This window comes from Brachyistius frenatus, unplaced genomic scaffold (genome assembly GCF_029030835.1).
Source record: "Brachyistius frenatus isolate BFR_SWC_R1_liver_20210118 unplaced genomic scaffold, ASM2903083v1 Contig_131, whole genome shotgun sequence".
NCBI classification, from domain to species: domain Eukaryota; kingdom Metazoa; phylum Chordata; class Actinopteri; family Embiotocidae; genus Brachyistius; species Brachyistius frenatus.
The window spans coordinates 490695-632833 of NW_027210730.1; the positions used below are offsets into that span (position 1 = coordinate 490695).

At 40.5% G+C, this 142139-nt stretch overlaps 10 protein-coding genes across 17 annotated transcripts in view; 2 read left to right on the top strand and 8 right to left on the bottom strand.

The window, feature by feature from the left end:
- The first annotated feature begins 974 nt into the window (after positions 1-974).
- myod1 (myogenic differentiation 1) lies at positions 975-13086 on the top strand. The gene is made up of 4 exons (XM_069714538.1): positions 975-1087; positions 9803-10166; positions 10429-10510; positions 11034-13086. The coding sequence occupies exons 1-4, from the start codon at positions 975-977 to the stop codon at positions 11303-11305; spliced, it is 831 nt and encodes a 276-aa protein (XP_069570639.1). The 3' UTR covers positions 11306-13086.
- Positions 13087-14860: 1774 nt separating this feature from the next.
- Positions 14861-24818, bottom strand: tnnt3a (troponin T type 3a (skeletal, fast)). Its single transcript, XM_069714522.1, has 10 exons — positions 24674-24818; positions 21548-21566; positions 21366-21411; positions 21154-21270; positions 19951-20028; positions 19664-19777; positions 19241-19353; positions 18457-18547; positions 17575-17615; positions 14861-15172 (listed from the first exon to the last, which is right to left on the bottom strand). Exons 1-10 carry the CDS (start codon positions 24801-24803, stop codon positions 15136-15138), a joined length of 786 nt encoding a protein of 261 aa, XP_069570623.1. The 5' UTR covers positions 24804-24818; the 3' UTR covers positions 14861-15135.
- Positions 24819-30866: 6048 nt separating this feature from the next.
- Positions 30867-41947, top strand: prr33 (proline rich 33). Of its 2 annotated transcripts, XM_069714506.1 has the most exons (4): positions 30867-30988; positions 31388-31435; positions 34347-34769; positions 40803-41947. In XM_069714506.1, exons 3-4 carry the CDS (start codon positions 34362-34364, stop codon positions 40824-40826), a joined length of 432 nt encoding a protein of 143 aa, XP_069570607.1. In that variant the 5' UTR covers positions 30867-30988; positions 31388-31435; positions 34347-34361; the 3' UTR covers positions 40827-41947. The 2 variants fall into 2 exon arrangements, with proteins under 2 accessions (XP_069570607.1, XP_069570606.1); XM_069714505.1 differs by lacking the exon at positions 40803-41947 and having other exon boundaries at positions 30883-30988; positions 34347-39695.
- On the bottom strand, positions 33305-65893 carry lsp1a (lymphocyte specific protein 1 a). 3 transcript variants are annotated; one of them, XM_069714513.1, is made up of 13 exons: positions 65612-65893; positions 56563-56691; positions 52258-52663; positions 50758-50906; positions 50384-50621; positions 49160-49297; positions 46795-46838; positions 44777-44858; positions 42973-43110; positions 41754-41852; positions 40786-40872; positions 40212-40311; positions 33305-34000 (listed from the first exon to the last, which is right to left on the bottom strand). In XM_069714513.1, the coding sequence occupies exons 1-13, from the start codon at positions 65668-65670 to the stop codon at positions 33978-33980; spliced, it is 1692 nt and encodes a 563-aa protein (XP_069570614.1). In that variant the 5' UTR covers positions 65671-65893; the 3' UTR covers positions 33305-33977. The 3 variants fall into 3 exon arrangements, with proteins under 3 accessions (XP_069570614.1, XP_069570613.1, XP_069570611.1); XM_069714512.1 differs by having other exon boundaries at positions 50767-50906; positions 56545-56691; XM_069714510.1 differs by having other exon boundaries at positions 56545-56691.
- A 15241-nt stretch (positions 65894-81134) lies between these two features.
- LOC138630288 (troponin I, fast skeletal muscle-like) lies at positions 81135-87222 on the bottom strand. 4 transcript variants are annotated; one of them, XM_069714531.1, is made up of 7 exons: positions 87176-87222; positions 84883-84914; positions 84622-84658; positions 83763-83891; positions 82729-82818; positions 82474-82647; positions 81135-81521 (listed from the first exon to the last, which is right to left on the bottom strand). In XM_069714531.1, exons 2-7 carry the CDS (start codon positions 84888-84890, stop codon positions 81444-81446), a joined length of 516 nt encoding a protein of 171 aa, XP_069570632.1. In that variant the 5' UTR covers positions 84891-84914; positions 87176-87222; the 3' UTR covers positions 81135-81443. The 4 variants fall into 4 exon arrangements, with proteins under 4 accessions (XP_069570632.1, XP_069570631.1, XP_069570630.1 ...); XM_069714530.1 differs by having other exon boundaries at positions 84883-84917; XM_069714529.1 differs by lacking the exon at positions 87176-87222 and adding an exon at positions 86206-86419.
- Positions 87223-88990: 1768 nt separating this feature from the next.
- LOC138630286 (troponin I, fast skeletal muscle-like) lies at positions 88991-97841 on the bottom strand. Its single transcript, XM_069714525.1, has 9 exons — positions 96610-97841; positions 96440-96492; positions 95197-95291; positions 92981-93013; positions 92790-92829; positions 92413-92541; positions 92223-92312; positions 91486-91659; positions 88991-91398 (listed from the first exon to the last, which is right to left on the bottom strand). Exons 4-9 carry the CDS (start codon positions 92986-92988, stop codon positions 91321-91323), a joined length of 519 nt encoding a protein of 172 aa, XP_069570626.1. The 5' UTR covers positions 92989-93013; positions 95197-95291; positions 96440-96492; positions 96610-97841; the 3' UTR covers positions 88991-91320.
- Positions 97842-99235: 1394 nt separating this feature from the next.
- Positions 99236-106204, bottom strand: LOC138630287 (troponin I, fast skeletal muscle-like). 2 transcript variants are annotated; one of them, XM_069714526.1, is made up of 7 exons: positions 106129-106204; positions 104381-104413; positions 104033-104069; positions 100881-101009; positions 100516-100605; positions 99519-99692; positions 99236-99429 (listed from the first exon to the last, which is right to left on the bottom strand). In XM_069714526.1, the coding sequence occupies exons 2-7, from the start codon at positions 104386-104388 to the stop codon at positions 99352-99354; spliced, it is 516 nt and encodes a 171-aa protein (XP_069570627.1). In that variant the 5' UTR covers positions 104389-104413; positions 106129-106204; the 3' UTR covers positions 99236-99351. The 2 variants fall into 2 exon arrangements, with proteins under 2 accessions (XP_069570627.1, XP_069570628.1); XM_069714527.1 differs by having other exon boundaries at positions 106133-106172.
- A 10474-nt stretch (positions 106205-116678) lies between these two features.
- LOC138630285 (troponin I, fast skeletal muscle-like) lies at positions 116679-124293 on the bottom strand. Its single transcript, XM_069714523.1, has 7 exons — positions 124219-124293; positions 119671-119706; positions 119445-119481; positions 119216-119344; positions 118762-118851; positions 118087-118263; positions 116679-117269 (listed from the first exon to the last, which is right to left on the bottom strand). Exons 2-7 carry the CDS (start codon positions 119679-119681, stop codon positions 117189-117191), a joined length of 525 nt encoding a protein of 174 aa, XP_069570624.1. The 5' UTR covers positions 119682-119706; positions 124219-124293; the 3' UTR covers positions 116679-117188.
- Positions 124294-126970: 2677 nt separating this feature from the next.
- On the bottom strand, positions 126971-131985 carry LOC138630292 (troponin I, fast skeletal muscle-like). The gene is made up of 7 exons (XM_069714537.1): positions 131956-131985; positions 130147-130180; positions 129993-130029; positions 129737-129865; positions 128524-128613; positions 128090-128266; positions 126971-127153 (listed from the first exon to the last, which is right to left on the bottom strand). The coding sequence occupies exons 2-7, from the start codon at positions 130152-130154 to the stop codon at positions 127058-127060; spliced, it is 537 nt and encodes a 178-aa protein (XP_069570638.1). The 5' UTR covers positions 130155-130180; positions 131956-131985; the 3' UTR covers positions 126971-127057.
- A 5039-nt stretch (positions 131986-137024) lies between these two features.
- The window catches only part of LOC138630280 (uncharacterized), a 5190-nt gene continuing 75 nt past the window's right edge, over positions 137025-142139 (bottom strand). Inside the window, exons 1-4 of the mRNA XM_069714517.1 lie at positions 141699-142139; positions 141522-141623; positions 140562-140746; positions 137025-139812 (exon numbers count right to left, since the gene is read on the bottom strand). The exon at positions 141699-142139 is cut by the window's right edge and continues 75 nt beyond it. Of these exons, the coding sequence (XP_069570618.1) occupies positions 138934-139812; positions 140562-140746; positions 141522-141623; positions 141699-141774 (1242 nt within the window). The 5' untranslated portion in view covers positions 141775-142139 and the 3' untranslated portion in view covers positions 137025-138933. The remainder of the gene's footprint in view (positions 139813-140561; positions 140747-141521; positions 141624-141698) is intronic.

The following is a 142139-nucleotide window of genomic DNA, read 5'->3' on the forward strand; positions in this document are numbered from 1 at the left end:
TCATCAACACTTCATATCGTTATCTCTGATTCACCACAGATAAATAATAGGTACAATTATTATTATTATATTAAAGGCTTCAGATCATTTTGAAGAACAATAAGCCTCTTTGTCACCATCAAGAGGCCAAAGGGATATTTTTAAAACTGTAAATTTCTATAAAAGCAGGTTTATATGTTCTTATTTACTGATACAGTTATTGATCCCGTATCGACACATGTTTGTCTTCTGGAAATGACATTTTTAAATATAAATTACAACAGCAAAGATTTTTGGTTTTATATAACGTTCAGTTTATTGTTATTACGGACTGTGCACACTCTGGTACATGTAAAGCATTGTTATGATGTTGAGAGTACAGCAACATACATGTGGTAATAACGGTATAAACAAGTGCAATAATTGCTTCAGATGCAGGTGTATCGCTACTCACAGCAGCGATGTCACGATAATCTTTGTGATATCAGTGCTTTATATACGAACAGTAAGTTTCCTATGATCACAACCTCTGTAACTATCAAACAAACCCAAACACATTAAGTTTCCCTCCATCACGGTGGTCTAGTTTCCCACAAACACCTCCCATGTGTAAAGAATGCGTTCCTGCCATCACTGTGGAGAGTTGGGTTGGTCCCTCTCCTCTGAGCATCATCATTCATCATCGTTTCATTTCTGCCACACAACACTGAGGCGTCCATCCCCCCTGCATCCCTCGGCGGAGGGCCGCCGCCGCCGCGGCGCTATATTTGTCCGTATAATGAGGAAGAGGCTTTCTGGGTAATCACCGTGTCTGGCCCAAATGGCATACGGGGGGTCGGGGGAGGCGGGGTGGGGGAGCCGGGTCTCACCACCGGGCCAGCCTCGGATTTACTTTCCTCCCATTTCAGAGGGCAACAACATCCTTCAGACGGTTTGTTCGTCCAACACGATGAAGTTTTTTCACAACAACGACAACAAAAAGCAGCCGAGCGCTCATGAAAGCAGGAGCAGCGCTGCGACGGGGTTATGATCCCCATAAGGAGGCCGACCCGGTGTCAGGTACCGGCAGTGAAACGCCGCAGGCTCGGGTGTCCCTGCGCTCTGATCAGTAATTGTATTTACCTCGCCTCCATCTTCCCTCCATTAGGGCCGGTAATGAGGCGAGTTGTGAGCTGAGCAGTTCGCCGCTGACGACGGTCCTGAGGATTCTTAATAGACAGCTGTTGGCTCGGTGGCAGGAGAAGTCCGACTGATCTGTTTGACAGCTGCGACCCACCGCTCGCCCGCCCAGCGCCAGCGTGCTCTCTGATCATGACTTCTGAAAAAAGACATAAAACAGATTTAAATCCAGCAGCGTGTTATCCATGTAGCCTGCTGGGTAGTTTGGGGGAAAAATTAGAGACACTCTTACTCGTGGCGACAGCACACCGCAAATCAACTTTTATGTTTATGGGACAAATTCTGGTCAATGAATTTTGTTATTTTGTGTCTCCAGATTGTGATTTTAGGACTATTTCCATATATTTCCAAAATACTGAGTGTCTGTCCATCCTGAAAAAGGAAGTCTCTTCATCTGAAACACAGACTGGATATAAAGTGTTCGTAGCTTCAGGTCTGTAAAAATTTTTGTTATTTTATACACTTTATTAATCCCCGAGGGGAAATGTCTTCACTACAGCAGGGGGGCTCTCAGGGGGGAGATGCTGCAGCAGGCTGCCACTAGCGCGGCGCCAGGTAACCTGACCTGAGGTGCATGTTTTTGGATGATGGGAGGAAGCCGGAGAACCCGGAGAGAACCCACGCAAGCACAGGGAGAACATGCAAACTCCGCACAGAAAGGCCCAGGACCGGATTCAAACCCGGAACCTTTTTTGCTGTGAGGTGACAGTGCTAACCACTGCACCACCGTGCCGCCAAAAATGGTTCTGATCCAGAAGTGTCTTCAGCTGCAATACCAGCGAGTGCCACTAGAGGTCGGCTCCAAAAAGCCTCCGGCTCCATAGACTCCCATTCAACTTCTCTCATCAAATCCAAAGTGAATAAAATGTGTCCATCAGTTATCTCGGTGTTGTTAGCTAAAGTCACTCCTTCTTCTTAGTTTTCTGGAGGTCCATCTGAAAATAATCCCTCATTCATTAGAAAAGAAGATTCAAGAAGACCTGTTTTTGGGGGCGTGTCTGTTTGATTGACAGGCCTGTGGCGCAGTCAGGTTACAGCTGTCGGTGGGCGGGACGTAGTATCGTCAGGTTTCCGATCAGATTGGTCAGACGCACCGCTGGCTCCTCCCCCAGCTCGTCCAAATATGGTCACTTCCTGCTCCAAACCGCTCTGAACTAACAAGATGGTGACGGACAGAATCTGAAGTGGAGGCTTCAAAATTCCAATTCCTCAAATTCCATTTATTAAAAATTAAAATGTGTATAATTATAAATTTGTATAAAGCACTATAATGTAATAAACACTCATCCTTTATAATGAGCTCCAAAATTCTGTCACCAATGTCCGACTCTTAAAAAGATATGTTCACAGTTTTTTAAGTTTATTTTTTTCTGGGTTTTCATCTGAATGTAGAGCAACTTTTGAATGAAAAAATTTGTCAACAAAGAAAATGCTAATTAATACCACTGCCTTCATGTGAATATTAAGAGATGGTGCTGTTGTACCATTTCAGTGGAAGCGGATGGAGACGATGTGATTGAAAGAGCTGAAAAATATGGAAAAAGAACGTAGAAACATGGAGATGTGACGTTTCTGTTGCTGTGAGGAGGATCACCGTTTCCTCATCACTTCATACAGATTTGAAATTCGCCGTGCTGGTGCTTTCGTCCGGACACTGAGGTGTCCAAGATGTCGTCAGCTGTGAAATAATACAATAAACCCATGTTCAGTCCCGACGACCTTCGTCTTTGAGGTCATTTTATCTGCAATGTTGAGGGCAACTTCATCTGAATCTGTCCTTAGCAACACTGCATGGGATGTTTCTAGGAGTGTTAAACGGTTCCATTCATCATAACTAGAAGTCAGAGTGACTCGCTGTACCATCTTGTGGTACAAAGCGGTATTACAGGATGGGCTGGAGCTAGCTGGTTAGAAAGCTAACTTCAGTAGATTTCTCTCTAATACACGGACTTCTCTGACAAAACGTCAACACTACATATTTACAACGACATTTACACAAATACTATGGATACGTTTAGTTGTTGTTTTTAATGTTTTGAACTAAATATCTTGCAGATTGTCCCTTTAATGGCTTTCCTCCATGACTTTAGGATATGTTGAAGCCATTCATAACGGTAAATATCTGACTGAGCAGCGTGCGGAGGACTCGGAGGAGTCTTTGTTTCCCTGCAGGAGTCGGACGGTCTGTTTTTGTTCTGCTCGGCTGCCCAGCTGTTCCGTCTGAAGCATGAAGACCTGCGGCCGACATGAGACCAGAGCACGGATGTATTTAGAAGTCGGGTCGTGTGATGAGAGACAGGAATTCAAAATGAGCGTTCCTGAGCGAGTGCCGCAATCCCGCCGGGATCCTCCGAACGAAGCCGGCGTGGTTCCCTTTTAACTCCGAGAGCCAAACGGGTTTCATACCAGCTCAAATATTTTTACAAGCTTCAGAGCAACATTTATTTGGTCGACCAATTTTTGTTAATCTTCACTTTTAATAACTACCAGTATTTAAAAAAAAAAAAAAAAGAATATTCTGTTCATAAAATGTTGTTTAAAATGTCTCCATGTGTGGATCAGATCAGATTTGTTGTAAGTCAACTGTACAACAAAGCTTGTTCAACTTCTGGCTCAACTAAGTCTAACAAACGTAATCACGCAAAGCTATCAACGCACCGCAGAACGTCAGCGTCCGTGTTAACAGGTGAAACCAGCCGGTGTGAGACTGCGTGTTTTTAGCGTGAGTCATGACTGTGCTGTGTCATTCTCAGAATAGACCCGGTGCTTCACGCTTCCCTGCAATCAAACCAGGAAAAGATCTGCGATCACGTCTGCACGATATAATCATAGAAGAAAAAACAATGTCGGCTTATAATTGTATCGCAGCGATAATTGAACAGGTGGAGGACGCCATTATTTTCCGGTGACTCTCCCTGTAGGTGTGTGTTCATGTGTTTGTGTCTGTCGCTCTGAACGAGGGTAAACACAATCATCACTTGTGACCTCAGACGTTCATTACTGATGAATCACTGATGTTATCAAAGAGAAAGTCAATGAATCAGTGACAGGACGGGCAGTAGTAGTGCTGCAGGAGACACGCTGCCATGTGAGTGTGCAGCAAGGTAGAGGTAGCACACACCGTGCAGGCAGCCTACATTAACCCGGGTTTCCCAATCCAGCGAGCACTCAGAAAAGAGGCGGAGTTTCCAGAGTATGAGCAGCCACCTACACCGGCAGCTAAGCGGCATATTTTACAAATGAAGAGCAAACTATAACATTAGATCAATTCAAACAAGTTAAACACATAATCCAGGCTGAAAGCAACACGGCTGCAGGAAGGAAAAACAAAAAAATCACAGACGGGGATCCTCTGAACAAATGCATGAGTTAAAAGGCTTCTAATATCACTGCCCAAATCATCACTGGAGCACAAGTGCCACGCAAAAGGCAGTTGGTATATAAATACAATTTCACAACAAAGTACAAACATGGCATATAGCATTTGCTGTATATCATATAAAAATGTTTGGGAGAATCAAAGAGTTTTGCCGGTCTCTGAACACGAGCTTCTCGCTCCACGGGATCTTCTGGGATTGGTGACGTCATTTTCCAGGAGAATCATTCGGTCAACAGGCGGTTCTTTTATTCGGTTTGATCTTAAATATAACCCGGAGCAGGTTCAGTCTGCAGTTTAAGTTACCGTGGCGATGTGTCCCACTTAGAAGTGAACCGCACACGAGTTCAACCTGAAGTTCCCTCGTGGTCCAGGCCTCGGCTGGGTCACGTTAATGTGGTCGCTGTGGATCGCAACTTTCATTCTTCACCTGCTGTAAACTGGAGACATTCAGGGAAATGAGTCGTCCAACAAAACAGCAGAAAAAACAAACATTAAACCTCATTTTACTGCATTTAAATCATGTAATCACACTGGTGCCCCGAGCACAGACGGTTCCTCTGAACTCTCAGCCTTCAGTCCACAAACACAACACAACTGTCTGCAGGGCAGTAAATCTGCTGTACCGAGCTAATCCAGCTCAATGTGTGTGTGTGTGTGTGTGTGTGTGTGTGTGTGTGTGTGTGTGTGTGTGTGTGTGTGTGTGTGTGTGTGTGTGTGTGTGTGTGTGTGTGTGTGTGTGTGTGTGTGTGTGTGTGTGTGTGTGTGTGTGCGTGTGTGCGCAGAGATCTACCAGCACTGTGAGACAAAGAAGTAGCTGTAGTGTTGTTGGTTTACAGCAGGCAGCAGGTGTGAAGGTCGACACCTCTCCTGTCAGTCTGCACATTTTGGGTTTATTAAGTGCTTTGTGTGTGTGTGTGTGTGTGTGTGTGTGTGTGTGTGTGTGTGTGTGTGTGTGTGTGTGTGTGTGTGTGTGTGTGTGTGTGTGTGTGTGTGTGTGTGTGTGTGTGTGTGTGTGTGTGTGTGAGAGAGAGAGAGAACATCAACACAAACATCAATAGGTTTATACTCAGACATGATTCTTTCAGGAGGGGTCCCAATCAGACTGAACTTTATTAGTTAAATCTGATATCAGAACAGTTTATTTGACACTTCAGTAATCATTGAGGCAACAAATGTGTGATTGAGTGGTCATAATTTACTCTCCAAATAATAACTGAATGGCCTGAGCTGTTGTGGCTGAATGAGCGAGTGCAACAATCTGGGTGCGTGAAAAGGATTTTCAGTTGTGACCCCTTTATGTGTCATTTTTATTTTTTATATCACATGGCTGAGATTCACTACAGTAAAGTAACTGTTAGCATTAAAAACTATTTTCCACATTGAACAATTTAAAGAAAAAGCATGCCGGTATTTTCAACAGTACTGATGGCCCTTTTTATGCTGATTTATTTTTGAAGCGTATTTTAGTTGGAAGACAGACAGCTAGATTTTACTACTATTTATAACCATGTGTCAGATACCTCAGATCAACTTTTGTCTTGTGTGTTAAAATCTGCCAACTGAGTTGTGTAAAAAGTTGAATTCTTCCACAGACACGCAGAAGTCAGTCAGAGGTCAGAGGTCAGGAGCATTCGTTGCCCTGCTGCTGCGGTTGAATCCCGAGGGCCGTTCAGATGATCCGATAAACGGACCTGAATCCGTTTTGAAACAGAATTTATGATCTGAACTTTATCTGTGAGACAGAGACGCTTCAGTCTGTAACTGGCTTCTCGTTTTACTTCTCGTTCGCCCCGACAGAAGGATTTATTCTTCCTGCTGTGCTATCTGTCATTTTGTCAGAGCAGGTGTCTCTGTCTCTTTTTTCTTTCCAAACAGCAGATATCTCATTCTGGAATGAGGCTCCTGGTTTTGGGCCGGGCGTCGGGGGAGGGGTTTAAGATACCGAGTGGCCGGAGAGAAGGAGCGAGCGAGGGGAGGTTAAACCCCTGAAGACCCGGCCGTGGTTCTGGCCTGATCCGCTCGGGGTGTACATTTCCCCCTCTTGAGTTCCAGAAAATTGGCAAGATTAATGCTGCGGCAGAGGGACCGCGGCGCTGATGGCGTTTCCAGATGGTCGGCGGATTTTAGCGGCGGTGGCGCGTCACGGCGTGGCCTCCGACCGCCGCCCCGGGTTTATGAGTCGTGTAAAAACCTTTCAGGCCTGAGGCCCGGGTCCAGTCAGCAACAGTTTGGGACACCTTGTTATCCGTTTCTTTAAACGGTGCAACGGGACGGCGCTTCAGACTCTCGCTGCACTTTGATTTAGTTTGGTTTCACGTTTCATTTCATTCAGTTCAATTTGAAAGGTTTCTGTTGGGAGACGAATGTCACTGCATTTTATACACTAAGACAAACTAAAATGATATCACGGAGAAGGACTCGGCTACAGAAGTGGGTCGGCTCAGGTTGAGCGTCAGCTGTAAAGAGGGTCTGCCAGTCTTTGCACTGTGATATGAAAGTTTTCGATGTTACATGAGACCGGAAAGTGAAACACAAGAGTTGGAGTCCTCCAGCTCGGCCTAGAGATGGACCCAGCAGGAGAATGTAGAACAAATCGATGATTTAGCTGTTTTATTGTTGGCAGGAGAGTCACAAATGTAAATGTATTCATGAGGGCGGGGCTAAAGGAACATCAGGAAGCTTCACGTAATCTGCTGGTTAGATCGAGTGGAAGAAGAAGTGTTGTGTTGTTGGTGGTTAAAAGGTCGTCAGAATTGTAAGAATTCATCCTGTTGGGACTTCGAACAATCTTGACTACAATTGTTAAGTTATATTGCTGTGATGAAAAGTTGTCGATTTATTGACTGATTCAAGTCATCTTTATTTACAGAGCGCCAAATCACAACATGATATTTAACACATGAAAGTCCTTCCAGCAGAACTTTACAGCATCATACAGAGAAACACAACAATTCAACAAGGCCCACGTAAGCTAGGAGGAAAAAAACCTCCTCTTTATGGGAGAAAAACCTGCAACAGAGCCAGGCTCACAGGTGGGCGGAGCCTCTGAGGGGAGAGCAGAGAGAGAAAAGAACAGCATGGAGATCCAAAACATGAATGGATTGTTGTTTGGATGGTTTTGTTGATCAGTTCTTGTTCTTGTTCAATGTTCTTGCTCTCACCATCCTGATGGTCGAGGCACCAACCGCAGCATCGAAGGTTTGAGTCCCGACTGAGGGACGACTGTCCTCCGACTGTCCTCCGACTGTTGCTCCCTATTTATCTTCACACAGAGGAGATGTTCTAAAACAACTCTGTACAGGAGGTTACTGTTCAGATATGCCAAGAACGCCACATTCATTGTATTCCTTCATTTTCATAATGAACATTTCTGCCAATCCAGTGTCTTGGGAAAGCCATGATGTGTTTGAGACTTTTATGAATTCTACGTTTGTTTGTTTGTTTGTTTACTTGCAGATACCGTTAATGTTTTTTTGTTTTTTTTCCAATAAAAAAAAAAAAAGAATCCATAAAATCACGTGGGCTCATTTTGCATTAAAACAACTGAAGATGAAGCTGGAAAAATTGTTTTTGCTCTCTGATAAATACAAAAATAAAAGATTGTTATGGGTTTTTGACCATATATTATGTACTAATAGACGTACATCAAATTAAAGCTTCTAGATGACTTTTGCATAAATATTACACATACATAAGCAAACCTGTATTATCATCAGGAAAACATTACCCACATACATTAAGTCGTTGTGGCCGTCTGTGAGTCCTTGCATTAAAAGGCCTGTCGGTCACTTTCGGAGTGATAGTGATAATCCTGTGAGTAAAGGCTTTGAATATTTCCTCGAACACTTGAAGCATCCGCAGCATACAGCTTCTAACCATCTGTCACTTCTGACTGGCAGACGAGGATGAGAAGTCAGTTCACAGCCTGCAAGTCTCAGCTCAGGGGTAAAGAGGCGTCCAGTTTTCATAGCTGCACACTGGAGGGGCAGTTTGCTGCAGGATCTGCTCTGCGACGCCCTCCAGCTGCTGCAGCTGTGTACTGCAAGTGCATGATGGGAGACTTTGGTGCATGTTTTGTAAAATCGAATAATGATGCAGTTTGATGTTTCTGGATGGACCGATCGCCGTGGTGACAGCTGAGAGGAGAGTGTCAGGCAGAGAAGAGGAGGTCAGCGGATTTGTTGTGACTGCAGATACACACACACACACACACACACACACACACACACACACACACACACACACACACACACACACACACACACACACACACACACACACACACACAGGAAACACTCCTTATGTCTAAAAATAAACTCAGCAACATTTAACGTGATTACTCAGTTCACACTTTCATGCAGGATTTATGATTGTTAAAAAAGGTGTTGAGCTCAGTAAAGAAGTTTGGATGTGACTCAATTACTTTAACTTCCATTAAAAAAAAAAAAAAAGTAGAGACATTTTTAAAAGTATGTGTTTTTCAGGTTTGGGTTCTTTCTAAATTGGCAAATCTGACTAATTTCCAACCTAATTTCAACACTGACATAACTAATGTTACAAAACTGTGTGTCAGAGATGGTTAAAGGTCAGAGGTCACAGCTGTGTATAGGAAAGCATATTCCTTGTTGAAGTATATGATAAACTCAGAAACAAAATAATTTCCTTCTAAAGATAATCAACAGTATTTAATATATATTTATATTTACTATAGTCTACTTGGTGCACAATAAAACTTCCACTACTAGAACATTTTGCTCTCGAAGAAGATGCGTTTTATAATAAAAATAACGAAAATGTTTTATTTCAAATTTATCTGTGCTTTATTTTAAAATAGATTTTTTTTTTCCTTCTAAAATTCTTCTTCTTAGATTTATCTTTACAATATATTTGTATATTTATTAGGCCTCAAATTAGTTTTAGATGGTTTTTTTTACTGTCCTGTTTACATATTCCAAGTTGTTTTTAGCCATATTGATTCATATTAGATGATTAATTTTTTTACTTTTGTTTATTTCTTCATTCATTCCAGAGGCCTATTTATAAAAATCCAGCTTGCTTTTGTTTTTAATATTCTTCAAACTGTCCCAACATTTGGGGGAAAGGCTGAACACATACTTAAGACACTTAACATAAAGCAAAAATAAAATAAAAAAAAGAATGAAAAATAAAAGGAAATGGACCAACATCAAAGGAGGTCTCCCTCATCTGTCCCCCACTTCTTTATTTACTTCAAAAAGAAAGAAAACAGTTTCTTTCTGGTTGAAGGATCTGCCCCCTGTGGTGTATTTGGGACTGGGGCCTCCACCAGGCGGGCCGCTGCCTGCTGTGGGCCTGCAAGGCCTGCAAGAGGAAGACGACGCACGCAGACCGCAGGAAGGCCGCCACCATGCGGGAGAGGCGGCGGCTCGGCAAAGTCAACGACGCCTTCGAGACCCTGAAGCGCTGCACGGCCTCCAACCCCAACCAGCGGCTGCCCAAGGTGGAGATCTTGCGCAACGCCATCAGCTACATCGAGTCCCTGCAGGCGCTGCTGAGGGCCGGCCGGGACGACGGCTTCTACCCGCCGCCGGAGCGCTACGGCGGGGACTCGGACGCCTCCAGCCCCCACTCCAGCTGCACTGACAGCGCGGTGAGTTCAGGGATATATAGACTAATTATTTTTGAGATTCAAGCAATAAAACATGAACAATAATACAGGCTAATTATAAAACTATAATAATAGGCTACATCAGTAGTCTATTATTCATTTATTTAAAATAAGAATTGTCTTTTTTTGGGGGTGCCGTGTGCTGCATTGAGGCCACATTTTCTCTGACCGAGTTTAGAAATAATGTCACTGCTCCTTGTGTTAAAACCTCTTTTCTAAATCAGTCCCTCTCTTTTCTTTCTAGACTGATTTTAACAGCCCGACCTGCCAGTCAACCAGAAGAGGAAGTTATAACAGCAGCTCTTATTTCTCAGAGACTCAAAACGGTAAGAAAGTACTTTGGTATTTCATGGCTAGAAATGAATAAAGTGGTTTGTGTATCAGGACTAAGAAAAATAAAAACAATAAAACAGCAGTAATAAATAGTGGTAGTCAAATGATATGTAGCATAAAACAGCATTAAAACAAGTAAAGAATCTAATTGTATTAAGAATATCAGGGGACACGTGTCTTTAGTTTAATTCAGACATGAACTCAAAGTTTTAGTGTCTACTTTTGAACAGATGTGAAACAATTTTTTTTTTTACTGACTACAAGGTTGAAGACAATGAAACAACTTCATCTTCAAGAATAATTTACTTCACATTAAATTGATAGCAAACACAAAGTGAGGATATACAACATTTTCAGATGTGTTGTTGTTTTTCTCAGATATTTGTGTGTTTCCATAATACAATTTTTTTTTAACACTTTTCTCCCAAATATAAAAAAAACAAAAGTCCAAAATAAAAGGTAATAAATGTTTGTATAAAAGCATTTTATTTACGGTGTGATTTTCTGTCCTTCCAGGTGGTCTGAAGAGCGACCGGAGCTCGGTGGTGTCCAGTCTGGACTGTCTGTCCAGCATCGTGGAACGGATCTCCACCGACACCAGCAGCCTGCTGCCGGCCGCTGACAGCCCCCGGTCCCCGCCGCCGGCCCCGGGCACTGAGACGGGGCCCGCCCTGGGGCCCGCCCTGGGGCCCGCCCTGGGGCCCGTCCTGGGGCCCGTCCTGGGGCCCGTCCAGGTCCCCTCCCCCACCGCCAGCCAGGACCCCAACCTGATCTACCAAGTGCTATAGACCCTCACACAGATCTTCTCCGGGGACTTTCACATTCTGTCACAACGTCCGCTCACACTGACAGCGATCACCTTCACTTTTTATTTAGTTTGAACTGAGGCTTCACAACCGGTCTGCATCAACTTCAAAATGTATGTACGAAGGAGTTTCCGTTCCACACCTGTATTTATTCCCTTTTTATGAGAATATGGAAGCCCTTTCCTGCTGAAAAAAACAACAACTCTTAATTGAGCTTAAGCTTATTTTGTAGTTTTAAATCGCATCTGACGGAGTTCAACTGTGGATAATATTTCATAGGCTTTATAGTTACTGAGCAAAACTGCATGCAGTGATGAAGACTGAGGAAAAGTTCAAGAATTTTTTTTTAAATATTTGTACATTTTGTCTTAATACATAATTGTAGGAAAAGGGAGGAAAAAATAGAATCCTCAATATCAGTTTGTCAGTTTAAAAAAAAAAAAAATCTTTTTCAAACTGAATATTTAAAATCTGATTTTGAACTTTTTTCAGAGACATTTTATTGATCCCATACAGGGAAATTCATAAAAGGGGGAAACTGAAATACAAAAATAAAAAGGAAGTAGCCAAAGTCATAAAGCACAGCATTTTATTTTTTACAAAATAGAACAATGATTTACTTTCCCAGCAGGATGGTGCTTCCATAGCCGACCCTCCAGATTCCTTCTTCTGTTAAAATAAGATCAAACTACTTCAACGGTGGAAACTGTAGTTTTATTACAGGTTTACTGATGAATTGAAACCGGTTCAGTTATTTTTGCTATATTTGTATTTTATTTTAAGTTATGAAAATATTTTAAGACCGAGTAATTCAGATGGATTTTTTTCTTCCTCTCTGTTTAAAGTCTATTTGATGATTGACGGAGGCCAAAAAAACACCCATTAACATTCCTCCTCTTTACTCGATCTGAAGTCCTGAAGGCCCCAGCTGTTGAACTTCCTCAGGAAAAAAACAACAACCCTACAGTGAAACTGACATTTTGGGAAAAAAAAATATATTACTAATTAATAAAGCAAAATTTCCTCCAGTAAAACTTAAAATACAATTTCAGACGCATCATAAATTATTCATGGAGGAATTGTGGGGATTTTTCCTCCCCATCAGTTTTGAAGTCAAATAAAAAAAAGTGTTTTATTTCACTCACTGCAGTGGAGGACCATTTTTCTGTTTCTGTACATATTATGTAAATAAGAGCTGATTTGTTTCCACTGAAAGTATTAATTATGTATTTAATGTTTATGTCTTCATGCTTTTGTTTGTTGTGAAAAATGTTAAACTTTATATTTATACATTTGAAAACTGATTGACAGTCTAATGACGAATAAATGAATCTGCTTATTTATAAAAAAAAAAAACAAAAAAAACATGACTGCTTTTTGAATGTATTAGTTTTTGATACCATTTTTTTTCCCAGTCTAATGACGGTATATTTTTTTGGGGAAAAGCAACAAGAAAACATTCAGTATTTTTCACATAAGAACCCTAAAAAGGATTTAAATGTAAAGTATTTGGCCCCACCAGCCTACCCAAAGTTATTCATTGCTTCTCTCTGCTGCTCTTTTCTCTCCCCTCTCCCCTCAACATATCGAGGTAGATGGTCGTCAGCCTCCCAGCCTTTTTCTGTTGAAGGTTTATTCCTGTTAAAAGGGAGTTTTCCCATCGAGCCATCGCTCATGAAGGGGTAAAGGTTTAAGGACCTCACCATGTTAAGTGCCCTGAGATGACTTGTGTTGTGATTTGGTGCTATATAAATATAATTAAATGATATATAGGCTTTAGTGCTATTAAGTATTAACTTTGATTGCAGCTACTCCTTTATTACAAACTCAAATTTTCATCTTTTCTTTTATACTTTGCATTTAATGTTTAAATACATAGTTTTGTTTAATTAGATATTGTAATGAATATTCTTGAGTATTAAATATAACTTGATTTAAAAAATAAAAATCAGTAATTATGGTGAACATCACAAGTCTTTATAAAAACACGACTACCATAAAAGCTTGAGCCTCTGAATGAATATATGCCATTCAAACTAAACCTCAGTTTGACACTGATGGACCTGTTGACTCTCCAAGATAAACATCGCCACCGTGTGACTGCTTGGAAGAACTGCAGGTTTTTTTGCACTTCCTCTATCAAGGTCTCATTCTTACAAAAACGAAACCATCCCATCATTTGTCTGGTGACTGACATGTGTACATTTCAACTCAACTATGACCACTCTGCCATAAATTTTACATTCACAAATCATATTTAGTTTTTCAGGGTAAGGTCACTTAACTCTGATGTCCTGGACTATTGAGGCGTTTTTAATTTGGTGCCACTCAGAGGGGAGTGTGATGCTTTCTTCCCCCAGCTCAGTTGAGACCTCTGGGGGAGGATCGGTGCACGAGGCCCATCCCTCCTCGGCAGCTCCTTAAATAACCACACTTGGACGAAGGACTGTCAGCGCAAATACCATCGATTAATATAAAAGTGTTCGTAGCTTTCAGCTCTGAAAAATTAGACAGAAGTGCCTTCAGCTGCAATACCAGCGAGTGCCACTAGAGGTCGGCTCCAAAAAGCCTCCGGCTCCATAGACTCCCATTCAACTTCTCTCATCAAATCCAAAGTGAATAAAATGTGTCCATCAGTTATCTCGGTGTTGTTAGCTAAAGTCACTCCTTCTTCTTAGTTTTCTGGAGGTCCATCTGAAAATAATCCCTCATTCATTAGAAAAGAAGATTCAAGAAGACCTGTTTTTGGGGGCGTGTCTGTTTGATTGACAGGCCTGCGGTGCAGTCAGGTGACAGCTATCGGTGGGCGGGACGTAGTATCGTCAGGTTTCCAATCAGATCGGTCAGATCCACCGCTGGCTCCTCCCCCAGCTCGTCCAAATATGGTCACTTCCTGCTCCAAACCACTCCGAACTAGCAAAGATGGTGCCGGACAGAATCTGAAGTGGAGGATTCATAACGGCGGTTCAGTTTATTTGAGTTTGACGATCCAGTTCACATGTGCTTTGCAGACTTGGTGAAGACCTTAGACCCTTAGACTGCGAGAACATGGGAATACTTGGGTTGCTGCAAAGAGCTGTTCGCTCACGCTACAACCATAACCATGTTAATGTCTATTTAAAGTCTTATTTTTTTTTATGTATTTCCATGCATCTGTGCTACATAGATAAACATACCTTGCCTCCAATAATAATGATGACATCTTTTGCCAAATTATCAGCCATGTAGCAATTAAGTTTTTAGACCAAGAAAATCTGATGGACCTATTTTAATCCTAATAAATTCAATAACAAAAATATACCATAATGATAAGATAATATTTGGCTACAATGAAATTATTTTTTGAGACTTTGTGGTAAATAATTGTAGTTAAACATCAAAGTCTCCGTTCGTTTCCCGCCGTCTGCATCTCGTAACACGAATCTCAATTCAACTCTGCAGTTAGAAAACAGCGTTGAACAAATGACTTTAAAGTTACACATCTAAAAATATTGAACTTTATTGATTTCTGAATGACAACAAATCTACAGACATGGCTTGAGGAGTCACACTTTATTTACAAAATTACTGAGAACCAAACAGTCAACGTGAGGAGGCGTGACGGCGAGCAAGTTTACAAGTTTTTATTCCTATTGAGCAGCTAAAGGCTTCTGGTTGCATGTGTTGGGACGCGGTTGGATAACCGCAGAGTGAACCTCAGCGTTTCTGGCTTCTTCTGAGCTACGACCTTCGCCAAAGTGTGCGTTGCTTCATCAGGCATGTGTCCGAGACATTTGCAGTTTGGTTTCTGAGCGCTGGCCAGCTGAGCCGCTCTACTTCCTGCGGCGGGCGGCGGCTCCCTTCTTGCTGCTGTGATACGAAACACACAAAAATATCGCATGTCAGAACTCAACGATTGTTAAATTTTGGTTGAGCGAGGGACAATCGATGGTTGTACCAAAAGTTGAACACAAATTCACACTTCAGAGGTTTTTAGGGACTGCTGAGTAGTCGAGCAATGAGAACGCGCAACGCCATTTAAAGATATATATAAAAGATATAAAATATAAGTTCGTTAGTGAGCATATCATCCAAAATCCCTCCAAAAGATATAATTGAAAAGTTGTGATAAAATCTGTTAAATACAGCGACTGAAGACACGTCGTTCACTTGTAGCAGTTAAAAATGAAGTTTGAACTTTATTTTTCGCTGATTGAAATGGAAGCTAGTTTACAGGGTCACAAATCTTTAGATTAAAATGCATATTTTTCAATAATAACAAACTATAGCTGCAAAGCATGAAAGAATGGAAGAATTAAATGAATATATTTAATATTTAATTAAAAAAAAAGTTTCTTGTGATAATAACTTCTCATTATATTTTCAGTGAGATTTTGGACGTAACAGAAAACGTAACGCAAAACTCGGCGACGAACTCGAGCATCACTTACCTGCACAGGTTGAATTATTAGAGGCCAACAAACTTACTGTGAAAGTCTTCTACAGCTGCTGTTATGATTCCATCTCCCACACAATCATATAAAGTGGTCAGTACAAAAAGTCATCATTATAATGTATGGCTTTTGGTGAACTTCTCTGTCGGGGTGATACATCAAAAACATATTTGCCTTCAATCTAAAACTCAATAAGCTCTTTCTTGAAATTCTTACAAATTACAAATGTGTGTAACTATCATATATTTGATTAACTAGTGTAACTGTTGGTTTTCTTTTTCAGGATCGGCTGGTTTACAGCTCAATTTAAATGTAATATTTGAGAGAAAAAATACATAAAACGTTAAAATAAGAAGACAGAAGGTAATGCCCAGTATTTTTTGTTAATGCAAAATATATTGCGAGGAAACACAAAAGTATTCCTTAAAAAAAAATCTCGCTTCCTCTGGGAAACACTTCAGTTTATCTGTGCTGAGTTTTTAGTTGTTTTATCTACTCACGTTAGCTAACTGCTATGTTAGCTTGTTTTCTGCGGCATTAACTTTTCTTCAAGATAAACAACTGAAATGTTTGTTTGAACTTTTACCATATTAGCATGTGTTAATGTTTCAATGAGTAAAACTGGTGATCTACGTATTATTTTAGTGAGTTTTTGGGGTGTTTATGGCTTTTTAATACTGATTGGAAACACAAAGGTGACATAAACGCTGACGGTTCAGATGTGTGACCTGGTGAACGTTGTTTAAGGTTTATGACGCCATGTGCTGCTGACGGGAGAGTTTGTGACGTTCACCCAGACAACAGCTGGAGTTAAATTAAGTTCAGAGAATACCGTGTGTCAGTGAACACAACACCGACAGCGTTCTGGAAGGAACCAATGCTCCCTGTACATGAGCACCTGGGAAACGACCCAGCAGCAGCTTTGGCATCGGAGGCCGTTATCCTCGTCTCAACGGGCGCTGAGAGCCGAACGCTGCAAGGCATCATGGGAAACCAAGACAGGGCCATGCATGTGATTTTACAGCGAATCCTGCTCAGGCTCTGAAGCTCCAACACGCTCCTACGTACCTCCTACGTACCTGTTCGACCGCTCGCTGAAGCTCTCGGTCACCGAAAACCACCTTCAGCTCCTACTTTACTTTACATTACTAATCTGAAGGCAGTTCAAGAGTTTGATTCCAAAATGACATCGTTTCACCTTCATTCGGTCTCAGTTTGTTTAGCAGGAGGTGAAATATTATCACGTTGTTGTGGTTGAATACAATTAGAAGACAATTGATATCGCACTTTCTTCCTGTTTGGGTTTTGCCTGATAAACTGTCCTGAAGGTCGAAACGCTAACACATTGCGGTTAAGTGAACAGTGTTGTATTTTTTTTTATATATGTAAATACAACAAAAAAGAAAATATTATTATTATTATAATATAAATATTATTTAGGTAAAGAAAACATCTATATTTATCATTTTGACAAACTTTACATCAAGTTATCAGAAGAAAAGCTTCCTCTCAATGAAATACCGTGAGAAGGATTTATAATTTAAATTTACAATTTGTGGCAGCCCATGTTTGAATTTCTCAATTTTTTAGAAATCTCCAAAATAAAGCAGAATTACTTTTTAAAAATAAAAGCAACAACTTTTTTTTTTGGATTTCTTCGGTGAACAGATGTCACTTTTTGAAAACAAACTTTGACCTTCAGTTTCCCCGGTTGGTGTGTCGTCTCCTGTCTCGGCCAGCAGGTGGCGCTGCGGTTCTCGGACGTCCCTTCATGCTAACATGCTGCAGGCAGGAGCGCTGCTGAGCTCGACTACTTACAATTTACTGAGCTCCTCCACTCTCTTACGCAGGGTTGTAACCTGGAGGAGATCAAACAGATCACGGAGGGTTCAAATCCCAGAGAGGCTCGACTCCGGAGGAGAGCCACAACGACGCTGAATGACGTCTGTCACCTGATCATTTACTGCATTTGGCTTTGAAATTCTCAACAATTTAACTTCCACTGTAACATTTTTTTAAGTAAAAGGCAGTAAAATGCATTTAAGCTAAACAGCAGATCAAAAGTTGAATGTATGGGAATAGAAAGAGAAGTCACAAACTGTAATTTAACAGTTTGTTATTTACATTTTCTCATATATAAATATAATTGTAGATTTAATTTTGATTGCTCTCATGACCTTCAACCATAAATAGTTTTATTTGAGACCGAATCAAACCTGCTGCTTCTGTACCGAAGTAGGTTCTAATTGTTTTTAATGGAAAACAGCAAAAGGCCTCAAAAACCTAATAAAGGAAAAAGTTACAAACTGTTCAACATTAAAACATTTAAAATATGTGATAAAACAATATGATGAACCCATTTGGCTAATTATTAGAATAAAACCAGAATATGCATTGAGGAATACAAAAAATAATTTACGTTGAAGAAAAATCTGAAGTGAAATATGACATTTTTAAATCAAATCTAACAGGATAAGACTGAAGGATAAATGATCTCATCACAAGAAAAAATACTTGACGGTATTTTTAAACAGCGTCTCTCGACTTCTGGACCAATTTTTAAATGTTTTTAAAAGAAGGTTTTTAAATGGAAATATTGGTATGAACATTGGTTCATCACTCGACTCAACCTCGATTGAGAAGTTCGCAAACGGTGATGAAGGTTGTTGTGATGTGACGGCGACAAGAACAAAGTCTCACCTCGTACTTCTGCTTCTTAAGTCTCTCCATGTGGTCGAACTTCTCAGACTCCAGCTGGGACATCCATTCATGCAGCTCGTTGATCTTGTCCCTGCAGGAAACACAAGAGTTCAAAAAAATAAAAATAAGAATTCTCCAAAAAACAAACACCTGATGCTTTAAATGAGTCGAACAGCTCGTACACATCCACTCATTCAAGTCTTTGTTTGTACTATGTTTTTTTACAGTGTAGAACAAAACTGAAGACAGCAAAACTATAAAATAACAAAATATGTTTTAGAGTCCTCAAAATATCACCTGCAATGTTTTTTAGTTAATAAGTGAGCCTTGTCAAAAAGACATTTGGTGGAATTTCTCGGCTACTTAATGTGTTTGAGACCATCAGCTGTGGTGCTCAGCAGAAGTATTTAACCGCTGTAATAAACCATATTATGACAAGAATAAATAAAGAGAAATGACAGTCCATCATTACTTCAAGACATAAAGTGCAGAAAATTACATTTGAAAAACTTAGAAAGTTTCCTGCAAGTTCAGTTACAATAATAATAATAATAATAATAATAATAATAATTTGGAAATTCACTCAAGTTAAAAAATCTCCAAACGAATGATCTAGAAATAAAAACGTGTTATTTCAGTTTTGATGACTTTTGTTTTGTTCTATAATGGAGAAGTTATTAGAAACTGTATGATACTCTGTGTCTTTAAGACTCTTTTCAACCGTGACGAGTCCAAAACATGAGCACCCAGGAACCAACGTGGGGGAAGAAATATGGAGTCGTACTTCAGCTTGTCCTCGTTCAGATGGTCGATGTTGAGCTGCTTGCGACGGGCGGCCAGGATCTTCTTCTTCTTCTCTCTCTCAGTCTCCTTCTTTCCTCCTCTCTTCTGGTCAGCCTGTTCACAGCATAGACAAACACACACACACACACACACACACACACACACACACACACACACACACACACACACACACACACACACACACACACACACACACACACACACACACACACACACACACAGACGCCGGTTAACAGCTGATAGGGCAGCACACTGCTGCTACACACAGAGGTGGTGTGTGTGTGTGTGTGTGTGTGTGTGTGTGTGTGTGTGTGTGTGTGTGTGTGTGTGTGTGTGTGTGTGTGTGTGTGTGTGTGTGTGTGTGTGTGTGTGTGTGTGTGTGTGTGTGTGTGTGTGTACTGACTTTCTGCAGGTGGCTGCTGTAGTTGGATCCCATGCTGGACAGAGCTGACTTCTTCTTGGCCTCATCATCTGCCTTCCTCTTCATGTCAGACTCCTCCCTGATCCGCCTCTCTTCCTGGTTTCACAAAAACCACAGAGACGTGTGAACGACACCATTCAGCCTCCGGCTCTCCAAAGAACAGAAAAAAGGAATATGCAGACATCTTATGAGGCTCCTTGACAATAAGAATAAAATCACATCTTAATGTTTGAAGAGCTGAATAGATCAAATGTGACAGAAGGACGCACCTCCCGTCTGGCCTGGCGCTCCTTCTCCTTCTCGGCCCGGACCCTCTGCTGCTCAGCCCTCTCAGCACGACGCTTCTCCTGCAGCCGCAGACGCAAAGCAAAACCATCACATTCAACTCCACCACACGTTACACAGCGAGGCCGAACATCCGACCTCCAAACTACATGAAATACATTTTACATTTCATTTACAATCAGAGCTGAGCTTTCTGTTTCCTAAAGCAAAGATACAAATGAAGAACCACGTGTCTCACAGGAACAACTTTTATTTGTATTTGAGTTCTTTAAGGAGGATAATTCCCTTCAGATTTCTAACATAAATGTGTTGGTTTCTTAATGTCAAGTTGTACTTCTTTATCATTATTTAATTTTGTTGTAATTTGGTTTTCCAGCTCAGATTTTATAATATGACAAACAAAATAGCAAATATTTAGACTGAAATTTGATTTGTTATAAATCCTCTGCTCTTTTTAAAATCTTTCTGCTTCTCTTTGGGGTTGTTTATTTTCCTGAAGCTGAAGGAGATGGACAAAGAAATTCTGAATAAATGATCATTTCATACAATCTTTTAGCCGTGGTGCAACCAGGCAGCAACCATCAGTGATGTCATCAACCATCAACCATCAGTGATGTCATCAACCATCAGTGATGTCATCGTTGGTTTGTGAACGTTATGAATCCTCCAGTTCAGATTCTGTCCGTCACCATCTTTGCTAGTTCGGAGCGGTTTGGAGCAGGAAGTGACCATATTTGGACGAGCTGGGGGAGGAGCCAGAGGTGGATCTGACCGATCTGATTGGAAACCTGACGATACTACGTCCCGCCCACCGATAGCTGTAACCTGACTGCACCACAGGCCTGTCAATCAAACAGACACGCCCCCAAAAACAGGTCTTCTTGAATCTTCTTTTCTAATGAATGAGGGATTATTTTCAGATGGACCTCCAGAAAACTAAGAAGAAGGAGTGACTTTAGCTAACAACACCGAGATAACTGGTGGACACATTTTATTCACTTTGGATTTGATGAGAGAAGTTGAATGGGAGTCTATGGAGCCGGAGGCTTTTTGGAGCCGACCTCTAGTGGCACTCGCTGGTATTGCAGCTGAAGACACTTCTGGATCAGAACCATTTTACAGACCTGAAGCTACGAACTCTTTTAGAAACAATCTGTTGGTGAAACTGTCTCCGGCTGAACACTCACAATCCTATCCTTGAGAGCGATCAGCTCCTCCTCCTCCTTCTTCCTGTGCTCAAAGTGAGCATCGATCAGGCCCTGCAGCTCGACCAGATCCTTGTTCTGACGTTTCTTCTGGATGTCCTGCAGGACGGAGGAACGGAAACAGAAGTCAGCCGGGCGGAGAAACACCACAGAGCATCAGAAACCCGCCATGTTGTCACTTTACTGTGACTTACATCAAAGTCCACTTTGTCACCATCGGGGATCTTTGGGGCGCTCGGCCTGCAGGACAGGACGGGTCATTAACGGACCGGCACGGCACGGATTACAAAGCTGCTTCGTTTTTGTCTTTTCAGCCAAATAACTGATGAAAATGTCGACAGAAATCATTTGAAGTCTACGTGAAAAGGAAACTTACTTGAACTTTGGCTTCTCCTCTGCAGGTTAAGAAATGAAGAGCGGATAAGTACACGTCATCGGGTTAGAAACACAACTGATCACTTCACATCTCTCAGGCATTAATCTGAGTGGTTTCACTCTATACGACAGATAAGATCAATTAAAAGGACTTTTTAAATTAGGGTTAGGACAACAGGAAAATAAGAGCAAAGATTTATAAAGTTTGCTTTGAGTGCAGTTACAGTAATTTTAATTGTTAATAATGTTTTTGCTTTATATTACAATATATAACACCAGTGTTTCAGCATTTTCATTTTTCCCAAAACGTCACACCTAAAGTATGTGTCACATTTTTTTTTTTTTTACTTTTTTGGCTTGACCCCAAAACTATCTGATACAAGCAAGACAAAGTGGTTTCCGATTTCATGTCTTTTCATTTAACCCAGATTGTGGCGGCTCCATGCCATGCAGATGAGTGTACCGGTGGGGTCGCTGCACAGTGAAACACGTGTTAGCATCTCAGATTATTTCACCCTTCTTCTCCACTAGCAGTTACATTTTTGTTTTCCCTAAAAGCATTTAAACTGCATGTTTCTATTCGTCAGGGCCAATCGGGCAGGTGGACTAAATTTGGAGGGAAGCAGGCGTTCCCTGAGTTGCAGATGTCAGACCTCAATACTGAAGTCCTCCCAAAACCAGAATGACAGATTTCAGATTGGTCAGAATTTGTTTTTAAAATCAACATACCTTCCTCTTCAACGGCCTCTGCATGCAGCAAGCATCGAAAAACAAAAGCAGAATAGACAAGAGTGTTAGCAGGCGCGCTGGAAGCAGCGAACTGTACTTCCAACGGGCTAAACAGTCAGACAGTGGATGTGCTGCAGTTTAGCTTAGCATGTGTAAATTCAAAAATTATTTCCAAACGTCAAAGAATTTTAACATCATGTAGATTTCCACAGCACTAATTCAATAATTCAGTCTGTACAATTAAACATTTAATGTCATGAAGTGCTTTTTCATGTTAAAAAAAAGTCTGCTCACTAAAATATAACAAAACATAAAGAGGGAGCCAATTAGAAAAAAAAAAAAAACTCCTCACGGCCGTTGAGGTAAGTAAACGTGTCGAACAGTATTTGGGAATTTACAGCTGGCTAAATAAAGTCTTTGGTTTGTCAAGGCCACAGTTTCACCTTTAAACAGGTCAACAGCGTGTGATCCCGGCACACTGAACCCCGTGTTCACATGCCAACCGACATTTCACGAATGTCAAAGTAAAATAAGGACGTTAAACGGTCAGAGAAGATTTACATGTTTGGATCGACTTCAAAATAAACTGTCACGGTCTCTTTTTTAAATGTATTTATATCTTATTCTTCTCTTTTTATTATATCAAGATGATTATTTCCATGCGTCACAGTAAAAGTTTTCTCTTTATAGAAGTAGTCCGAGATATAAATGTAATGTGACGTTCACCGTCATCAGGGTTCATGTACTCTGAGTTGATGTGGAACCGGAGGATCAGTCGGGTTAGACCGAGGAAATGAAGGCCAGGATTTATCTTTTATAGGATTTGATCAGATAATCTCTTTATAAAACATTCACTGTGTTTGTGATTGACAGCTTTAAGCATTTTATCTTACAGTTAGCTCGACTTATAGATAGAAAGACAGATCATTGTCATTGTAAATAAATACACGACAAAAATCCTCTTAGCAACATAAAATTAATAAAAGATTAAAAATAGATCAAATATCTCTAAATATAATAAGACGTGTATGTCTCTGTACAGAAATCATTAACTATTTTGGAGAATAAAGTGATCAAATATGATCAGAAACCATAATTATAGGCTAATTATTAACTAATGTAGATTTTCAAGGTTTACTTATTTATTTCTTGTAAAATGGCCTGAATTTATTAAAATAATGATGTTTTCTAGTTGAATTAGCCAGGAAGCTAACGTTTTGACAGATGTGATAGTCAGTTTAATTATAGAAAATCACATCAACTTTATATTTTATGAAAGGTTTGAATTGATACTGTCATAATACAAACCTTTATTAACTGTATTGTACCGTATGCTGTACTTTACATGTTAGCGTGAACAAGTACAGAGATTATTTTCTTCTGTTAGCGTCCACTACGATAGCTGATCCAAATGTTCCTGCTAAATTGACAGATTTCCCCTAAAATAAATATCATTTCAACTTCTCATAAAGAGAATGCTAACAGCGCTAAACTCGGTTTTATATCAACTCAAAACTAAAAGTCATAACTGTTAAATGCTTTTGTTCAAATAATTTCAGCATGTTTACATTTTCCATAAAAGGTATTCACATCCCAGCTTGTTTATGCAGCACATTTTAAGGACGCCCGTCTTTGACTTTGACTAGAGGTGAAAGGAAGGTAGCGTTTAGCGTGAGCCGACACAGCGGACATGTGTGGGTCAGAATTATTGGGTCTGCCCTGCTGAACCTGAAGCCTGGGAAAGGATGGTAGAATACCCTCTTCCCCCCTGCATGCCACATACCTTCAGGCTCAGGCTCTGGCTCTGGTTCTGGTTCTACCACTGGTTCTGGCTCTGGTTCTGGTTCTGGCTCTGGCTCAGGGGCCACCTCAGGGGCCACCTCAGGGGCCACCTCTACTTCCTCTACTACCTCCTCTTCTACGGCTACACAGCATGCAACGAGTCACCAGGGGAGAGGAAGGGCGGTGAGAGGGTTAATGGAAGCAGAAGAACAGGGACAGAGAGGTGGGTGACTGGAGGGGGGGGGGGGGGATGAGGAGGTCACATGACGAGGGGGGGCCGCCGCTGGATGGTGCTAAAGCGGGCGAGACAGCAGGCGGTTACAGGAGGGAAAAGGTCAGTCATGGATGAAATGCGTCGGTTTCCCGGGAGATACCTGCACTGCAACTCGACAGAAAAAGACAGATTCTATCCTGACGTAATCGAAACGTTTGACACCTGGTGTCGTCTCATCGATCTCACATGGTGTTAGTCTTATAACCAGCATGCCCCAAAAAAAAAGCACATGTGGAGGTAAGAACACAAGTTTGATCTTTTTTTGTTTTTTAAAGGATGTCTGACAAATTAGTAATGGGTGATGTGAGACTTATCATCCAGAATCAACAGGCTGTGTCTTACCATCGTACTCTTTACGTCCAATCCGAGAAAGAAAGGAGCAGAAGAACATTATCAAAAGATCCCCTTTGTACCCATGTTTCACACAATCCAGGAGCAAAATGTGGGTACACTGGGGATCCATGCTGAGCATACACAGGGCGGTCCTGGAGGGCCGTTGGGCGTCGGCTCCGGAGGACCGCGCTGTTGCAGATCATGCAGAGCTGCAGGACGCTTCTGCCAACAGGACAGTGCAGCCTTGTGATTTTTCTTTTGAAATATTTCAAAGCTTTTCGACTTTTGGTTTCACACAACAACTGCGACGCTGTCCTGTTGTCCGAGTCGGCGCCTGCAGCCATGCCAGGGAGGACAGTCTGTGTGCAACGTTTTTGCTTGAAACAGAGAGAATTATTGCACAACTTGAATCTGGCGGAGTCAAGCCAAACCTGCAAACATATGCATGTTTTCCAGTGCAAATAACTCTCTACAGGGGATGGAAAGTCAGTTAGGCAAGATTCAACAATAATAATAATAATTATAATAATCATGATAATAATAATTATAATGGGATTTAGCATGGAACTCCCGACTGTACCTGGACCTCATGGATTGAAGAAGGAAGATGGTGCTACTTACCCTGATCACTGCAAGAGAGAAGACAAAAAAACCCATCTTAGAATTAAAGCTACTCATCAAACTTGAGCAACATTATCAGTGTTTGAAGGAACAAAGAAATCTCAACTCCAAGTCTGGTTTTCAGTATTTTCTGAAGGTAGTTTGTCACCAAAGGCTTAAAAGTGTTGAATTTGTGAATAGAAAATGTGAATGGACTTACACTTCCTCTGTGTCAGACATGGTGATAGTGGACTTTGCAACCTGCAATGGAGAGAGAAGACAGGAACTGGAAGTGTGTCTGCGAGCAGCGAGCGTTCAGCCGACTGTATTTATAGCTGAGGATTAAGTTGCAGATGTCTTGAATGCGTGCCGCTGACCCCGCCCTCAACCAAACACACCCTCCACATATCTCTCACCCATCTCGACATTCTATAAAAAAAATCTTTACGTACAGTAACTCTAAAAACGATTAGCTCCTCATCAGCTGAAAGGTTTTCTAGGGATGTTGGATTGGAAGCATTCCCAAACTATTTTCTTTAAGTTTATAATTAGCGTTTGAAATGTGAGCCTCGGTCCTGAATCTGCTTCTCTCATGATAAGTGAGAAGGGAGCTAAACAGAGATTTGATTTATGCCAAATGGTCGTTTTTCCACTGCTGAGAGAAGTTTAATGTTTCGGTGCTTTGGCAAAACCACAAAAAGAGCCTCTGAGGATTTTGGTGAAGGTCTCCTGCTCTCTCCCATCACTCTGCATCCACTTGGCATCAAAGATATGAAGCATATTTTAATATGTCAGCTCTGAACAGCTTTTATGAAATTCTGTCTCCACTGAAATCAATCAGCGTTTCATCCTTCAGTTGTGAAACTGGATGGAGTATCGGATCAAAGCCCCACTGGGATGAACACACACCACCTGAATTTGTTTTTAATTGAATATGTCAGGGATTATATTTCAGATCAATTGCTCATCAAGTTGGTGAGGCCACCGCCAAGGCGAACCAAGATCACAACTATTTCCAACAGACAGCTGCACAGGTCCTGGATCTGGTTTCAGAGGGACCCAATGCTGAAGATCTGATTCCTTCCCCTGGACTTCAACCCATTCCTCCTTCATTTCCTTATGTGGCCGTGCTCTCACATGCTTCCTTCAATCATCTCCCCGAGGCTCCCTGTCGACTGAGACCGCTTCAACCCGAGAATTAAAATAAACCGTGAAGGTTAAAGGTCTCAAGTCCGGCTTCTTTCGACGTGTTTACACCATGACATAATGATGGCGCTCATAAAAAACACTCCACATTTAGATGATTCCTTTGCATCCAGTCTGGACATGCTTGGCCTTTGTTCGAGTTGTTAAAGTGTTTATCCCCCAGCTATGAACAGACATGCCGCGCCCATTTGCAGCTTTGAATACCAACAAAAAATGTAAGCTATATTCCAAGAAAACCTGCAATATCCCCTGATTTATCATAACCAAGAAACCACAACAGGATTTGTCTCCGCTGTTCTCGTGGTGTTTCATAACTCATCTTTTGCGTCTTGAAGTGGAAAGCTGCTTCAAAGGCTTTAAGCCGTCTGTAAATCCCTGTTATTAACCTCCGCTGGAGTCCAACCAACCCACCGCCCAAACAACAACAAAGTCCATCTGCTTGTCTGGCAAGAACCGCAAGAACCTTTAAACCTGAACGTTTATAGTGGATTTGTATTTAAACATCAGTTATGGGTTTTACATGGTTACATCCTCAAAACAATCACATTTCTTTGTTCACTTTGAAAACACAGATCCAGCAAGATGTCATTAAATCAGTGCAATCAAAACCCTGCATTTCCTTCTCGTAGCTCAGACACAAACGTTGACATGCTCGGCTTCGAAAGGAGTCCTACTTTCTCTGTGATTCATCACCTGTTTCCTCTCACCCACCCACCCCCCTCCCCCGACCTCAGCAGCAGCCTCGACTAGTCATGGCAGTGATTTCAACACATATGGACTCCTCAGTTTGGGTGATGTTTTGGGGACATGGCACTTGAGCTTCCTCTCTAGCATTCACACCCCCCATTCTCTCCCCTTCTTCCTTACCTCAGAAACGCTGAAAGAAGCGAGCTCCGGCTGGCCAAGACAGGCTGTAAGGTTCTGCAAACTTACCGCGCTGATTATGTCCTTCTGTTATAGTGACACTCGATCCGCTCGGCCTCCCCATTGGCCGGAGAGCGGGCTTGGAGGCGAGGCTGTCCCCCGCGGCGGGGCAGGGTCCACGTCTCCATCCCTTCCCACCCTCCCTCTGTTGGCACTGAATAAGGAGATGGAAGGGTTGAGTGCTAAGGAGGGAGGCTCAAGTTTGGCCAAGGGGACACTCAAGATGCCCCCAGGATGCTATTCTGGGGCCGCTGCATTAGGCAAGCAAATTTCATCTGAGAAGAGAGTTGGACGTCAGGGAAGCGAGGCAGGTGGTGTTTCTGAACCTCCAGCAGAACTTATAATCACAACGTACAGGACGTGAAAGGAGGACAAGAACCGGAAAAATGGGTCCGCCCGGGCTGGATATTAAAACATATCAAACCATCTCTTGTTTGGGGTCTTTGAGCGGTCGTTTTCCTGGTTTGCAAGAATGAACAGGACAAGCACAGTCTTCCAAAAAACACGAAATATACCGCAGACAGTTATACAGACTGCAGTTTATGGAAATTAAAGAACAAAGTCAGATACCAAATAACATGCTTAAAAAACAAAGCTGTTTTGCCATTTGGTGGTGATTTTACAGAGTCTCAGTTAGATCCAAGGAAATAAAGGTTTAAATCAGTTCCTACATAAGTAATTTGTTACAAATGTGAATATATTTATGTTAAATGCATGTGCCACGTTGTTTTTCCTCATACTCTGATGCACAATCATACAAATATAGACTCCTGTGTCTCTCAGTTGTGCAGAGCAGAATTGTTTGCTTGCAGTGATTTATTTTGTTTTGGGGTCAGAGGTCAGTATTTCTGTAAGTGAAGGTGCATCGGACTGAACTACGTTTAGTTATCTGACAGTATATAAACGACCGTGATAGTAGAGATGTTTCCCCAGTGTAATCCTCCTTCAGAAACTCAGTAATTATTTCATAAGCCTCCTCTGCAGTATCAGTTTGATCGATTACTAATGTCTTCCTGTTCAGTCTGAACAAGCTGCAGCACGAATCATTCAGCAAACTGCCCAACTTAATTTATAGGCTGGATTTGTGATCCGGTCTTCGAGATCCTGAGTGATTTTTTTCTCATTTCCTCCAGGGGGTGCTACAATGACAGAATTACGAGCGAAGGCTCTCGGTCACCGACTTGTGGGAGTGTCAAATCATTGATGTCACAGGAACACAAATAGACAAACGTCTGGCCAAGGACTTCCTGTCTGAGTCTGTTGTTTCTTATTCACAGCTGATCTGACCTGTCTGCTGGCACAAACAATAAATACGTAAAATAAATAGGAATAACACATGAAACAGAAGGGGATTTTCAATTCCACCAAACCTCACGGGGGACTCGAGAAACTGATGATTTTTCTCGAAACCACCTCAAGCACCAACTACTAGAAGCCCATTAAAGAACAGCCTTTCAGCGATTCTGCCATTAAAAGCTATTAGAACCAGCTGGGCCACCATTTGACCCATTAAAGACCCGGACCATCAACTCAGTCAAAGGATTCACTTGAATAACACAAAACCCAACAACGATCTGTGTCTTTCTTCAGACTCCCAAATCAGTTTTTAAAGTTTGGACATGAAAAAACACGTGAAATAAAACATTTTTGTTATCGGATCCAAATCCTATTTAGTTTGAATCGCAATTCCAGTCAGATTTCTACAGATGCGTCTCAGCTGGATGCTCTGGTGGCTCAGATCAGATTTCTTGTATCACGCAATGACAACGTAATTTTTAGAGTGAGAGGAATTTGTGCTAGCGCTAGCAGAGAGTGCAGATTTGGGCGGTCAAGAGGCGACATGGTGGTGCCGTGGTTCGTACTGTCGCCGAACAACAAGAACGTCCAAGAACAGGAACCCCAAAAAACGTAAAGCCTCCGGACATCCCTGATAAGAGGACATAAAAAGAAATAGAAAGCTGAATTTAAACAATAATTTCACACGTTGATATTTCATAGACCAACTGTTGGGCGGTGTAATGTTGCTTCAGGGTTCAGACCTTGGCTGGGGCCTTTCTGTGTGGAGTTTGGATGTTCTCCTCATGTCTTCAGGTTCTCCAGCTTCCTCCCATCATCCAAAAACATGCATGCCAGGTGATTCAATTGGTGATTCTAAATTTCTAAATGTAAGTGTTGGCCCTGTGACGGACTGGCGATGTGTCCAGGGTTTACATTCGCCCAAAGTCAGCTGTGATAGACCCGTGAGCCTGTTCAGGATGAAGCGGGTATCGATGATGGATGGATAGACTAGGGACGATGAGAACAACAGTCCGTGGACAAGCGGAAATAAATGTTCTGAAAGCCACGACATAGCTACACGTACGTCGTTATCATTTCAACCCATGCAGACAGGTTGGTGACGTCTGAACACACCAAATACGATCTGTTATCTTGCAAATAAGAGTGCGGACAGTCTTTCTAAAATCTGTTTCTCAAATTTACCTGCATCGAAAAGATTGTTGGTACCTCCTAATGGAGCCTCGTTTAAGCACAGGCGATATTAACAAGGTCCTCATGAAAAGACAATTGGTCACATGATCCCTAACACCCTTGAAGGACTGGATCCACATAACCCCTTGACAAGGACAAGAACAAAAGGACATCCACTCATTGGAAAAATGTCTATATAAATGACTTGCAAGTGTTTGGGTCGCCAAGACGGTCTATTAAAAAGGTTTAAAGTAAATAATCCGTATTTGTTTGGTTTTCTGGCACCAAATCTTTGTAGTGCTAAATTGGATATATCTGAGCTTTTAGTTTCCTAGTTGTTATTACAACTCTGACACTTACAAAAGTCAGAAACTTGTGATTACAAGGACTTTAATATGACATGGGGACATGAGGAATGATGAAAACACAATGAGATCTGAAATTTAGCCGGTATGACTGAATCAACCTCCCAAAAACCAACAGAACACCTTTTACCCTGTTGAGGACACATCGAGGCCCGTTCACGACTTTTATAACCCATTTGGACTTTTACCTTCAGCATCACATCAGTAGACACAAGGTGCACACTATGAATGGCCTCCAGGACCAAGTGTCTGGAAAGGTGGGGCGTGTTTGAATAATATTGCATCTCATCCCTTCAGAGGAAGCCGTTCTGAGACACTTTCGATTTCTGACTTGAGAATTCCTTCAAGTCTCGTAAAGAGCGTCGTTACGGCAACGCTCAGATTCCTTCGAGATCAATGTGAAGTGAACCCTGTGCACAGTTTGGACCCTCCTGTTGGATCCTTGTTACACCCTCCACAGACCCCTGGGTGGCCCTCAGACCCCACTTTTAGAGCCCTGAGGTGGTGAAACATAAGGTGCCGTGGCCGGTAGGCGCTGTGGCGATCTTGCCTTGTCTCGCTCTTCTGTTATGACGATGCCGCTGTCACTGAGCAGCCCACGGGGCTCAGGATTTATTTTTGGACTGCTATGGCGCCTGTTCCTTCCATTTGTAGGAAGGGGGGTCGAGTTGGGCTCAACATGAACCTGCCGTTCTGACACTCCAGGCAGGGACAAGCAGGCAGCAGCCGGCCGGCCGCCCCCCAAGCAGCAGTCGCACAGGTAAACACACCATGATTACCTTTTATTGTCCAGATAGAGCCGAGGGGAAACTGTTAGCTCTGTTAGACAGATGCTGTCGAGGGCAGAAAGCCCCTCGGCACTCAGAGGTCCAACGTGTCCGGGGAGCTCAGGTTTTTTTTCTCGACCTCAGAGGAACATTAAAGCACCACCAGGGCTGTGCTAAGTGTTAGCCTCGCACTGTGTCTGTTCCCTGTTGCTTCATGACGCCGTCCTGTCATTTATGTGTCCTGGCTGAAATAAGGCATGAGGGAAGGATAATCACATTTTAGTTTTGAGTTGTAATCTTCCTGTTGGGTAGTTCAGGGGAATAAAGTCGTCCTCGTTGAATCTGATGTTGTACGGTGAACTTGACTCGGTGGTCTCTGTTGTTCTGTTCAGGGGAACCTGCCTGGCACGCTTTCAACATCTGCAACAAGTTTTTACCTGGTAAGTTCCTCCATTTTTCATCTAAACTCACTGTTTGTTGTGTTTGTGCAAAGCTTCACGTCCTCACCGGAGATGGATGAGTTTTTTTGGGGTGGATTCATTTACTTAAGGAGGCCATTGTGGAGCAGCTTGGTTTTTATTACACAGCTATTATTACTCTTTCCTCTTTTGAACTTGCATCCTGAAGGCACTCCAAATACCAAAAGTACCAGAGCCTTAAAAGGAGGAGTGAGCATCTCATGTGTCAGGCCGGCAGCAGGTTCAGGGAGGGACGAGTGTGTGTGTGTGTGTGTGTGTGTGTGTGTGTGTGTGTGTGTGTGTGTGTGTGTGTGTGTGTGTGTGTGTGTGTGTGTGTGTGTGTGTGTGTGTGTGTGTGTGTGTGTTTGTGTGTGTGTTTGCACCGGCCTACATTTCACTGAGGTGACACACATTGTAAACTAAGGATATTAAACACTTGTTTTTGTACACAAATCATGATGTGCAACCTGAACCTTCTGGATGCTTTCATCATCAACTTATTTTCGTTTTAAGTCTTTTTTTTTATTTATTTGAGATTGACTTAATGTTATTTTTTTCAAAATCAAAATAAAACAATGTACAAACTAGTTCCACCAAATGTCTCCAAGCCCCAACATCATGATCCATTTCATGTTAAACTGTCCTCTAACGTGATTGGACATTCCTGAGGGCCTGTCCGGTGTCAGTGGGCTGTGATGTCATGAGGTCAGATGCTCTGCATTCACTTTCACCATTCAGCTGATACATATACACATTTATATGCGTGCATTTGTATTTGTGGGTGTTCAGAGTACCTTGAGAAAAGTTTGGAGAACTAAATTATCACTATTAGGACACGTTTTCTGTTTTTACTCACGGAATGCCGGACAAGTTGATATTAAATTTCTCTCTCATATCCTAGCTTTCCACAAATTCATTGTTTTTTACTTGCCACATGTACTTTCTTCTAATACCATTGCCAGGATGAACTGTCAAATGTTTTATTTGATTGTTCATCAGATTTTTTTGTAATGCTATAGGGAAACGACAGATTGATTTAAGGTCTCAAATTGACAATTTCTTGTCACTTCTTTGTGTTTTTCACCTAAAATGACATGTTGAACCTTAAAAATGATGGAAAATATTACCAAAAAAATATTACCAGACCAAATGACCTGCAAAGACAGGCTACGTTCAGAAGAATTGACTTCATGTGTCTACAGTTGATGCTGAAATATAATACTCATTTCTATACATTTATCTTACACAGTGCTCCTGTTACACTGAGTGTTGGTTCTGATGCCCTGCTGAATCTGCAAAGACTCTGTCTGAAGTGCATTACAGCACTCTGATTTATTATTTTCAGGAAAGTGATGCAGCCTGTGAAAAGCCAGGAGTCTTAAAAAAGAGAAGCAGGTGATTGGCTGGCATCCGCTTTGCCTTCAAACTAAAATTAGGCTGCGTTAAGGCGTCCAGGATCAGCTGTGAAGTGGTAACATCATCCGCGAAGAGTTCAGCTTGATTCTTTGGTTTAGTTTTTTTCAGATGGCTGTGCTGATTTCTATTTTTTATTAAGCAGAACACTAGTGATGACTCATGATTTTATGTTTTCACTTCTGTTGAGAGTTTACAGGCTTCTTTTTAAGCCTAAAACATTTTGGTATCTTGGCTTGATGATGGGCTAACAGGAAAATCTAAATCATAATGATTCTCTCGTGAACACAAATCTCTACTGAAATCTGGTAAATCTGGTACTTTTCTCTGAAGTAGCAACATTTGTGAGTATTTAAAAAAAACATCTGTAATATTGTGTTTAGGCTGCAGCTGTTTGATAAAATAAAATCTAAAATGAGAACAGGTGGATGGCAGGACTAAAGTAGAAAATGATTTTAATTTATTCAAAGGGGTATAAACATAAACAGGTAGATGTCTAAATAAATGAGTATTAAAGGTGACAAAATGTTAGCAGTAGTACAGGGACAAAACCCAAGACACCAAAAACATACACAAGAAATAGTGTTTAATTGTATGAAGCAGGTGTGTGCATAGTTAAACTTATTGTTGTAACAGATTCCAAATCAAAGTCCATTTTGGGTATAAAGTAAGCCAAAATACGACATACGCCTAATCATCTTCTTCACTACTATCATTATCATCATCATAATCATCATGAACTCTGAAATATTTACATCTTTTATATGTACGTCTCTCCCAATCCTAGCTTTTTTAGATTGTTCCTTAGCCAAAGTGTACAACAGGTAAAATAATAGTGATCCGTCAGTTTTACATGATCGGAAAATGTTTCCTATAAAAAATAAAAATAAAAAAAAAATCGGACAAGTTTCTCAAAAGACAATTATACAACTAACATTAAAAAGAATTTACCTGAAAACAGACAGAAAATTTAACAAATATAAACATTTGATGAATTTTGGACTTGAGCTCTCGGTTTAAACTCAGAAAGTATTCAGACTGTAACTGCTGGAGAATTGCAACTGTTTGACGTCTTTATCGCCAAGATGGAAACTGAAGAGACGACAGCACCTCAGTAATCATCATGATATAAATCTGTAAAGGAAACAAAAAGGAACATTTTAGAAATGTAGAAATCACAAATTCGTCCAACTTGCTATCAAGTTAATTTTGTAAAGAGAACTTTTAACACTTTTAGGCTCAACTGAAAAAATAATTAATTCATCAACTTTGGCTAAAAGGCTGCCAGAATATTTTGAAGCTGGATTCTAAATTAATTTAAAACTGATAGTAAATGGAAGTTGAGGAACCAAAAGACTTTAATATTACAGGAAGGGTGATCACTGCAAAATAAACTAATCTAATTTTGCATATGATGTGCAGTTTTTACCGAGTTGTTGCCTCAGTTAGTTTTGACGTTCTTTTCCCTTTTTCTCCGCAGGGTGCTGAAGCACTCATGGCTGTCGCTTATGGTACTTTCACCCAGCCAGGCCTGCTTTCCCAGCAGTACCCTCCCCCCCTGCTGCCCAAGCCTGGAAAGGACAACATTCGTCTCCAGAAACTCCTCAAGAAGACCGCAAAGAAGAAGACATCTGCTCAGGCATCGCAGTCTGCCCAACCTTTCCGCTCCAGCCTTTCCCCTGTAAATGAAGCAAGCCCTGACCTCGAGCACAGCGACCACTCCACCCCTCCCCGGACTCCGGAGACACTGCACAGCATCCACATCCAGCAGCCTCCACGGTTCATCGTCAGGCCGCTATATCAACATGTGGCGTCTCCTTACCCGCAGCGTGCAGCTTACGGCAGAGCTGCGAGGGCATCGTCTCAGACGGTGGGGGTCCCTTCATACTCCTACCTGCCGCAGGTCAGCGCAGTATCTGCGTTTTCTGTATCAGCTCACCTTTCTGGAGTCTCAACAGCTATGGGGCAAGTCACCCAGCCAGCGGTACCCAAAATATCTCTGCCGGCTTCCTCTTTGCTCGAGCTGACAGTACCAGCTGCTGAATTTAAAAAGCCAGCTTTAAGCACATTTGCTGAAACTCAAACTGGTCTAAGACCTGTTGCAGCTGTAGCAACGCCACAGTTGAAACCCACAAGTCCACTTCCGTTTCTACCTACAGCAGCAGGTGGTCAAGCTATGATTCGACCTCTGACTGTGTTGATCCCGCTTGTCAAATCCAAAAGTCCACGTCCAACATTTAAAGCAACCGAGCCCTCGAGATCACCCAAACCAATGTTTGATGTCCCTCAAATTAGGATGTACACGGCCAGCACGTCATTTTACGAGACATCCAGAACACCACCAGTGTACGACACAGCCGGATTGACTGCTATTGGCAGCACAGTGCCTCAACATAGGACACCACCAGAAACAAAACAAGATTTGACGTCAGCATCTGAGGATAAAAGAGATGCACCAACAGCTCAGCCTCCTTCACTGGGCACAGATCCCCAGAGGAAAACACCAACAGCTGATATTAAAAGAGGCACTACTCCAATGGCAGAGATTCATGTAATCAGAACTCCTGCATCAGAAATCAAAAGAGCAACCCCAACATCAGAAATCAAAGAAGCAACCCCGACATCAGAAATCAAAAAAGCTACTCCAACGTCAGAAATCAAAAAAGCAACCCCAACGTCAGAAATCAAAAAAGCTACTCCAACGTCAGAAATCAAAAAAGCTACTCCAACGTCAGAAATCAAAAAAGCAACCCCAACGTCAGAAATCAAAAAAGCTACTCCAACGTCAGAAATCAAAAAAGCTACTCCAACGTCGGAAATCAAAAAAGCAACCCCAACGTCAGAAATCAAAAAAGCAACCCCAACGTCAGAAATCAAAAAAGCTACTCCAACATCAGAAATCAAAAGAGCAACCCCAACATCTGAACTCAAACGAGCCACTCCAACATCTGAAAACAGAGTTAAAACACCAACCTTTGATTTCCACACTTTAAGAACAGCAGGACGTCCCCGAACCCCAGCATACCATGTGAGCCGGGCTACAACACCCGTCTTTGAAATCTCAAGAACCAATCCTCTCTTGTTTGCAGTGTCACCAATCACAGTAGAGCCAGAGAGGTCAAGAACCCCCCAAACAGTGTCTGCTGTGAACGGTTCATCTGCCTCCCAAAGTGTGAAGAGTTCAAGGACTCCCGAAACAAAATTGAATGGGGACATTCACTTGGACGTGACACCTGCAACTAAACCAATACAACAAAGTATGTCAAAGTCAGAGCCTGATCTGACAAAAGTAAAGATCCCAACTGCTCCGGTGAGCTACCAAAGACCTATAACTCCAACATCTGTGTCAACGACACCAGCAGTGACTGGCTATCAGAAGCCTAGGACTCCAACGCATGGGGCGCCCCGACATATGACCACATCGCCTGGTTATAAAAGACCAAAGACGCCTACATATGGGACATCACCTGGCGTATCATCTGTAGTCTTTCAGAGACCTAAAACCCCAACCCAAGTGTCTCAAAAGTCGCCTTACCGTGGACTGACCCCGGCTGAATATGCTGCTTACGGCGGAATCAAGACTTACTCTCCAGCATTTGGTATCTTAAGTTCAACGACGTCTACTCAAGAGGAGGCTGAAGGTAAACAAGACATATCACCGAGTCAAGAACAATCTGTGAAGGGACAATCTACTGTTGAGGTGTCGAAAGTCAAAGAAACCCTCAAAGATGTAGATAAACCCCATCAAAGAAATGAGAAGGTTGAGGTCACTCCTTCAATCCCTATCATTGTTGTTTCACAAGCATCCGACTCCCTGGGAACAGTTTCAATTCAAGAGACAAGTACGGTATCTGCAGAAAAACAAGAAACAACGATGATCCAAGAAGCACCAAAGGCTAAACCTCCGACAGCAGACGGGAAAACTTCAGAGAAACAGAAGATGGAAACACCAGTTCAAGCAACCAAACCAAAGACTCCTGAAGCCAAACGTCATCTGCCTAAAGGTGGCAACCACGACCCCCTGAAGGCAGTGAAGAAACTTTTAGGCAAAGTTGAAGTCACGACTGCTGAGCAGAAAGCCAAAACTGAGTCAAAAGCTGATGTCTCAGAACAAAAAGAACCAGTGAAGCCCGTAACTGCCATCGATATTAAGCCCAAAGGCTCAAAGACAAGCTCAGTAGCACCCGCTCTGCCTGTTAAGGCACCTGCTGCCGAATCAGGTACCAATGACAAAGGGAAATATCAGAAGGCAGATTCAGCTTCGGCAGTTACATCTGCACCTGAGAAAAAGGAAGGCGATGAGTCCCCCTTAGCAGCCGAGCCTCTTCTTAAAATCATAAAAAAACCAAAGGGAGTGAAGTCTAAACCGAGCGGTTGGTCCAGACTTAAGAAGCACATGGTGGTGGAGCAGGAGGAGCCCGTATTTCCAGAGACGGGCCCTCAGAAGGAGGTCGCTGGGCCGGACCAGAGTGAGGCGAAGAAGCCGGACGACAAGGCTGAGAACAAGGCTGAGGACAAGGCTGAGGACAAGGCTGAGGACAAAGCTGAGGACAAGCCTGGCGCCGAGGACGAAAACCAAACCGCAGCCCCTCCCAAGGCAACAAAGATGTGGGACGCTATGCTCTTCCAGATGTTTTCCTCCAAAGAGAACATCATGCATCAGATTGAGTTAAATAAAAGCGAAGAGGAGAAGACGGAAGAGAAAACGGATAAGCTGAAAGAGATACCTTCATTTGCGCACCGGCTGCCCGTGCTGCTTTTCAGTCCAAAGTTTGACGCTAAAAGGCTCAAAGAGGCGGCGTCGAGGCCCGTCACGAAAATTTCTACTGTGTTTGAAATGGGTTTGATTGGGCGGAAAGGTAAAGAGGAGGAAGCAAAAGACTTTAATAGAACAGCAAGGGGGTTCGCCGCTACTTAACCTGTGTCTAATGTGAAGAGCCGTTATGAAAATGTTAACAAGAAAAAATAAAAAAAAGTTATCGTTAATGTTTAATGTAAAGGTGCAGAAATCTAAGCTACAGAAATATTGTATAGGTCTAAAATGGTAGTCTGTGTAAATGAATGATGTTTGTGGCAGTGTTTAAGAAAACTCGGCCTGAACTTTATACTTGACAAATGCTTTGCGTGACTGGATGTTACATGTTTATGTTTGTGGAGTAGCTGGAAAAAGAGAGCTTTATTTGTCTTAAAGTCATTCAGACGTCACATCGGATTAAAGCGTTTATGTAATTTCAGAGTTTCTCATTTGTTCCTTTCATCACACATTCACAAAAAATATAGATCGTAATATTGCTCACTCAAGATTTAGAACGTTATTCACGCAGTAATGTTAAAAAATGCTTTTTAGTGAAAGAAGCTTGGAGTGAATAATTTAAATATCTGTATTTTTCTTTTTTTATAGATACAAATAAACTAAATGATTTTAAAACAAAAAATCTGTGAGGAAAATGTTGTTTTTTTCCTCAGTTATATATATAAATATCCAGTTTTATTCAAAATGGTGCTACTTGCCTCAGGGTAAAACCTTTTACTAGATAATGAACGTGTTTGTAGAGTAACATGGTTTTTGAATTATTATTTTTTTTTTAATGCTGTAGATGGTTTTGATTTGTCTATCAAAATTTAAAGAACATTTTAAGTGCAGAAAGCCAGTTAGATTGGATTGGATAGGCCGATACGAGGGAGTTTATTTGAATCTGTGACAATTGTCGTAGTTTAATTTGAATATTTACATATTACAAGCAGTTTGTTCTTTTTACACAATACCATTGATTTTAAAGCTTCACCGTATGTTTCTATTTGTTCCTATCTCCTTCTCTGTCATTGGTTGTGATGTTATTTGAGAAAAAAGTATAAGATTAATAGAAATTTCTTGCTCATTCGCCTCCTTATATACACTGTAGTTTACTTACTAGTAGTTGAACCAGGATAGATTTTACATAAATAAAATGTAGCACATGTCATTATTAGCATAAAGTAGTGTTTGTGACGGACACCATCAGCAGACAGTGTGCAGTGAACCGCCAGTGATCCAGGATAGATGTAAGATAGGCAAGTTTGGCAAGTTAAAAATAGCAGGAACGATTTAAATACATTTATGGTACAATAAAATACCTCAAGATGGCCGCCGAGCTAAAAGTTTATTTAAGTTGTTAGAGAAGAAAGGCAAAGAGGAGCCTCTGCTATGATGGAGGTCAATGGGTCAAGATGCACAGAAGGAATGTGGTTGACTGTGATGCAGGGCTGGCAATCCAAAGTTTAGCTTTCAAGCTTTTATTTTCAAGCTAGTGGGAGAAAAGAAAAGTTATTTCTAGTATTCTTTTGAATGCATGTGCTGGAGTGACTGATTAATCTTTGCTTTATCTTCAGTGGTTAGATTTCCTGTGATTCAAAACCTGATTTCCTGTGATTCACTTTCAGAAATAACCTGAAGCAGAGTTTCCCTCATATTGGGTTTACTTGGATTTTTTGTGGAACAAGCAAATTAAAGTTTCCACTGATAAAAGGACACGAAATATAGACAAGTCTGATTTTCTATTTTCAAATTTCCAATGGTAGAAAATGTAAAAATAAAGAAAAAAAAAACATTTTACAGGACTGGTATGTGGGTAACTCTGCTTCAGACTGATTTTACAGCTTTGCATTCATTAGAAAACCAACTGTGACTTGTGTATTTCAGGTCATCTACTTCACTGTATTTTATTATCGCTGATCTTATTATTATTATTTTTTTAAGTGTAGCACTTTGAACTGTGTTGTTTTCTATTATGAAGCTCTCTGTACTGACACCCTGCAAAAAGGTGTAAAACAATAAACTTGATTTGACTTCAACATTTCTGCCATTTTCTGACCACGGATCAATATCAACAGGTTCTTGCAAGTTCAAAAGAGAGAAAAAGTCTGAAATTGAATTATTAGATGCGGATTTCAATCTCACAATTACGGCAAAAGGTTGATGATGGCACGATTTTTTTTTAATTGTTTTAATAAACATCAGCAGCTTGACGAGGTGCTGAGTGTTTATTGTGCAATTTTTTTTTCCAGTCAGCCAGAGTTGAAAAATATTAACGCTGTGCTCGTCACTGTCACCATCCGTCCAATCACTGTGAAGGAGAGGCGGGACAGACAGGGTTAACTACCGACACTGGTCGCCAATTGGTCCGCCCTTTAGAGTGGCTGCGCAAATGCTAATACTTAATATATTAAAAAATGATATTCCAGCGTTTGTGTATAATTTTACAGATGAAACAAATTAATTAATTAATAGATAATTTAAATCAGAGAACCTGCTCTATTTATTTTTAAACCTTTCTCATATTTTTAGACTTCTTGTCAATGAACCTACCAGATTTTCCGTTGGTGAATTCCTCATCGTCCACAGGAATCTTTTCATATTTTCCGTGGCCAGTGATGACAAATTTGTACTTTTTACCAGCTGCTGAACCCTGAGGAGAGATGAGAACAAAATCTTGTATCTTTTTTTTTTTTAAGACCATTTAAATACCATAGAAGAGAATTTAATAATTTAACACCATTAAAACTGTAAAAAAAAAAAGGAAAAAAAGAAACAGAAGACATAATGCTGTATTTTACAAACAATTTATTGAAATAATTACTATATTTTTGTCAGTACTGTATTTCCAAATGACCAAAATTATTGCTTGATTAATGAATTGAATCCTTGACTTATTAATTAAAAATGTTTCCATGGTAACATAAACCTGTAGCATCGTTACACATGGGGAAAAAAGCTAAGGAAAAGTATAAGCATTTCTTGCTTGTGATTTGCTTTATGTTTAACATTTACCTGTGTGTGTGTGTGTGTGTGTGTGTGTGTGTGTGTGTGTGTGTGTGTGTGTGTGTGTGTGTGTGTGTGTGTGTGTGTGTGTGTGTGTGTGTGTGTGTGTGTGTGTGTGCACCTTCTGTGTTTGCCCAGGCCTCCCTGATGAGTCTCCAATGATCTCCCACATGTTCTTCTTCTGCATCACGTCTCCAGGCTTCAAATCCTGACAAATTGACCAATAAACAAAACAAAAAGGTCATTCTGAGTTCAGCAGACACGTTTCATCAGAGACGCTGCACAGAAGTACCGAGTGGACAAACACACTCCTTCTTCACACATGTAGTGTGTACATTAAACAAACCAATCCGAGTTGAACTTCCTTTAAAATTATTTTTGTGATTTACTGTTATTCATTTTGTCTTTGATCCTTTTATGATCAACCAAGATTACATTTTTGTTTCTTTAATTTTCTTCTTTAAATTTATTTTTCTTCTCTTAACACTCATTTCATGAATTTAAATCAATTTAAGATGTTTGTTTTTTATTCACTTTACTCCATGAATGAATGAAATCTTATTCAAATGAAAACTGTTTGACAGTTGTATCTTGCTTTTCCACTAGAGGGAAACCTCACATAACAAACTGCACCTGAATGCAACACATCACTGCTGATTCAAGTACTGCAGCTCCTCTGTTCATTAAAACTTGCTACACACAGGGTCGACTTTGATTTAGAAACCAGAGACTATTCATTAAAAAAAAAAACCTCCCTCATTCTGTCCTGGTGCTTGTTTGTTATTGTTGTTGTTAAAAAATATTTTGCATGAAAATATAAAAAACAAATTAGATTACAAAAACATATAGGATCCCTTCACATCCTGAATAACATCAAACAAAAGTTTTAACATTTACTTTTTGATGAAAGGTCTTTTCTGATGCTGGTTTTGGAGTTAAAATCCATTTTCATCATTCATCACACAAGTTTTGACATAAATGCCACAAATTTCTGCCTGAAGTTATAAATTAACAAGTCCACAGAAAAGAAGAAACACAGAAGTGCTTTCATAAACTTTGCCAGGAGGAAGTGTTGTGTTTGTGACTTACAGCGGGTCTGCAGAGCGACTGTCTGCTGCTGCTGTCCGACGGGCCTTTCACCCACTGAGTGATCCTGTTGGCCACGCCCACTTTCAGACCCTCAGTGTCCTAAATGATGAAAAGTTTGTTTGTGAAGTTATTTGTTGGAACACAGATGTTTCTTTAGCATCAGCCTGCCTCAAAAATGAAAAGTTTTGATGTTTGCTGTTTTTATTTCTATAGAAAATTAGATATCACAAAACAGGTGATAGACATAAAGTAATTAATCCCACAGGTGGTTGTGATCTCCATGATCAAACTGACCAGTCCCATTATGTGGGGGGACAAAGTATGCCTCCATAGAGGGGGAGGAAACATTACAAAATATTAAACAAAAACATATTCATTCATTCATTCGATTTTTTTTTTTTTTAAACAATGTCATTAGATTTGATCAACAAATATACAAGAACATATTCAATCACTGGTTTAGTGGATTAAAAAGACAAACTACAGTTAAATGAACAAATGGAATATATAAAATTACTGACATGAATTATACAGGAACATAACGAAGAGTTGGAATGACATTATTATTATTTAAAATGTCCATATTGGCAGACCACAGGACAGTTTTCCACTTTGCCTGGACGGTGGCGTTTTAACCAGAATTTATGGATGCAGCGATGAACTGTGTTCACAGACGATGGTTTGCACAAGTGTTCCTGAGCCCATGCAGTGATTTCCACTCCAGAATAGTGTGTTTTTAATGCAGTGCTGCCTGAAGGCCCGAAGATCACCACCATCCAATATTGGTTTCCAGCCTTGTCCCTTGTGTTCAGAGATTTCTCCAGATTCTCTGAATCTTTTAATGATATTATGAACCGTAGACGATGAAATCCACTAATTCTTTGTAGTTTTAAGTTGAGGAACATTATTTTTTTAAATTCCTCCGTTTCAACATTTGATATGCTGTCTTTGGAATATTTGCAATTAAATATTGATTTATGTGATTTGCAAATCATCACATTCTCTTTTAATTGACATTTCACACAGTGACCCAACGTTTTGGGTTGTACATTTTGAAAACATAAAGGCTCTTTATCAGGTAGATCTGTCTGTCGAAATGTCATTTTAATATCACCAGAGGGAGTCACAGAAGTCTTTCACACAGGGATGTAAAGTTTGACTCATTTGGGTGATTTATGGTGACGCAGACATCGGACAGTTTGCCTGAGTGTTTCCTCACCTTGCAGGTGGCTGCCCTGCTGGGACTCTGACTCCAGGCCTCCCCGGCTTCAAACAGGCTCTTCTTGGAGGTGATAGCCTCTGGTGAGGTGGGCAGGTCGGTCAGCGACGCCTTCACTGCCCGGCCGTCCTGAGAGTTCTGCACAAAGACAAGCAGGTTAGTTCGTCCTGTGTATGCTGCACTTTCTACAAACTGTGTATAAACAATTTAATGTCATCTCTGAATATGTACGGTGAGAATATTCTTTCTCCTTCACAACTGTGCTTTCTGTTCTTTATTTAAGTTTGTGTTGAACCTGTTTGTTTTTTTTAGTGCTCCATAAATAAAAGTCTGGGATTTATCCTCAGGTCAAACAACATGCTGTTAATCAGCTCGAGAACAGCTTGAGGTGAAAAGAGGGAACAGGGATACGGAAAGATAAAAATAAAAGAGCTGTGAACGTCGGGTTTTCCCGTCCTATATCTCCCTGACACGCAGAAACAACAACCATGTGTCATCGCTCAGGTGCTGCAGAGGTTTGTGAACGCAGCACAAAAAGGGTCAGAGCTGCTTCGAACCCTGAGCCGCTTTCAAACAATGAGGGTCTGAAAGTTAAAACCTGCAGCAGACTGGGCAGAAAAAAAACACCAGAAAATGTTTAAAGGTAAAAATGGTGACAGAAAATGAAGGATGATTGACAACAAAAGACTGAAATGACACCGAAATCCTCCATTTTCTCTTTGTTCTCACCTGTGATGAAAACTACAGTGAGACAGTTTGTCATCAGACATGAATGATGGTGTAATAATAACCTGCAAGAAGGAGGGAGAGGAGGCCGGCGATGAAAACATTCATCACCTTCATCAATGGTCTTCTGTGTGTGCTCTGGTAACTCTACCTTCGTAGAATCACATCTCTCACATATCCGCTGGAAACCTGCCTCACCTCACAGACCTCCTCCACACATAGTATGCAGTAAGAAGTGCAGCGCATGTTGGTAAGATTTGATATTTTGTCTGGAAAAAGTTTAATTGTACAATGAAATATGTTCAATAAAGTGTTCTCATTATGTCAATATTAAACGTGATCTGGTCACTATTATGTCTCCTCCCAAACAAATAAAACTAAAATATTTCCTCCTTCCTTTTACTGCAGTAAAGAAATGTACATCACGTCCTGATCAGGTCGTTCACATGCAGCGTTTCTGATCTACTACAATCATAACAAACGATCTCCATCCAGCTGTTTCGGAGCAAAAATCAATCAGTCAAAGGAAAATGTTTCTGGGCTAAAAGTTGTCATTTTCAGCAAACTAGTGTCCGTATGAAACAACAAATACATGCAGCTGAAAATAAGAGAAAAATAAATGCTTCCAGGTGGCAAATTATTTATTTTGATTGGATCTCTTTTACTTTAGCTGCTTTTCTTCCATGTGTTTGATGTGTTTCCACTGGAGCGGTTTTCATATGCAGACGACATATTTCCTGCATTTCTACATTCTACAAGATGGAAAAAAATATTGACAGTAAAAATGGTGAATTTATTTTTACTGTCGATACTTTTTTACACATTTTCCACAAACATTATTTTGTCAATAATTTGAGTCATTTCGATACAAGTGAACGTTCTTCTGCTGCTTCCAGCGAAGATGAGAAAGTGTTCGTTTAAATGACAGGAGGAGAGTTGCAGCAGTAAAAGCATGTGTATGCGTGTGCGTGTGCGTGCGTGCGTGCGTGCGTGTGTGTGTGTGTGTGTGTGTGTGTGTGTGTGTGTGTGTGTGTGTGTGTGTGTGTGTGTGTGTGTGTGTGTGTGTGTGAGAACTGACCTCCACAGCGTGGGCGTACTGCTCCAGCTTATCGTCGATCTTGGACGTGAGGACGAGCGGCTGCGTCTTCTTAAAACTGTTACTGGTTCAAAGAAAACACGAGTTTGATTGTTCACGTTTCTCCTTTGACGACATCTCTGATCATTTCTCTCTCAAACCATGTTCAAGTTATAGAAGTGAAACGGTCGGTCAGCTCTACACTGAATCTTAATCATGTTAAAGATAAATATTCAAGGTCGAAAATTGAGTTTTTATGGCAGCATGAGAACCCCCTCAAAATAAAAATCTTAGTTCATTAAAGATTCCTATCTGTAAAATCATTCTGTATTTGTTCTCCGTATTCACTGTTATCAGTTTTACATCCTCACACTTCAATCAAAACCAGAGAAATCGAGAATCAGACCAGCAGACGTCTCCAGGAAGTCATCTGGGTTGGTGGCTGATTAAATAAAAGTTTTTCTTTATGACTCACCGACGTGTTTTAAACTGAAGATTTAACTGAACATGAATTTTAATGCTTAGTTAATGGGAGTATTGATTTTGTGTAGTTCACAGTATAAAGTGGCGGGTTGTGTGTTACGAGGAGCTGATGATTATAGTGAATATGATTAATGAACGACGTGTGTTAATGTGTAAATAGGACTCATGATGGCCGTGTGATGGCATGTGACTTTCTGGGAAACTCAACAACAGAAACTGAGATCTCACTGGATCACTTCAGTTGCTGTCATGAGATCCGTCGGCCTGTTTTACTGCGACGACTCGGACAGGTTTTTTTTGTCGCTCTCTGCAGATTGAGCCTCGTTTCATTCTTTTTTCCAGCTGTCTGAAATCAACGTCCACCATCTTCCCAAACAGTCTCACGGCCACCGGGTGACACCATCACATCACAGCAGGGGAGCAAACCTCACCTGTCATCTACATCTTTCATTTTATAATATCGGAGGAGCGCCGACGAAGTTTACACCTGATGGTGGAGACCAGCCGATCTCATCTATGCTGGGATGAAGATGGTCCAGATGCTGCTCACAGGATTCACAGCTGAAGGTGACTTGAAGCAGTAAAGTAAGAGGAGGGATACTCCTGAGTGTTTCCTGCACCTCATAAAATGCAGCTCACTTCACAAAAAGCAGCGACAGGAGTGAAAAGTTCAGCTGCCAGCAAACAACATTCCTCGTCCGAACGTGTTGCTCATACGGCTACTTCAAAATAAAAGCATCTTCACAGAGGCCTCCTCCCTCCGAGAGCTCCTCAGAGATGATCATTTCCTGCAGCAGACATCCTGGAGCCACCGGACCTCACCGATCACCCCCGAACACACAGCACTGCATCTGGACACACTTAAGACGAGCCATGAATCAGGGCTGAGGGGTGGAGGGGTGGAGAGGTGGAGAGGTGGAGGGGTGGAGGGCTGGAGAGGTGGCGGAGGAGGGGTGGAGGGGTGGACGGGTGGAGAGGTGGAGGGGTGGAGAGGTAGAGGGGAGTGGGGGGTGTAGCCCCTCCCCCTTCTTCATCAGGTCACCACAGCAGAGCGTCAACCAGCATCGAGACAACAGATCCACAGAAGAGAGGTGCTTCTACATGAACGTGATTAGTTTGTCAATTTGAATCTAGTTTGAATCCAGTTTGAATCTAGTTTGAATCCAGTTTGAATCCAGTTTGAATCCAGTTTGAATCCAGTTGAATCCAGTTTGAATCCAGTTTGAAAATAGCTTTTAGTTTTCTACATCTTTCTAAACATCTGGCACCTTTTTTCATTTAACCACCGTGAACCAAAAAAAAAGGTTAAATAAATGAACATTTTTAAATTCAGGTCAAATTTTGACCGATAACAACAAAACTGAACAAATTGAGTTTTCTTCTTTTGTTGAACTTATTAAAGTTGAAGTTAAGTTGAAGTTAAAGACTGCAGCTTTGTATCAGGCTGCGTCCTGATTGGCTGCATGTTGTGCTGCTCTGAAAAGAGTCCTTGAACCTTCCTCCTGCTCGTGAAGCGCTGCTGGATTAAGATGGTTTACCTTTTCTTCAGCGAGCGGCTCAGCGACTCCGTCCTCTCTGTGATCTGAAAGAGAACAGAAGTCTGAGGTCATTTTCTTCTGATGAACACAGGAAGGTTCGTTAAATGGAGCTCGGCTCTGTGTTCAGCTGCAGGTTCTGATGATTCAGTCCAACTCAAGCAGAGCCGAGTCGGCTGGCCGTCGTTAAAACAGCTTCACCGCTCGACCAGAAAGACACCGAGAACTTCAGCCCATGAAATATGATGCACTTAAAACTGCTACTGGTCAATAAAATAGCTGAAATTATTTTGATTTTGATCAACTACAACAGTCAAATGCTGCTACCTCATTAATGAGAATATAATATTATTACTTTTTCTGATATTACTTCTGTACTTTCACTTTCTTCTATTTCTAATGGAATATCTTTCAGTTGATTAAATATCATACTGAAGAAACATTTTGAGGTGTTTGTGTATTTTCATTTCATGTTACTTTAATACTTCTCTGCTTTCACTTTGTTCTTCTCTGATCTCAGGACCCCACAGAGATATCCTGTGACTCTTTGGAGGAGCCCGACCCAGAGGTTGAGAACCGTACTACTAAACATGAAGCTGTACACAAAGTAGTCAAAACTAGATTCACCTCAAAAAGTTACAACAATATAATAATTACAGGACTTGAATAATAATAATAATAATAATATATTTTATGATAATTTTATTGAGGGAAAAGATCTAAACACTTCTGAACCTTCGTTTGGGTGAAAGTCTGTTGTGTATAACTTAATGGAGAATGGCATCACATCACTTATTTACCTGTGAGGTAGAAACTCAGCATCAAAAACATGACATGAAGGAGAACGATGACAACGATGACAACAGATTCCTCATTTTTTTTTCTTCTGTAGATCATGGCTGGATTTATCTGGCAAGGGGCCAAAGTTTGAGCAAAAGTTTTCTTTTTAATATATTTTTCTGTTCTGTCTGTTCATGTCCAGTTTAATGGAAGAAAAAGAAAAGTGGCAGAAGAACACACATGCGGTGTCATGCACATAAACATTTCCTGAAACATCAGTGATGTAAAAACTAAAGAGCCACAAAGTCCTGAAAATGTTTTAGACTTCAAGACAAGGTAAAAAATGTCTTTCAGGACTGAAAGGTCTCCGTATGACATCATCACTCGTGTCCAAAAAACATCAGGAAGCTGCAACACGACACGAATATGTGTTGAAGAATCAAGTTCACACAATGAAACATTTCAACTGTTTCTGTTCTGGGATAAAATAACATGCTTTTCCTGGTGCACACACACAAACACACACAAGCACACACAAACGCACACAAACACACACAAGCACACACAAACACACACAAATACACAAACACACACATGCAACTTACAAGCATGAGACCGAACCCATCGGCTGTGAAGACAACACAGTTCTTGTGTCACCGGGTTTGTCAGCTGCTCATGACAACACAAACACTTCAGATGATGTCGATATAAAGTTTTGTTGTGGCTGTTTTCTGGCTAATAATACAAATACATGTAAATATATATATTGACTTAACTGATGGTAAACGGTCAAAGCAGGACTGAGGTCAGACAGCCTGGACCCTACAATGACTCACTATCGCTTCCTAACGTATAACATGGTATTACAAGGCTAATCATTACTTATTTTTTATATTTTGCATCTATTTTTCTGAGAGGTTTCTATATGAATTTTATATTGAATTTTGTACTGGAGCTTTTCATGTGCTAAAATGACATCCAAAATTAATTTTAATTATTATCATGGCCTATGACATGCTAGAAACAAATATTTATTTAATTTTAAATTGGCTTTAATTCACTCTGATTTAACTTAATTTAAATCCCTGAAAATAAATTTATATATATATGTATATATGAATATATATTCAATTGCTTTGAGGGACATAAACTGTCAATGCTATTGAGGAGCGCTACAGCAGATCAAGTTTCTACTTACATGATTTACCTGATGTGACAGTACTTTCTGTTTTTACTGTGATTTGAACTGTCATTCAAAACTTTGCCATGAATTTCTGGACCCAGATTCTGTTGGAGGAGCCAAACTTGGAGTATCAACACTATCGTGTTAGAATAAGAAACTCGTGTAAATAAGACAGATTTTTGCATAATACACTTTCATAGTCCCGGAAACTTTTTCCTTCGTGGCAAATACATTTCTACTAGGTTTTACAATTTTTGGGGATGAAAGACGACAGCGAACACTGAAACCACATGAAGGATTCGTTTGTTTAACACTTTGTGGTCCAGGATGCTGACATGTATTTGGACCTTTCATCCTTCCTCACAGTCAATCAAGTCACCCGCCGTGTTAAAAACATTTTCTTACCTTGTGTGTGGGAACTTTGGGACTGAAGGGACTGAACATCTCGCCCTCGTTCCCGCTGGATGTACTCCGACTCTTCATCCTCTCCGCTGCCTCCATCCTCCTCCTCTCGATGTCGTCCTTCATCCGCCTCCTCTCCTCCTGGACGTCAGGACACAAACACTGTTCAGCTCCGTGTTTCATGCTTCTGAAAGCTGTTCATAGTCAAACTAAAAAAAACATAACATCAACAAATGTGTTTTCATTTTCCACTTTAAGCACACAGGGAGCAGCATTATTATCCAAGTGGAGTATTGATGAATTCAAAGTTTAATATGAACTTCTTTCCCATCTGGTTTGACCTCCTTCAGCTCCTCAGACAAATGTCTGACTCCAAAGCTGCATCATGTTTCACTTATGAACAAACTCATCTTCTCTGCTTTAAAACCACAACTACGAGCTAAAGAAAGACTAAAAAGATGATAAAATCTTTATTGCTTGGCAACGTTACCGTGACAGGATTTTGCAAGAAAGATCCCGTTTTGTCTGTTAGCTTCTCCTCGCTGCTGGAGGACCTGCAACACTGAGCCTCCTTTCTTCAGTAGTTTGTGCTTTCTAGCTGGTATCTGTGGCTGCAGGGCTGCACGTGTCTGATCTGCAGTTACTGGCCTCAGTGTTTATTGTTTGGTGTCTTTCTATGCTGCTCTTTTCTCTCTCTGCTCTCCTCTGAACCCATCCAGTGAAAGTCTGGTTCTGTCTGAGGTTTCTTCCTGTTAAATGGGAGTTTTTCCTTCCTATTTGCTTATATGGGAATTCTTGAATTGTTGGGTTTCTTTCTATAATATTATAAATTATCGACCTTTCAAAGTGCTTTGAGAGGACTTATGTTGTGATGTAGAAATAAAACTATACATATGAAGTTTAATTGAGTTTAATTACTTTTGGTCAATATCCTCATTTTATTTAAGTCTAGAAAAGTAAAGTCACTGGAGAGGATTTATGGATTTGAAAGAGCTTTAAGAAAATCAGGGATTTTATCTTTAACAGCATAAACTTTTATTTTACTAGTTTGGCTGTAAAAGCTTTTTAAAGACAATATGAAGCTTCTGTTATATTTCACTCAGAATAACGTGCTGTACTGGAGGGGGGGGGGTGATTTCCTCACTTCCCTCTTGTATTTGTGTAAATATCAAACTGATACAACCATAGTTTCCACATTATTCTAAGTTTTCCTTGAAACATGGTCACCTCCTCTTTGGCCAGCCGTTGCAGCTCCTCCTCCTCCCTCCGGCGCTCCTCCTCCCCCCGAACCCTTCGTCTCTCCTCCCTCCTCTTCCTCAGCTCCTCCAGCTCTTCCTCAGCCTCCGCCTGTCGATGCCTCAGCTGCTCCAGCTCGTGGCTCTCCTTCTCCTGGAGGCTCCACCGGATCTTCTCCAGACGCTGCTCTGTTTCCAAGATGGCCTCCGCCTCCTCGGGCTCCACAGCTCTGCATAAAGAAGCTTTGATTGACGCCCAGTCTCTGCACCTTTTAAATGGTTACCTACACTGCTATATTAGCTGATATAGTTAAATACTTGTCACTTTGACAAACGTAAGTATTCACTAACATAATGAATACAAACCTGCCACACCTGGCGGGTCTGTTCGTCTTGTTGCTGTTTGTCGTCGCGTCCTCAGCGGCTGCTTCGCCGTTGAAGTTGCTGTGTTTTGGCTCTTGGTGAAGGAAAACCTTCGATGTGTACGAGACTTTCACTTCTTTTCTTTTCTCCACCTGTTCATGAAAAGTTAGCAGAACTTTTTATACATGTCAGGTCATTTCTTTGTTGACTATGAGAGAACTTAAAAAAAACCTGGATGTCGAGTAATTTGCTCTTAAAGATTCTTCACTTAAATTGGTTTCAAATGACTTCAGACTTTGAGTGAAAGATTTCAGGTTTCCCTTGAACTCATAAACCTCCATGAATTTCTCTTCTTCCAAATTATTTCTCAAATTATTTCTGAAATCTGAAGATTTGACACTTGTCTTGAATGACTTGAGTCTGACTAGTCAACGAGTTGAGAATTTACTTGTACTTGTCTCACGTAGTTTTAAATTTGACTTGGACTCGTCTTAAATGATTCGTGCCCTGATTTTATCCTTTAAATAAATTTGTCACAAATATTTGGAAACTTGTCTGAACTTGAACTTCACGATGACACTATGTCATCTAGAGTAACTATATAGTTGGAAAAAATATTTCTACTGTGTTTAGGTCCAAATACAATAACTACAGTTTTGTCTGAATTTAGAATCAGGTCATCCAGGTCTTCATGTATTTTAGGCAGTTTGACTAACTGATTGGTTTCATCCAGTTTCATAGACATGTATAATTGGGTGTCATCTGCATAACAATTGACATTTCTACAGTTTTTCTTTATAATATCACCAAAGGGAATCATATATAAGGTGAAAAGTATCGGACTGAGCATCGAACCTTGTGGAACTCCATAAATAACAAGTCATTACTGAAAGCTATCCCATAGATATGATTTAAACCAGTGGTTCATTTTTGACTTGTCTCAAATGATTTAAAATTAAAATTGAGTAAGTCACAAATAACTGAAGACTTTGTAAGTCTTAGATTTTTGTTAAACGTGATTTGGACCTGACTTGGTTTTTCCATGAATGTCTTTAGAGTTGATATGAGTCTAAAGTAGATCACTTTGGCTTGTTTTAAGGGACAAGGACTTGTCCTATTAAGATTTAATAACTTAAACTTGACCTGGACTTTTCTTAAATTGCTTTAACATGAGTCAGACTTGTTTTAAATGTTTTGAAACCTGACATGGACATGAAAGATTTGATTGGTGGTTTGACTTTTTTTAAATGGCTTGAGATGTCATGTGAACAACCAACTTTCTAAATAATTTTACACTTGACCTCGACCTGTCTGAAATGATGTGAAACTATAAAAGGCTTTAAATGATTTGGAGTCTGACCTGTGTTTTTCTCAAAATAAATGGTTTGGATCGGTCTTGTTTTATTTGGACTCGTGAACACCTTTAAATGCAACTTTTCTCCAATGATGTAATACTTGAGTTTCAGTATTCAACGAACAACTCAGTTGTTCAGGAAGCCATACCTCTGTGTTCGGCCGTTGAATCTCCTCCCTCTTCCTCGACATCAGCTCATTCCTCTTCCTTTGCTCTTCCTCCCTCTCTTTCTCCCTCCTCATCTTCTCGGCTTGGATCACCTCCCCCTCCTGTTCCTTCCTCCTCTCCATCTCCATCCTGGCCCTCTCAGACTCGTCCTGCTCTTTTCTCTGGAGCCGTTCGGAGGCTGTGAACGAGGCCTGGGCGGTTTTAATGGGTGCAGATTTGTTGATAGTGTCCTCCTCTTCGTCCTCGTCTGCCTCGCCTCCCTCGCCTCCCTGGTTGAGCTCCTGCAGGCGCTGCTGCCTCCGTCTCTCTCTGCGTTGGGTCCAGTCGCTGAAACCTTCGTCCTCCTCCAGAGACGGAGAGCCGCTCGGCTTCAGGCCGCCGTCGTACCTGAGGAGGAGAGTCGGAACATCTCAAGTCATCGGATCACAAAACCAGGTTTAACAAAATCAGCCAACTAGTCAAGATGCTGTTTACATCCGTATCTGTCCATACTCATGTCATATATGTAGTTAAGACTTTAAAAGTTAAGAGTCATGTAATGTTTTTAACTTGCTCACATTAACCCGAACCAGGATCTGTTCCAAACCCAACCACATGTTTTTGGCTCCTAAACTGAAGACACCTGGTTCATATCTCTGAGATGCCAGCAGGATGTGATGACACAGCAGTATTTGATGTACTGTGATCAGAATGGGACTCGAGCCTCAAGCTGTAGTTTCAACAATCCAGGTCACCTTAAGTTGATCAAATCTTTAAACTTTGATTTAAGTGTTGAATATGAATTGAGGGCCAATTGCGTACATGAGTTTATCACTCTGCAATTATTCAACAGTCAGAAGTGCTCTCTGTCATTCCTCCTGTTCATTAAAAGTAATGAAAGTGTGTTTTGTGTCTGGGAGCTGGCAGAAAGGAATTCTCTCGACATTCCTGAGATGATTAAGACACTAAGTCGGCCGGCGGAGCCATCGGAGTCTCTGCCTGATCGCTCAGGAGCTCACGGAGATTGTTTGAAACCACAAAGTCGCTGCTTGGACAGATTACTTCATTTTGTTGTTCTGTTGTCAGTTTGAAAAAAAAAGAAAATCTTAAATTTGCCTGAAACGTTTGCATGAAGTCAATTATTTTGTCTCTTTCAAAAACCACATTATGATTAAATTTCATGCCAGCAGTTAATACAGTGTTAGAAGTATCTGGCTGATGTTATGGCGTGAAATATATTGAAAGAGTACTTTAAACACAGTCAATGAGCAAGAACTTGAAGACAGCGAGGAGTCATCTCCATCGACCGGTTTGGGTGCGAGAAGCTGTCAAGTTGTAGCTTTGATGAGCTACTGAATTTGGTATCGGGACATTAGTGATAAATATACTGCTATCAAGGTGACGTCTTTTATTTCAGCAGAACAATGCCGGACCTCCTTCTGCACATGCTACAGCAGAAAGGCTTCAGAAACACAGTCTGAATTCCTGACCGGCCGCTCTGCAGTCCACATGTCTCCTACTGAACATATATTGTGCATCATAAAGAGGAGAATCAGAAGTGTAAATCTTTTCTTTTGTCAGTTAATTACAAGTTTAAGCCCGAACAGAAAAAACACACATTTCCCACATTGGAAACATGTGATAACACGTTTACAATGTGTTGCAACATAAGATAGCATGGGAACATATGTGGAAAAGTTTCCACATGGGAATCTACGTGGGCTTCAGACCATGAAACCATGAAAATGTTCCAGAACTGCAGGTTTCCTATGTGCAACATATGTGTTTCAATTACAGTATTCATATATTTTTGCACACGTGAAATTCATGTGTTTTTCAAATCACAGATTCTTATTTTTATTGCATTTTATCAAAGTCCGTTTTTCTCGAAATGTCATTTGAATTTGTGTCTCGACTGATGTTGCTTCAACCAACATCTGTGGGTTCACACTTGACCTCTGACCTCACTGGAGGCAGGGTGTCATCCTACAAACGAAGCAGCATTACATCATCGTTTTGGAGAGAGCCTTTCAATTACAGGCTTCGGCGGTGGAGCTGCCTCATGTGGCTGCTGGCAGCCTGTGATGTGACGGAGGAGAAGGTGTTGGAGGGGCACGCTGTGATCAAAAACCTGAAATTAAAAGTCAACTGAAATGCTGCGAGCTGTGACATGGTGGTGGTTTTCCCTGGAGACGCTTTGTAGTAAACATTCTTTCGAGGCTGTGTAATGAGAAGGCAGCTGTGTGTTCGTCTCCGCATCAACACAACGGGAGGGAAGCGGTTGTTTGCAGCTTTTCTTGATGGAAACATTTGTTTTGTGTAACCAGACATCCGTGAAACCCTGAAAACCGGCGAGCGGCGAAGGAGGAGGGAAAAACCCCAGCAGAAGCGTGTCGAGGTTCGAGTTTCACAGCTGCGAAACCTGACGACAAACTCTGCAAACTCGCAGTTATCACCAGAAAGAAAAACATGCAGTCGCACAGTTAGCTGCTTTTAAAGGAAGTCATTACACACGAGGCGAGCGGATGAATTATGTTCCGCTCTTAATAACTTCCCGAGTTCCCATGATTACAGGGGCCAGGAATTCGACCACTTTTAGATGTTGCATGATTTAGGGTGAGAACGACGCCAGTCAGGTCCTACACAGGTTTTATTTCTGATGTTGCCACAATATAGAAGCAGCACATGGAAAATGAGTTTCCCCCTAACATCCCAGTAAGATTTACATAAAGCATCCTGTCCAGACAGACCCACAGTAAACTGAGAGCTGTTCTTGAACCAGTTGTAGTACAAGTTTGAGTTTTGAATCCTCAACAGTCAGAGTCAGTGTCGGAGTTACTGGCGCCGACTTATACAAGTTTGAACACACTGAAGGTTGTTTTTTTTTATTCTCGCCTGAATTCCTTTTCTCAAAAAAGTGCCTGCAGATAACTGAAGCTATGAGGTGTTAGTTGGACAACACAACGGGACGACAGTATGACATCTGACCGAGTCCAGATTCATAGTTGATAACAATAATTCTGAAAAATAACGTTTTACATGTTTTTCTGAGGGTATGTTCAGGCACTTCCAAACAAAATGCCATTTGGAGACATAACAAGTAAGAAGGTGAAAAATTTCATTTATATGAAAAAGAACGGATCAAACTATTTACAATAACACATATGAGCTCTATAAGGTTGTTAAAAGGTCCATCTGGTATTGTTTTCATGATACAACTCTTAAAAATGAGCTATCCAAACACATTTCTGCCCAAACAACGCGCGGGAAGAGACATGATTTCAGAAAACTGACAAAGACTGATATTTAAAAGGCATTATATTTATGATATTCACCATCTTTGTGTGTTAGCATGCTAACAGCTGCCAACAGACAGGAAAAACACGGTTGGAACCGATTTAATCAGCAATTTAAAAAAAAAACACCATGTTCATGAGCCAGCATGCACAAAATGAGGACTCCTGGAACCGGCTCACTTAAATGGAAGGTAATTATATGTAATGTCATTAGTAAGACCGATGTGTTCCCTCTTTTGGCAGACTAAAATATCTGCTATTGAAAAGCCCCATTAGTGTTGGCTTAATGTTGGTGCCAGATTAAAGTTAGAGGACCACCAAAGTTATTCCAGTTCCTCCTGAGAGGGTCCCGAATGTGAGAAGTTCATGGTGAACCGGTCCGACAGCTTTAAAGACATTTCACTTAAAACCGCCTCAAAACCGGAGAGAAATGTGCATCTCCATGTTTATCTCCTTTTGACCTCCACAATACACCCAGAAACCATCAGTGCTGCAGAGCTTCAATGATTAGATGGTTACTCAACTGGCAGAAAATTAATTGGTCACATATTTGATTGGTTAATTGATGATTTTGAGCCATTTTTAATTTGAATATTTGCAGATTCACCATTTTTCTACAACACTAAACCTCAAATTCTGAGATCCTCTATTTGAACATTGAACATTGAAATGTTGAACATTTTAATCACAAAAAAATCAAGAATTTATTCAAGAAAACAATGGAAATAATTGTTGGTTGCAGCCTTTCATTCGAGGACTTTCATATTTAATACTCCAATTCAGGGGAGGAAATGTCCAAGAAATTTGCGATTAATCATATTATGTTGACCCAAATTCATCCATCCGTCCGTCCACCCTCAAGCGTCTGGAGGCCGAGGACATTGTCCACTTGACCAGCAGAACAAACACCAGTCTGGACTTCCTCTTAGCAGGTTTCTTTATGTCCTTAAAGAAGATATTTGGACTGTGTTTCGTCTCTCTCTCTGTACTCACATGTGCTCCTCTGCCGACGTCTCTCCGGGCGTCGACGTCTCTCCGGGCGTCGAGCCGCTGCCCCTCCGGTGGAAAGAGTCTCGAGCCCTTCGACGACGCTCCCTCTCCACCTCCTCCGCGTCCTCCATGCTCCTCTGAGCCGTCAGCCTGGACAAAACAATGTTAAATGGCTGTAAAATCAGATTGATGTAAAAGGAGTAAATGCTTGAAAGGAAGTTATGTTCACAGCAAGTCTGCACTTGAGGAAAATGCAACGTTTAGGAACTTTATTTTAGTTTTATTCCACTCTTATTTAGCAGAATAATGTGCATTTTACGGCACTAATTACTGCGATAATCATGTAAATGAGCAGCATTTAGATGTTTTCAGTGATGAGCATGTTTCCGTTGTGGTATTGCTCCACGCAGACTGCTTCTGTCATGGTGTTTGGGAATAAATAAAACCTTAGAATATAAATCTTTGTCACGTATGACAGATGACAGATTGTTGACTGATAGTCGTCTCTGTTCGGACATGAGGAAGCTGGCATCGAGCCAGAAGAACATCTGTCGGGCCTCGAATCAGAAATGTTCACACGCCAGAAAAACATGTTGCGTCTCCTCAGAATGACATCACTGAGTTTATTACAAACACCGTTAATCTATCCAGACATGACGAAACAAACGTCAACGGGCTTCTCTGATTTTCTGATTTACAAAGACATCGGACACTTTAACGGCGGTACGAAGGTGTTGAAGGTGACACGAAAGAAAACACAATTACACGTTGTCTTCATTCAGTAACAAACAAATCTGATTCGGTGAAATTAGTTTGATTTAAAGAGGATTCGTTTCCTTTGTAAAAAGACATTCATGCACCAAAATCCAGAAAAATGAAGAAGCTTAAAGGAATAAAACAAAGGTTTCAAATTGCAAAAATTCCCAAAAAGTTCACTGCAACTTAAATATCCTGAACTCCACTCAGACAATAATTCATTCACTAGTTATGAGAGTAACTACATCTTTTTCAAGTGTTTTCATTTTTAAGACTTTTTGCAGGTCAAAGAAGAAATGATTCAATTCATCACTTCAGTCATTATTAAAGCAAAAACACTGACTTCAAATCATAAGAGCTGGTATTTTTATTACAACTTATATAATTAACAATACTTCAACAATCTGTGTAAATGAAAGTTAGAGGCAGAGCAGCAGCTTGTGTTGGTGTTCATCTCGTCTCCGCCTCAGAAGATCCATCTGGATGACTGAGGGGTCAATAAGCTCCATGTGGCCACTCAGGTGTTCAGTTACCAAACTCACATTTAGCCACTAAATACATCCCATAATGGCTGTCAGCCTCCATCTGTTCCTCCACCCTCCAATTTCTGTAGGAAAAAGATGGCTGCCCCGTGACCTTTGACCTTCGGCATCCTCACAGAATATGTTTTTTTTTTTTATATTCCAGTTGACGTGTAGTCAACAGAGCTGCAGCACCTCCTCCTCTCTGACTCCTCATCAGAGGTTTCACAGCACCTCCTCCTCTCCGACCTTTGGGAGGTTGAGGAGTGAAAGACGTGATCTTTAATGTCCATTTCCTGTTTCCTCTCTGTGAACGTTGTCTTCTTCCTGTTGGCAGGTGGGGACGAGCAGACAGGAAGTGAGTGGAGGGACAAAGGTGGAGAGGCCACTGCCCAGCTGGATGGAGGTCGGGGGGTGTGGTGGTGGAAAAAGGGAAATCCAGCGTGTTTGTTTTAGATATTTGTTTTAGCAGACAGGCGGCGGTCAGCGTGTCCGGATCAGCAGGTAGAGAAACAGTTGACTTTCACAATAAAAGCTTCCCGGAATTTATTGCTTAATGTTTAAAATCTATTAATGTTGAACTGAAAACATGTTTTTGCTGACGACCCCGGAGAGCTCCGGCAGCGCGACACTCATGGACCTACAACCACTTAAGAATTATAGACGCTCTTTAAAAGTCCCAAAGTCCTAAAACAACTGTCTCCAGTTGTTTTGTTGTCGGTAGTCTGGGTGTTGAAATCTTGCAGGCTTCGACCCGGCAGGCTGTCGGAGCTCAACGCTCCCTCACGTGTCCTCTCATTACGTTTCCTTTCTGGAATCAGTGCTGCTGGATTCTGTCACACTTGGCTGCAAATCAAACATCTGACTCAGGAGGCCAAACGATTAATCTCCATTGGAGTGATTTTAAGGTACCAGGATCACCAGCAGCTTCACTTCCTCCTTCTTATTCTGGGTTTTATCAAAAACAAATCTTTTCCATCTGAACCAGCGCTCACATCGCAGAGCTGATCTGGACTTAAGAGAATTAAACATGTGCAGGACACGTTCTCCTCTCCAACACAAGAAAGCAGGTTTTGTGTTGTTTCTCTGTAAACTGGCATCAGAGGCAAGGCTGAACTTGTCCCCCCCCCCCCGATTCCTCAGATATTGGCAAACACATTGTCCCTGAGCCCCGGAAGTCCGTGTGATTAACAGGAGATTCAACCTGTCAGGGTGAATCATGTGAGAGGACAAATTAACGAGTGAGCAGAGAAGGTGGGAGTTTTTAAAAGACTCTGTAAGGTTGTGAAACCACCGTTCCTACCGTGGCAAGTTTAATAGTCAATACAGTATATTTCCATTGTTATAATTTATTATAAGTGCATCGATATAATCTAACTGTTGCTCTGCAGGACGCATCCAAAGTGTTCAGTCAAAATAGTTGTTATTCATTCACTGTCAATCAACCAATGATTTCCTCTCTAATGCATTAACATGGTTATTAATAATCGAGCTCGGATAACACTTGAGCCCTATTTCTATTTCTCAACCCATTTCTCTTTGACAGAGACAATGGAACTTACTGATAGCACTTTGTAGTTTGGCTTTCTTGAAGAAACTGTATTTCCTTGATTCCTGTTGTTCTGGTTTTGTACCCTCATGGTTGAAATGAACTTATTGTAAGTCGCTTTGGATAAAAGCGTCAGATAAATGTAATGTAAGGTAATGTAATCCCATAATGATGGCCTGTTTCTTTGAGCAATAAACACTTTTCCTGTGTTTTGGAGACGCGGCTAATTACCAGAACATCAGATGGGCCGATAATCGACCAGAAACACGACACGGACACGACGGACCAGATAAAAGCTGCTGCAACTGTCAACAGATGCACTAAACCGCCTGAGTCGGTGTCTCTGTCGGCACTCGTCCAGCCTTTGTTGGGCAACGTGTCACCGAGACAAGACTGAGAGAGGGAAAAGCTTGAAGGTACTGAACCCTCAGCTGCTCTTTTGTAAACGCGCATGCTGTCATCGACTTGAATGACACAATAATAACAAGCTTCGCTCTCGGCCTGAAAGCTCGCCAGCCACCGACGAGGACGGTGGGAAGACATTTGGGAGATGAAGTCACTGTTGTGCCGAGACAAGTCGGGACAGCGAAGGAGCTCTGAATCACTCCGACACATCAACAAAAAGAAAAGCAGCAGAAATACAAAAAAAACAAAGAAGGAACTTCAACCTGCACAGAAGATCGGTTCAAGGACTGAATCTTAGTGACGTGGTGATCTTGACTTTACCTCAAAGTTCTCACTTATTATGAGAAAGATCTCAACATATTTTTTTCTTTTTACATATTTTAACATCTTAACCAAGGAATCTTAAAGATCCCCTGTCCCTGGTTTGACAGGAAATGTGGGTCAAACATGTATGTTCCCCTCAGGATGAATTTGAATCGTTGGCGAAGCTTCATTATGTACATTTCTTAATTTGCAGCCCTGGTCTGGAGGTTGAGGAGCAGAGTTTGGTGCTTGTGTTCCTCTGGGTCTTAGTCTCACTCTGTTCCCATTAGAACAGCTTTATACTGAATTTCTGTTTGGAGCTCAGTCTGAGATTCATTTCCTTTGAGGAGGAGGAAATAAACTTTCCTTATGTTGAGTATTCCAGCACATGTACTGTATATTTGGCATTTTGCCCTTAAAGCATCCGAACCAGGAAGTTCAGTGTCTCAGAATTAGATGATCAACAGACTAAACCACAACTCTCACCAACGTTTATGTTCTGATTCAAGTGTTTTTACAGCAGGTTTGATCTGTTCTGTTCTGGCAGCTTTCCATCCAGAAGTATCCGATCAAAGACACCTGGACGTGCTGCAGATGTCTTAGAGCGTTTTTAAAAAGCTTCTTTACTTCAAAATCCAACCGTCTAATCTAAGGATTTTTTTTTAACACAGAAAGACCCTGTCAGCACTTCTCATCCTAACTGTCTGTTAATCTTCACAGATGTTTTGATGATGATGATGATTTGATGTGACGACACCACGTGGCCTGGACAGAGTGATTGATGGAGCCCAGAACTGGACCTGGAACATATCAGGCTTCACTGAAATCTACGTGTCAAAAGCTTTCAGAAATACTCAGAGCAGCAGGAATCTTTCTTTCTCTGGTTTTCTCTGGACTTGTTCCCTCTTATTTTATTAGTTAGCTGATCAATGACAACATAAGGAAGCGAGTCGAATTTTAAAGCAAAGGAGACAGAAAGGAGAAGAGATTCACGTACAGTGAACACGAGCATACAGTCCGATAACAGACGAAATACAGAAAACAGCTTTCAATGGTTGACCAGACGAACACGAGCACAAATAGATCGATGAATTCTGGGAACCCTGGAGGTTTGTTTGCACAAAGGTTTCAATGAAGGACAGAGAAGAAACCTGCAGTCACAACAACACGACCGAAAACAAGAGAAGCCGGTCTCAATGGACGGCCGTCGTTTCAGGGTTTCTGGATCAAGACAAGTCTAAAAGAAGTTGACGAGAATCTGTGGAAGAGACAAAAATACCTTAATGTGAGCGCAAACAAACCAAAAACCCAAACAAGGCAGCGAAGCCATCTTCACAAGTACAATAATAAAACAAACTTTTCACTTATTTTGTATTTAGTTTGGCCAAAAATGACAAGAGGCAGAAAAGAGGAGACCAAAGTAAATTAAGCGAGTGGCCAGAGATGATGGGAAAGTATTCACCATGTGAAAATGTCTGGGCGGACATCTTTCATGTAGTTCCCTCAAAATACTGCACATTTTTCTACAAATCAACAATTGGTTCCTTTTGGCCTTCTGCCATATCTCTTGTTTATAACTTTGAGCATTGAAATCATCCACATCGACACCTTCATCAAAGATTATGATGAACTTTTTTTTGCATATATATATACGACTAGCCTCCAACAAAAAATAATTATTGAGAAATAAAATATATTCTGAATGCCAAAAGTAAATCAAATAAAAACAGATTCCTTCATTTAAACTAATTCCTAATTTGACAAAACAATGGGATGTCCAGTTTCTTCCCGGCTCCATCGCTGAGACAGAAGCAGTTTGTGCTGCTCGGTTATTTAGGACGACATCACGCGATGTTCACTGAGCTGAGAGAGATAAAAAGCTGTCATCTGCTCTGACATACGAGTCCTGGAAACACGAAACCCGCTCTGTTTACTTTCCCTCCGTCCTTTGACTGCAGACGACCTGTGGAGGGAGGAAGAGTTCAGCGCCCCCATCATCAGTCATCTAACTCCTCCTCCTCCCCCCAGAAAACATTCCTCCTTATCTGGCCGTATCGTAAACACTGAGGAAACCCACCCATGTGTGGGGGATTCAGGGGTTGGAGGTCACAGCACTCAGTGTGTTTTGAAGCATGTATGCCTCCCGGATGACATCACCGCCGCGGGCAGAGCCGGGCCGAGCCGAGCCGGGCCGAGCCGAGCCGGGCTGGTGTTCGTCTCCCACGTAGAGCCGATTAAAACCAGACGTGCTCAGCTGACGCACTTCTGTCTGATAACAACAAGCTTTAAACCTGAGTGTGTTTCTGGATTAACAGCATGACACCGAGGTAAATACCAACTGAAAAAACTTTGAAATCCAGCCAATGTGGTCATTTTTTAGATTACATGATAATATGTAATAATATATTATATTTTATATATATATGTATATATATATATATATATATATATGATAATAAGCCTGTCAATCACCACATGGGCCTGAACTACGATGCGGGTTCAACAGAGCCGAGATATCTTTCCGTTATCTGGCTTAACTCAGCCGAACAAACGTAATGGCACAAAACAGCCGATAGCACTTGGTAATTCAACACGCAACTACGCGGGCGTCCACATAAAAGGGGCGGGGTTTGCATCCGACCAATCGCATACATGGACAGATGTACTGGCAGCAGAGCGCCATATTTTACAAACAAAGAGCAAACTATGATATCAAACAAATATGAATAAATTAAACACATAAACCAGGCAGAAAGGAAAACAGCTGCAGATGTCAAATGCAGGAAGAAAAGCTGGCAAAACTAAAACCACAGACTGTGATATATTGTTCCTTATGTTAAAAGGCTCATAATATCACCGCCCCATCATTCAGACACAGTTACATCTGACTAAAATTACATTTTATTAAATGAATGTGTTGCTGAGATTTATTCTTTTGAATCACAATCTGATTTATTGCCAAGTAAGTTTTCACTTAGGAAACCTCAAAGTTTCATTTCTGTCCACGACAGCAAGACGTGAAACTGTCACGCATACCGAGGCCAAAGCGTGGCTATCTCACGTTTTGACATGATACCAGGTTGCACAAAAGACCGGTGGTACATAAATATAATTTAACATTAAAGTACAAAAATATGTGCTTGTGCAAATGTACACAGTATAAACAGGACGTGTAAAGTGCAATCAAATGTGCACTTGGGGAACATTTAAATGACACGAATGAAATGTGGAGTCAACGTAGATGAAGACAGAAGCTCAAAAAGATTAGAGGCCAGAAAAGTGTGAAATTGAACTCCTTACTAGCCAAACACCTAAAAATACAGATTGAATCATAGTGGATGATGAATATTAAACAGGTTAGCTGTGATGTCTATGATGTGTGAGTCACTTTGTTATGATGTCATCGCTCCTCCAGACTGAGGACATCTGCTGAGTGGACTGAATCACAGCGAGACTCCGCCCCCTCCAGCTGTTATCTGCTTCATAAACACACTCTCGCTGTGACTCACAGCTTTACACCGAGCTCACTGATTACCGGACCTCCAGACTCACTGCCGACTCACCTCCACAAACCACAAACGGGTTCAAGAGAAGCAGTAAATCAGTGCTTTAATACGGTCCAAGACAATTTTATGCAGATTTCTACAGAGAAACTAATGAGTCAGTAGAAAATCTCTGGTTACACTGAACAGGAAGATTTACTGCTCATTTAAGTCCACAAACATTTACACACTTGTGAAACATCTGGATGAACTTCCTGACAGGAGCTTGGAAGTTCAGTGGAGTTTCTGACATGACAAAAAATTCTCATCCAAAAAAGAACTTCTACTCAAACTCAAGTTCTCAAAACTTAACTTCCAATTTAAAAAGGATGACAGTTATATTTTCACGTAACATTTTGTAGTCGTATCCTGACATTAATCTCTAAGAACAGCTGAGACTGAAGGGAATTCATCCATTAGTCTTACAGATATCTCAGAGAGGCACAAGATGAAAACTCAGAGGATTCACAAAATCTGGAGGATTCATCCTACAAAACAGGAAGATCTGAATAAAATGTTATGACAATTCAATAGTTGAGATATTTCAAAGTAAACCAAAGTGGTGAACCAACAGATCAAAACTGCCAACGCACGGAAAAATGATAAGTCCTGTCAAAACTCTGAAGCTGCATTTTCTACCAACCACGACAGACACAAAGGTTTGTGATCATAACTGATGACTAAACAGTGAAGAATCTCTGAACACCTGCTGAGGTGGATTGATTTATTAATCTGCAGCAACTTTGGCAAGAAACAAATCAAACAGATCATAAAGTGTAATATATGACAAACGTAACCATCTTTAAAGTGTCCGTTCATTCTCCATCCGTCCGGCTGCCTGTGTGAATGTGTCTTCGCTCCGCTTTGTCCTAAAAGCTTCAGACCTCCGGTTCATTATAAATCTACTGGAGCGTCCTTTCAGCCGTCCACCGTCTCCACACACGTCTTTCACAGCAGACGTGTTGGACTTTTATAGAGAAATGTTATTTATTATTATATTTATTACATATTATTTAAAAGTGATCAATTAATCACAGTTTCTGCAGATCACTTTTATATGGAACTTTTTCAAAATGATTGTATTGTTTTTTCACTTTTTCACCAAATTACAGCTCAATATTACTCTGAAAAGGGAATTCCAGAGAAAGATCTAATATTTACTCATTAAACAAACAGGACAAATATTGTAATGGATGAAAAGGGATTTTAAATTTGCAGATTCTCTTTATTAAACTGGATACTCAAGTTCAAAGTCATGCAACACATCGATTATAATATTAGTCCGTTATTAGCTGATATAATATTTGTCTGAGAGCGAGCTCTGATGAAAACTTGAGACTTCACGTGGAAACTTTAGCTCCTTATGAAAACCTCCACATTTTATTTTTCCAGATGATGTGAGCCCTGATTGGCCGAAGTCCATCGTATAGTCTGCAAAGTCTCTCAGCCGAGTCAGCCATGAATATACGACTCTATGATCACCGAGTGTGTCTCCAATACAAAACATCTTTTCATCACGAGATCAGCAGCAGCAGAAAAACAAAAGCCCGACTCGCGACCTTTCACCTCTGACACCACTTCCCTTCGCAGTGAAACAGAGAACCGGTTCACCTCGAACCTCCCGGTTAGTCACACACCAGAAGTTTCCTGCCTCGATTTAGCTTCTAACCTTGTATTTAAAATCAACATATCGAAGCAGTAAACAGATTTGAATATTGTTCCCGTGTTATTGTTAATGAACACAACAGAAGGTAAGTCGATTCAAATCCCCCCAAAACCCTGCGTGACCTAAAATACTGCCAGTAATCCCCCATTCAGACAGACGTGTTCACACAGACACACACTCCTCTTTATCTGAAGATGTTTTCCAGCCACACAATGAAACTTTCATGAAGCATTAACTGACCTGTGTCCGAGTGGGAAAACAGGATTTAAATATTAACCTGCTTCTGTCTGCGCCAAACAAACAGAAAGCAGAGAGATGGAGCTCGTACCTCATGAGCTTCTGTAAACCCTGTTTGCTGGAGTTCCTCCTCAGCAGAGCGTTGGACATGTTGGACTCTCGTCTTCTTCTGATCCTTCGTCTTCTTCTTCTGATCTTCCTAAAACCGATCACACCGGCAGCGTTCTCCTGTTTCTTCTTCTCCAAGTCGACACTGAGAGTGTGTGTGTGATATACCGTTAAAGAGTCTTCACACACACACACACACACACACACACACACACACACACTGTGGTATTGTGTATCTCAGCTCTCTCCTGCAATGCTCATTGGGAATGTCTCTCTCTCTCTCTCTCTCTCTCTCTCTCTCTCTCTCTGGGAGGCTGGGTTTTTAGTCATTACCCCCCCACCCCCACCCCACCCCCACCCCACCCCCACCCCTCCCTCTGTCCTACATGTGGTTTTCATTGAAGATCTCAGAGCAGCAGGGCCCAACATCACTCTCTCTTTTCCATTATTCCCGGTCATGTGGTCTTCCTTGAGGGGGATTGAAAGATGACACCCCCACCCCCACCCACCCCCACCCACCCCCATCCACCCTCACCTCCCACCAAAAAAAAAAGAAGAAAAAATAACCCACAACTGAACCACCCTGAGCCGCTCCCCAAAACCTCAACCCCCCCTCTGAGTGCCAAAGTAAAGGATTAGTAGAAAACAGCCCAGTGAGGGAGCTGATGTTGATTTATTGGTGTCATATCGTACAAATAATACTGAATGCACCAATGCGAGACCCATATTTAAATATTACTTTCAGTAAAGAAACATCAGCAATAAAATGTTTGTAAATATTAAACAAAATTACTGCTACTGAATGCACAAAGAGTTTCGCTTGATCAGACTCAGAATCAGCTTTATTGGCCAGATGTGTTCACACTTACAAGGAATTTGACTCTTATATTATTATACACAGGTTTGACATTGTTCATTGTTGCTTAACAATGAACAATGAACAATGACAACAAGACTGTCCTTGCAAGAAAAAGCACCTTCTCCTCTGCCACTGAGCCGTGTTACTATGACGACGCCACATTAAACTGCTGTGATGTCATCTGTAACGTTCGCTGGATGCTTTGGTTGACAACCGAACAGAGGAACAACTGCACCTCCTCGACTGACCACCACGTGGTCTTTAAGGTCGCCATTAATCAAATAGTCCGGTAAAGAAAAACAACTGTGGCTGCTATCGTAGCTTAGCTTAGCATAGCATTGTTAGCTATGGCCACAGTGAAGATGGTCAGTTTGTCCTTTTCCACGATTTGATGTATACAAACCTTCATGTTCAAGTCACAACGCCCTCCAGCAGCTGGGTCAATACATTGTCCAGTAACAGAGATATTGGATGACCATGACCATGATTATCATTCATTATTATTATTTGTTATTGTAACCATGAGAACTAACTTTAAGGGGTTAATTGTAACCAACAGATGTCTCCGTGAACACAGCCAGGTGGTTGTAGTGCTAAAGGTAGCCATGCCTACAAAATAGTGCTTCTAAGTTAAGAAAACTGTTTTAAGTTTGCAATGTTGATGACATCCTGTTGATAGAGGTGTCAGATTAGAAATGTTTCTACACAGAAGACCTTTAAAACATCAAAGAAAATCTGAATTAACGCTTATTTCACACAGCTGACAAACATTTCTACCTCAGACAGCTTCAAAAGCTTCTTTGTGACATTTTGACTTCCTTCTTGAGTTTCTGCTATTTCCATTCAGGTTTATGATGAAAAGAGAAAAGTCCTGCATCGCACCGCACCGCACCGCACCGCACCGCACCGCACCGCACCGCACCGCACCGCACCGCACCGCACCGCATCGTATCGTATCGTATCGTATCGTATCGCATCGTATCGTATCGTATCGTATCGTATCTTGAATTTACAGCCAATCTCTTTGCTGAGCGTTTGCATGTCAGGAAATCTTCTTCTCCCCTTCACCCACCCAGCCTTCCCTAAACCACACACACACACACACACACACACACACACACACACACACACACACACACACACACACACACACACACACACACACACACACACACACACACACGTACCGACCATGCCACCGTTACTACGGTAACCCACTCAAGTAACTCTTGCTTGTTGGCACGTCGGAACAAAAGGGCATTCTGGGAAGTGGATTCATGGCGCGGACGGCCCCCTTCATGGTCAAGCTCATAAAACAGAGCTGCCGTTTCCCGTGAACACCGGCTGCCCTGAACACAACCTCGACACTCAGACGCTCTAAAACAAACACAACGAAGACTAAAGAAGCTGGACAGCTTTTACCGACCGGCATTATCCTAAAAAAAAACACATACGCAGTGACCTGAAGCTGCAAAAGGAAAAAGAAAATAAATATATATCAAATCCTGTCTTTCCAGCATATAATGTACCAAAAATCTCATTTTAACGGTTACTTTACAAGTTTAAAACAAATATAAGCTAACAAATTAACTCAGCATTTAGCGGGCCTGTTTTCCAGTGCGGAGAGCAGCTGTACACCTTGATTCAGGTCGTTGGGTTGTTGGGCTGTTGGGCTGTTGGGTTACGGTGACAGACGTAATCATTAAAACTGCATGTAGTGTGTGCATCGTGTTTCATCAACGATCTGACAGCTTGGCTAACGTCAGAAACCTGTGTTGACAGGTTGTGTGTGCGGTGACAAGAGAAGGTCTCATGCACAATATCTCAAGAAGGCACGACACAGACGGGACAAGATTTCAGCACAAACACTGAAGACAAAATGGAAGAAAAGCAAGCAAGAAAAAGGCCCAAATCCAACTGAACTTACCTGAACAGGAGAAGCTGACTGAAGCCACTGAAACAGGCTTCAAACGAAGCGCTGGTTTCAGACATGATGTCGTTGTGTCAGAAGGTCGCCCAGATTAAAATGGACAATCCAGACGGTGTTTTCAAAACTCAAAAAATAGACGTGACACAAACAAAATAAATTCTATTTTACTCATATAGAATCTCAAGGCTTGAAAATACCTCGATCTCAGAAGTCAGTATTATCAAGGAGTCAGACTTGTTTGATCAAGTTGAGTAAAGAACAACACTAAAAAATACAGCATAATATTACAAGGAAATGCCGTAGTTTTTAGAGGATTAAAGTAATGGGAAATTCTAAACTGTTACTGTTTTTGTGTATTTTTTTCTCATTATGATATAATAACAAAGATTTATTCAAATTAGTTTGTTCCCCTTTTTTTTTTTCTAAAGATTATTTTCCTGCATGCCTTCCTGTTGTACTATTATAAAAAGCCTGAACATTTTCTAGACTAAATAACCAACCAGCTAATCCATTCATATGTATGATAATAAAACAAAACTATAAATAACTGTTGCCTTGGATTTAACAGCCCGGTGCTTCCAGGGACAGACAGTAAAAGGCCATTCACAGATACACAGTCGTGTTTTATCTCCTCCAGCTTCCCTGCAGGAGAACAAACATCCATCCATCAGCAGACCAACAACTCTCAGCTCAAAGCGAACAGAGTCGGTGTCGCGTCGCTGGAGGTTATCTGGTGTTTCCAGCTATCGAGACACCGTCAGCCTTTTAGAGGTGAAATATCTCTTTCAGACAAACCTCCTGGATTCAGTATCAGAAACAGCTTTCACAGCTGTGTTTGTTGAGCATTTATACATTTTAATAAATTATAAAATCAAGACCAGAAAGATGTTTTTGTTGATTTTTCTATTTTTGTTCTTGTTTTGTAATGGGAAACATCTATATAATATACTGAGGGCCTCAGTCTGAAATTGTAATGAAACATCTGTCCACTTCAGAGGCGAGTAGGTCAAACGCCATCATACGTCTACCTGTTAATCAAATACTGTTACTATAAAGTAAAATAAAGGCTCCTGGTGCAATGAAGAAAAGAAAGGACCATCATGAGAAAATGAAGTATTGTTATTTTTAAGTTAAATAATGTAGTGTAATAATGAAGTTTGATAAATTACTGATAATAAGGTCAAATAAAATGCTGTTTAAATTAAATTAGTCAAAGAAGAGGGAGTGCAGAAAATGCTTCGAGTTCCAGCGTTAAGTTTAATATTATAAATAACATTTTAACACTGAGCTACATTACGGAGAAATACAAAACTGTCATAATGAGCCTTTGAAATGTGAATTTTACAAGCGTATACATTAATTAGTAATTAATACTGCCTGTTAATGCTAATGGGGAAGGTGATAATGATTTTAAAGGAGAATGAGCATTTGTTAATTTATTTAAACAGTTAGCCTCAGTAGCGTTTGTATTGTACACACTTTCTGAGTTCATAAATCTTCTTTGGAGTGACACATCAAGCTGCTACGCTGCCTCGTTGTGAAGCTGTGAAAATCTATGGAGGCTTCGGATTTCAGATTCTTCAGATGATTAAAATGTGGAAACAAGCGTGAGGGAAGGTGACAAGAGGGGAGATAATCCGAAGAAGATCTGAGGCTGACGATGCCGGAGGTAAAGTCCTCTCGGATGAAGCCACCTGTGAACCGTGAACTGTTTGCTTGAGGGTAACACAGCAACCACAAGCACATAAACCTGTATTTCATACTCTTACAGGGGTTTTAACTTAACAACATAATCGCTTTAGTTTGTGGTGGTAAATTAAAAAAACAGCACACATGTCTCTATAAACTGTCCTTTTGCTTTCTCCAATTGTAAATCCAGTTTGCCCTGAATATCCAGCAGGCTGTATGTTAGGTTAGGTTAGGTTAGGTTAGGTAGTTACTTTATTAATCCCCGAGGGGAGATTTTTTTTTTTCCCTACAGCAGCATACAGGAAGCAATAAGATAATAATAAAAGAATAGAAAAGCAATAAAATAGCAGTAAAAAAGGAGGAGGAGCTGATCGCTCTCAAGGATAGGATTGTGAGTGTTCAGCCGGAGACAGTTTCACCCACAGACTCTTTATAAAAGAGTTCGTAGCTTCTGGGTCTGTAAAATGGTTCTGATCCAGAAGTGTCTTCAGCTGCAATACCAGCGAGTGCCACTAGAGGTCGGCTCCAAAAAGCCTCCGGCTCCATAGACTCCCATTCAACTTCTCTCATCAAATCCAAAGTGAATAAAATGTGTCCATCAGTTATCTCTGTGTTGTTAGCTAAAGTCACTCCTTCTTATTAGTTTTCTGGAGGTCCATCTGAAAATAATCCCTCATTCATTAGAAAAGAAGATTCAAGAAGACCTGTTTTTGGGGGCGTGTCTGTTTGATTGACAGGCCTGTGGTGCAGTCAGGTTACAGCTATCGGTGGGCGGGACGTAGTATCGTCAGGTTTCCGATCAGATCGGTCAGATCCACCGCTGGCTCCTCCCCCAGCGTGTCCAAATATGGTCACTTCCTGCTCCAAACTAACAAAGATGGTCACGGACAGAATCTGAACTGGAGGATTCATAACGTTCACAAACCAACGATGACATCACTGATGCACATCGTCATTTCTATTGAAATAGGCTCAAATTAACCATATTAACATCCAGATCAGGTTTGATAATGAATCCAATCAGCCTGAATATTTCCTATTTTGGTGCAATTATAAAATCTGACGTATCTCAAGAAATGTGAATAAATGAATATTTTATTTCACACTTTTAAACTCTGTCCTTTAGTTCATTTTACAAATGTCATTTGTTTCCCTGTTCTTGAGAGTTTCATTTCCATATGACGACCTGTAGACTTTTCCTACACCAACACAACAATCATGTCTGTTGGAGTCGATGATCACATTTCAGAAACATTTACACCGACGCAGAAATCTGAAAACGCTCAGTTCAAACTCTGAGGCTCCTCCGGCTTCATCAGCTTCAGTCAGGATGGCTTTTATGGCAGCGTTGTTATTTTACGGGAACCACCAGGAGCTTTACAGCATGTTGGAGACGTGTTGAGTTCACTGTCGGAGTAATGCAGCGGAGAGCCCACGTTCAGGTGGAGGAATGCAGCCTCATTAAAGCAGCAGAGCAGCAGCGATGCATTCCTGTTGAGTGATGTCAACCAGGAAGACAACAGAGGTAACACACACACAACATCTAAAGAAATATATTCAGTATGATTAAATCAGCTAGATGATCATATCTCATATCTGGATTTAAATGTAAATCCAGTCCTTTTAGCTCGGTGTAATATCTCTTCAGCTGGGAGATGTGGCTCTGCCTTCACCCACCAACCAGGACGTGTACAACTAATTTAACAAATATCAGAAAATAAGCAAATATATAACGTGTCTTTAAAAAAGCTGCTGTTGTTTTTAACTATTTAAGGTGGCATATTTTCAGTAATTATCTCTTTATATATATTTATTTGTTAATGTTATTGCAGAGTTCAACAGTGCTGCTTTGCAGGAAAATTATGCTGCATGTAATCCAGTATTTCTGTTTCGGATTTGATTTTATTAATATCAGAGTTACTGTTTATTGTTCACTCAATTAGCACATCTGGATTAATCACTGCTAATGCTAACATCACTTCCTACTGCTGCTGTTGAGCATTAAAAGCATTCAACACAGTGAACTCATTCATTAAAAATGAATCCAAACACCAACGGTGGTGGAACCCTAATGGATTTGATTATTATTATTATTATTATTATTATTATTATTATTATTATTATTATTATTATGCTGTCCAAACAAGCAGTTGTGGAGCCTAAACTGTAGGGAGAATTTAATGGAAGAAAGTGATCCCCGAAAATTATTTTCGGAAAAGATTTGACGTTTCAACCATAAGGGGGCGCTGGAAGTCATTTTCAATTTTATTTGGTGGAAAATAGTAATTTAAGAGTGAGGAGCTGCAGAGAGCTGTTCGATGAAGAGCTTCAGGCAACATGTGCACACCTCCAACTCCTCAGCAAAATAACAGGCTGAATTCACAAGTCCCGCCATTATGTGAAGCACGCTTCTGGTGTATTAATAATGAAATAACAGCTCAACATGTGTCACATTATGTTTGAAATCATCCACCTGCATCACAAAATCCCTTTAAAAAACACACCAACACGTCTTTGTAAGCTTCAAACAGCCGGACCACAAGGTTCAGGCTTCTCTTTGGTCTGCAGCCACTCAGCAGGTGAGGAGTTGGATTAAAGGCGTCATTACAGATTCAGGACCCAATTTATTGTGCAGGAAACTGGATCAGCCTTTAACAACCTACCTCATTCTTGATGGAGCCATGTCATTCATATATGTTTCAGTTTTAGAAATGTCTCAGGTATCTCCAGCTGAAAAGCAGCACGGCGGTTTGAAATCAAACAAACGTTTTCCTGTCTGCTCTTCTGCCTGATTCACATCCCACAAGAACCAGCTGGACAGAAACCTGGGCTGCGTTCAAGAGCCCGCCGGATAACCAAACGTGCTCTGTGTGCACAGGAGTGTAGGCTGCAGAGCGCCTGGTGAAAGTTCAAAAAAAGAAATAAATCTCCATCCATCCAGAGATGACAGAAAAGCTGAATGACTGACTCGGGCCTTATAGAAACACTCCTTCTCCATCTGAGAGCGCCGCTTTGCTGAAAGTGAAACCATATGGCATACAGGGCAAAAACAGGGGAAAGTTAATGAGCTCTTGAGCATCCACTGTATGTAACGGCGCTCCTTGAACTTTACGATGACCTCTGGCACGCTAGACGTAAAAACAGCCTGGGTCACTCATTAGGATCGGGTCGGTTTACAGTCACGAGGCCCGGAGGAAGACGATATGATGACAGAAGTGATATGTCTCATTCATCAGAGTGCAGGAGATGGAAAATGACTGTTGTAGTTTTAACCATGCAGGACTGCAGGAAATAATTTGACCTGGATTTGTGAAGAGGGAATTCAGAAAAGTGGAAAAAATAATGTGAGAAATAAAAAGTAAAATAATCTCCTGTTCTGTGGTTTAATGTTCTTTATTCCATCCAATTTCCACTGAAATATGTTGAAACAATTATCACATTTTTTATTTTAATAATGATGTTTTCATCGGGCCTCTCCCACATGTGGAGGTCCACATATTCAACACAGGTTTGGGTCGGCAGGTTTTGTTTTCTGTGATTTTCATGCATGAATTTATGAAGGAGAACTGGACTCATTGATGGAACACACGAGTCAGTCCGACCCACATCGACCAGCGCAGCGACCAGAGCATATCAGTGATGAAGCTCTAGATGCTGGAAAAGGTGTCAAAATATGAATCAGATATGACAAATATAAAGAGATAAATAAATAAACTGTCTTTGCAGTTGGAGATGTTTTGTTTTCAGACAAACTTAATCTGTATCAAATGTGTCCAGACTCTTCAGTTGTAAATGTTATCGAGTTTGTGGCAAAGTTTTCTATCAAATTCAGACCAAAATGAGACGACAGAAAAAAAACTCGCAGGCTGGTGGAGTTCAATGCAAAAACATCTTTACTGCATACGAGTGAAAAAAGACACAGCGAAGACAGACAGTTGGTTTCTATATGAATAAGGATTTACCAAACATCCTTTTTATTTCAAACCTTATGCAAATACATTTTCAATATTTCTTTAGGCACTTAAATCTACCAATATTTCTTTACTGAATATGAGAAATAAAACACAATGTGCCTGTTTCAATCTCCCATTATTTTCAGGACTTAAAGACATAAAAGAAACATGAGAGAATAGATGCTTTATGTATTTTAAGCTTTTGATCGTATTTTGAAGATAACACCTTTAAAATAATCACTGATTGAGGATTACACACTTCACTGGTCTATTGGGGAAAAAAATCCTGCAGGAGATTTATTTTTATTTTGTAACACTGCCAGTGACCACTGGGACAAGATGGCAGCAAGGCTGAGTGGTGGCATCATATCAGGCTCTATTAATACCTCCATGTTGTCATGAGACATCAGTGACCTCAGCGGGACATTAACAAGTCACACCGGCTGCAATCAATTACTGTGAGACAAGAAGACAAATCCTTGTTCTTATGTTCACCTATAGTTTATGTTAAAGCAAAAGTGGCTTCACAAACATGACAGTAAGTTCAGTGCACTTCAGTCTTCCACAGTAGGAGAATTACAGCATGAATGTGCTGCTGATAAATCTACAGAAATGATGTTCATGTGGTGCAGACTTCTTGACGCCCAACAATTTGGGCTGTTTTGAGAGAATTAATGAGGCCTAATTAATGTGTTCATATAAAATGTTTGCAGAGACTAGAAGATGCAGTAATGTTTTATGTATCACTTTCAAGTGTGTGTGTGTGTGTGTGTGTGTGTGTGTGTGTGTGTGTGTTCAAAGTACTTGTACCACAACGTTGTACTTGGAGAAAGTATAACACAAACAAAAATCACTTGAAAAGATTGAAGGGAAAACACGATGATAAACACACTAAAGAAAGGCACCGTTATCAAGTCTGAGACACAAATAAGTCTGTCTACATTTAGACCACGAATAAGAACCTGAGCAGATCTGTAAACTGTTGAGCCTTCAGTCTGCTGAGCTGCTGTTCAGAGCAGAATAAACAGATTTAACACGCCACCTACTGTCACTAGTTACCATGAACCGCCACATCAGCACATCTGAGCTGTTTGAGCTCTGAGCAACAAAAGTCACCTCACCATCTCCATTTATCAGTATTATAGTATTCTCTGCCCTGAAAACACAAGAATATGGTGCAAAACATGTATTGTCATTATTCAGATTGGTTTCATATAAACCAGAACAAAACCTCATCTATGAGCAACTAAAACTAATCGGTCTGAGTTTTCAGAAAGCCATGTCAAATAGGATCCCTCCCTGAACTCTCACCTTTGACCCTTCAGAGATCCATCATCGGCGTAAACCTTCTGTTGGTGCTCTAAATCTGCTCCTCGGAAATTAACACACAAAAAACACAGACTGCTAAATAATGTGTGTTTCTCAAGTACAAATAAAGGATTGTGAAACAACACAATGCTTTTTCGCTCAATATCAGCTGCTGACATTATTGAAGATGAACATGTTCTGATGCTGATTGGAGATTTGATACCAGAACACAAAGGTTCTTTGTCATTGAAGAGAACACCACGTCTGGACTCCAGTACTGTGGGAGTTTGAACTTTAAGAGCCAACTAAGGAGTCTGTCTGAAGAAAAGGAGGGATATTTGTCATTTGAACAGCGGTGCTCTTGCTGACATCAGCAGCCTGCAGTGGTCAGAGTTAAAATACCACAAAACGTAGTTGTAGGAACTCGGAAGGTTTTAAGATTCCTCCTGTATGGAAATACGAAAAAAGGGGAACTCCCTCCCTCCATTCACAGAACATAACATAATTCTGGTGGGGAAATCACTGCATGGGCTCAGGAACACTTGTGAAAACCATCGTCTGTGAACACAGTTCATCGCTGCGTCCACAAATTCAGGTTAAAACTCTCCAAAGAAGAAACCAGATAGAAACATGATCCAGAAATGGCGCTGCTGGAACAATGTGTGGTAGCATGTGTGGATCTTTGTTGGGGTGTGTACTTGTGATTGCATGTCCATATAGGAGCCATGAGAGAGCAGCCGGTTCTCAGAGTCTTGTTTTTCATTCACTGTTTGTGATGGAGAAAAATCCCTCTCTTCAATGTATTGACCGTTTTCTATGTGTGAAAAGTCGCCTTAGACAAAGGAACTCTGTACTGACAATAATCTCTCTTCTTCACCACCTGGCTGTGCTGATCTACCGGGTACGGTGACCTACTCATTGTAAATAATCCCAGACTGTCCCAGAGAGTCTCTCCCCCGTCTGAAGGTGTTTTAGGTTCACATGAAGATCAGCAGAAGCGCAGTTCTCACCCGAGGAGAAGTCATAGAAAAGACAGAGACGAGAGGTTGTTGTTCACGACTCAGCAGAGCTTATTGAAGTGATGCTTGTGAACCCAAATGCATTTGTTAAAATAAACATTTGCCTTTGTTGTTCTCCGGCTTTGTGTCACAATAATTTAGCTGAAAGTTTACAAACATAAAACATGAGCTTGATATTTGATGATTTCTCCGTTATATCCACAGAGGTTCAAACATTCACTTGTTCAAGTAATACAAATGTAGGGCATCCTGCAGCGCAGCAAAGATGGGGCTTAGTACATTTAGTACATTCGAGATCATCAGAGTTTAACTGGCAAGATGAACAAAAATATTGTCAATTGTTTTGTAAATTCAGCCTTCATTTATACGTATTAACAAGCAGTGCTGGTGGCAGACTGAGTGGTCAGGAACCGGTTGCAGGTGCTGGAAGGAATTCAGTCCAATTCAGTTTAATTTATAAAGCACCAAATCATAACAAAGGTCATTTCAAGGCACTTAAAAAGTACGTTAACGACATTACAACATTTTAGAGAGAAATCCAACTTCTGAACACTTCTTACATGAGTGACGATGGAGACGATACTCCCTTCAACACGAAGAAATGTCCGACAGAACCAGAGTTAAAGATGAGCGGCTATCTGCCTTCACCTGCTGGGTTGGAGGAGATCGGAGAGGAGACTTCCCTCAGTACACCAACAAATACTGCTGGTACATGTCAGGACTCTTACTGTGTAGTACAGGAATTTTAAAAGTGTTGTTTCAAATCACACACTGCAGCTCTGCACTGACAGGAAATGACCTCATCATGTGACCACATCAGCCTCCAAAACATCTGCAGCTTGAATTATTTTACCCAGAAATCAGTGCGTTTTTGTGTTCTCTGTTTAACACTCAATAAACACACTGATTCTTCTGTCCAGCAGCAGCAGACAAGAAACATGTTGTGTTCAGGAACAGCTGCAGCTTCATCACACGCTTTTAATTTGAAAATCCTGTATGGCCCCGCCCCTTCCTCTACGGAGCCAAGATGGCGACCGTTTAGGGTGAAAAGTGTTTCTCACTTCTTCTTTGGAGCGTTCTGAGTGATTCATCCTGGTACTGGTAGTGTTCTGATGGTTCTGTACTGACAGAGAGAACACACTGATGGACTCAGAGTAGAGAGAGTTAGTACACAAGTACAACATCTGGAACACAAGTAGAACATCTGGAACACAAGAACAACATCTGGAACACAAGTACAACATCTGGAACACAAGTACAACATCTGGAACACAAGTACAACATCTAGAACACAAGTAGAACATCTGGAACACAAGAACAACATCTGGAACACAAGTACAACATCTGGAACACAAGTACAACATCTGGAACACAAGTACAACATCTGGAACACAAGTACAACATCTAGAACACAAGTAGAACATCTGGAACACAAGAACAACATCTGGAACACTAGTACAACATCTGGAACACAAGTACAACATCTGGAACACAAGTACAACATCTGGAACACTAGTACAACATCTGGAACACAAGTACAACATCTGGAACACTAGTACAACATCTGGAACACTAGTAGAACAACTGGAAGACTAGTACAACATCTGGAAAACAAGTACAACATCTGGAACACAAGTACAACATCTGGAACACTACTAAAACATACGGAACACAAGTACAACATCTGGAGCACAAGTACAACATCTGGAACACGAGTACAACATCTGGAACACTAGTACAACATCTGGAACACTAGTAAAACATCTGGAACACAAGTACAACATATGGAACACTAGTAGAACATCTGGAACACAAGTACAACATCTGGAACACAAGTACAACATCTGGAACACTAGTACAACATCTGGAACACAAGTACAACATCTGGAGTACAAGTACAACATCTGGAGTACAACATCTGGAACACAAGTACAACATCTACAACATCTGGAAAACAACTACAACATCTGGAACACTAGTAGAACATCTGGAACACAAGTACAACATCTGGAACACAAGTACAACATCTGGAACACTAGTACAACATCTGGAACACAAGTACAACATCTGGAATACAAGTACAACATCTGGAACACGAGTACAACATCTGGAACACAAGTACAACATCTGGAACACAAGTACAACATCTGGAGTACAAGTACAACATCTGGAACACGAGTACAACATCTGGAACACAAGAACAACATCTGGATCACAGCAACAGTGTAACAGGGAACAGGTAGAAATGTGCTGGTATGAGCAGATAGGTTGATGATGCTGTCGGAGGGGCAGCGAGGGAAGTTTGAGGGCACCTGGTGGACGGATGGAGAATTGCAATCAATCCAAGGCTTCATATAATTGTGGGAATATGAGTGAAGAGGGAGACAGAGATGTGGGACGGACAAAACCAGGACGCAACACACCGCTGAGACACACCGATGCATGATTTCACTTTTTTAAAAGCTGTTTTTTTCTCTCCATCTCTTTTCTGCCTTTTGATTCCATAACAGTGTGAAGTCATTTTAAAATTATTATTTCATAACCTCAGACAGGTGTCATCAGAAAATCCTGTTGTTTTAACTAAACTTAGAGACGAGTCCAGCAGAGTGGCGACCGGGGGGGGAAAGCACAGCAGGTTGTTTTTTTTTAAAGGGAGTCCTGGTGAAGTCACATGACCCAAACATAACTCTGAGGCATCTCCTTCACACCCCCTCCCCCCGCCCCCCGCAGGCTACGAGGATAAAGTTAGCTGCTGTTGAAACCCTAGAGGCCCCGGAGCCTGGAGGCCCCCAGGGCTCAGAGCACCGTACAAGGAGTGTGAGGGCATCTGTGTGTGTGTGTGTGTGTGTGTGTGTGTGTGTGTGTGTGTGTGTGTGTGTGTGTGTGTGTGTGTGTGTGTGTGTGTGTGTGTGTGTGTGTGTGTGTGTGTGTGTGTGTGTGTGTGTGTGTGTGTGTGTGTGTGGAAGGTGGGACGTATTTAACACCAGAAGTGAGTTAAAAACCTAAAGCTCATTGAGACTTTAGATCACTGAACACCATCTTTACACTTCTACTTTCTTACAAGCTTTGAATTTAGTTCCATTACAAAGCAAATTGAGATTTACAAAAGTCCTGGGTTATTTCTAATTATTATGTAATTTTCCCATTGAATATATAAAATGTGACGGTACACTTTTTAGAAACTGATATCAATTAAAACAAAATCCCTTCATCCATTAAATGTCCCTTATCTGAGTCCAGGTCATGTTAACTGAATAATTGTTGCCTACAGTCAGGAAGTACTGATGATAATGACTCGTACAGTAAATGCCCATAAATTCATGTCGTGGTGTTAAAGGACTTCCCACATGTGCCGAGCCTTTTCCTCCTCATCCCGAACCCTCTGACTCGGGTTCAGGTCAGGTGATTGACCGAGAAGGACGGTGATGGATGGCTGCTTTTGCTGACCCGACCTCCCCGAACAGCCCTGAAGGAGCCTGGAGGTTCAGTCATGGTTCCTCTGCAGCAGTTCGACCATGAAGGTCTGATTGACACCGTCTCCTCCCAACAGCTGATGTTGTTTCTGCTCCTTCAACTCTGGGAAGTATTGCTATGGGTTTAATCTGAATGGGCCATTTCTCAGGCTAGTGACTCTAATAAACTTCTCCTCTTCCTTTCCTGAGTCTAATGTCACTATTTATTTCATTCGGGGAACAGTTTGCAACTGTTTATTACTAAAGTGTTGTTAATTACAGGCATGCTGACAAAAACCAGATATAAATGAGTATAAATCCATGTACAGTATCACTGCTGGTTTTCAGTCACAAACTAAACATTTAAAAGGTAACATTTATATTTGATATTGAAAAGGTCTGAAAAAATAATCTTCAATTTAATTTGGGGAATATGAAGAAAGTCATTCTTTGAGTTAATTTAGCTTCACGTCACCGTTTGAGCCTTCAGACGTGGGTTCGGTTTCTCCCTGAACGTTTGTTTAGCAGCACCATCAGGACAAACGTTTTAAATCTAAAGGTCTTTGATTAAAACATCCTCATGATGTGAAAAGGATTGTTTGGGTTGTATGAAGCTTTTTAAAGAAAGTAAAAGTGACACTCCTGTATTTTTATTTAGAAGTCTTGAATATGTTGCTTCTTATGATATGAACAGAATATCCTCACTGTTTTCCAATAATAACACCTCTCTGACTGCAGGTTTAGTTCCCTGAGTTTATAAAAGTAGAATTGGAGACAGAACCTTTAACTTTCAGGCTCCTCTAATTTCACATCACTAATGAGGGATGTAAAGACATTTTCACATCTGTGCACACCTGCACTGATTATAAATACCTGATTATCTCGGTAACTATTTCTGTAAGATTATGCACTAACTTTTTTAGAAAAATGTATTTCTCCGAACATTGACATGCATATTTCAAACTACCAAATATTCCTAAACATCTCAGATTACAGTCGTTCTTGGTAAACAGTACTACATTTGCAGAGCAGTAGTTACCACTGATTTTTTTTAAATTTGATTAAGTTCAGATAAGCAAGCAGGAATGAATGAATGAATGAAATAAAGAGTTTCTTCTTGGAAGCACGTTAAAAGCTTTGAAACAGGATTTAGTTTATCTTATTGGAAATAAAAGACAACAATGTTATCAAAAATCTGTACTTGGATTTAAAGACTACAGTGTTTCCTGTAATTCTGGTTCTGTAAATATAAATCAGGTGAGATGTGGAAAAAAAAAGACAAAATAACGGGGGGGGTTTTCTTCCGCATTTGACTTTATTGCGTTTATTTAACTTGGTTCTATAGTGTGAATATTTCTCTAACGCTGTGGACTTAAGGACTTAATGTTGGTGTGTGAACCTGCAGAAACTCTCCTTACTCCCACCGCTTCACCCCGACTAAAACAAAGTGCAAAAAAACCCAACCCTCAGACCCGTTAAACGTCCAGATGAGTGACCCCTCTCCGACATGCAAACCGGCCGTGACACAAAGCAACAGCCTGCTTCAACCAACACACAAGACACGTGGAGTTCATGTAAACAGGAAGACAAACAGCAGCGACGGATTTAGGAAGCCTCGAACATCTTCTTCCTGTCAGCCTTGTCTTCAATGTTCTTACGCCAGTCGCCGGCGGCCTCCGTTGGCTGCGAGGAAAGACGAACACTCGTTAACACTGAACACTTTTCAGCCCTGATCTCTTCAAAATAAAGTTACAAACACATCTTCTGTCGGTGGAAGAAGTTATTTCAAAATAAAACCTAAATGTATGCAATTTGGATTTTCTGTAACTTGCAAAAGTTTTACAGTTAAAAAACATGCATGGTTGGACTTTATTAGCAGATACCTGTATTTTTGATTAAGTATGGTTAAATTGATTGATGATCAAAATAAATGGATAAAGTTGTCATCCAAAATGTTATTTCTGCCAGTGTGAAGTTTGGTTTGATGTTTATGTTAGTTGAGAAAAGTTAAAAAAAAATCACCCCAAAAGAAAAACAAATTAAAACTGAATATATTTCATGATATTAACATGGATTTGTTCCAATATTGACGGTATCTTCATTTAAATGTATCCAATTAAACTAATTCATGTAAATGTTTATTTCAATTAACTCTGTCCCAGCGTCATAAATTACATGACAACAGAGTTCACACATCTGTAACATCATGACCAGTTTTGATGGCTTTAAAGTCCAGTTTACGTCAAATTCTTCATTCTTATGGCAACGAATGTGTAAAATGTTGAAGTTATAGCATTAAAGCTGAAATGGTTTCTCATTGATCGTGGATTCTTCACAATACTTAAGACCTAATAAGACACTTTATGGGCTCAAATATTCAAAATCAAATGTAAGGATTTTTAAGATATTTTCAAAATGGACAGACACTCTGGAAAAACATTTGATAACTTTTCTCATGGTCAGAAGTTTATGAATTTTCTGAAAGAAGATGATGAGAGTTGCATCCGTCATCAGGATGTCTGACATTTATGGCTTTCAGCATCTTTTAACGACTGTGCTGAAACGATGGAAGTCAATCAGCCCCAACTGTCTGCTGAAATCTTGACAATATGAAGATATAAAACGGTGAGCTCACCTCCTCTTTGGCCTCCTTCTTGACCTGCTTCAGGTTGGACCTCAGGTCCATGGTCACCTTGTGTTTGGAGCCCAGCAGAGCGGCCAGCATGGAGTCAGCGGACATACGCACCTTCTTCAGGGCGGGTTTCTTCACTCCTCTCAGGTCCACCACTTTGATATTCAGGTCTTCAATCTGTCAAGAGGGAAAGTGTTTGAGTTCACACTCCTCTGATTCTGCCGTTGTGATTCTTCCTGAACTCGGAGGAAAGTTTACCTCTTTGTCGGCCTTCTGCACTTTGGCCTCGGCGTCGTACCGCTCCTCATCCAGCTTGTCGATGGTGGCGTGGAGCTTCTTGCAGAGTTCCTGTTGACACACAAACACCAGAACTTAGTGACGTTTTCTATCAGCTTCCAGTTCACGAGTTGCGACGTGTTTACTGACGTTTTTACTCTCATGGAAGTTCATTTTTCATTGGATGTTAAGATCATATAGTGTAATTTCAGAGTTAAATGTAGAGTTTCATAACTTCGTAACTCTAAGATACTCGTCCACACGGGGAGAATTTCTTTTCAATCCAAAAAAAACAAATGTTGAGAAAATACATTGTAGAATTGAAACTAACTACGGAAACACAAGCTTGTCAAAATATCTCAGGAAATCTGTGTAAAGTTTTATATTTAGGGCTAAAGTTTGAATTCAATGTATGACTGTTGACAATAAATCCTAAAAGCCTCTGAAAACACGATGTCTTGTGTTTAGATTCTATTCTCATGTCACGTCAAACAGCTTTGGAGAAATCTTTTTACTCCTAATGGAGCTCAGCGGTTTCCACTTGCTACCGGTTGTGCTAAGCTAAAGGCTAAACACAACCTGGATCTCCTTTGTACAGGACGCACAATGATGTGGAAATGTTATTGTTATGTGTTATGATGATAGTATGTTGAATTTTAATGAGTGGTGGATAAAAATAGACATTTGATAACATCTTTTTGGGCTTTAGGGGATTGTGATTTAGTAAATGTTTTAACCTTATTTTGATTTAGACGCACCGAATAATAAATCAGTTAATCAACAAAGTAATTGGCACATTATTCAAGTTTGAAAATGACCATGAATTGTTGCCTCAGCATTAACTAAAGCCAACTAATCAGTGTTTTGTTTTGTAGCACATTGGTTTATATCCATTATTAAATGGTTTTCCAAAATGTCGTCTGTAAAAACAAGCCCTCAGTCTTATTCTTTCAGGAATGTTTCCTGAACTTCTTAGAAATCATGTATATTTGTCTCAGTCTTGCCGCCCGTCTCACCATCAGGGCAGCCTGGTCTCCACCCAAGCTTGGAGCAGGACAGTTCTCAGCCATGTAGGCCGCCTTGGCTGCGATCAACTCCTTTTTCTCATCCTCGATCCAGGTCATGGCGATCTGCAGGATCAAACTCTGCAGCACAAACATGGAAAAAGCTCTCGTTAGCAAACCCACCTTTTATTGAACAGCTCAGGTTTGATGCTCTGAACTCAGACGTCCTATAAACAGCTTCACTATATAACTATCAATCCGAAGTCTTTGTTTGACCAGGACAACAATGTATCTGATTTACATCCTCATTATCAAGCAAAGAGCTGTTTTGAAAGCTGCAGACAGAAAAGGGAAGTCACACTAAAACACACTTTTAGAGAGGTTGTGTGCAGGATTTATTTTTTTTTGACAAAAATTTCAACTTTATAGATCTTTTTCTTGGCAGAGATTTTGACTTTTCATCGCTGGAGAAGCACCAGTGTCATGATGATGGCTGCATTCAAGTTAGGGGAGGTCCTGCTTTGGCTTCTTGGCTCATTGGGACACTTCATGAAACCAAACCATCATTAATGAATGAATGAATCTGATTATTTTTCTTGCACAAATTTGAAAACAAGATTTTAAAAAGATTATAGAAAACAAAGTTTACGTTCAGAAATAATATTGCTACATAAATATAATTGAAAGACATGAAAATAAAAAGGTAAAAAAAAAGATGCATGTGCTTTCCTCAAGTCAAAATGTCTGATGTGAAAAAAGTATATTTTCTTTTAGCTTTTAAAGTCTGAGAATTTTCATCCAGGACTTTGTGTATTAATGCCTTAAATAGTATGCATTAAAAGAGAAATCAGTTTTGATGTTGTTTGTCTACCTTGAGGTGATGCCTGCGGCTGGAAGTCATCTTCTTCCTGTTTTCGGTGGGGAGGGGGTTGTAAACAACAAATTAATGTCATATTTACCCTAAAAATGATGCAAATATTTATCTAATTGATCATCTTTCCAATGCAGCTCTGCTTGTTTAATTATTATGAAAAATGATCTTGAATAAGGCAGATTTATATGCTTGTAAACACATGTATGTATATTCATAGTGAAGTGTGCATCGATCAGACAGGATGGTGTTCAGACTTACTCAGACATCTTGGCGTTTTTGCGGTTCACAACCTGCTTCAAGACACAAATTAAAACCACATTGAAGAGAGTCTGTTGGACACCTGATCAGGTTGTCTGTGAGCTTCTCTGAGGTCAGCAATGTCCACCTTTGATGGAGATGGATGGAGGGGAATATTTGAGCTGTAAGGCGATCCAAGGCCACAGCTGACGAGCAGCGACGTTGACTGAACTAAAACGGGACGGTCGGGATCAGGTGTCTCGTCTCCGCGGTTTACGAGCAGTTCGAGGGACGGGTTAATTTAAAAAAATCGACACTGAAATATCATCAACTGAAATTCATCGCTGACGACTTCCAGTTACTTTACATGGTAAACTAGTAGGTCCAAATACGCTGGCATGAAGTCTTAATATCAATGAAGTTTTATTTTATTATTAACATATGAAGAAACACAAAAATATAATTGTTTTTTGTCCAGTTAATTTTTGTTTTAGAAAGATTTTCTTTCTTTTTTTTTTTTTTTTTTACCGCGACTTGACAATCAAATGTAGCAGCGTATAGCTTTTAGTTTTTGAATTACAAATTTCAATTTTTGTTTTTGTTTTTTTGTCTTAATCAAAAGAAGTAACAGCCAAGAAAATACTTCAACCAGCCGTTTATCAAATCTCTCGATCCTGCAGACATTGAGACAAATAAATGTTATGAAAATCCTTGAGAAATATCATCATCTAAAGTCCAGATTAATGAAACATTTACATAAACACTCATCATTAAGTCTGCCAATTATTGAGATGATGGAGTGTAAAATTCTTTAATTAAAGAAGCTTTACATGTTAACATTCTCACATCCACTTTAACTATGAGGTACAAAAGCAGATTTGTCATTTCTGTCCCTCCAGACCTTCAAACTGTCTCATATTGTCGCTTCACAGAGAACATTTTGAAGAAAACCACCAACGGGCATGTCAGCACAATAGATTCAAGACTTTTCCTCCAGTTCTGGGTTACAATCACTTTCTAACAGTGAGCCACAAACAGGTTTTAAAACACAATACAGTGCAGCTGAACAGGTCTCATACATATTAAGTCTGTCAGGAAAAGGTCAAATGTCACCAACAAACATGTAGAAAGTGTGGTCGGGATGTCGTGATGGGCCAAAGGTGGAGACGCAGGCGATATAATCCCCTTTTTAAAATGTGCATTTTAGAAACAGAGTCTGGTTGAGATGTGGCTGCACTCACTTTCTTTCTTCTTTGTCTGGTAAAATAGATAAATGCTGCTCAGAGAGGCTCAAAGAGGCTGCAGACAGAAAAACTGAAAAGTCAAATGAGGAAGATTTCTCACCTATTGAGAAGAAGAAGAGGAGGACAAGACACACTCGGTGGAAGAAAAGGACACTGCCAAAGCCACAGACAGTGAAAAATGAAATAGGTATATATGGTGGATTACGATGCCTCAGCAAAATACCCAGATCCTCTTTATGGAAATGGCTTGCCGGTCAGACCAATGGGCCTGCGAGCTCCTGAAATACACCCGGCCCAGCCCTGCTCTGCAAACTGCCCTCCTTGTGAGACCAGCTGAGCGCTTCACTGTGTGTCTAATAAACTGGACGTTAAAGATTAGAAACTGGACGCTTCTCTGTCTTCTGGCTTCTCTGAAAGAAAAAAAAAAAGAAGTGCTTTGAAATCTGATCTTCAATCTCAGGTAGCTCTGATTGTTTTCTTTTCTTGCAATGTCGTAAATTTCACCACAAAATCAACCATCACGTCAAATTAAAATCTTCAAACAAAATCAGTTGAGTTTAAATAAAGTTCTTCTTATCATGAGTTTTCCCTGCATTGATTAACAGTGTAATAAGATAAGAATCCGATTTTATTTTTTACTCCTGGTATTTTAATTCTTTGTCTTGACTTAGAAAATGAAACATCTTCTGAAGCAAATCCTTCTGATGTTATTTTCAGTTGTTTCATCTTAAGCTGATCTCTGCAGCATTTAGTTGAAGAATGAAATAAAAAGTTTTACAAAGTAGCAAACTCATTGTTATTTGAAAACATGTATTGCTACTGATTGCATGAAAACTGTACATTTTGTACATTTTGAAGTGACGTTTCCCCGCCAGACGTTTAAACTGTAGACAAGATAATATTACTTTGTTTTAGTTCAGTCTCTTGGTGGGCGGGGGGAGGAGGGGTGAGGGGTGAGGAGGGGTGAGGGGTGAGGAGGGGGGGGGCTAAAAAAAGCCAAATGAGAAGCGCCTGAACTCTCGTCCCTGCGTGTCCACGTGGGACACGGAGACACATTCAGTCACTCAGACCTCGGACGGAGACGTCTCCCCCCGCGGTCGTCCTCGGTCGTCCTCGTTCGTCCCGGAAGGTTTTAGTTAGTCTCGAACATCTTCTTCCTGTCAGCTTTGTCCTCGATGTTCTTACGCCAGCCGCCGACGGCCTCCGTTGACTGGAAGGAAGGACGAACACTCAGTAACACTGAACACTTCTCAACCCTGATCCCTTCAAAATAAAGTTACACGGATGTGTTTTCACCCATTTTCTTCCCTCAACGTTGGAATTCATTCATTTCAATTAAATATATTTTGTATTTGTAATTTATGGAAAAGTAGTTTTTTATTGCCAATCAGATCATAAGAGTCAGATTTTGTTTTTAAACCATCAGATAAATTTGTGAGGTGAGGTGACGATAACGGCAGGCTGGAAAAGGTGGATCGAAAGAGATGTGATCTCAGGAGTCCAACGAATGTTCGTAGGTTTAGTCACCGTACTGTTTGTACCTTTAAATCTCCACCTCAGCTCACAATGTCAAAAACTGTCCGACAGTAACACCTGAACGCAGCAACGGTTTGACCGTCTTCTGTTTCCATTGAAGTGCGACGCTCGTTGCTCACCTCCTCTCTGGCCTCCTTCTTGACCTGCTTCAGGTTGGACCTCAGGTCCATGGTCACCTTGTGTTTGGAGCCCAGCAGAGCGGCCAGCATGGAGTCAGCGGACATACGCACCTTCTTCAAGGCGGGTTTCTTCACTCCGGCCAGCTCCACCACCTTCAGCTTCAGGTCCTCGATCTGGAGGAAGACACACGGAGGTTGTGAATCTGGCCGGTCAGAGGTTGAAGAACTCGGTACTTTTAAAGATGAATTAAATACTGATGGAGTTTAAATCTTGTTTTTGGAATTTATAGACCAGTAAAATAAAAAGTCTGAAATAGCTCCTGTCTTGTTAGAAAGTCTGGTTCTTATTTGCATCTCCAAGAAGAAGAGGAAGAGGAAGTTGTGTACTTACTCAGACATCTTGGCTTTTTGTGATCTTCACACCCTGTTCAGAGACAAAAACACTGGTAAGTTAAAGCGGAGCAGACGGTTTAAATAAAGCCTGCTGACTCTATCTGCGTCTCGTTGGTTGCCCTGTTATCGATCAGCCACCCTTCAGCCTCCAGCGGGAAACACAATACGCTTTTATATCGTGTGAAAACCGGCTGCCGGCAAACACAAACCAGCTAAATTTGGCCGGGCGGGGTCGGATGCCGGAGGCCTAACAGTTGCCCCCTCTGAAGACGTTCTCCTGGAATTTGACTTGTTGCAGATGAAATGCCACCGTTGGACGAACCAAATGTGGCGCCAAGCACGCGGTGAGACCAGTTAACACCATTTCCAACATCCTGCAGGCATGCGGGGCGCCAGCTGACAACCAGCTGGGACCAGAAATGGTTTCAGGTCAGAATTTATAGAATCAGACACAATAAAAATTTAAAAAAAATCAAGGCTTGTGTGCACATGAACCTCTAACGAACAGTGATCCAGTTTCAGCCATAAAGTAACGACAATATAATCCACATTCCCAAAACTCAAACTCAGACACCAAATGAAGTCCTTTGGAACAAAACTTTGGGAGCTGAGAGTCATAAACGTCCCATAATACTTTATTTTAAGTAATAGAAGAATGTCATTTGTGAATGATTTCCAGGTAAGTCATTTAATATAAGAAAAATACAAATATTCTCATGAAAAATTTCAAGGTTCTTGCAAATTTTTTTAGTCAGTGGCCAAAAGGTCAGTCGAAAAACATTCAGCAGGAAACCAAAAGAAGGTTTTCTTTTCATTTAATTAGTTCCAAATAACATGTTTTCTTCTTTTTCTTTAATGATGAAACGATCGTGGGAATTACAGGAATGTAATATCACAACTATTTCCAAAATTGATTCTATAATAAAATAAGTCTGTCTACAGATGTGAGCCACTTCAACAACACCATACAGGCTGACAACCAAATCTTTGAAGGCCGTAACTTCATTATAAACTGATTTTCAACATGAAAGCTCTGCAGTGGCAAAATACAACAACAAAATGAGCAGTTTCCCTCGAGGTCCGATCTTTAACTGGTCTGAATGTCCAGTAGTTTTCACCACGTAGCCGAGTGTCCTTCAGAGTGATGAGCTGTTAGTCGCAGACACAGAGGCTCATTTAAACTAAAGCTCAGGAGTTTTACAAATCGAACTTGACAAAAGAAAATGTTTGACAAAATGATTATTTCTGTATAAAAGTCCATTTTAATGATGCAACCAAGAAAAATATTTGTTTAAATGACCTAAAACTGTTAAATATGTCTGAATTAATAAGTCAGTTCAATGTCTTAAGAGTTTAAAGAGTCTAAAGCAGCAGGACTGACGTAAACCTGAGCTTAAATATCAAACATACATCAAATTAAAACTGGTTCATTATTTCAGTCTTTGGCAACAAGTCGGTTCAATTTTTAAATCCAGAATTTTTTTTAATGAAAACACTTATTTTAATGTCAGATTAGAGTTGATAAACAGTGAATGAAGCAACAGCTCTGACATTTATTGGAGTCATTTTACTTTAAAACGAAGTCTCAAAATTTGCTGCCACAGAAATAATCAAGTTTACAGCCGGTTACTGAGGAAAATAGGAAATAAATGGAAATTTAGTCTTTTTTACAGATACATTACAGACAAAAAAAAAAAAAATCCTAAAAATACCTTCAATACATACCAAAATTATCTGTGGTTAGCTCAGTTTTAATGGTCACTAAGGTCAAATTTGGGTCGACGTCCATATTAAAAAAAGTATATTATAAAATGTAATATCTTTTGTCTTTATATCAGTGTTAAAACAAGTAAATAAATACCATTACTCATTTCTAGTTCATTGTTAGCACTTTAAAGTACATGGAAGAATACTTCGTATACAGTACTTGGATTAAGTGAAATTGTCAGTCAGTGAAGTTGCTGCATATTTATCTCTTAATTTAAACTAGCAACAATTATTTACTGCTATTTTACTGCTATTTTATTATTATATTATTATCTTATTGCTTCTGTATGCTGCTGTAGCGAAAAAATGTCCCCTCGGGGATTAATAAAGTAACTACCTAACCTAACCCAACTCAGTGAAACCAGACCTGACTGAATTGCCATTTGATTTGCTTTCATTCATTATGCTGCAATCAATAAACAAATCAGACACGATTTAAATGAAATAAACAAATAACATCACAGCATCCTTAAGAAGAGTTCAAACCAGACGCTCAATAAAACAGCAAACTTTCCATTTCCTCTGGCAGCAAATAAAAACTTGAGCAAAAACCTTTTTTTTCCTTTAAAGTTTCAATCACTCATTACATGTTTTTGCTTATTTGAGGAGATCTAAACGTTTCCAGTAAATGTGCCGAAAACATTTTCAATATCAAATAGTTTCAATGAAGTTCTCAGAAATGCAATACTCATGTTTATGAGGTACTGATCACACAAGGTGGATTACTCAACATAAAAATGAGTAAGTGATGAGGTGAAACCGTAAATAAAGAGGGATGCGAAACATGAGACGAAGACAAATTGTCACTCACCGTTTGAAGAACTTTGTGCGGCCGCAGTTGTGTTTGAGATTTATCACCACGTGTCGTTTGATGGGAATAACTGTCAGGAAGCGCGTTTAACGAAGGAGGAAAACCGCCAGCAGAGAAAGTTTGGAAGAAAAAGGCTCTCTGCTGACACCTGGTGGTGCAACATGAGCACAACAGTTTATCAGCCAAGTATTGAAGAGGAAATTTCCAATTTGGTTCTGTGCAAAAAAGAAACATTTACGAACAGTTTAAGTATTACGTTTTTCTATATTTAATACTATCTATAATTTTAGTGTATATATGTAGAATATATATCAACATAAATTAATTTGAGGTGATTTCCTGACAAAAAAAACTTAACAGTAATGAACAGTGACCAAACCGCTCAAATCCCAAATAAAAATCTATCGTTTTTCCTCCAGACTTCCAAACATTGCCTGGAACAAACTGCAGCATCACAGCATTGCCTTATTCCAAAAATAAGATTTAATTGTATGAATTGTTCCAATTCCATGAAAAAAAAGGCAAAAGTAACAGTCGGGAAGAGTCGCAGCAACCCGGAGTGAAAACGGAGAGTCGGATCAGAAAGTCTTCAGTTGGTCTCGAACATCTTCTTCCTGTCGGCTTTGTCCTCGACGTTCTTGCGCCAGTCGCCGACCGCCTCGGTACCCTGAGAGACGGAGAGGTCCATCACGGGAATAATTCAGCTCCTGCCTTTAAACATCACATGAAAGTCTAAAGCAGCGAAGCGTCTCACCTCCTCTCTGGCCTCCTTCTTGACCTGCTTCAGGTTGGACCTCAGGTCCATGGTCACCTTGTGTTTGGAGCCCAGCAGAGCGGCCAGCATGGAGTCAGCGGACATACGCACCTTCTTCAGGGCGGGTTTCTTCACTCCGGCCAGCTCCACCACCTTCAGCTTCAGCTCCGCAATCTGAAAGCAAAAAGCAGAAGCTCAAAGACATTTGGTTCTCTATCATTTTAATGACATCTAAGCAATCAACCCAGTATCACAGCAGAGCGTGAAATAGACACGCTCGTCCACTACAGCAAAACGTGAGATAGCCACGCTTTGGGCTGTCCAGGCGTAACAGTTTCACGTTTTGAGAGTTTGGAGATACATGGAGGTTTCCAATGGATGTAATGCTTTGATAAAACTTTAACACTTACATTCTAGAATTGTAAAAGAAAATACAGTTTACTTCTCCTGTTAAATGTGGCAAAAGATTTGTGTGACTAGATTGTAATGTCATTTGTTGAATTTATTTACCATTTTTAGTTTTTTTCTGACCTAACTATTTGTAAATATCATTTTTAATGTATGTGCATTGTAATAAAATGTCCAGCATGCAGCATTACAGAAGATTTATGAAGGCGTAGTTCTCATAATTATGTCTTGCATTTCAAGATCATCATCTGATTACATCTGACCAGAATGAAATCTGTTTTGAATGATAAATAGAGAGAAAACATCCAATGACAGAGAAGTGTCTCCACCTCTTTGTCTGTCGTTGCCACTTTGACCTCGGTGTCGTATCTGTCCTCATCGATCGCGTCGATAGCCTGGAACAGCTTTTTGGCGATTTCCTGTTTGTATAAAAAAAAATAACAACAGAGAAACGTTTTTCTCCGAGAACCACCCGGTCACATTGGAGCAGGTGTTACCCGTGCGGTTCTGTGTTTTTACCACCAGGGACGCCTGGTCTCCGCTCAGGTTGGGGGCGGCGCAGGTCTCTGCCAGGTGAGCTTCTTTGGTGGCTGTGATTTCTTTAGCTTCCTGCTCCAGCCAGCCAGCAGCGATCTGCAGCATCAAACTCTACACCACCATGACACCCATTTTATTACTTTTAGCTGTTTGGAGTTTTTTCTATTTAAAGCTACAATAATATACTGTTTGGTCCACTTGGGTGCAGAGGAGACACAAAGCACCGATTTAGTCCATTAAAGAGCTGTTAAGAGAACATGTTAGCAATGCATAGCACGTTTCTACAGACTGCAGACACACAACGACGTCTCATTCAGTTATTCGGTAATAATAAAGAAGTGATGCTGAGTCGGTGTTACCTTCAGATGATGCCTGCGGCTCGATGTCATCTTCTTTACGCTTTAATTCATACATGTGTGATATTAATAACAACACAGGGATTCTCACAGAAATTCTTAATACAATGTTGGATGTTAATGAATTAACATGACCAACTTTCCTTTTAAATCTTGTTAATGGCAGTATTCAAACAGAACAAACATGTACTTACTCAGACATCTTGGCTTCTTTTTGGTTTCAGACTCTGGGAATAAACAGAAGAAGACCGTTAGCACAAAAAGTATAAGGAACATTTGGGGTTGTGTTTCAGAATTAAAAGTTAGCTCTGAAAGAAAAACTAAATCATGATACCATGTTTCTGTAATTTACTTTTTACTGAGAATAAAACCTTCAGTAAAAAGTGAAACTCTCTCCATCACTATTTATTGTCTTGACCTGAGAACAAACTTTATCTGAACTAAAATACAGTATTTTATGTGACAAAAACAACCATTTGAATCTGGAAATATTTGACCAAAGAAGAGGAAGATTAAAAATCGGACCAAACATTCAGACTTTCAAACTTTCAGCGCCTCCGTTTTTTTTTTTTTATTATCACCAACGACAAAATTCAGTTAGTGACCAAACTAAAAACTATTTTTCATACTTTAATTCAGAAGAGGATTGTAATTAAAACAAAGGTCATATTTGCACCTGATATTAACATGTGATGTGTTTCTGAATATGTCATCTGGATACTGACATTCATGAAACTTCGCATTAAAATTGCGTTCTTCATGCAGTGAATCTCGTAAATGAATCAGGTGGTGATGATAAATGCCGTTTCCCGAGACAAAGTCAGATCACATCTCCACATGTGGACCAGTTGATCCAATCACATGATCCCGATGTGTCATTTCCCCTCTTCCACATATATCATCCACACAGACTGCATGTTAGCTCCACTTTTAAATGAGGTGTAAAATAAATTATTTGAACTACAAATACTATTAAAACTAACCTTAGTTTTGTTCAGAGTAAAAACACATTCAGCAGGTTTAAATCTGAACGACATTACGAACACCAGAATCCGACCTTTGACCCTGCAGTTACAAGGAAGACGTCCGTGTTTTTAACTCCAATACAGCAAAAAGTCACCTCAGCACTGATCCGGTGATGAGCGACTGCATCTTTTCATGTTTTGCATTCATCATCAGATCTTCACACAAAAACAAAGCCGTTGCAATCAAGACATTTGAAACCTTTTTTGCACAAAGAATTGAGTTCAGTAATGATTCAGTGATGATGTTTAAAAAGAAAGAGGTCGATGAGCAAATGCTACATGTAAAAGTTTTATTGTCAAAATAAGGTCTGAGGGTCATGTGGAGGCCGTTCTGTAGGGGTCTTCGGTCATTTCTCTATTTAAAGTTCAAAGTTCAAGATCCATGAATTTTGAGGCAACCGGGTCACAGCTAATCCTGGCTCAGGGGTCAAAGGTCATTTGACATTTATGATGAGTTTTTTTTAAGAGCGGTGAGATCAAAGAGAGCAAAATGCAAGCGGCAACCTTCAGACGTGAAAAGGTCAAAATATTCAAATCCAAACTTTGATTCAGGTGTTACCAAAAATATGAATAAAGAATTATTATATTTACCATCCTTTCTATTTCCCATATTTCTGGTGACCAACTGTGCTGTGTTGCCACCAGTCATTTAATCTGCAGAGTGGGAACATCTTCAGGTTTTCTTCTCTTTTGCCCGTCAGGTGAACGTGGATGTGTTTGAAAGATGCTGATGGCGTTTGCAGCATGTTATTACATCACTAACTTTTTTACTTTGACTTAACAGGCTCACATGATGAGAATCTGTCAGCAGTGATGTGATATTTAGGTTCAAAGTTAATCAGACCTACAAGCAGCTAAATGTTTGAGATTTTGGAGTCTACATTTTATTCTATATTAAAATAAAAACAGATTTGAAACCGATTTTAGAAATCCTCCTGTGTTTATCCATTGATATAAGCACCTGGATATTTTTCCATTTTTCATCATTGGACCCACAATGCTGAATCTAAAACATGACTTTGCACACTCGGTTCTTTCGATTGTAAGTACTTAGATATCATTCTTGAAATCCACATGCATTTTAGTAAACTGTGGTAAGATTGTTCAACAGCATCTGAATTCTCCAAAAAGCAAAGAAGTTTCAAATCTTTTGACCAGCGAGCATCACAAAGTAAAAGAGTTTCTCACCTACAAAGGGATGAAGAGGAGGGCAGCCGAGACTGACTGAAGGACTGGGAGACAGCAAGGGAGCCACAAACTAAAATCCTACTAAGAGATGTGGGGGATATATATGTGCTGGGCCGCTCCTCTTTATGGCCATGAGGAGCTCTGAGACCAACCGGGCCAATGGGCTCCTAAAATACTTCCATTCTTTGACCACTCACCTCATAAATACTCCGTAGCTGACATCTGGTCGGCCTGAGGTGGTCAGCGGTCCTCCGAGGGGACGGGTCAGGCTTTCAGTCGGCCGCGAAGGGATCTGCAAAAGGAGTCAATGAAAATGTAAGACATCATTTGACTTAACGAGACTCAAAGTCCTGGATAATGAAGGTGAACGCTGCCGTGATTGTACGCACTCGGTCCATTTTACCACATTCAAGAATCGGAGATATCTTTGTGATAATGTAAGTTAACCAGATTGAAGACATTGTTGTCCAAAAGAGGAAAATATATTTTGGCCTGACAGACTTCACAATAAGAGCTTCCCAGTTTTGCAACATATTTCTATTAAAACATTGACTTTCTGCTCAATGTTAATATTGCACTGCACATTTTCCCTTTTATGTCCTTTTTACTTTCTGACTGTTTTTCCTGACATTAAAAGCTTTTCTTCAACTCTGAACACGACATCATCAAAACATTCTTTTATTGCAGCCACTGAACTTTTTAAAAGTTGTTTTTGGTCTGAAATGTTTATCTCTCACCAGTTTGCTTCTTGCTCAAGTGCACAGTTTGGAGGGACGACCCGATTTTACTACATTCATTAAATTGCTTGATTATATGGTGGACTGGTGTCGTGGTTCAGAGACTGAAACAATGTTTTCTATATTTCTCCTCATATCTGCTTATAACTTAAACTTTTACATACTTTGGAGACTTCTGGTTATCATGACTGAGTCCTTTCCTTTTGTTCCATTAACTACAACCTGAATTTAATGAAATGGGTTTAATATATTGAAATCTGATTGTTTATTCAGAACCATAATAAATGTCAACAGACCACCGAGCCAACTATCAGCGATCTAACAGCGGGATTGAAGACTTTTGAAAGACCACTAAAGGTCTGATCCTAAAATCTGTTGTGTTTTAGTACCAAGTCGCATAAATCAGAGCTTTCAGTAAAAACACTGCATGTTGTCATTACAACGTTGATGTGGATGTGAACCTATTTACATGTTGGAAACTGGCCATTAGTGTGATTGTAACATGACAAAAGCACATCATCAGAGAGACTTCGACTTTCTAAATTAGGCCATTACAAAGTTAACTGCTTTAACAGAACAGTAATAACTTGTGGTTTATCATCAAGAATGCTGACAGCAGTTTAAAAAGTTGATTCTCATATAATGTAGATTTAAGCAGAAAGATGCTTTAAAATCTAACCAGACCATCAACTTAAATATTGACCTTTTTGACTCATGTCAGCGGAGCTGTTTTGGTTCATGTTGGATTCACAGCAACTGAAAACAAACAATAAAAACAATATTTAATACACTGAAAACAAAAAGGCAAGAAATGTAATATACAGTTTATAAATGTATAGAGAATAGTAAGAGAATCAAACAGACGTGACTCACCTCCTGTGTGACTGCATAGGTCCATTTGAATATGATATTGTTATTATCAGTTAAAAAAACAAAGTTTATATACCTTCAAGTTAAATTTTGTAACAAGTAAGAATCATATATATTATAATAAAATGCGAACATTTCTAGTTAATGCCAAATTTCAGTGATAGAAGTGTTTAACGAGACACAGATCAGGTGATCAGAATTGCGTGTGAGGTGTTTGCGGAGGACTGCAAACTGAAAATAGTGAACGTGAGGAAATCAGTAGACGTGAGGACACGAAGTCCTCTGCTGCCACCGTGTGGTTGACGTGGATTATTTCATCTATTTTCTGCTCTCGACAAATTTAATATCTGACTAAAACATGTACTTCACAGACATTTCAGATGTCTGTAGCGGTGCTGATATATCACCTGGCTGAAAATAAGGTAACAACACTTTAAGTCCCCGTATCTAGTATTTATAACCAATATATACGAAACTATAAAATGTTTATACCACATCATAATGTTGTTCTAATCACACAAAAAATAGATTCATAAAAAAATTTAACACGTAATTAACAGTTTCTACTGACAGATTAGAGCTATGGTGAATTCAAAATTATTAGTGAGTTCAATTAAAACAATGTGTACCATAAAAACTATAGTTACATAAATAAATATAAAATATAATATAATAAATATTTTTAAAATTCATTTACTTTTTCAACTTAAATTTTTTAAATAAAGAAATGGTCCTCAAATAAATGTCATTTTTGTACACACACACACACACACACACACACACACACACACACACACACACACACACACACACACACACACACACACACCAAAGGTGGATTTTCATGTAAAGATGGACGACAGAAGCTTAAATACTATTGAAATGCTGCCAACTTGCAGTGCTGAAGTCATTTGCAACCAGATGCTGCCTTCGAACGTGTTCATGTTTACTGTGTTCATGAGAATAATCCATATAAACACCCCGCTCTTGTGGTATTCACAAAATCTATGTTTTCTAAACGCTCAGAAATCAAGAGTTGTGGCATTTCAGTTGATGTTTGATGTGAAGTTAATGTATTGTAATTTCAGCCATCCAGAGTTTGGAAAATATCGACGTTCCCAATGGCTTCATCGTTTTAGTGTAAATATTCAACCCGGTATCACCGAAAAACGTGACGCAGCATTCTGCAGGTTTCCTTTTTGTCCACTAGAGGGAGACGTGTAACTGTCACGCCGAAATCGTGGCGCGTGTCTGTTTCACACTTTGCTGTGATACTAGGTTTAAATATGTCTTTGCATTTAATCCTTTACATTAAACAGCTGCAAGCCGAGAGCAAACCAATCAACAGCTTCGTTAGACGCAGATAGCCAGCTGGCTGTGGCTAGTTATTTACATCTAGTCCAGCTCGTCAGCTGACTTTGTGACGACAGTATTTTTTTTTTAGTATTTATTAATCAGCACATTCACATCATTCGCTCAAAAAATTCTTGCTCTGTTCAGCCAGACCTCAAAACGACTTCTCCAACGCCGCTCACTACTGTACAGATTGTGTTTTCAAATCAAATCACCAGAACAAGACGGCATTTCCAAAAGATTTGGCTTCAGTATTTCCAAAATCTCTGAGGTGAGAATTACAAAAGGACAGTCGACATTCACTTTTCACAGCTCCCCGAACTCACGGTCGATAACAACCCCAGACGTTACGTTTGTTTATTACTAAATGGTTTTCCCAATTGTTTTATATTTGCCATCAGAATCACAACATGTATGTATTGCACCGTACAAAGTGCATCACTAACAGCACTTTCTTTACGTCTATGTAAAGGTTGCGTCATCGGTTCAATAACCGTGTTGTTTTTTTGTAATTGAACTGCAGAATTGTGAGCCTCTGCAGATTTTAATTAGATTACAGATAACTATAGAATACACAACGTTGTGAAACTTCAGTATATGTTCAGTACGAACATTAGTTCCACTTGCCATGAATAACACTTTCTTATTGTGTTAGCAGCAAATGTAACTTTACGTTCAGTTGTGGATAAATGTAATTTCTGGGGGACGGAGTTGATACGAAGGGAAGCATGAATACTGTGTCTTCTTTCTCACTGGCATGCGCAGCACTACGAAAAGCACAACACAACTTCGTTAAAGCTCGAACGCACCTTCAGACAGAACTCCTGTTTTTATTAAAGCTCAGTAATCAGCTGCATCATGATGCTTCTCTGTGTTTGACTTTTTAAAGCTCTATTTTACTCCCAGTTGCTAAAATTTTGAATCAAGTAAAAACATTAACTTTTACTGGATTCCTTTTAAAAATCTGAAAAAAGGATGAATTATGTTACAGGGGAACTGGTTCTTTAACGTTTAACAGAAACAAAGAGAAAAAGAAAGTCGACATCGTTTACTTTTCCATTTGAGTGTGCGATGCGCTCGCTCTGCAGTGTTGCACATCACTGAGTCAAAGACAAAATATCTCATGACAGCGGACGTATGAAACAAATACATTTATTACAAACAGTCTGGGAGCAGGAAGTTGTCAAAAGTGAACATCACCAGAGAGGCAAACGGGAGAAAGAATGAAAGTCGAATATTTAGAATGTGTAAAATGAAGTGTCTTTACCCAGCAGGCTGAAACTCACTGATTTAATGAAAACCAAAGTATTTCAAAAATGTTAGAAATTCCATAAAAACCGCCAACAGCCGAAAGCAACCACAACCAGGAGCATAGTTAAGTTCAGTTTAAGTTTAGGAAGTCTCGAACATCTTCTTCCTGTCAGCTTTGTCCTCAATGTTCTTGCGCCAGTCGCCGGCGGCCTCCGTCGGCTGCAGGACACAAAGTCCACAATCAATGACAGTCAACACTTCTGTAAAAACTCTTGGTGCCGGTCCGACCGTCCTCATACAAGACTCACCTCCTCTTTCACCTCCTTCTTGACCTGCTTCAGGTTGGCCCTCAGGTCCATGTTGACCGTGTGTTTGGAGCCCAGCAGAGCTTTCAGCATGGCGTCGGCAGACATGCGCACTCTCTTCAAAGCGGGCTTCTTCACTCCGGCCAGCTCCACCACTTTGATCTTCAGGTCGTCAATCTGAGAGCGACCGAGTCGTTTAAAGGTGGAATCGGGCCAAAAGTAGAGAAGGAGTTTGGTTTAAAGTGGTTATGTGATGCATTTTTATGAGTTATGAAACACCTTTTGAAGAATTTCCCCACAAAATATTTGAAGCTCGTTATTTGATTCTGTGTCTTTTCTCTGTAAATATCATTCAAACCTGCTGAAACACAGCGCTGTTGTTTCAGAACCGATGACAACGGTGTTTGTTGTTTGCTGTTAGGAGATTTATTGTTTATTAGATTTGAACCTTGTGGCACGCTGTACATGATGTGATTTTAAAAAAAAAGTTGTTTTTACAGTTTAATTATTGAAAAAAAAACCTAAAAGGTGGTCAGTGGTTTCCCCATTATATTTTCTGATCATAGAAATAGAATAGAATAGAAATATTTTACATTCCTTTCTTACAGAAAACTACATGAAGAACGACCCTTAAACTTCAGTACCCATGAGTCTTAGCTGCCATTGCTGTGATGATGTTTCTGCTTCGTTTTGATGTACTGATGCAAAATGTTCCCCAACTAAATTCCATAATTGCATTGACTCCATTATAATGACCTGAATTCAGTAAATTCACATCCAGAAGTTATCATTAAAGTTGGGGTTTTCAGGCTATTAGCTTCTTATGTTATGGACAAACATCAACCGCTTCCTTTTTTGTCACTCCAGCATGTTTTCTTCTTACCAGATTATTAATAATGTTGAAGAGGTTAAAACAGACCAGCCAGCTCTCTTTTTTTGTTTTCCATGATTAGACTCATTAGAGAGATGGTTTGTGGCGGTACAGCAGGAGGAGGTGTACCTCTTTATCGGCCTTTCCCACTTTGGACAGTAGGTCGTACCGCTCATCATCCACTTTGTCGATGAGGGCGTGCAACTTTTTGCAGGTTTCCTAAATAAACATAAAATAATAAATCATCATGATAATAGAGACAATAGGCTGCCAATGACTTGAAATATTTGACAGATGATTAGAGAGACATCATGGGACCGTTATTTGACAGTTTGTGGGTTTAAGTTTTGGATAATTCCAGTTGAAGACCACAAGTTACCAATTAAAGAGATGCTAATAAAGAAATAAAGAGCCTCTCATGTCCATTAGGTAGGACTCGAAGCTGTGGTGTCTCATGTCCATTAGGTAGGACTCGAAGCTGTGGTGTCTCTCACCATGAGGGTGGCCTGGTCTCCGCTCAGGCTGGGGGAGGAACAGGTTTCAGCCATGTAGGCCTGCTTGGCGGCCGTGATGTCCTTCTTCTCCTGTACAAGCCAGCCTGCTGCAATTTGCAGCATCAAACTCTGCAGGACGGACAAAAAGTCAACAAAAGCCAATAGAAGGCAGAAAATACTTTCATTCAGCCACTAAGTGTTGGCAGAGGACTGTTTTTTGTGGCTTCAGTGGGTAGAGCACACATGAACAGACCTTTCCAATACAGGGCAGGTTGGGTTTGGATATTCTACATATTTAATCCCACTCACATAAATAATTCAAACAATTTAATTTGAAATGCAACTTTCTGATTCAGTTAATCATGTAATACATTAAACTGACTCTTGTCTGTTGAACTGAATGTGAATCAGGCTGTTCTCAGCCATAAAAGATAAAAGGTACTCGCGTTAACTACAAACGAATTTCAATTAGATTAATTAAATGGATTAAATTAAACCATGAAGAGGGACGTTGTGGCAGAGTAGGCCATTTAATTAATAATTGCAAAATAAATTAGGCAAACTCAAAGCTATTTATTAACACTATAACATCAGTGACTTTTGAAGCACTTTGCTCTTCATCAGTGTCGTTAATAAATAAATTGCATCGGGAGCTTAGAGGGTGCGAAGTTGACTTCTTCTCAGTCCTCAACATCATTCCAGCGTCTAATTTCAACGTATTGGATGAGTTTCCTTTGTTAACTTTGCCATTTAATAAATTCCAGCGTTTGGCATCTATAAGACGCAGGTTTTTGTCTTATATCATTGATTTATTTTCTCTGGATGGTGATTTTATTCTGGCATCAAAATATTTTCTAATTACATTTTTATGGTAATAAGTAGTTTTCTCAGTCACACAATAGTGTTTGGAGGTAAAGACCTTTAAATATACATTTACCACTTGAAGATTATCGCATCCTACTACTTTGAATAATTCTGCAATGTTTTTATGGCTGCACTGCCGCCTGCTGGAGAATTCACGTCACTACAAATATACTTTAAGATGAGATATTTTTGAGAAATGAAAAAAAGGTCTCTAACTTGTGAGCTATTTAGCTTCATTTAGTCAGCTATCATGTACTATTTTGGGTCTTTGGGTCTATCCTAAGTTACATTGATGCTTTTTCTTCCATTATAACAAATTTTCAAATATAATTTAATCTATTATTTTATTATTTTACTTTAATGTAACCTAGCAAAACACAATATAACACTATATACTTTTTGAACAACAGACATTTGGACTTGTCAAAGGAGTAAAAGCAGTGGAATTAATCATAATAATGGTGGCTCAATTCCATGAAGTGTCTCGGTGACGTTAAACCGGTATGGAGAGACGGCACGGCGCCTTATTGTTCAAAGCCAACATCACAATCAGAGCACTGATTTGCATCATGAAGGTTTCTGTCTACAAATCTGCAGCAACTGTGTGATCCTGTCGAGTCAACATGGATCAAAGTCTGAGGAATGTTTACAGCACCTTGTTTAATCTGTGACATGAAGAATTAAGGCAGGATCTAAAGGGGAAAAGAGAGTCCAACCCGGGACTAGCGAGGTGTACCGGATGAAGTATATCGGATGTGGATCCAATATGGCCCTTGTTGACATTTCAGGAAAACCCAGATTACATTTAATGGCAGGAGGAGATATATAATCTAACTAGTTTCAAATACGGTCTTAATGACAATAAATATAATTTGTGCAGACATTTTAGTTTCCAATAGTCCTGAAAGCGTAGAGCAGAGGGGGTGTTTCAAAAGTGTGACATTTGGAAAACCATTTTGGTGCCCAGATAATTCTGCACCATGACTTTCCTCGATGCAACACATACACAATGCAATCTGTATAAGATGTCAGGACTCGTTATCTGTGCAAACCGTGAGCTCAATAATGATGGTCTTGATCAACACTACAAAACACCTTCTGTGTGTTGGACAAATCGAACCAGCAGGTAGCGCCTCAAAGCCTGAAAATGTCTCTTCTGTCTCATCTCAGCTGCTGCTTTAAGTTTCTGTCAGCTGTGATGAAGACCAGCTGGATTAAACAGGAGACCAACAGAAACCACATCAGCTCATATATGCTGTTACACATCAACTACACAATGATGATTTAAACATGATTAAAAAGATGGCAAACTTTTGGTCAAGAACTAACAAGGTCACTGACAGACAACAACTACTAGAGACGAATCCCTGTACCTCTGTTGCAGATTAAAAAAAAAAAAAAGACTAACAATACATTTCTTTATGGAAATTAGATTGAGTTTTTAGATTGAAATTAGATTGAGTTTTTAGATTGAAATTAGATTGAGTTTTTAGATTGAAATTAGATTGAGTTTTTAGATTGAGTTTTGCTGCTGAGTGGGTGAAATTAAATTTCTTCTATTTCTGTAACCTGTAAAATAAAGTATGACCAAAATAATATTAGTCCTAAATGTGTGTGTGCAGTAATGTTTGTGCTGGCTGTGGTATTGAAGCCACTGTATACCTGAACTTCTGTGCTATGTAGGTAATGCATCATCAACACACTATTTCACCGCAGATTAAAATAGCAGTAATGCTAGACACATCCAAAGCACCAGAGATTCAACCACAGACGCAGTCTAAGTCCAAGCAGTAACCAAATCCAGCCAAATCCATCACAGCCGGGCAGAGCAGCTGAAGCTGTGCTCCAAGCCAGCAGCTGTATGGAGATCTGCCTTTTTAAAATGTGTAATGAGCCCAAAAGGCATCACGTAATGTATTTTAAAAATGGAGTGGACCGACACACCAACTGTCGTTAGAAGAAATGCAAAAGTTCTTGTGAGATAACGTTGAAGTTATCAGGAAGAAATGTCCCGATCGTCATCTGTGGAGAACTTCACACACAGCAGAAGGTTAAACTGCTTGTGTCTTCTGCATTATTCATGTTCAACTACACGATACAAGACAGATTACTGATCAGACCCCAAAAAACATATTGAATAGATGAGAAACAACTAAACACGCCATCATAATTCACTGGAATAAACTCCAAACACCCTCCTCTCCTGTTATCAATCAGCAGCTTCATTTCTGAAGTATTGGTACCAACTGCATCTCAAAACTCAGCTCAGACAACGACGGGTGTCGTACCTTCAGATGATGCCTGCGGCTCGAAGTCATCTTTTTGCTGTGAGGAGATCAAACAAAATCGTTGGTGTCTCGACAGTATTTGTTCCAACAGACAGACGGAGAAAGAAACGGACTTCACTACTTTTTCCATCCTTTCTTAAATTATTTTTCTTTTTTCTTTCTCTCCTCTAAAAGTCTTCACAGTGAATAGCCTACTTTTGGTACTTGAGTATATTTCACTGCGGACGCTTTTGAACTTAAATATGAATCAAATATTTTCAACTTAAGTTAATTCAGTTCCAACATTGAAACACACTCATTATGTAAAGGATCTGAATCAGTGATGTATGACGGAGAAGCAACACTTACTCAGACATGTTGGCGTCTTTTTCTCTTCACAACCTGTTTGAGAAAGAAAGAAAGAAAGAAAGAAAGAAAGAAAGAAAGAAAGAAAGAAAGAAAGAAAGAAAGAAAGAAAGAAAGAAAGAAAGAAAGAAAGAAAGAAAGAAAGAAAGAAAGAAAGAAAGAAAGAAAGAAAGAAAGAAGAGTTTATGATCAAATAATCATATACAAGACCCTCCTGTGTATAAATGTGAGCTACTGAGATGTTTAATGAGCAGCTGAGTGGTGACAGGACTAAGTTTAGAGTTGGGGTCAAATGTCGGCGCTACCTTAAGCTCCTTTGCAGGTGTTCAAAACTAAATTTCCTCTGTGAGTTAACACTTCAATTGCTTTCGCAGAGAAGAATCTGTCCAGCAGAATGTGCTGCAGCAGCGTGTCAGCTGCCAACACCAGCCACAACACACACCATCACACACTCACAAAAACAAACCCAGCTCGGCCGGCAGCCGCTCTCCCGAATCAGATTTCAAGAGTTATTTATACTGAGAATATTATAAAGATCTAGATCTTCATCTGATTGAGTCTCAATCCTGAAACACAAACACAAACAGGCTGATTTGAGACTTTGACTGCATATAAATTATTTTTTTGCTGTTTAAAAATTTCCCACATGAACAATGAAATGTTTTCCTTTTTTCTTGAGATCAAAATCTCTTCATTCTTCTGATAAAAGCTTCAGAAAAGTTCAGTCCAAGACCAGGAATCAAACCGCAAACTGTTACAAATAGATCATGAGTATTATCGATGACCGTACATCTAAAAAAAAAACTTTATCATAACAAGACATCCATGATATCAATGTGTTGTTTTTCTCACCAAAGCTCCACCAAATCAAAATGTGGGGATTCATTTCACAATAGTCCAATGCTTTAATAGAACATTACACTGTAAAACAAATCACAGCAATTGCTCTGGTTATCCAACTGTTTGTCCAAGCGAGATCTTTGATTGCTTTTTGCTGTTTCTATCAAAAATCATCTTGTTTCAGCCCCACTTTTTCAGCAATTAGTTGTATTATATTTGTATTTTATTTTTGCTTTATTCACACACAAACTTCTGTTAATCTCCTCAAATTAACCTGAAAACAACTGGAAGCATCTCAACCTATAGACAGTTCTTGTTCATTTTTTTTTAAGCAAAGAATTCTTAAAGGTTGAATTTGATAGCAAGAAATCCTGAAAACGATCCAAACAATCGAATGCAAAAGAACTCAAACACTCAAAGATAAATCAAAGAGCCAAATTATACTCATGGGACAATTGAAAAAGTTCAAATATGATTCCAATAGTTCAAAAAATAAGATACACAATGTAATATCACAATCATGCAATCAAAAAGCTTCAACTTACAGGAAAATGTCAAATTTCAAAACTCTCCAAAACAGCCAAATGCTCCAAATAGAAATCTTGAGAGAAGGTCTAAAGTAAATAGAGTAAGAGCATCATCCAACCTCAGCTCATTAAAATCTCGGTGCAGCACGATTCAAACACAATCCTCAGATTTCATCCGTCAGTAATCAGCCCTCTCCGTCACCCTGGGTCACGTCTCCCTTCACTTATTAACAAACCGCAGGGGTCAGGACTTTCACCACTTTAGCACTTCACCAACAGCTCTTTACAAAAAGACAGTAACAGTCTCCACAGAGCAGCCACTTGGTATTCGTTTGCCAGCTCTGTTGAGGCATGCAGAGTGGAACAAATGGAAACTGGTCTCACCTACGATGAGAGAGAAAGTCCAGGAGGAGGGCAGCAGAGACTTGTGGCAGTGGGAAGAAATCATCCTGGGGGTTTTATATGAGGGCTCAGACATGGATACGGAGGTACCGGTTTAAGGAAATGCAGTATACTCAGACCAATCGGCCGGCAAGCTCCTGAAATATCATCATCCCCTGTCAACTTCACCCTGTAAATCAGGCGTCGTCAAGGAGGAGCCTGATTTCATTTAAGGACTCTGCTCAGTGCCACCAGGACGCTATAAAAGGATGGAAAAAGATCATGATGATTCCCATTCACTATAAAACCCTCAGAGACCAAATATTCAACCAGATGAACGTTGGACTGGTGAAAGTGGAGGGACAGACGGGTTTTTCTGTGCTTTGAGAGGTGTTTTTGGTTTGGTTTTCTCTTGAAGATGCTCAAGATCCCAGAGTTTCAGTGATGATTAGCATTGGATGCACAAACTGCAAGAACAGACTTTTTCCAGCTGGATTTGGCTTTTGATTTATAAGTGAAAGAGAAAAATAAATACAAAAAATACTCAAATATCTACTAGTATCCTTTTTTTTTACATTATTAAGGTCCATTTAAACCCTTTAAAGTTTGATTTGACTCTTCTTCTTCGCAACAGATAAACTCAGGTCTCAATTGAAATTTGATTTGGTTCCACTTGTAAAACTGGATTTAAGTGCAAGAACTCGTCATACTTGTAGAAATTAATCGATTTTTTTTTAAACAGTCAACAGATTGGATGCCAACTTCAGTTTTGCAAGTAATTTGTATTACATTTAATTGTCTGTAAGTTTTAAGATTATATAGTGCCGTTAAAAAATAACTTCCATTTGTCTTCAGGACTCAAAATGTGTCAAACCTACATGTGCTAAGTTTGGAAACACGAATGTCTCATCACTAATTAGATGTAGATTTCTCACGAAGGGTACGTCCTTCACAGTTGGCGTGAACTCAAATCCCAGCGTCTCCCTGCAGACACTTGCAGATTTGATCTGTGGAGTCTCAACTCAAATAGTTTTCCCAAAGTATATAACCGACAGAGCCTTCTTCTCCACAGCTGTCCGACACCTCTGAGCACGAGGCTGAAGGTTGGCTCGCACGCCAATGGAGAGTCACGCTTTTATGCTGATATCAAAGTTTAAATTCTTTAATCAAAGAAAGAAAAACAGTTTGACAAAACCTCTTCACACCTGCCTGAAAGCTTCTTCTTTCTTTTTTTTTTTACACTCAGTTGTAATGTGTGCGTGTGAAATAAGTTACTCCTAAAAAATGCAATAGGACCTTCAGCGGACCAAAATATAGTCCTAAATGTTGCTGATGTCTGTGGATACCGCTCAGAGTGATGTCCAACAGGTATCTTTAGAAACTGAAGTTTCTGACAATAACAGGAAAAAAAACCTCCTCAGACACGAAACACATAGGATTCATTTTTTAGCAAAGATTTGTGTTTACCTGAACTTAGACCACAAGACTCAAAGTTGTGATTGTTCAATAATGAAAGCAAAGTGGGGAATCAACACCTTCAAATCTCTAAAGTGGATCAAACTTCCTAATTGACTTGAAAAATTGACTTGAGAACTTGAAATGTCATGAAAAGCTCATCTTGGATTTTCTAGAAGTGTGTTGAGACTGCAGCGTCCAGACCGAAGGCTCAGAGAAAGAGAAACCACCATTGAAACATTGATATCACTTTTAACTATTGCTCCAAATAAAGTGCTTAACAAGCCGGCTCTTCTGCCATCTATAAATATCACGTAAACGCAGGCTGACCTGGTTAGTGTTTCCTCTTGAATTACTGATCCGTGGACCCTCAGAAAGCCTTCCAGACCTCCCTCTGGCTGCAGAAAGCCCTCTCAGATTAACATTTGTGCTATAAAAATATAAGGGCATGATACGGTTGCCTGCTGCTATAATTTCCCCTCTCAGACAAGTTACTCGAACAAGAATGCTTTCTGGAATATGTGAAGAAAATATTCTTTGTGACAGATTTGTCTGATGTTCTCAACAAGTCAACTTATGTATCGAAACAAGTTATGTAAGTAAACGACTATGTAAGTATCTAAGGTTACAATCAAATTGTAGTCACTGGTAAACAACCGGTGCTAAAAAAAAATTTGGCCATGCTAATGGCCTAGCTTCATTGATGACGATGTCAGCAGGTCATTTATTTATTTTACTTTATTAATCCCCGAGGGGAAATGTCTTCACTACAGCAGGGGGGCTCTCAGGGGGGAGCTGCTGCAGCAGGCTGCCACTAGCGCGGCGCCAGGTAACCTGACCTGAGGTGCATGTTTTTGGATGATGGGAGGAAGCCGGAGAACCCGGAGAGAACCCACGCAAACACAGGGAGAACATGCAAACTCCGCACAGAAAGGCCCAGGACCGGATTCGAACCCGGAACCTTTTTGCTGTGAGGTGACAGTGCTAACCACTGCACCACCGTGCCGCCCAAGTCACCACTGACAGAAATATCTGAGCATCTACTGGATGGATTAACCCTTTGAACCCCGGGCTATGTTCAGGGTAATTTCACTATCTTGATCATTGTTGGGGCTAACAACTGCATTTACAGTATATATTGTTTTTGGCATGACAGTTTAGGCTACTCAGTTCTTTCATCATTGCAGGGGCTAGCACTGCCACATCACAGCAGGACGGTTGGAGTCTCGGCTGGGACTCGGTTCGAAGCTTAATTGGAGCAAGGATCGTTCTGTGTGGGGTTTTCATGTTCTCCCTGCTGCCTGCGTGGGTTCTCTCCGGGTTCTCCTGCTGCCTCCCACCATCTAAAAACATGCATGTTAGGTTAGTTGGTGCTTCTAAATTGGCCGTAAGTGTAACTCACAACTAATTAGGTTGACTGACAACAGATTATTTATATGATTGGGTATAAAAAGAGCATCCCAGTAAGACACAGTCTCTCAACAGTGAAGATGGGGAAGGGTTTACTACTCTGTGAAAGACTGCATGTAATATAGTGCAACAATTTAAGAATAATGTAATGTAACGTGAAATTGCAAAGCTTTTGGGGATTTCATCATTTACCGTCCCTAATATCATAAAAAGATTCAGAGAATCTGGAGACAACCAATATTGCTATGGCCAAGATCTTTAACCCCTCAGGCGGCACTGCATTAAAAACACACACAATTCTGTGGTGGAAATCACTACATGGGCTCAGGAACACTTCTGAAAACCCTTGTTTGTGAACAGAGTTCATCGCTGCATCCACAAATGCTGGTTAAAGCTCCACCGTGCAAAGAAGAAACCAGATAGAAACATGATCCAGAAACTCTGCCGCTTTCTCTGGACCCGTGCTGTTTTTAGATGGACTGAGTCCAGGTGATAAACTGACCTGCCTGCAGTCCAGACCTGTCAACCATTGAAAAGACTGGAACATCATGAAAAAGAATCACAACAAAGGAGACCCTGAACTGTTGAGCAGCTTAAATCCCTGTATCAGGCAAGAATGGGACAACATTTCACTTTCAAAACTCCAGCATTGTTGTTGTTAAAAGAATAGGTAATGCAACACAGTGGTAAACATGACCCTGTCCTAACTTGTGAAATGTGTTGCTGGCATCAAATTCCAAATGAGCACATATCTTTTAAGTTTCAACATTTGATATGTTGTCATTGATTGACTTTTGAATTGAATATCGGTTTATATAATTTACACACAGTGTCCCAACTTTTTTGGAAATGGTGTTGTTCACAGAGGCTTTTTGTTTTTCCATGCACACCACTGCAAAACATGTCAGATGCACACACATACAGAAGAGTGCGGCGGCGCATTCATCTGAAGCGTTACTGCAAAATACTTTCTCTCTTTTTCTCTCTTGTTGTTTGTCTCTTCATATTATTTGCCGTATCCTTTTTCCCTTAATGGGAGAAAATCCAACCATGTTATCGACATTGGGGGGGGTCCATATTATATCCGCCCCCACTGTGACCCTGCTGTAAATATACATAAAATAATAATGTAAATATACAAAGGAGGTGTGCAGGAGATATATATAGAGGATGTCGTCTTAAAATTCATAAAAACTTCAAACCAAACCAAATGTAGAAAAACGTCATGGTATTGTATGTTCTCCTAAATGTCATAAAAATATCATCCAATAGTGTGTTGTCTAAAATATCATGAACATGTCATACTATGGTATATTCTTTGAATGTCTTTAAAACATCATGCTCTAGTGTGTCATACCACAGTATGTAGTCTAAAATGTCACTGAAATGTAATACTATATTATGTTGTCTAAAATGTAATTAAAATGTCATACTATCGTATGTTCTCCGAAAAGTCTTCATCAACATCATACTATAATGTCGTCCAAAAAGTCATAAAGATATCATACTGTAGTATTTCATCCAAAATGTTATAAAAACCTCGTACTATATTATGTAATCAACAATGTCATAAAAATGGCATTCTATAGAATGTTGTCCAAAATGTCAACAAAATGTAGTCTGATAGTATGTTGTCCAAAACTTTATTAAAAAGTCATACTACAGTATGACCTCCAAAATGTTATATAAACGTAATAATATGGTATACTATTGATCATGCTCATCAGGATGAACTTTTCATTCTTTATATTTTCCATTTGGGAAACCTACAAACCTCAAGGATCACAGATAAATATTGTTGGAGAATAAAAAATAAAAAAATGTAAAAAAGAGGAAGTTAGCTGAACCAACCAGTGGCTAAAACAGATTACATTCACCAAAGAATTGGAGGAATTGATATTCTTGTTTAACTGACCAGAGGTTCAGCTAAGACACACTGACCAGTATATAAAAGAGTCAGCCGAGAAACACATTTAGGAGGTCAGACGACGTGGAAGGTGGTGACAGGTCTGAATGAGCTGCAGAAAGTGGACATGATGGACTTTGAGTCACGCTGGGAACGTGGCGGTGGAAGGTCGGGTTCATGGTTCTGTCACAGAGACCAACAGGAGGTTTTCTATGCAGATGCCCGAACTACAACTTGAGCCTGCTGGAATGTTCTGAAGCTATGGTCCGAGTTTGGAAATGTGAGGGAAGCGTGTTGCCTTTCTGCACTATGTGAAAGCATTAATAACTAATGTTGGTTTAGATGGAGTATGATTCATATTCCTAATGCTTGTAGTAGTTGGCTGATTCATCCACCATCTGGTGGTGTTTTTATCATGGAGGGAGTGTCTGGTGTTTTTATCACAGAGGGAGTGTCTGGTGTTTTTATCACGGAGGGAGTGTCTGGTGTTTTTATCACAGAGGGAGTGTCTGGTGTTTTTATCACGGAGGGAGTGTCTGGTGTTTTTATCACAGAGGGAGTGTCTGGTGTTTTTATCACGGAGGGAGTGTCTGTGCCGCCACTCAAAAGGATGAGGTTTAGTGCTTGTCACCAATGCTTCTCCAATGTGAAAATACCATATACTAGAGTATATATACTTTGATATATATACATATATGTAATCTCGCCTGCTGTCTGAGTATATATATATATATATATATATACATACCAACTACTTGTTTTCCAAAAGAGCAGAAAGGCCTATCCAGCAGACCATATATGTATATGTATTACAACCAGGACATATATGTATATGTATTACAACCAGGACAAACTATTGAGGTCAATAATACAAAAAACGTTGAGAATCTATTTTGTTAGTTTTCAAATAAAGTTAGATCAAAATAATTAACCACATTTCACCAGATTGCGCTGATTTTAATGTTGTTTATTAGTATTGGTTCGGTGCATTCAGGACTGTTTTGTATTTTTTATTTGACTGTTCTGCAACAACAACTGCTGGAAATCTCTGCAGGCCTTTCTGCTCTTTTGGAAAACAAGTAGTTGGTAAGATCGGATGATGTAAAACAGCTCAATGTCAGCACGGTTAAGATATTACACAAATGGCCAGTTCAGCTGGTCAATGGAAAGAAGAGGGCAGCTGAACTTTACTCAGACAGCAGGCGAGATTTACTGCATTATAACAGAGCTATAAGAATCATCAAAAATCGATTGATACCAACAACTAAATTCCTGGTAGTGACGTCCCTATCAGATATATTCTGCTAATTCAGACCTTTGTGAGAATTATTATCTGGAAATACTCTGACTAATAACTACTGAATGTTGGAACGGTCTGTTTTTTAAGATTTTGATGGTTTTGACCATTTACTCAAAACAGTAACATGTTTGAGGTGTTTATAGAAGCATCTAGTGGTCATCGGGGGAACTACAGCAGAACAGAATAACAGAATAATTCCCCCCCAGATGCCACTGTAAACACGATGCCTGGACTGCAGCAGTAAATTAACTCAGCAGGTCTCGCAGCATGCGTCCAGTGTCCGTTTCCTTCAACAGAGGAGACTCACCTCTATGTTCACCTCCTTCTTCTCTCCGCTCCGGTTGGCCTTCATAGGATCGGTGGTGCCAGCCAGCCGGATTCAGACCTGGAATAAGACAATATACCGTATGAAATATCATGTAAATAAAAAAGACCTTCAGCTCCAGAGCTTTAAGTCAAACTGAAAAGATAAAAGAAGATAATTTAAACTTAACACCTGTCATGGAAACAACTGTAATGCAGTGGGTAGAGTGGGTTGCGCACTAATCGGAAGGTTGATGGTTTAATCCCAGCTCCTCCTGTCCACATGCCTAAGTTTCCTTGAGCAAGACACTGAACCCTAAATTGCTCCCGATGGTGAACCATCGGTGTGTTGTAAGTCACTTTGGATAAAAGCGTCAGCTAAATGAAATGAAATGTAATGAAATCACATCGTTCTTACAGTTTCAAAGACGTCTTTCTGAGAGTGTAAGAGTGGCACACACCGAGGACTATTTCTCACATTTGACTGTAATTATAATTGCCATCCACTAAGTGTTATGTAACACTTTAACACCTTGGCCTGTTGCGATGTTTTGTTTAATTTAGAGGTGCTGAAGTACGTGACATTGAGAGCAGCTGATTTCACTGATTAACAACCTTCAATCGGAGACGAAGAACTAATCAGTGAAATCAGCTGTGGACGTGCTTCATGGTCGGACTGCATTTCCACCGCAAATGTAACACAGTTAAAGTAAAGTCAATCAGATCACATATTGTATAAAACGGTGTCAATCTCAGGGATCTGGGAAAATGTTTAAAACTCAAAAATAAAAAAAGAGTAAATAGTAGAACGACACCGAAAGACTTAACCACACATGGCATCACGGCTACCTGGTGTGACATGCATTCATTAAGAGTGTTGTGAACTGCATTAGAGAGTGATTAATAGAGATGGATTCAGCACATGCTCAGTGGCACTGGTGTGGTGCTTTTTGTTGAAGTATCTGTAAAGTGGGTGCACAAACACACACAGGCCCGTGCACTGTGAAGTCGTTGCTGTTTCTGAGATTGTGTGACCGAGTTTACATAAAATAGTCAATAATGTAGATTTCCACCGCTTTAGTTTGCTAACAATATAATCATAATATTTTCAGAGCTGGATGAATCATCTAAACTTGTGTCCAATTTTTAGTCACAACACCTTCCTGCAAATGTTTCAAAATAAAAGCCTTGTTAAGAAATTAAGAGTTTCTATATGCTGAAATGCTTAAGGGCTTTTAATTTGAAAGAGGCACAGGAAGTGCTCCAGCAGCACTGCAGCTGTGGTCAGTGAGGGCAGAAAGGTGTGGCGGAAAGTTTTGATGAGGAACTCATAAAGGTTGTCTGACAAACCAGCTATAATGTTATTTCTGCCATTTATCTGTGCTCTGACTGCAGTTCCAGTAATATCCTCTAGTGTCTCCATGCCTTCGGTTCACGTTCATGAGCAAGATCTGTTTTCCACCACCGACATCGTGAATACGACAAGAAGGCGGCGTTCATACGGACTCTTCTCTGTACGCGGTGAATACGACCACATTTGAACGCAGCAGTAGTCCTGAAGACAACATCAAGCCTCTTAGCGTGACAGACAATCATTCACCTCCCTCCTGTGAGAAGAAAAACTGTATCTGAAAGTGGGTCAGAGTTGTTTTACAGTTTTACCGCGCGTTGCATTTTTCCACAAGTTAACGCAGGTCAGCGAGGTGGAAGTTATTAACATGCAAACGCTCCTCTTTCCAGATGGCTCTCCTTCTCTGTTCTCTCTAATTCTGGCCGGTGTGAGTCGAAGTGGAGAAGCAGCTGTTATCTGAGGATACGATACAAGCGTCAGCACAGGTCAAATATAACCTGCAGTATCTCTGGGGAACGAGATGCCAAATACACAAGACATTGTCGAGGCTGACGAGTGCAAAGTGTCGGATCAGCAATATTCAACCAGCTGCTGCACCCCTAAAACAGAACCTCTTTTTGATTTGAGAGACTGATGTCAGACTCAACTGTTGACGTGATAAGAACCAGCATGAAGCTTAACGCTGGAACGCTGTATGGAAACTCAAACATCTGGACTAAATGCTTTTGTTTTGTGGGATCCGGCCATCAGTGGCATGAACATGATGTAAGTTTGTTCAGCAGAAAGATGTCATATTACTTATAAATCATATCTGGAGCTGCTCAGTGAACGAGGTTTAATGCAGAAGCCTCTAAATTGACATATTCTCCTATTTAAAATCTTATTAACGCAGAGTCTGGAGAGTTTATGCACCTTGATAAATCAATATGAGCATGAGCATGAAAACAAGGTTGAGGTGGTTCAAACAGCCTCGGTGGCCAACGCTCTAAATGTTTGGCTGTTTTTTTGTTGTTGTTTGTTTTCAATCCAAAATTTTAGCTGAATTTCCAGAAAATCTGCCAAAAAAAGGTCGATAGTGATTGAATGTGATAATCCTATTTATTCACAGAGTCTCTCTCCTTTTCACTTTATGCATCCATGCATTGGAAGTTTTTGCAATTATTTGAGTTTTTGTTTAATTTGCAAAAGTGCAAAAGTTAGTCTATTAAAAATGGAGCTTTAAAGTCAGAAAGTGTTCCTCAAATTAACGCATGAACACAAACATAAATTATATATACTGTGTGTATATATATATATATATATATATATATATATATATATATATATATATATATATCCATTGTTCATGTTATCTCATTGCATCCCCCTCTTCTTCTCTGGTTTAATGGCACCTTACTGGACGCCACCATCAGTTTATCTTGATGGATAAAACTCTTTAATATTCACATAACTGCAGTGAACAAAGATGCACATAGATCGCCTGTTCTTCTGCTCTACAGTCTGAGGAGCGTCAGGTTGTGACAGCTCGGCTGCCCTCCTGCATGGATATGAGGTCACTAGTTAAACAGCTGATCAATAAACCAGTTCATCCACCAGAGCAACCTATAAACATGATTATTCTTGTTTTATTGATTATTTTTTACTTGTCAAACCACAAGAAGGCAAGAAGGATTGTAAATGTGCGATCCGAAGTGAACACACGGAGGAGAAGCTTTACTTGACAGAAACAGGAAAGTGAATGAACGTACCGTTGCAGCAAATCCTGTTTAGTTTTCTGATCTGCAAGAAAAAGGAAGAAAATCCTATTAATTTGGGGTTAAAAGATTTGAAAATAGTAAGATTTGACCAACTAACTCATCTTTTCGTCTTCACCTTTCTTCCTCAGGTGAGCGAAGTGACACACAAACTTCCTGAAGGTCAAAGTCGCTTTTTAACTGGAGAGACACTGATTTACAGATCAATTTCAATTCTGAATGTGCAGCTTCTGAAGGTGAACTTGAGTGAACTCTGTTTACGGATTCCACAAGACTGTAAACGAGATGAAGATGAAGCGTTTGTATTCAATGTGACGGCGAAAAGACGAGAAGAATTCATCACATTTTGTTTTGGAAAATCTGAAAATAAATGAACGTGATGTTGTTTAGTCGGACTGAAGGCTGAATTATATTTCTGAGTTTCCTCCTCACTTCACACTGGTCACTGTATATCTACCTGCAACATGACATGGATGGATGCTGATTAACGCCACCGTCAGAGTGACAGTCAGAAAAGTCTTGGTGAACTGAACCTGAACTGGAAAACAGCCCCGTTACAGCTGGAGGATTTTTCCGGGCCTGTTGACGTTGGATCAGGTGGCAGCCATCTAGTGGCCACTTTTTACTGACTCAAAACTCTAAATGTTGCTTTTGCAATCTTTAGCTGCACGTTCATGTACTTTTTTCTTTTCTTTTTTTTTTATGTAGAAGAAATACTCTGTAAGACTCTGCAGAACAAGTGTGGATGGTTTCCTCTGCGGTAAAACTCCTTTTAAAGATGAAAATCCAAAGCACTATTCTCAGGAGGTTCCAATTTTTTATCACTGAACATCTATTTAGTAAATGAAGCTGATATTATTTTACTTTTTTACGGATATTAGATTCACTCCATCAAACACTACAAACACGTCAGACTAATGACAGCACTTGCAGTGATTTCATTGACGGCTACAGACAGTTTTGAACAGACATTTCTGTGTCTAAAGAGACATTGCAAGCTGAGTTTTCATCTCAATTTAAAGCTACCTATTACAGAATTTTGAGGTAATAAGCAAAATAAAATGCAACGTAATATTTGTTTCCAAACATTTTAATTTTGGGGGACAAACGGGACACTAACTGTAGTTTTGAGGAGCGCACATCGTCGATACACCAGAACTTTGATGCAGAAGCAAATATCATCCTTTACAGAAGACAAAGAAGGATCGAATCATCACCCATGAACCAACTGACACCAATGCACACAGTACAAATACAAATACAAATACATCACAGTACAGTTTCTATACAGGCAAAAGCAGAAGGCAGCTTAGTTTCTCATGAAAAGTTCCCTCCAAAGTGAGATATCCAAAAACTACAGAACTGGCGTGACCTGGTTCATCGATCTCCACGCCATTTATCACTTCCTCTACATCTGTCTTCAGATGTTCACCTCGAGTCTACAAAGTGACACTTTTTTTTTACAAACATCAACTCACCAGCTGTCCTGTATTATCTGTTCAATTAAAGTTTTAGTTTGGATATGCATCATTTTTTCAGTTCCTGAATTCTGTCCTGAAAGTCAGTCTGAAGTCCAACAAACATTTAACTATCAAACATCTTCTTCCTATCAGACTTGTCTTCGATGTTCTTGCGCCAGTCGCCGACATCACGCAGCTGCTTGTCCTGTGGAGACAAAGAAAATAGTTCTGTAAGTTCAGAGGCTGATCTGGAGAAATATGAAATACAGGCGGAAACCAAACGCTGCTGATGCAACTTGTTTTGATGTTTAAATTGAATTCTCTTTGTTGTCATGACGTTTGGACTAAACATGTTGCCGAAGCATAAATTCTTACATAAATAGTAGAATATAAATGATAAAGTAATAAAAAATAAAAAAAAGAAGGAAAAATCGGAAAAGATACATAAAAGCGTACAATTGTCTGAGTGAATTTTATCAAGAAGTCTTCCTTAATTTGTTTATATTTTGAGCAGCCTGTCAAAAAAATTATTTCAGTTTCAACATGTTTCACAATGATCACAGATTCTGTTATTTCTGTTCAGCCATTGTCTTTTATGGCGAACAGTTTTAATGGTGATTTTGTGATCACTGATTCTATATTCTTTCAGGGTTTGGCTCTTTATCGGAGGTTTTATTTGGGTCACATATTTTGCGAACAGAAATTCTCTGTCTCGTAAATTGTGGCACTCTTGGATTTCTGTTTTCCAGTGTTTAAAATATCTTTGTTTATTTTTCTTAATGTATTTGAATTATTTGATTTGGGGATTATTGTCAAAGCAGTACTTTGACAATAATCCCCAATTTATAAATAATGTTTTTTCTACCTCCTAGTAATACAAATTTAAATATTGTAGCTTTAAAGAAGATTAAAAAGTTCCATAACAAAACAAAATAATCTCAAACACAGCTGAGTTTGAGGGAAGTGATTCTTGGAGCATCTTTGTTCCTGTTGGAGTTGAGACTTTAGATGAAACAGCTCACCTCCTCTTTCACCTCCTTCTTGACCTGCTTCAGGTTGGCCCTCAGGTCCATGTTGACCGTGTGTTTGGAGCCCAGCAGAGCTTTCAGCATGGCGTCGGCAGACATGCGCACTTTCTTCAGTCGGGGTCTCTTGAACTTTCCCCTCATATCCACAATCTTGATATTAAGGTCCCTGACCTTCAGGAGGATTCAAGACAGAAGCAACAGTTACTGACTTGAAGACGAATTATACATTTTTGTCCTAAATGCTGGTTTATGTTTGAGACTGAATTCATTGAACACTCAGCGTTAAAGACAAAACTTGAAGAAAGGCTGAAGGAAGGAACAAACTCACCAACTCATGACAGCCTATTAAAGGATATTGACGATTTTTTTAAAAGCTTGTAAATTAGTACAAATAATGATTATTTTTTTCTCCCCCCCAAAAAAAAAATCAACTCAAGAGCACAAAACTGCTGCATGAAAACTACTCCATCAATTTAATCAAAATGTTTACTTCAGTACAAATGCAACTAAAACACACATTTTTCGCTGTGCAACAATAATGTTGAAGTAAAAACACTTCTGTTTTGGTAAAGTGACAAAATAACAACATATAAATATCTTCAATACCATCACTAGAATCACTTGCTGCAAATAAAGCTGAAATAAGATCAGGTTGAAAGAGTGTCTCACCTCATTGACCACCAAGTTCAGTTTGAACTCCATGCAGTATCTGTCCTCTTCACCGATGTCGATCTGCTCATGAAGTTTCTGACAAAGGTCCTGAAGACAAATCAATGAAGTTACAGTTTTCAACTTTAAATCCACAAAAGATACAAAACACAACTGAAAATATGTGCCGTGCAATTTACATTTTTGATCTTAAAAATCTCTGAGTTCAACAGGCAGAACAGAAAATACTGTAAATACAGAAACCAACTCAATTGTTTGTGTTTTCTGTATTTTGCAGCGTTTTTTTACGAACTGCTGCGTTATGTTGTGTAAATGGTGATGATGTTTTTTTTGTATTTGCATGTTTTCTGACGTTGCCGTGTGATGAGCTCAGAGTGCTACTGCGCATGTTTTACAAAGTATAACATATATAATAAATATTAGTTTGAAGTAATCTGGTGCCGTTTCTTCTCACCACGAGCTCGTCCTTGGAGTACGGCAGCTCCAGAGGAGGACACTTATCTGCCAGAAACTTCTCCCTCTCCCCCACCTTCACCGTTGATTCAGCATCCAGCAGGTTATTGGCCACCACCAGCATACAGCTCTGAGGATTCACACCATCACGTAACGTCAGAGGACGGAAGAGGAAGGAGGCCGTTGCAAAACATCCAGAGCTCCAGATTGAGTGACATAAATACTCTCACCTTCAGAGTGTGCTTGCGCCTCGCGGACAGTCTTTTCCTGCAAACACAAAAATAAGAATCAAACACCAGTGAAATTAAAGTCACCTGTGCCATTAATATTATTATTATTATTATTTTGAAAATAAATCAGTTATCTTTATAATTGCAATAACTGCACTTTTAACTCATTCTGCTCGACAAACAGAACAATAAACATAAATTCCAACACGATTAACGTTGTACTCACTCGGAGGCCATGCTCGCTGCAGGAGCTTGATGTCGCCTGACAAAAAACAAGACATCATTTAAATTATGTTTTAAGCATTTTGACGTGTTAAACGTGTTTCTGGAGCACTTCAGACATTTGTTTACCACCTCACACGTGTCACAACTTGTTCTTGTTTTTATTACCTACTTCTAATGGATCATCATTTATAAAAGGTTGATGAGCTGCGATGGATAACTAAATGGTTGGATGAATGGATGATTCTACTACTTATTATCTGGAAACAATAAGTGGAAAAACGAACACTTATTGTCCGGTCTGTTGTTTAGACATCAGTTTTTTTCCTTCAGTGACCTCCTGAGGACAAACTTTATATTTCCTGCCGTAAGCCGCCAGCAACTGATCTATGAATAGCACAGTTATGGGGTCTCCCTCCGAGGCACCAACAAGGCTGTTCAGTTTTATTGTTCTTCATATGGAGTGGACAAAGAATGAATCAACTCTCACTCAGACATTTTAAGTTTCTGATGTTGTCAGTACAAAGACGTCCGACATTCCTGCCAGACCGCTACACAGAAGTAGCTTCATTAGCGCTCAACATTTCCTCCTTAATCTCAAATGTTAAACTTCTTCATGTTTGAAGTCACGTCTCCTCCTTTTTAATTCTCTCCTGCAGTAGAGATTCTCATGTTTCATGTTTGGATCACCTTTATTCTATCTTAAGACATCGTGTGAAGTCCAGGAAATTTCATGGAACTTAACGTTGTAGCTGCCTTCAGGCCTCACAGGACCATACCGCTATTTATAGCAGCGTGGCTCAAGGGATGCGGGTCCAACGATGGGCAGGGAAATATCTCAACATCTATTGGAGGGATTACTGTCAAATCTGGCTCAGACATTTATGGTTCATTCCCACCGGATGACTCGTAGAGACTTTGTTAGTCCTCTTTTGGCACCACCCAAAAGTCACACTTCAGACTCGTCCAACTTTTCACTTCATAAAAGCAAACACGTAAATCTGGTCTCTGAATTCCTTTCAGTCTAAGTTTAACTCTGAGGCTAATGAGAACATTGCTAACCTGAGTATGGTATAAAAAACAAATTATATTAACATGCACAAATGCTAATCTGCTACTTCAACATAATGACATGCTATTGTTACCTCTTTGAAAAACATCTGTGCTTCTCTAACTAAATTGCTCATCACTGTTTCTTGACAATCACTCATTTTTATTTGACAGTAATGTTTATTTTTGGGGGATTAATTCCTCACCATTCATTTTCAGCAATGAAACTCAGTTGGCACTTGAAACCTGAGAGATAAAAATAATCTCTGCTGCAGTTTTAGCAATGTTACTTTTCCATAACACAGAAGGAAGTGCTCCATCCACGGGCAACAACAACAACAACACAACAACAACAATATTCATAAATACGGCTTGGCAAGCAACAGTTTGTGGGTTCGAGCCCTTTTGCGCTCCACATGAGCATCTAAATTTGGTGATTATCAGATAAACTCAGATTTATTGCTCACTTTGCACCAAGCTTGTTTGGAACTGGTGGCACCGGCTATGAAGCTATTTCAAAATAGTTTTATACATGTCGTTCAACATTGTTATGAAACATATCGTACGAGTTTTGATGATTTGACAAACAATTTCCAATTTATATAATCTGATATGTGTTGTGCCACACTTAATGTTTTGTTTGTAGTGCCCCCTAGTGGTAGATTTAAGTGAAACTTCCAGGTTATGTTTTATGTCCGGATATAAACACAGCATGCAAGTCTTGTGATGACAGTTGTTGAAGTTTGATGTCTCCAGCTGGTTCCAGCAAAGTATTAAAATGCCATGAAGTGATGAATAGGCCACGCCCACATGCACCAAACAGTCACTTAAGATTTTGCCCTTCAGATCATGTTGGTGAAAATTTGTCCAGCAGGTTTTTATATAATTCCTCTTGGTATTTGTGGCCCTCTTTATGCTCCTTTAGTAAACCTATTCCCAAATACTGACTGAACATATTTACCAAGATTTATTAGGATTGGACAAATCATTAATGAGTTTTTGCCAATTTCCTGCCAAACCCCGCCCTTTGTTCAATATCATGAAAAATAAATAAGATTTGAGCAAATATTCTGCAACCAGTATTTCTAAAATCTATCATAGCTCAGCTTGATCTGGTTAAGGGTGTCAAATTTCAGGTCAATCAGTTGCATTTTTGGGGGCTTAATTACAGCGCCACCATCTGGCCGATTTGGCTCATGTTTCTCTTGATTGTGATACAAATTAATTTACATTTTTAGGTGTGTGAAGATTCAATCATCTCTAAAGTGTTTGTCATGCAATTTTTACATTTAAGGTGAACTGATTTATTCACGATGTCAACTCAAAGCCTCGTTTTGATCCACTACGGTTTTCCCTGTTAATGTTACTGCATTAAATGTTCAAACACACTTCAACACTTCCTGAATACATTTCAAATTAAAGCCCTCTGCTTTAGTTGACAGTTCATTACTTAGCAAGACTTTTATTGTGAAACATTTGCAGGAGGTGTTTTAACTGAAATGTGACAATCGCATTGTAGATGAGTAATCCAGAGCAGCTTTTGAAAATAGTATGATTGCCTTATCAATCTAATTAAAGTAAAACATTATAGACTATGGTATGTAACCATGTCCACAATGGGTACAACATCCTTAGAAACAAGCCGCAACTGAACTATCTGCATGGGTAAATATCTGTGGGCTGGTAAACCAACCTTTAAAAGTACCAGTCTGGAGACACTTTGAGAGGTCCTGCGAGGCTGCATGGCTGGTTGCTGTCTGAGCTGCTGGTAATATTTAGGAACTGTGATAGAGCTCTGGATTAAGACTCTATTCCTGGAAACACAGCTGTTCCTAATGTCTTCATTATGGGAAGGAAAAAAATGACAGCAGCCTCGTCTTAAAAGAAAAGATGTGGCAACCACTGCGGAGGAATCTGCGACACACAGCCAGCCCGGGAACAAATGGCCCGTCATCTCTAAACCAATGACAGGAGGCGAAGGAGATCTCCAGGGCTCGCCGGGTATTTTAGGGACACTTAAAACTCTGAAGACACAACAGCAGGTTGGAGGATTGTCTCTGGAGGGAGGACGGAAGAGTTCGCAGTAACCCGACACCACAGAGCCGCCCTCGGACGAACAAGACATTAGAGCATATCACAAAAATAAGTTGGCACGGTGCTGACCTGAAGCACACACGGTTCACCTGCTTCATGCTGAGAAAATAAAGATACGAAGGGACGAGAGGCTTTTTAATTCACTGCAGAAAGAGTTCAGCACTGTGAATTTATGGAAACCAAAAAAAGGCCAAAAATCGGAAACCAAATCTGAATTAAAAGATGTTGTTTTAAAAAAGACTAAATGAAGCTTCATCGTCGCTTAAACATTCACATGGATAGAATGTATTAGGTGATTGATGATTGATCTGACTTGAGTACTGATAAGGGTGCAAATTATCCACCAAAAGATTATGGACCAAAAGAGCCAAAAACTAAAACAGAATAACCACAAAAGCTTCTCTGTTCTGGGAACCTCATCCAAAATAAAGGTTTAATGTCGCTTCAAACTTTAAACAACTTGTGAAGATTTTTCTTTTCAGGAAACTTTCTACAGATACAGAAAATAAAGTTATAATTATAAAAATTATATAACCTAAAGTTAAAACGTGAAAAGAAATAAGATGGCTAAATAAATAAAGTTAATAGAAAGTCATTTGTAATGACTGAAAATAAATCTTCACTGTTTTTTAAACATATGAATGCTTGACAAGAAAAGAGGCTATATTTAGTGAGCGGGGATTAAACTGAAGAAGAGATGGAGGTTGGCATCTGCAGCAGATTAGACCAGGTTATGCCCCCCCCTCCCCCTCCACCCTCATCCGTCCACGGTGTTGACAGGAGGATAAACACCGACGGATTGATTTTCAGCTTCGTGCCTTGTAGTGGTGTTTCCTTTCAGCATGCCACACCAGACTGCACATCATCGCAGCGGCAGACAGAGACAAAAAAAAACAACTACGCCCCTCAAAGTTCAGAACAATCCCTCAGGATATGATGATAAGAGCTGGAAGCATCAACAAAACACGACAGAAACCGAAAACTTTCCATGTCTGCTGCAAAATGTCACCTCATCCAACACTAAAGATACATTACAGTGATAGAAAAGCAACTGCAATGTGTAACTTGTAAAAATTCTCCATCATAAACACTTCATTCTTGTTGCAACTCCAAAAACACATGAAACCTTCATGAACTTTTGGCATTTTACTGTTGCAACAAACTAATGAAGTTAACTGACACTGTTATAAAACACCAGCCAGTCACACTCTGCATGATCTCATAACCACGTGTAAAATATATAGACACCAAACAGCCTTCCACAAACCCATTGTTACCTGAACAAACACCAGACTGACAAAATACAAAGATTTACAATCACGCAAATGACCACAACTCGACATGCTGTCACACTTCTTCCTCTGAACACATTAAAACAATATCAAACCGGCAGAGAAGGAGTTCTTACCAGCAGAGATGTTGGAGTCACAGAGACACAGACTGAGTCCCGGGAACACCAAGTGTTAAGAAGGTATATATTGCAATCTCCGATAGCCCTCTAAATCCTCCACTTTCTCTTTATGGAAGTGGGTTACTGGTCAAACCAATGAGCTGGCAAGGTCATGAAATACAGTACAGTGTCATCTGCCCCTTCCACGGCTCGCCTCATTATAAATAACCCGCCCTTTGAGATTGTTATCTGTATTATCTGGTGCCTTTTGAGCTCCTGACTGACAGAATGGTGTGAAGAGAGCAGCATTTATTTCATCCGCAGTTCAAATATTACAGAGAGAAATCGTTTGGGGATTTGACATAGTGCATGAAAACACTCACCGAATCCTCTGGAAACAAAGGCAGCCTTTTCTTTCATACTGTTTGATTGTGCTGGTGATGAAGAGACGGGAGGAAGTTGAACTTACAGCAGCAGAAATGTTCTGGAAGCCTAACAAAAAGGAAAAAGACAACTGAGACAAAACAGAGGGCTTCACTCGCAATCATGAATCTGTGAAGTTCAGTTCTACCAGAGCCCAAAACCTACATTATAACACTTTAAATTTAACCCCTATAAAGAATTTATGAGCAGTAAATACACATTTAATTCAGGTTCATAACACAATATATAATGTATTTGTGGGCAGATATAAAAATATTTAAATATTTAACTATGCACAGAATTGACCAGGAATTCTAACTAATGTTCTTTTATTAAAATTGTGTAAACCAAAAAAAATAATAACTAATATAATAATTAATAATTCATATAATTTAAATACAAATTATTGAAAAAGTTTTAAAAAGACACTTACCTTGGACCTGCTCCACGACTCAACGGCTGAAATTCAACTCAATATGAAACACAGTTATGATCTGCGAACATCAAAACCTTTTCTTTTTTTTCATATATATAAAAACAGTTGGGTCTGTAACCACATTAAAAATCTGTCATTTATTCATGTAAACCTGGAAATAATGAGAACTTTTAATGATGGTTCAGAAACCTAAAAACACGAGTTGTGATGTATAAAATGAAGACGGAATATTTCAGATTCTGCAGTATTTGTAGGTGAAATCTTGCAGAATCAAACTGAAGGAGATTAGCAGCAAAGACCAAGTTAAGTCTAAAGGCCAAGTCTAAAACACTTTGTGGACACGATCAGTTCTCTTCAAAACACAATAAAACAGACGAGAGATGAGCACATCACCTGACGATCAATACGTCAAGAATTAGTCACTGAGCGATAGATGGCTGTCCAGTCGTGGTCTCAGAGGACAAGTAGCATCCCTAAACTTCCTCTCAGGAGAGGAAACACAGACTGGATATAAAAGTGTTTTGATTGATGATCCACAGAAGAAAACTGATAACAGTGAAATTCTGAATCAGAGCAACAGTTTCAGCCATAACTAACAATTAATACTAGTTTAGACAAAAATCACGAATTCATTATCCGACCAAATGTGAAATATGGTCTTAATATCCCATTCTGTTCCTAAAGTATAATCACAGACTGGATATAAAAGAGTTCGTAGCTTCAGGTCTGTAAAATGGTTCCGATGCAGAAGTGTCTTCAGCTGCAATACCAGCGAGTGCCACTAGAGGTCGGCTCCAAAAAGCCTCCGGCTCCATAGACTCCCATTCAACTTCTCTCATCAAATCCAAAGTGAATAAAATGTGTCCATCAGTTATCTCGGTGTTGTTAGCTAAAGTCACTCCTTCTTCTTAGTTTTCTGGAGGTCCATCTGAAAATAATCCCTCATTCATTAGAAAAGAAGATTCAAGAAGACCTGTTTTTGGGGGCGTGTCTGTTTGATTGACAGGCCTGTGGTGCAGTCAGGTTACAGCTATCGGTGGGCGGGACGTAGTATCGTCAGGTTTCCAATCAGATCAGTCAGATCCCCCGCTGGCTCCTCCCCCAGCTCGTCCAAATATGGACATGTTGGGGTGTTTTTTTTTTTTTTTTAATGGAGCCGGAGGCTTTTTGAAACCAACCTCTAGTGGCACTCGGTGGTATTGCAGCGTGAAGCACTTCTTCATCGGCCACATTCTTCAGACACTACGAAGACTTTAATAAACATGTCGATTTGACTATCATGGACGTTCCTCCACAGTCACATGACTTCAACCCCAATGAAAATCGAACGAGCATTTTTACACCCTGCTGGGATAAAACAGGCGTTATCAGGTTTGAACAAACTTGTGGATTCGATGCAGCTCAAGTGCTGCAGTCATTATTTAACAAAAGGGGGGCAACAAATATTGAAATGTTCTGAAAATCAGACATTTCTCACAGATTTAACTTTTCATTCAAATTCTTAAACTGATATTATTATTTGTAATGAAACATTTTGTAATAAATTTGAAATGAACACTAATGTTTTTTTTCAGACAACACCGTATGTTTCCAAAAGTCTCCTACAGGAAGAGAAACCTACTGAAAGTGTTAATTGAATGATTTATGTGAAATGTGGGTCACATTTCTCTCTGACACTGTAAAATTACAGATTACAGATGACACCCCTTGCTGGGAGTTTTAAGTGTCAGTCAGCCAGTCTGACACCATTAGAGGCTTTGCACATTATAAAACAGCAACAAGCAGGAAACCAGGCTCACTTTACAGCTCTGATGCTCCCACAAGCTGAAAGGAAACTACATCTCAAAAAACAGAGCGTATATTCAGTGAATCAAAACATGTTGCTTCTTTATTCAGTTGAAGTTTCTCCAGTTTACAAAACAACGTATCTGTGCTGAACGGGAGTTAAACCAGTCCAAATGAGTCAGCGACAAACTGAAACTATTGTATGAATATATTTTAAGCCTCTGCCTCAAACATCTTCTTCCTCCCGTCCATGCCAGATTTGTCTTCGATGTTTTTGCGCCAGTCACCGACGTCACGAAGTTCTTTATCCTGAAACACCAAGACGTCCAAAAGTCAGAGCTGAGTCGGGTGGTTCATGAAATCAGAGGCCGTGGATTATAATCTGAGTCGGATACTCAGGGATTCTTACTTTCCTTTGACTCAGGGCCAAAACACACCAGCGTCAAACCAGCTGCTCTTATTAGTTTCTATGTAAAGCCATCGCACCGTTGGCTCGGCGTGGACCAGCGATCGAGAACGCGGCGCTCAGCGTCACTTCACGTCTTTTTACAGCGCCGCCAACTCGTCCCCCAGAACAACATCTGTTGTGTACTTTGCGTTCCCGTTGCGGTTCGTCTTCAACTCTTTACTCGGTTCCCGTTGCAGCTTCTTCTCCTCCTTCTGTTGAGGTTTGTCCCTGGATATCCTGAGCTGTACGAGCCACGAGGCCGTTATTATAAGAACTTTTGGAAACTGATCCATCATTTGTCAAAAGGTCACTGTGACCTCACATCCATCATTACTTGCTCATTCCACTCTCGTGACCGCAATATTTCAAGAATGCCTTTAGAGAATTTCGTAAACTTTGGCACAAACATTCATTTGGACTCAGGGATGAACTGATGATTTTGGAGGTCAAAGGTCAAGGTCACTGGGAGCTCACATCTGTTTCTATCAATCAGTCCTATTCTTGTGAATTCGATATCTCAGGCGTTCCTTGAGGGAATTTCTTAAAATTTGGCGTCAACAGTCTCTTAGACTCGAGGATGACCTGATTAGAATTTCGTTGTCAGGCTCAACTGCGACCTCACAGAATAAATTCATGGTCATAACCCCAATAATTCACATGCTGGTTATGACAACATTTCACACAAATATCTAATAGAATAAAATGATTGTTCTTTGTTGTTTTTTTTGTGCTGTAAGCAACCTCTTGATGGTAATTGTAGTTGATATGTGCATTAATGAGGCCCTCCAGTTCCTCACCTCCTCTTTCACCTCCTTCTTGACCTGCTTCAGGTTGGCCCTCAGGTCCATGTTGACCGTGTGTTTGGAGCCCAGCAGAGCTTTCAGCATGGCGTCAGCGGACATTCGCACTTTCCTCAGGACGGGCTTCTTGAATTTGCCCATCAGGTCCTGAACTTTGATCTTCAGGTCGTCGATCTGGAAAAGCGGAGTGCAGAGGACACAGTGAAGGTTCACAGTTTCAACGCACTTCTGAAGTCATCAGGAAAGTGATGCACAGTCCAGCAAAAATACCAACAGTGGACACCAAATATCACAGATGGAGCTGACGGTTATGTTGCCTTCACTGTCGTTAATGGAGCTATGAAAACCCAGGATTTAACATGACACACTAACCGTTAAAGATGTTAAAATGAAATAAAGCTGTTAGTGTGAACAATGTCAATTGAATCTACCTCCTTGTTGGATTTGTTGACTTTCATCTCCAGGTCGTATCGCTCCTCATCGACCACATCGATCTTATGATGGATCCCCCGACAAAGCTCCTGAACACACACAAGGACATTTAAAAACAGAGACGAGTATTTGAAGTGTCACTTTGAAGGATTGAAGGAAATAATAATAGAAAGAAATTATATCCAATAGAAAAAATATATTTCTGCACAGAAAAGCTGAACTGTACAGAAACTTTTAAATTGAACTTGCAGGCAAACAACCAGCTGTTTAGTGAATGAAAACGCGACGCTTGTTTCACGAAGGCCTCCTCTGAGTTTATCTATTTATTAGTTTGACATTCATCAAATCTACAACTGGAAGAGCCCCGCACAGTTCCTTTATCCACCGCAGCGCAGAGCCCAACCCTCTCAAACTCGCTGGAATAATTAAATAATCCGAGCCTTAACGGATATGATTGAGTTACATCTGACAGTTCAGTTTGTAAATTACAAAACTCCAGTGTTCACACGTTCACAAATGTTAAATACATCAGAAGTCGAATAATTGATGGCACATTTAAATTCAGCTTGACTACAAGTTTGTTTACTTGTTTATTTAATGTAATGTATTTATTTATTTGTATATAGAGTGGAGAAGGGAGATCAAATCACTCGTGGTCACTCGAGAAGCATGTGGTGACGCATTTAAATGGCAGATGTGAACAGACGTACTTAGAGCTGTCCACATGGGATCAGATCTCCAGGAGGACAAGTATGAACAGGTCCATACTGAACCGTGATCTGACCTGCTACTGGACTTACAGTTCAGAAATCCTTTAATGAACTTCAAAGGATTCAGCAACTCAACCCCAAAAACAAAAAGGTCACAGTTGTAGCGAACAAAAACATCGAAAAAGAAAACACACAAAAAAAAACTGGTCGACTTCTGGAATAAACTTCAATTGACTGATGAAAGAACAATAAACCTGTTTTGTACTGAAGGGAAGATTAAAGTGTGGAGCGATGTGGAGGAAACTGCTGAGCAAGGAATTAAAACTCATTAAACACTCAGGATTTTGTTTGACTTTGTGTTTCTGTCCAGTAAACTGATGTAAACCTGCTCATCTTGAAGCTGAGACTTCTATACAGTATTTATTATTCATAAAAAAAATGTATCAGCTGAAGTACAGAGCCAAACAACATGTTTATGAGCGTGTGTTGATCTGTGCTGTACCTGCAGCTCCTGCATGCTGCGGGGCATCAACGGAGGAGGACAGCTCTCCGCCATGTACCTCCCCCGCTCCTCCTCTCGCTCACTGTCCTCCTCCTCCAGCAAATCTTTGGCGATGGACAGCATCAAACTCTGCCCAAAAAAAATACAGCCTGATATCATCAAATATTAATGCACAATGAAAAGTGGAACATCTTTAGGAGCAACAGTTTCTCCTGTATCAATGGAAAACTGTAAATTATTGAAATGAATCTTTTACCTTCAGATGATGCTTGCGACTTGAAGACATCTTTTTGCTGACAGGTTTGAGAAAACATTGTTATGAAAAAACTATTTAAAAAAAAAAAAAAGATTCTTCTGATTACATGCAGTAGTTTAAAATGTTTGATAAGCTTTAATGAACAGTTACTCACTCTGACATCTTGACGTTTGTTTGGTTTCAAAGTTCTGCAGATGAACAGGTTCAAAATGATGGCAGGTGAAGGGTCAAAGACAAAGGGACATGTTAGTGGTCATTTATTAAGAAATGATCCCGGAAACACAGAAAAAGTCATCAGCCAACACAAACAGAGGAGAACTGGAAAGCAGGTGGAGATGAGATTGGGCTCAGGAACAGTCTGAGAATGCTTCTGTTTGTTCTTTTGAAAACGAATGAATGAATGAACAAATAAATGAATGAATGAATGAACGGATGAATGAATGAATGAACAAATAAATGAATGAATGAACGAATGAATGAATGAACAAATAAATGAATGAATGAACTAACGAACGAGCGAATGAATAATTAATGAATGAATAAATGAATGATTGAATGAATAAATGAATGATTGAATGAATGAATGAATGATTGAATGAATAAATGACTCCACTGAGAAGAAACACGACTCTGACTCGAGCATCAACCAACCGCCTCAAGGAAAAGTCTAAATTAGGACCAGGATTGTGGGTCCAGTTGTCTCCCCTTGTCATGAAAGGTCTGTCTTCCAGGAGATTATCAGGAACCATCTGATACCTCATCAGTTGGAACAAACATTTCAGACTCGGTTAGAAGATACAAATCTTCTCTGAAAATAGAAGCCAAGCAGAAGAATCCAGAACCACAATCACTGCATCCAAACAGATCTTCAGATCCCGTTACTACACTTTGATCTGAGTCCTTTAACCAAAACAGCATTTGATGTGAGTCCAGATATTTCAACAGAAAATCAAACAAGAATCCAGACAGAAGTGGACTCTGCTTTGTTTTAGTTGATACCAATCAATCAAAGAATTTCATAACCAGCACAGATCCGAAGAGTTCATGGACATCCATCAAATAAATCACAATCTGGCTTCCAGAGACGGTCTCAGAAAAACAGCATTCAAATGTATAAGGATATCAATCACATCAACACTGATATCTTACAACTCAACAGCTTTACAGGACAAATTTAATACAGCAACAAAGCGTGAAGTTTATGAGTTCATATTCAGAATGAAACAAACACAAAGACGGCTCAAATTACAAACAAATCAGAGGTTTGGGATTTCTGGGACGTTTCACAGTCCACTTACTCTTCTTTAATTGTTCTAATTATATGAACTGGAGTTATAAATAGTAATAATTCTCTCAATTTTTAAAATGAATAAAAATTTTCATATGAAGAGTTTGTGGCAAAAACATAAACAGCTTTTTAAACAAAATATTATCATCAGCAGAAGGAAAGCTGTGCCATACTTAAACTTTATTTTTATTTAAAGTAGCTTTTGCAAATGTTGGATCGTAAGTCTCCTGAGTAACGACTGAACTTTCCTTTTTTTTATTAAATATCAGATAGAGGTCAGGATCAGCGGCTCCAGCGGCCAAAGAAACAAACCAAGACCGCTGCGTTCATGTGAAACACTAAATGTAGCTCCAATATGTTCTTACATATGTTGAGTTGTGCTTGTAAACATGCAGATCTGTGAGCTCAGCTGTACGAAACATAAAGGTAAAGATCATTTCATGAAACCAGGACGTCCAGTTCCTCTCAGTCAGACGGACACATTCAATCTTTCACGTCCTTTCTCGTCTCAAACACTTTCGTCCTGCAGGAGGAGTTTCTAATGAGCTGCTTTCTTTCAGCAAATCACACTTTTCACAGCCAAAGAAACATCAAATATGTAAGGACAGTTTGAAGAAACTGAGGAGCTGCATGACAACAGGACCACAAAGTTTAGAAAAGGAAGAGACGTCTCACCTTTAAGCTGAAGACAGAAACCGAAGACAGCGACAGTTTCTGCTGTTAAAAGTTGGTTTATATTGATTTCCCGGAAGGCGAAGGAAACCCCAACTTTCTCTTTATGGAAGTTGATTTTCTAACGGACCAATGGGCTCATCAGCACCTGAAATATCATACATGACCTCCCCTCCACCCCCTCCCCACCCCACCCCCACCTCCCTATTATAAATAACTCCTTCTTTCCAGATTGTTACTCTGACTGCATTATTCTCTCCCGACCCCGAAGAGGAAGTCGCTCCTCGGACTGAAGATAAACCGAGTAGAAGTGGAAGCACATTTTTAATAAGATATGACTCAGTAAACATAAAACCATGATGAATGAACTCGGGTCACTGGGGGGAGGCGGAGGCACTGTTCAGGAGACCAGGGAGCAGGGTGATGAAAGTCGGGCAGACAGCCGGTGGAGAGAGTTTCAAAACGATCATTCAAGACGCGCTAAGTGGAAGAAGCTGTTCGGAATCTGTTAACAGGAGGAGGCGAACTTTCTGAAGACCACTCAGGGTTCAGAGAAACAGCAAATGGTGAAAGTCCTTCATATAACAATTAAAAAAACAAAAAAAGACTTCAGATAAAGAACCCTTGGTTGAGGAGACATAGATAACGAATCAGTAGCTGTATACATGTTGTTCATCAAAATCAATAACACAATTAAACATGTCAAAATTCATCCAAAATAAACTGAACATCTGCTGTAATTTAAATCTGGAAAGGCTGGTCAGCTTCTCTGAAGGATGGACCAATCAGGAACCAGTGGGCGGGGCTTGTGTGATAGAGTACAGTACAATGGTGCTTGATGTTCAATGCTGTGTTCCAGATGTTGAACTAGTGTTCCAAATGAAGTATTTGTGTTCCAGATGTTGTACTTGTGTTCCAGATGTTGAACTAGTGTTCTAGATGTTGTACTTGTGTTCCAGATGTTGTACTTGTGTTCCAGATGTTGTACTTGTGTTCCAGATGTTGTACTAGTGTTCCAGATGTTGAACTAGTGTTCCAGATGTTGTTCTTGTGTTCCAGATGTTGTACTTGTGTTCCAGATGTTGAACTAGTGTTCCAGATGTTGTACTTGTGTTCCAGATGAAGTATTTGTGTTCCAGATGTTGTACATGTGTTCCAGATGTTGTACTAGTGTTCCAGATGTTGAACTAGTGTTCCAGATGTTGTACTTGTGTTCCAGATGAAGTATTTGTGTTCCAGATGTTGTACTTGTGTTCCAGATGTTGTGCTTGTGTTCCAGATGCTGTACTTGTGTTCCAGATTGCTGTACTTGTGTTCCAGATGTTGTACTTGTGTTCCAGATGTTGTTCTTGTGTTCCAGATGTTGTTCTTGTGTTCCAGATGTTGCACTTGTGTACTAACTCTCTCTACTCTGAGTGCATCAGTGTGTTCTCTCTGTCAGTACAGAACCATCAGAACACTACCAGTACCAGGATGAATCACTCAGAACGCTCCAAAGAAGAAGTGAGAAACACTTTTCACCCTAAGCGGTCGCCATCTTGGCTCCGTAGAGGAAGGGGCGGGGCCATGAAGGATTTTCAAATTAAAAGCGTGTGAGGAAGCTGCAGCTGTTCCTGAACACAACGTGTTTCTTGTCTGCTGCTGCTGGACAGAAGAATCAGTGTGTTTATTGAGTGTTAAACAGAGGACACAAAAACACGTTGATTTCTGGGTAAAATAATTGAAGCTGCAGATGTTTTGGAGGCTGATGTGGTCACATGATGAGGTCATTTCCTGTCAGTGTGAGTTGAAACAACACTAATCTGTCTACACAGTAAGAGTCCTGACATGGAAGAGCAGTATTAGTGTACTGAAGGAAGTCTCTCATCTGGAACACAACAACAGTTCAGACCTTGATCTAATGTAAATGTTGTGGAAGGACCTGAGACGAGTTCATGAGGAAACTCAGCTGTTCTAATCTACGTTTAGGACGTTGTATGAAAGTCTGATGTTTCAGGTCATATTTATGTAGAAATCCAGAAACTTTGAAAGAATTCACAAACTTTTAAGCACCTTCGTGACTCCAACGACAGCAACAGTAGAAGTTCGGCCGCATCGTTTCAACATGAGCTGGAGGTCAATGAATGTGTCTGATAAATCCAGGTTTCTCTACTTTACAGATCAAATTTAAAGATTGAATTTTTAACAGTGAAATGTTCGTGATATAATCACTAATCAGACTCCACCCAATTATTCCCTCTGCTTCCATCACGTCCCAAACTCCTCCATCAAAACCAGTCACAACCCTGCGTTCTGAATCTCAGACTATTTCTTTACGTACTGCAGCTTCCCTTAAAAAGTACCGTTTCACGTAGTACGTGTACAACTGGGACATACTTCATCATAAAAATAGGTCTTGACCTTTGACCCACTTTGTCGTGGCGCAACATTTGAAGTAAAAAGAAAAAGGATCCGATTTGGAGCGAGTACGCTTCGTTTTAACGCCTCCTCTTCTTCCTCTTGTGGGCGGAGCCTCAGCGTCACCAACTGTCTCGGCGGCTCAGTCGATGTGACGTAGCTTCCGCTGCTGCAAAGGATTGTGGGTCAGAACATCCAGAGTATCATGTTGACCTGCAGACTGCAGGATACGAGCAGATGTAGTAGAACATCCTGGTACTTGTAGCATCCTACGTTTTACATCCCGAGTATTGGGACGTACTAAATAGTATTTTTCAGATTTTTCCACCAACGTTGTATTTTGGAGGATTTTCTTGAAACCACTTTCTTCTGTAACATTTCATTCAGTCAGTCAACACAACATCTGTCGAGTACATCCGTTTCTTTAATATTTCAACAGTACAAATTAAATCTGACTTAAGAAACATGACATGAGAAATACATTGCTTCATATTTCTGTATTCATTGAGAACATTCTGGGCCACTGAGAAATCACCTGAGAGAACGAGTTAGAAAACCTATCGGGTTTGATATGAGGACATTTACAACGAGGGAGAAATCAGAAGGTAGGTAGGTATATACTTTATATATATACTTTAGAAGTGCTGAATCTCTGCGGTTCCTTGTATGTGCATTAAAACATCCATCCAGAAATATATCATCTTTTTCAGCCTCACCGCCGCCTGCATTAGTAAAACACTGGTACTGCACACTAATGACGAGCAAATACATCACAGCAAAGACCACTTTACTCAAACGTAGTGTTCTCAAAATAAAACATCCCAAAATATTCAACATTTCACAACATATCAAGAGGTTAAGTTCATACGTTAAGTTCATACAAAGTGTGCAATTTTCCACGTACGGTCGCGAGATGACTCCGAATGAAGGCACCGGACTTTGAGCTTCCGCTCCCGCCACACCGTTCCCATGACAACCGAACCGCGCCGCCGGTGATCCGCGTCGCGCCCGCTTCAACTCATTCTCACCGAGGGTTTCCACGACATCGCTCACGATAACATCGGAATAATTTTCAACATGATTCACAAGGTGATGATGGAAACTTGTGAATGTGCGTCACGTTACATGTCACGTGTCACATGTTACATGTCACATGTCACATGCAGCACTCACGTGCAGCAACAAGCACGGCTGACAGTGGAAGAGTTTAATACAGATTCTGAATCTCTGGTTGTTTACAAACTAAAGAACCAACTCGGGGTTCATTTTTGTCACATTTATCGCAAAAATAACCTGAAATATTCAGATATTTTCAGGTTATTTCACCTTCTACCATAAAACAGTCCCTCCAGGAAATCGTCATCTTGCGATCACAATAATTCATGCAATGTTTTTCACAAAAAATGTCGACAGCAGCTATGCTGCAAGTATCACAACATAAAGTCTTTTCAAACCAAACTGACTTTATTAATAAAAATACCTCCTCAGTGACACTCAAAGAATCATCTCATCAGCGTTTGCAGAATTACTGGATGTTAAATGAGTTTTCTCCACACGTCCAGTTGTCAGAGACGTCTCTTTGTTGGTTTCATCCAGCAGGTCTATGTGTTGAATGAACATGAATTAAACAGCATCTAAAGCTCTTATTTTGAAAGGCTGATGTCGTCCTTGTTTCTATATTCCAGTCACAGACGGTCTGTTCTTCAATTTTTCAACAAGTAAATAAAAAATGTTTTCCTTGATTTGCAATTTTTTCAAATTTTCCCAAATTCACTTAAAACTGTAAACTGCGTCACAATTTTTAAGAAATTCAAGCATTTTTGATCACAGCAATAAAAAATAAAAAAAATACTGGAGGGACTGATAAACCAAACTAAATATCTGGATTAAAAACCAAATCAAAAGAGCAGAGAAGAACTGTCATCACGCTTCTTCTGTTCACCATCCGTCCCTCCATCCAAGTCAAAATTCAACAGTAATATCTGCCTGCTGATAAAACTGCTTTAATATTTCTATCTTTGACAGGCTGGATGTTCAGGTCGGAGCAGGAGGGGACCATTTTTAATCACACACGAATAGTTTGGATAATCAAATCTAAACAAACTCAAGTTGGACACATTTCAGGCGTCTTTGCATTTTAAATAGTAATAAAAATTGCACTTGACTTATTGTCCCCATGTAAGTATCTGAGCACAACAAGACCATATATGGAGATATGCATGAAATCAAACTCATATCAACTCCTTAAATTGCATCTTAAAACGACAGCAGAGCAGGAGAACGTTCATCTGATGTGATCGAATAAAACCTGCTCGAACACCGAGCTGAAAGCAGGAAACAGTGAAGGTGGAGGAGGTGAAACAGGTGGAGGAGGTGAAGGTGAAGCAGGTGGAAGAGGTGGTGAAGGTGAAGGAGGTGAAACATGTGGAGGAGGTGAAGGAGGTGAAGCAGGTGGAAGAGGTGAAGGTGAAGCAGGTGGAAGAGGTGAAGGTGAAGCAGGTGGAGGAGGTGAAGGTGAAGCAGGTGGAGGAGGTGAAAAAGGATTAAAGTCGGTTCTCTTTCTGTTATTCCGAATTAAATTCATAAACATTGTGTTTACCTTCTACACCCTTTTTTTTTTTATCATAAATCACGCAACACCTGTCAGACTGGGATTATTTGGGATTATTTGGGAATATTTGGGAATATTTGGTCTCATCAATGGCATCTCTCTCACCCAGACATAAAGGGGAGGAGGTTAAATTCACATAATCTGGTATGAAAATAAACATCTTCAAACAACTTTTTGTGTTTCAGGCACGGACTGTAAATCTACTCAAACATGTATTCATCCGGAGTATTTCCAGATTTTGGCCTTTGATTGTGAAAAATGTCCCACTTTGATCCGTTTTGTCAAAAAAGTAAATTAACCAACGACAATTTTCACAATCGGTTAATCTTTTAATTTAAATATTAAAGTAGAATTTGCTGCTTTTGTATTTAAAAAATAACCAGACTTCTAAAACAGTGACGGGGACAAACACACACACACACACACACACACACACACACACACACACACACACACACACACACACACACACACACACAGAGAGAGAGAGAGAGAAACAGCATGAAATAAGCAGCAGAAGCAGGTTGGACTTAAGCTTGTGATAGAAGCTCATGAATCAGTGATGTAATGTAGTCGGTGGTATTAATATCTGTATGACCTTTGACCTTCATATCTGCGCTGGAGCTGCAGCTTTAAATTCAACAGGGTTTGAAACCAAGTCATTATTTATCCAAACAAATATTCTCCCAGCAAAAACAAAAGAAAGAAGAGAAAACAGAAACACAAATGACGCCCTCTTACATCATCATCATCATCATCATCACATCTTTGCAGGTTGTTTAAATCTAAATAAAACGGACACAGCTCACATCAGAAATCTTTTCCAGAACGGACCTTGAGTGACAGCTCGTATTTCGGACTTCACAAATTAGAATTGAGGATCAGCAGCAACACAACCAGACAGAAAAGGTTCAGTTTGTATCACGACTCTTGAGATAAAAACAAGCGTCACGGTGGTTTGTGACCACTAGAGGTGCTGTGGAGCAACGCTGTGATCAACAGCCTCCAGTGTTTAGTGCTTTCTGTTTGCATCCTGCACTCCTTCACACAGTTTAATAATGTAGTGCATGCAAGCCAAACTTTACACCTGATGAAGAACAACTCTGTGTAAACACGACTGTGTGGAGTTATTTAGCATCTGAAAGAAGAAGAAGAAGAAAACAGTCACCAGAAAATACCAGCAATGAGGCAAATAAAAAGGTTCTCTAGAGGCTCGAATGTTCTCCGTGTGGAAGGACTCCTACAGCTGCGATGTTTACCTGCCTCCACTATTTTTATGCAGCAGTGTTTTTGTGCATCAGGACATCCCCCCCCCCCCCCCCCCACCGAATTTATCCACCCTATAAAGCACCAACTGCATGAAGCTCATCAGCTCACATTTGGTTTCACACACAAGCCTGATGTCCAATAACTGGCAGTGATGTCACCAACCTGATGTGCTGTGCGCGCACACACACACACACACACACACACACACACACACACACACACACACACACACACACACACACACACACACACACACACACACACCCTTTCTGTTCCACATGTGAACGGGGGCGGCGGCCTAATGACTAATAACCCACCCCGTACTGGTATGACATCAATAATCCCCTGAGATCACCCGGTAAGAAAGTCCCCTGATAAAGAACAGCAACACGACGCCATGGACCACGACTGAAGCGGGACTATATCAACTACACAGCCAGCACGAGTACACTGTTATACCAAGAAGCTCTACACAGCACGGTGAAGTCTATTGCATCTCCTGTTGGGTGAGGATGGAGACGGGAAAAAAATCTCAAATAAAATCACAGCCAGGTCACATTGAAGAGGAAAATACATCGAATTCAGAACTTTCACAACCACTGAACTGAAGTGGAGACGATAAGATCCAGTCTGCAGCTGCGCTCTTGTCTTTGAAATATCTAACACCACGGGAGGAGCGGAGAAGGAGCCGTCGGCGGGCCGGGTCAGGTCCAGGCCACTTTGCGTGAGATGGCCTGTTTGAAGCACTCCGGGTCCACGTTGCCGGGCCGCAGCGCTCTCTCCAGACTCACCAGGACGTTCTGGTGGCACTCTCGGATGTTGACCGGGTACTTGGCCCTCAGCAGCTCGTAGGCGGCGATCAGTCTCATGTTCTGCTTCACCATCAGGTACTGGATGATGCACGTCGGCGCCAGCGAGAAGCCGTCCCGACAGTGGACCAGGACGCGCTTCCTCTTCTCCGTGGAGGCGTTGATGCACTCGTTGATGTCCTCGAAGCAGCGCTGCTTCAGCGCCGGGCCGTCGCCCAGAGCGTCCGGCACGTCTCCGATGTCCACCTTGAGGCGGGACCAGCTGTGCCGGGCCCCGCGGGAGCAGGTGCAGGGGATGAGGCTGAGGGTGGGGCCCGGTTCTCCCGGCACGCTGCTCATGTCGATGATGCTGTCGATGTTGTTGCGGCACAGCGTGCGCCCGTTGTACGCCGCGTTCAGGTTACCGACGTAGATGTAATCCGTCACTTTGGAGATGACGGGTTCAGAGTACTGGAAGTGTTCAGGGCCGCCGGGTTTGGGCTCCGGCGTGTCGGGGCCCCGGGCTCCGGCGGGCCCCGTGGCGGCTCTTCTGCTGTAGTTGCGCAGCTTCTTGGAGCCCGAGCGAGACGGAGGGTTGGAGTCGGACTCGGAGCTGCTGTTCCAGGGCGGAGAGAAGAGAGAGAAGCGGCTGGAGGACTTGCTCTTGTTGAGGATCTCCACCGGGCTGGACAGAACCGAGCTGGACGCCGTGGTGGAGGCCGGAGCGCAGAACAGAGAGGCCCGCTCCAGAGAGCCGGTGCTGCTGGCAGCTCCGGCGCTGTGAGCCTGCTCCATCTGCAACAAGCACAAACACACCGACATGTTTCCAACAAACATCACATGGACCGGTTTTCTCCGTCTGGGAAACAAAACTTACACCAACCCGGCAGTCCAGATGTCAACTTATTGTTGACACACAGCACACAAACTAATTGGTTCTGGTATGAAGAGGAGAATCAGGGAGGACGCTCATGACATCACATCCTGCTCGTCACTGGACCGGTTTGGTTTGAACACATGACACGGTGCTAAAATGTTAAAAACACACGAGTCCATGGATATCTTTGTTCATCAGATATCTTTGTTCATCAGATATCTTTGTTCATCAGATATCTTTGTTCCTCAGATATCTTTGTTCGTCACATATCTTCGTTCCTCAGATATCTTTGTTCCTCAGATATCTTTGTTCACCAGATATCTTTGTTCCAACCAGACTGAGCTAGTTGATCAGTTTAGTGGTTCTATGTTCTGTATTTATTCAGTTTGAGAAACCATCTCTAGAAACCAATAAAATGGACTAGAAATGCCAAAACTGACCTTCAAACACCCTCTGGTGTCATTTTGCAAAAGCAAAACTTTCCTGTTTTCATATAATTTATTTTTGTGAAGCAGTTATTTATTTTGGTTCAGATTTACTCCAGGACAGACAGGTGTGTGTGTGTGTGTGTGTGTGTGTGTGTGTGTGTGTGTGTGTGTGTGTGTGTGTGTGTGTGTGTGTGTGTGTGTGTGTGTGTGTGTGTGTGTGTGCTGGTGGACACACACACCTGAGCTTTGAGGTTGTTCTTCCACTCCTGTGTCTCCAGGGCCTTGAAGCGTCCGCTGCTGTCGGAGGAGACGGACACACAGAGGGGCCGGTGGGCCCGGGGGGGGAGCTGGGGGGTGAGGGCCACCGGGACGGGCCTCATGTCGGTGTGCTCACTCCTACTCATCATGAGGTTTGGACAGGAACCTGAGACACAGGAGGAGGAGGAGGAGGAGGAGGAAGAGCACATGACTGATCAGTGAGGGTCACTGATCAACTTCATATTGAACTTTCGTCCACTGATAAGCTGTAATGTTCACTGATTTAACTACATGTTAAATCTCCTCCTCCTCCTCCTCCTCCTCCTCCTTTTGTGGTCTTTACAGCAGCACTCATTGTGATCACACTCACTGGACGTCGTTTCATACATTAAAAAGATTCGTTCACTACTTTATCTTTTCTGTAAGGTGACAACTAGTGAACAGTTCATAGGATTTAAACCTTGTTGTGTTCAGAGCCCTGAAACACCTCCAGGTATCAACCATCTGATGGAGGAGGAGGTGATGGAGGAGGTGGTGATGGAGGAGGTGGTGATGATGGAGGTGTTGGTGATGGAGGTGTTGGTGGTGATGGAGATGGTGGTGATGGAGGTGATGGAGGTGGTGGTGATGGAGGTGGTGGCGATGGAGGTGATGGTGATGGAGGTGGTGGTGATGGTAGGTGTTGGTGATGGAGGTGGTGGTGATGGAGGTGTTGGTGATGGTAGGTGTTGGTGATGGAGGTGTTGGTGATGGAGGTGTTGGTGGTGATGGAGGTGTTGGTGATGGAGGTGGTGGTGATGGAGGTGATGGTAGGTGTTGGTGATGGAGGTGATGGTGATGGTAGGTGGTGGTGATGGAGGTGTTGGTGATGGAGGTGTTGGTAGGTGTTGGTGATGGAGGTGTTGGTGATGGAGGTGGTGGTGATGGAGGGTTTTACCTACCGGCACATAGTGAGCGGGTGATGGCCTGAATCTGGAGGCTGTTCTGGGTTCTCGCCAGGTTCTGGAGGGTTCTCGCCAGGTTCTGGAGGGTTCTCCCTACACCTGCGGAGGAGAGGCCGCCATGCGGTGAACTTCACAACCCAACACGGGACTAAGTCAGAAAGGCTCCGGACTCACCGATCCGTCCATCCGGCTTGCAGAGCACCTTTCGGTCCGGAGGGTTGTCTTTGGTCCGCTCCTCCTCGGCGTCCATGTCGCGCCTCCTGCTGCCAGAAGCCCATGACCCCGGACCAGGAGGCCGGCCGAGCTCCTCTTCAGCTCCATGCTGCTAGCATCACGGGCTACAGTTAGCTGCTAACAGCGGGCTAACTCCGCGTCAGCCGACCAGCCAGCCAGCTAGCTCCCCGAGAGGCATGTTGTCGGGCCGGAGGCTGCTGGATGTCGGTGGTCGGTCGGAGGTCTGTCGGTGGTCCGGAGGCTCTTTAACTGTCGATGGTCCGGAGGCTGCACCGGACTGAAGCGTTCACACCGGCGGGCCGGACCAACATGAGGACCGGAACAGTTCCCTCATGTCACCGGTGAAACACTGAACGTTATCTGGAGCGTTAGCTTCCGTGA

Bases quoted from the DNA above. Each gene is read 5' to 3' on its own strand.
- prr33 (XM_069714505.1), top strand. From the start codon at position 34,362: ATGGCTGTCGCTTATGGTACTTTCACCCAGCCAGGCCTGCTTTCCCAG.
- lsp1a (XM_069714510.1), bottom strand. From the start codon at position 65,670: ATGTCCAACGCTCTGCTGAGGAGGAACTCCAGCAAACAGGGTTTACAG. The intron at 52,664-56,544 runs GTGAGTACAGAG...TCTCCTCCTCAG, and splicing joins ACGTCGGCAGAGGAGCACAT to GTACGACGGCGGCCTGAAGC. The intron at 40,312-40,785 runs GTGCACACACAC...ATCTCTCCTCAG, and splicing joins GGCCTGGGCAAACACAGAAG to GGTTCAGCAGCTGGTAAAAA.
- LOC138630287 (XM_069714526.1), bottom strand. The intron at 101,010-104,032 runs GTACGACACCCG...TCCGTCCTGCAG, and splicing joins GCCGCAGGCATCATCTGAAG to AGTTTGATGCTGCAAATTGC. The intron at 100,606-100,880 runs GTGAGAGACACC...ATGTTTATTTAG, and splicing joins GAGACCAGGCCACCCTCATG to GAAACCTGCAAAAAGTTGCA.
- LOC138630285 (XM_069714523.1), bottom strand. The intron at 118,264-118,761 runs GTGAGACACTCT...ATCCTCCTGAAG, and splicing joins TGAACTTGGTGGTCAATGAG to GTCAGGGACCTTAATATCAA. The intron at 117,270-118,086 runs GTGAGCTGTTTC...TTGTCTCCACAG, and splicing joins AGAAGGAGGTGAAAGAGGAG to GACAAGCAGCTGCGTGATGT.
- myod1 (XM_069714538.1), top strand. From the start codon at position 975: ATGAAAGCAGGAGCAGCGCTGCGACGGGGTTATGATCCCCATAAGGAG. The intron at 1,088-9,802 runs GTAATTGTATTT...TTCTGGTTGAAG, and splicing joins GTGTCCCTGCGCTCTGATCA to GATCTGCCCCCTGTGGTGTA. The intron at 10,511-11,033 runs GTAAGAAAGTAC...CTGTCCTTCCAG, and splicing joins TTTCTCAGAGACTCAAAACG to GTGGTCTGAAGAGCGACCGG.
- LOC138630288 (XM_069714531.1), bottom strand. The intron at 83,892-84,621 runs GTAGACAAACAA...TTTGTGCTGCAG, and splicing joins GCCGCAGGCATCACCTCAAG to AGTTTGATCCTGCAGATCGC. The intron at 82,819-83,762 runs GTGAGACGGGCG...GTGTGTCAACAG, and splicing joins GAGACCAGGCTGCCCTGATG to GAACTCTGCAAGAAGCTCCA.
- LOC138630292 (XM_069714537.1), bottom strand. The intron at 129,866-129,992 runs GTAAAAGATTCA...TTTTTTGGGCAG, and splicing joins GTCGCAAGCATCATCTGAAG to AGTTTGATGCTGTCCATCGC. The intron at 128,614-129,736 runs GTACAGCACAGA...GTGTGTGTTCAG, and splicing joins GCAGCATGCAGGAGCTGCAG to GAGCTTTGTCGGGGGATCCA.
- tnnt3a (XM_069714522.1), bottom strand. From the start codon at position 24,803: ATGCTCAGCATGGATCCCCAGTGTACCCACATTTTGCTCCTGGATTGT. The intron at 19,354-19,663 runs GTCAGTACACAC...TGCTGTGAACAG, and splicing joins ACAGCAGCCACCTGCAGAAA to GCTGACCAGAAGAGAGGAGG. The intron at 18,548-19,240 runs GTACGACTCCAT...TGTTTCCTGCAG, and splicing joins CTGAACGAGGACAAGCTGAA to GGACAAGATCAACGAGCTGC.
- LOC138630286 (XM_069714525.1), bottom strand. The intron at 92,542-92,789 runs GTAACACCGACT...ATGGTGGTGTAG, and splicing joins GCCGCAGGCATCATCTGAAG to AGTTTGATGCTGCAGATCGC. The intron at 92,313-92,412 runs GTAAAAACACAG...TTATACAAACAG, and splicing joins GAGACCAGGCGTCCCTGGTG to GAAATCGCCAAAAAGCTGTT.